General features: G+C 41.5%; 6 protein-coding genes across 13 annotated transcripts; 1 reads left to right on the top strand and 5 right to left on the bottom strand.

Annotated features, from left to right (window-relative positions):
* Nucleotides 1–286: 286 nt before the first annotated feature.
* On the bottom strand, nucleotides 287–5,783 carry LOC148814141 (uroplakin-3b-like). Its single transcript, XM_088906958.1, has 6 exons — nucleotides 5,562–5,783; nucleotides 4,409–4,567; nucleotides 3,642–3,873; nucleotides 3,078–3,160; nucleotides 2,466–2,595; nucleotides 287–1,577 (listed from the first exon to the last, which is right to left on the bottom strand). The coding sequence occupies exons 1-6, from the start codon at nucleotides 5,626–5,628 to the stop codon at nucleotides 1,430–1,432; spliced, it is 819 nt and encodes a 272-aa protein (XP_088763084.1). The 5' UTR covers nucleotides 5,629–5,783; the 3' UTR covers nucleotides 287–1,429.
* Nucleotides 5,784–9,919: 4,136 nt separating this feature from the next.
* On the bottom strand, nucleotides 9,920–32,471 carry dtx2 (deltex E3 ubiquitin ligase 2). 4 transcript variants are annotated; one of them, XM_088907063.1, is made up of 10 exons: nucleotides 32,354–32,471; nucleotides 31,431–31,896; nucleotides 27,899–28,472; nucleotides 24,198–24,259; nucleotides 18,782–18,919; nucleotides 15,470–15,537; nucleotides 13,314–13,472; nucleotides 12,665–12,826; nucleotides 12,025–12,114; nucleotides 9,920–11,117 (listed from the first exon to the last, which is right to left on the bottom strand). In XM_088907063.1, the coding sequence occupies exons 2-10, from the start codon at nucleotides 31,711–31,713 to the stop codon at nucleotides 10,890–10,892; spliced, it is 1,764 nt and encodes a 587-aa protein (XP_088763189.1). In that variant the 5' UTR covers nucleotides 31,714–31,896; nucleotides 32,354–32,471; the 3' UTR covers nucleotides 9,920–10,889. The 4 variants fall into 4 exon arrangements, with proteins under 4 accessions (XP_088763189.1, XP_088763190.1, XP_088763194.1 ...); XM_088907064.1 differs by lacking the exon at nucleotides 32,354–32,471 and having other exon boundaries at nucleotides 24,198–24,256; nucleotides 31,431–31,855; XM_088907068.1 differs by lacking the exons at nucleotides 18,782–18,919; nucleotides 32,354–32,471 and having other exon boundaries at nucleotides 24,198–24,256; nucleotides 31,431–31,855.
* Nucleotides 32,472–35,526: 3,055 nt separating this feature from the next.
* On the bottom strand, nucleotides 35,527–47,662 carry LOC148814139 (general transcription factor II-I-like). 3 transcript variants are annotated; one of them, XM_088907145.1, is made up of 14 exons: nucleotides 47,360–47,662; nucleotides 45,957–46,063; nucleotides 45,336–45,474; nucleotides 44,243–44,365; nucleotides 43,331–43,514; nucleotides 43,219–43,247; nucleotides 42,604–42,661; nucleotides 41,863–41,906; nucleotides 41,267–41,341; nucleotides 41,047–41,109; nucleotides 40,276–40,905; nucleotides 39,193–39,423; nucleotides 38,555–38,673; nucleotides 35,527–37,556 (listed from the first exon to the last, which is right to left on the bottom strand). In XM_088907145.1, exons 2-14 carry the CDS (start codon nucleotides 46,056–46,058, stop codon nucleotides 37,527–37,529), a joined length of 1,827 nt encoding a protein of 608 aa, XP_088763271.1. In that variant the 5' UTR covers nucleotides 46,059–46,063; nucleotides 47,360–47,662; the 3' UTR covers nucleotides 35,527–37,526. The 3 variants fall into 3 exon arrangements, with proteins under 3 accessions (XP_088763271.1, XP_088763272.1, XP_088763273.1); XM_088907146.1 differs by lacking the exon at nucleotides 35,527–37,556 and having other exon boundaries at nucleotides 38,458–38,673; nucleotides 39,228–39,423; XM_088907147.1 differs by lacking the exons at nucleotides 35,527–37,556; nucleotides 38,555–38,673; nucleotides 39,193–39,423 and adding an exon at nucleotides 39,986–40,040.
* A 1,543-nt stretch (nucleotides 47,663–49,205) lies between these two features.
* gtf2ird1 (GTF2I repeat domain containing 1) lies at nucleotides 49,206–78,590 on the bottom strand. 3 transcript variants are annotated; one of them, XM_088907240.1, is made up of 28 exons: nucleotides 78,368–78,590; nucleotides 69,719–69,847; nucleotides 68,487–68,628; nucleotides 68,102–68,278; nucleotides 66,490–66,673; nucleotides 64,717–65,015; nucleotides 64,531–64,626; nucleotides 63,872–63,955; nucleotides 63,104–63,287; nucleotides 62,334–62,359; nucleotides 61,300–61,423; nucleotides 60,847–60,890; nucleotides 60,495–60,575; nucleotides 60,165–60,251; nucleotides 56,974–57,027; nucleotides 56,673–56,738; nucleotides 55,695–55,878; nucleotides 55,454–55,515; nucleotides 55,293–55,364; nucleotides 55,106–55,189; nucleotides 54,500–54,683; nucleotides 54,359–54,387; nucleotides 53,687–53,734; nucleotides 53,442–53,519; nucleotides 52,559–52,751; nucleotides 51,850–51,887; nucleotides 51,480–51,592; nucleotides 49,206–50,542 (listed from the first exon to the last, which is right to left on the bottom strand). In XM_088907240.1, exons 2-28 carry the CDS (start codon nucleotides 69,839–69,841, stop codon nucleotides 50,474–50,476), a joined length of 2,925 nt encoding a protein of 974 aa, XP_088763366.1. In that variant the 5' UTR covers nucleotides 69,842–69,847; nucleotides 78,368–78,590; the 3' UTR covers nucleotides 49,206–50,473. The 3 variants fall into 3 exon arrangements, with proteins under 3 accessions (XP_088763366.1, XP_088763367.1, XP_088763368.1); XM_088907241.1 differs by lacking the exon at nucleotides 78,368–78,590 and adding an exon at nucleotides 78,157–78,174; XM_088907242.1 differs by lacking the exon at nucleotides 78,368–78,590 and adding an exon at nucleotides 70,288–70,319.
* Nucleotides 78,591–81,734: 3,144 nt separating this feature from the next.
* clip2 (CAP-GLY domain containing linker protein 2) lies at nucleotides 81,735–113,783 on the bottom strand. The gene is made up of 16 exons (XM_088906904.1): nucleotides 113,182–113,783; nucleotides 109,646–109,862; nucleotides 105,388–105,926; nucleotides 96,271–96,395; nucleotides 95,373–95,586; nucleotides 94,536–94,733; nucleotides 93,718–93,821; nucleotides 92,855–92,915; nucleotides 88,995–89,942; nucleotides 88,609–88,666; nucleotides 87,675–87,758; nucleotides 87,095–87,251; nucleotides 85,731–85,890; nucleotides 85,185–85,373; nucleotides 84,850–84,912; nucleotides 81,735–84,120 (listed from the first exon to the last, which is right to left on the bottom strand). The coding sequence occupies exons 2-16, from the start codon at nucleotides 109,758–109,760 to the stop codon at nucleotides 84,109–84,111; spliced, it is 3,027 nt and encodes a 1,008-aa protein (XP_088763030.1). The 5' UTR covers nucleotides 109,761–109,862; nucleotides 113,182–113,783; the 3' UTR covers nucleotides 81,735–84,108.
* Nucleotides 113,784–120,570: 6,787 nt separating this feature from the next.
* LOC148814136 (zinc finger and BTB domain-containing protein 6-like) lies at nucleotides 120,571–121,758 on the top strand. The gene has a single exon (XM_088907178.1). The coding sequence runs from the start codon at nucleotides 120,571–120,573 to the stop codon at nucleotides 121,756–121,758; it is 1,188 nt and encodes a 395-aa protein (XP_088763304.1).
* The last annotated feature ends 138 nt before the right edge of the window (nucleotides 121,759–121,896 follow it).

The following is a 121,896-nucleotide window of genomic DNA, read 5'->3' as shown; positions in this document are numbered from 1 at the left end:
CGGTAAGGGCAAATGCAAGCCTGAACTCATCCCACAAGGACAGAGCTTTTTCATGAGGAATAATTTCAGGAGGCCCAGAAAAAATCCCTTTCTTTTTTAAATGGGTTTATAAGAATTTTGCCCATCAGTGTCTGTTAAACATTCAGTCTCAGTTGTCTTTAAATGATGCTTTAATGCCATCTCTTGGTAATAAGTTATAGACTGTATATGTCTAGGATATTTATGCAGGAACAACGAACAACTGTGGCTGTTTAAACAACATGAATATTACATACGTACACACACATTTCATACAAAGGTTTTTTTTATTACATTATAATAAACTTGTTACTGCCATTGCTTGAAACAATATCAGTAAATAAACATCCTGGTATTCTGTAATGGCACAGTGAGCAGTGGTGTCATTTCACAGCTACAGGTTTCTGGGTGTGTAGTGTGTGCGTGTCCACCTTGTGTTTGCTTGGGGTTTACCTGGCCAGCCTGATTCCTCTCGCTATCCACACATATGCTGTCTAGGTGAACTGGTGTCTCTGGATTGTCTCCTATATGCATGTGTGAGACCTGCGTGTGGAACCCCTGTGGTCCCACCTTGCACCCTGTTCAGGTTCTGACTCACTGTGATCCTCTAGAACAGGGGGTCCCAGTTTTACTCCTGGGGACCCCAGAATCTGTTGGGTTTAGTTCCTTGTTGGCTTGACTGGAACAAAATCCAATCAGTGAGGGGTCCCTCGAGCCAGAGCTGGGACATCCTGCTGGAGGATAAAGCAGTTATGGGAAAGGATGGAGGTGAATTCTGCACGACAAAGTGGAGAATTCTCAATGCAGGAGAAACACTGCTTCTGTGCTACTGTGTATCATGATTTCATCATGACAAATCCACTTAGATGTGTACACGTTCCCCACCACCTCTGTTTATATCTCTGGTTGTCTATGAAAATAAAAACAAAAAACAGAAAATACAAAGAATTTTATAATAAATATTCTGCCACAAAGAATGAAATGAGTATGACTTTTGAAATGCTTACTATAAACATACACTACATGCTGAGAAAAGATCTCACAACCCACAAGAGTGAAAGAGATAAGAGAATAAGAATCATGATACAAATATTGATCAATTTATGGGGCAATATTAAGGTTCCAGTTATAAATCACAACAGTTTGCTAGGGGTTTCCTCTGCTTTGTGCAGCACAAACCTATTTCCTCCTCTTAGCTTTCAGCTGCCCAGTTTCGACGGGTTTTGATGTGCATTTTGAGTCCTCAGATTTTGTTAGGAGCAAAAAAAAATGAAGGAAAAAAATCACACCTCAAGCGAGTAGCGAACTGCATGTGGCTGCTTAATGCCACGCTCTCTCCAGTGCTGAGCGGCAGCTTGGAAGAAGGGAGGGACATGGGGGCAGCTGGACTAGGCTGAAGGACTTGAGGGGCTCAAGTACGAGTGGTCACAGTGTGAGCCACTCCCGGACTGTGGACAGCCTCTGCGTTTCTCACGTTATGGGTGCTGTACTTCTTAACGCGAACGGAGCCCAGAGCAGGTGGCATCGTCACATCCTGCTTCACTTTTTGGAAGCCAGTACTGCAAAACAACAGAGCGTTGGAAGGAGATTAACAAAGTATCAGACCTAGACTGAAGAATTCAATAAATCAATAATACTAGACAGAGGAAGGATAAAGAATCCAAAGCTGGCATTTATAAATTAAAGTTATATGTCTCTTTTCAACCTTTTGACTTCTTGAAGAGCTAAGGCACACCCCCTGCTCTATATACAGTACTATAGAGTACTCTTTATACTGAGTGACTGGGTCTGGGGACTCCTGTGTGAGAGGAAAACCGTGCCAAGAGCAAAAACATAATAACAATGATTGTGATGATTATTATTGTTATAATTATTATTATTATTCGTTCTGAGTGATGATGATCATCATCATTCCTTACACTTATATAGCACTGCTCTGGACAATCCACTCAAAGGGCTTTACAGGTAATGGGGACTCCCTCCCCTCCACCACCAGTGTGCAGCCCCACCTGGATGATGCGACAGCAGTCATAGTACGCCAGTACTCTCCCCACACACCCACTCTCAGTGGGGAGGAGAACAGAGTGATGAAGTCAGTTCAGAGATGGGGATTATTAGGTAAAGGCCAATTGGAAATTTGGCCAAGACACCAGGGTTCACCCCTACTCTTGTAGAGAAACAATTTTTAACAACCTCAGACATTTAGTTTTACATCACATCCGAAGGACGGTGCCTTTTTACAGCATAGTGTCCCCGTCACACAGACCGTGGGGTGAGCGCCCCCTACTGGCCCCACTAACTCCTCTTCCAGCAGCAGCCTTAGCTTTCCCAGGAGGTCTCCCATCCAGGTACCGGCCAGGCTCACTGCTGAGCTTCAGCAGGCTGCCAGTTGTGAATTGCAGGTTGATATAGCTGCTGTCCGATCTTAACCTTACTGGATATCTTACCATCTCAGGACAAAGGCCGTGAGCAGAAAGAGCAGCAGGATGGCAAGCAGAGAGGACAGGATGGACGTCACCACGATCATTCCTCCCGATCGCTTTCCGATCCACTCGTCAATACCAGCAGAGTCGCTCACTGAGAAGAGACACATGAAGCCCAGTAGAACATCAAACCCAAGCATGACTTTGTGCTAAAGGGTTTGCCAATGACTTGCATGTGTTTATTATGTGAAAGAAGCAGCCATATTTTCATAAAGTTTCAGATTAAGAAGAAATGCAAATAAACATATGCTATTCTTAAATTACTCACACCCTTTTCAAGCACATCATACATTGTATCATGCCGTTATTTTTGTACTCCTCACCATATGGAATGTCTATTTTCTATTTTATTATGCATTTTTTAGATTTTTTATGTGTCAATCTTGTATCTTGTTAGTTGTGTGTTGCCCAGGGGCACATGTACATGAGCTTTTTAGCAAAGTTTGGTGAGCTATCCCTGCTACCGACAATAAACTAAAAGAAATAAACTAAATCAGACTGTAAAGAGCAGGGAGCATTCACACAAACCTAAATGTGGATCATGGGTGACATAACCCTACATGGACTGATACTTACACGCTATCAGAGAGATGGGACTGGACCACTGTGACTCAGATACCACCTGTTTTGAACCAGGATCCAGGAGAACATACTTTGCTCTGAAACAAAAAGGAGAAACAGCACCTTTCACCTCATTAAATAATGAAGAACATTAGGATACTTCAGGGAACATTTTCATTATCCTATATTAGTGTTATACCAAGGAGCTGAGGTCCACCAGCTTTGAAATATTAAGTCTGAATAACTAGCTAAACATAATTTATCATTTCTAACTGATTTGTGTATCTCATTTAAAAAAAATAGAAGGCTTGGATTTCCTTTAAAAAGTATAGGCCTTTGCTTATGATGTTAAACTTTTGGGTAAGGAGGGGAGGAGGCTGGAACAAGCAAATAGACAGGGTTCTCCGATTGTAATTATATGGTTGAGCCCTCACATGCACACAGTGGCAGAATATTTGCAATTGAATGAAGCAGAAGGTATTACCTTTTACCTTTTATCTTAATTTGTGCTTTATAACCTCAGGATGACCATTTTTAAGAGATACGTCACAGCAGACGAAAGTGGCCTTGTCTCGTTACCTGACAGTGGAGCCAGCAGGCAAGATCCCATTGCAGTTGCTGGTGGAGCACAAGCCCTCATCCCCAACTCTAAAAAACCTGAAACCTGTGGACTCAGCACAGGGAAACGTATTCTGAACACCCATCTTGGTCAAGAAGTAATTAGGTGAGGAGTTATTTCTGAAGGCATCTGGATAGGGGGAGCTCATCAAGACACTGGGGTTTCCTTTAATGGCTTCAAATTTTGACACTCCTGTATTTGAGAAACAAGTATCTAACGTCATTTTACTGCCCACGACCCCAGTGGAACAACCATTATACTGGACTTGATCACTAACACTGTAAAAGAAGAAACCTGAACCACATGTTTACATGATCTTTTGCTTCTGTGGGGAGATTTTAAAAATGTAATCCACAGAATGTTGCTCATTTATTTCCTTTTTCATAGACCACAAATAATCAGTCGCAAACATTTACTTGTTTTATAAACCCGGCAAATTATACTGTAAGTTACTGGGTCACCCAGACTAGTTCCTGCTGTGCAGAGTCTGAAGAGAACTGCAGCCCCATTGCCACCTTCCCAGACAACTCCTTTTCCCTGAATTCTGCACTAACAGTAACTGTCCTCATATCATGAATGGCTCAGGCTCATTGCAGATATGACCATACATGCAGTATTTCACCAAAGACACTGGACCAGCAGTGACTGGTCAACTAAGGATGCTAAGCCAGTAGCATTTCTATGTCATACAAACAAGAAAAGAAATCTCAGACTGGCTTTTACTCACCATCACCTCTAGCAATGACCAGCCAGATTTCACAGTTATCTGGAGTACAGGGGAGGCCACTGAGGTTGTTGAAGAAACACAGAGGCTGTTGCAGCGTGAGGGTTGTGCTGGTGACTCTGCCCAGCAGATTGTGGGGAGTGACTTCTGGGGCATACGGGACTGAGAGCAAGAGAGAAGTCAGCTTTAGGAATATGTTCTGTACTTTAGATTGGCTAATTCACCTCCTGCTTCTTGTTTATCGTGCCATTCCAGAGAGACACCAAACCAGTTACAGGAGGGGAGAAAGGAAATGAGGTAAGGTCTTCTCTGATTGCTATCAAATAGAAATTTATTAGCCTCTGAACAATGCATACATTAGCTGGAAAACTTAGATAAATGATATGTAAAATTAAGAACTTTAAACACAGCAATAAACTGTCCAACACAGAAAATGGAAAAATGGATGGTGCCCCTTATGTGTGACCTTTCATTTTCTCTTTGTAACATTGAATATACAATGCATCTACAGTAAGACAACCATAAGTACAGAAAAAGCAAGTCTGACGCAGAATTTCAATGTTGGGATAAATGAATACAGGCGGTGGACTGTCTACTGTATTTACAAAACGTAGGTTTACGGCGCTTCCTCGTGAGTTTGTCACGTTAAACCAGTTATAAAAATCTAATATGTCAAATCTTATGTCAACTTCCCCCTAGATTCTTTCAGGTTTAACTTTTTCTCTGGCGGTTCTGACTTAATCGTCATAACGAGAAAGCATGATTGCACAAACAGATGCCCAGTGCATTTTCTGCTAAAATAGCGACATACTACTGAAAGAGTTAAAATCCCTCATATGAGAATGCCAATTTCTACTGTTTGTACCTACCCCTTCGGCGACCATTGCAAATGTTATTTCGAATGCATTTAGCTAACGGTGCATAAAATATATTGTTAAATTGAGCACCATAAGAGGAAAGTCCTTTACCAGATACGCACCCATTACCTTCGGCTTTTAAGTTAAATTAGCGCCATTCAGTACAGTATAAATTAATTTTCACTGACGCCACTTGCGTTAACATTTTTAGTTTTCCTGTAGGAAAACAGAAAACTAAGTGAAAATAACAGCATAAACTAAACCTTAAACTGATATTAATTTTAAAGTGCCAACCTTACCTGTACTTAGACCTTTTGCCACTCTAAACCAGACGGACATAAAGGTGACCACAAGGACAGAGCTCATGGCTTCGATAGCTGCAGACTGGATAGACAATAAGTCAATTTGATTAATTGTTGTTAATCCGGTAGATTAGTCCGAGAGCGTGCAAATAGGAGCGGTTGAAAAGACAGGGAGGGGTGTCGCTCATTCGCGATGTGGTGGATGTTTTAGCTGAGGCGTCGAACCCGAAGGCGGGACAGCAAACCTCACAGAACAGGTTCTTCTTGGAAAAGTTGTGATACGTGTTTGAATTTTTCAAGTCACATAATTTGAGTGTTAACCTCTTTAAATGCAAGAAAATTCATCTAAGGAGGCTTGTACCTGAAATTTGTTAGGAAGCTTTTGGAAAATCGCCCTTTTCAAGTTAGCAATACATTCCAGTTCTTTTTAAAACCCAATACGAAACTAATATTTAATTATAATATTTAAATTATTTAATATTTACGCATTCACATTTGTAGTGTATTTTTTTCTAGAGAAACCTAGTATTTCTAGAACAGCAGTACTTGAAGATATTTGCTTAGCCTTGCCACAAAGATCGAGTAATACTATGTATATATACACATGATATATACATATTTGAGATTTTTAGCCAGTATCCCTTTACTTTTGATACATTCACTTTCATATTTACACATTAGATAAAATCATTTTAGCGTTCTTTAGATGTTATGACTCACAACCCATTTAAAAAGTTCGATATTTTCACAATATTACTCGAAGAACAATGAAATAAAAACAACACTCATCATCCATTGCTGTTAGTATGGTTAGTACATCTAAAAAGACCCCATCCAGGTGAGATTGAAGAAGCTGCAGAAGTTTACTGATGATGTAAAAAAGCACTTTAATACTTTAAGCAATCAAGCTAAATACCTGCTCATTCCTAATGCTTTTATTTCACTGCCTTAACCCTCCATTCTTCTAAACCCAAATCTCCAGTTCTACAGGTGTCCTTTAGCATTGGAGACAGATTTTGTGGTCCAGATAAGTAAATGTTTTAGGCAAAAAACACAGAAATCATCACCCGCACTAATATAATGAAACCGTGATCTTCTGCACATAAAACTGTATGGGGAGGACTTCCTTATCTTGTCTGCATCCTGCGGTCTGTGAAACAAACATGGTTAAAAACACTTGCAGTCTTAGAAATCATGCCCCGCATGAAAAAAATAAAATAAAAAAGATCTAGGTTACTACTTCTCCTTTACCTGTCCCACTCTGAATAAAACCTGACTGCAAAACAACTGAAACAATGAGCTGAAGCTCTTTCCAGGACGTGACTCACTCCATGTTTGGGTTATACACTTAATCTCCTTGCTGAAACTGAGCAGAGCCATTCAGCGTCAGCCAAGGTATGGAGTGGTATTCAGGTCTATCATTGTTCCCAACACCACGAGTGCCGTCCATAACTGGGTATGTCAGCGAGGAATCAGCTGAGAAGTGCTGTGTTACTGGGTGCCATGGAATTGAAGCACTACTGTAACTTCTTTCTTTTGCACATTTTTTTCTATTAATTTTAAGGTACCACCCATTTGTACGTCAGTTAAGGACATGTGCTCTGTTATCGATGTCCATTGTACAGTCACAGCCCACTTCAGAAAAAAAAACAACTTGTCAATAATTTGTCAATAAATTGTATTTCCAGCTCAAAAAGGCAGATCCAGTGTGAATGCTTTCGCTTTCAGGGTCAAGTGGGAATTTTCATCACTTGATTTGGAGATTGTGAGGCTGCAGTGTTCTGTTGAGTGTTAGGAATCTGTTTTTTTTTTGCCTTTCACACTTTACAAAGAGTCTGAAGGGTGTTATCTGTGTTAGAATATCAACACAGTTCTAGGTTCTTCACATTATATGGCTGTACAAAAATTAAAAGCAAATTCCTAAAAAAGCTTGGGAAAATCAGAGATCAGAAACCTGAATCTTGGCCACAATTATCCAACTAGACAGCATCTGGAAAAACAGGTACAGTGTTCATTTGATCACAACTGGAACATTCACTAAAAGGTGGGGCTCTTGCACAAACAGGCAAACCTTATCGTACCTGGTGGCATAGATCTTCAACCAGAGGCGTGTAACCACAAGCATGGAGCTCAGGGGAAGAACAATCTAAACACGCAGACAAAGGGTATAAACAGACACCACACACAAAAGACATAAATGCCCTTTACTTTGCTCTTGTAATGGTCATCCTGGCAACCTGATGCAGGACATGCACTCAGATCTACCAGGCAGGCTTTTCACCCTATTGTAGAGGTTTTTGACGGCACAAAGAGACAAGTCATACTTAGTACTAGAAACACTTTACTGCGAGAATTGAACTAGCTACAATATGTTAATGCTTCTACTGCAGACAGTAATGAGATATTGTATTTGGAACCAATCTCAAGGTAGTAAGAGAAGGCGCTATAAGATTTTGAGATGGTTCCTGGAGATCAACAAGCCTCAACATGAAGCTTTCAGTGTGATTCTCTTGCCTGATTTTGTGCAGTTCAACATTGAACAAGGCTCCTTGTCTATTTGTAAAGCATGACAAGGGCTCTGCAGTTTATTCAGCCCTCAGAGGCCGTTTCAGAGACAATTTGTCTGTGTTGAGTAGATGGAGTGCTAGCTAGAGCAGAAGCAACAGATTATATTTCTTTTTGTGCAAAGCCGGTCAGCTCAAGCATTGCACAGGACAAGTAAGAAATCACTCTCCTTGATCTTGTCTCAGTATTTGTTTGCTCACAGTATTGCAATGGGGTTTGTGGAAAGCTCAGATCTGAAGTTCACAGTTTCAACATGTTTGGTCTGTGGATAGCTGACTTAAAGGGCAGTAAGCCCCCAACAATGTAGACTTGTGTTCAAAGCCTTTTAGTATTTTACTTCCACCTGTATGGCTCTCTTTTTTTTCAGCCTTATTGGAAAATCCACTTGTTTGACCTTATTTAACATGCATATCACTGAATGACAAGAGTTAAAATTGGTAATGACTTAAAAGGCTGCTAACCATGAGAAAACATGAAATTACGATCCATTATGCTCCATAATTTAATTACCCATATGATTAGTTCAGCATTTATTGTTTCTGCTCTGAATTTCACGCATAGGATCCTTTCCAGGGTTAATTAACATTCAAGATTAATGTTTGACTATGTTCTTCACACTGACAGGCAGATGACTAATGTGAGCAAGTGCCTCAGTGTAGTCTGATGATAGGGTTCCACCTAGAGGACACCGGGAATTCTGCAACACCACTTCAAGTGAATATTGAAATTGAAAAGTGTGTGCGATTAACGGAAATTGACACTGTCAGCTGGTAAAAGATGAAAACAATGCTGCCATACGTGTACCAAGCTTAGTGCCACACTTATCTGGGTACAGTAAGGCCAGTTAGATCATGTAGGATTCAAATCCATGCTGATCACTGAAACATAACAACGTTGGTTACAGTTCCCTTTCTAGAAGATGATCTTTTGGAGAAAAAATGTCCCCCAGGCTCTGGGGCAAGCAATTCACATTTACACCTGAGCCTTTTTTCCGTTATGTCTTATCGGTAAAGTCTGCACTGATATCTGGAAGTCCTTCAGCTACAGGTGAGAAGCAGTCCTTTTTCACCCACAAGCTGAAGAATGGACTCTTTGGAATGATGATGAACTCTCTATGACTCGTTGGTTGTGGCCATCTTCCGGTGTTGAGGCAAAACAGTGATGTAACTGATGCAGAACCATGCTTGCACCAAGCTCCCCTTGGCTAAACAACTTGTGAAAAAAGAAGTAGTAGAAATGAGTGCAGCTGGGCACACATCCCCCTGCTGCAATCTTCCAAATTGTCTTGTTTATTGTCAGATGTTAAAGATGCATTTTGCTCATATTCTCTTATATATGAAGAGACAGGTTTACATTGTCTTGGATTCAGATGCACAGTAATTTAAGACTCCTAAAATAAAGCCGGCCAACCATGCAAGAAATGCTGTCCAGTAGTTGATCACATCAGCAGTAGAACTCCAAACCCACACCAAATCCCCCAACACCATGGCTCAGAAGAGTAGAGAGCTTACTTATTTTTTCCAATGATGCCAGGGAAGGGGTTATCAAGATGAGTGGTCATTTACTGCCTTTTTCATGACTCTCGCGCTTACTGATCAACTGAAGTCAACTCTGACTTTGACATTCAGCACTAGGTCTGTTCATTCCAGTTTTACAATCATGGTACAAGGAGAAAAATGAAATTGGCACCACCAAGTAAAATCTCATTAACTCCACACAAGTCACTACCAGAGACCTACAGACTTGACTTATGGTGCCCAACTACAAACACAAGCAACAGTGGAGATCCATTTTATATTCTTTTCATCTTTATTATCTTATATTCCAAAAAAGCTTTTTCATTATACATCATCTTCTGCAGTAGTTCACAACATTTATGTATCTGTACCTCTATGTGTCTGTGACTATTCAACACCCTGTCTGAATTCAGTGTATTGGCACTTGTTTTGTATATATCTATCAGTAGTGACTGACAATTCACCAATCCACATCCAAAATCAGTGCTCCACTCTGCCAATCACTTATACAAATTGTCTACTTTACAAGGTAATACAGAATGCACTGCCGCTGGGATTAATTCGCTCAGTTGGGTTTGCAGCACAAACAAGACTGAACAAGGGAAAAGGCAAAGCATTTCTAAGAGCCAGAGCAAACTGAATCAGCCCAAGACACAGCAGCTGAAGACAAAGTGCTCTTTGACTGAGAGAACTATGAACCTCTGAGCAATAGAGGAAAAGACCCTAGTCAAGCCCAACTTTCTGTGAAGCAGCATCTCAAGTGACAGAAACATTCTGAGGATAGCATAAAAAGCCCCCTTTTCTCTAATGAAAATAAAATAGTTTTAGGAGTCCGGGGGGGAAAAATTTGGTTAAAATGCATAGGTAGGAGGAGAGCCATTCTAGAAGTTCAACACGTGACAGCTGTATAAAAACATGGAACACACACTATAATGTACATATCTATAAAACCTAATAACATTGTAAGGCAACCCATATATGCATTTATATTTTACCTACTGAAGATAGGTGTTCCACGAACATTTTTACATTTATTAGTTGAACAGTTGTGAACAACAGGTTTCATCAGTAATCTAAACTTCTTTCTCACTGGCTCATTTCTTAAAGAAAGTCCTGATTTGGAGACAAAAGACATGGTTGCAAATAGCAGGACAGGTCAGCAGTGGCGGTATTCCCTGTCCATGCGTGTCCTTTCCTATCAGTTCACAGCCATCAACCCCATGACCTCTGTCCGCCCAGTGGATCATGGTTGCTTCAGACAGGCCTCGGTGACGCCCTGGGCTGCCAGCTCAGCCAGGACATTGTCCAGGTAGTTGGGGTCAGGGTAGCCATGGCCCGAAACATTGGACATCATCTCCGTCTTGTGGTGGATCTCGTTCCACACTACAGTGTCCGGCTCCCCAGTGGTGTTGGAGGTGCCCACTGTGAAAATGAGCCGACGAGTCCATGCCACTTTCAGCAGCTCCAGGACCTGTGGGCACAGAGGAGCTTTACAGAGGGGGGCCGTCTCCCCTGCTGCCAGCTGGGGGTATGGAGAGACAATGGCTGTGATGCCAACAGAGAAACAGCAACGACAAGCCTAGAGAAAAGCTGGAGTCAGTGATGGACTCCGACTATCCTTAACGGGAATCAGAATTGGTTAAAAGCCAAGGACAGAAAATTATAGCAGCTCCTGCAAATCTCTTCAGATTAATTGAGGAGCAAATCAGTTGCTTGATATACTGGTGTCAAATGGAAGCCTGGATTTCTTAAAGAAAAAAGAAAGAGACCAGGACAAAGTTGAAGAATGCAATTTAGATCTGAAAAGGATTCCACATTACAATATAATCCCAGAAGGCGGAAACAGCAGGAAGAAAAACTGCATGTTTGGGTGAGTCACAGCTGGGGTGATGAGCTCTTACACAGGAAGAAGAGCAGGGATAAGAACAATGCTGAGCTGGGTGATTTCACACTCTACACTGAAGAAAGGCTGTGAACTTTCACAGCAATTAGCACCTCTGGTATGAAACGGGGAAAAAAAGGTGGCAATCATGGGATCCAGTTCATCACACAAAACCCATGCATGCAGAGTTTTGATTTGTTGGTACATACTGTACGAAAGGGAGTAAGTTTGGAATAATCTAATTTCAGAACTTTCCTGCCTATAAATTAAGTCTTTTGTGGCTCCTAATTTAAAAATATGACATTAAAAACTTTGTTCCAACAGCGGGCTTGATAAGGCACTTAGTGCCTTGAGTAGCGAAGAAAATTTGCCTGAAGTTTAGATACAGTCCAAACTCGTGATCAATGACCTTTTTTAATTTTGCATGCCCTCCTGACACAGCTGTTCCAATGATCTGAAGAGAGGCGACTGGACGGGCAGACCCCCGAGACCTCACCTTTCTGCCCTTGTCACTGTCGGGGAGGAAGCACAGGCGAGGAAACCCTCTGCAGGAGTACGGCTTGCCTGGGTTGGGGTGCTCTGGCCCCTAGAGTGGAGAAGTGGAAGGACAATCCTTTAAACAAACAGTGACAAAGGAATAGCCTGCACAGCGAGGGAATAAAAGAGTCACTCGGGAGCTGGACAGCTCCACCTGGAGTGCAGGTGAGTCATGCAGCTCAGCGGTCCACACTGAATTCCTTACCAATGGGGCACCCCTAAGGTGCATCAGCCCTGCCAAGACATACAAGAGCTGCCTGGGAGATTCCTGGTTAACTCTGACCTGTCTGTGGAGTGCTACCCTATCAATAGCTGTGTTAATCCTACCACTGAAAGACCAGCTCTGCTATGTCATTTCTCATCTCTGATTCATTCCATATTTATAATGAAACCTTGAAATAATTACTGCACCCCAGTAGCAAATACCGCCAGTGTTGCTTAGAAGTGCTTCCAATGAAGTTTTTTCCTTAAGTTTAAGATCAGGAGGGTTTTATTTTAAAGTCTATGCTTACTCACATTAAAAAGAAAAGCAACTTTACTTTACATACTATACATGCAAGATATATTTCCACCTGGCTCTCCAGAACCGCCCTGCTTACCTGTATTCCTGGTGGGATGTTGTAGATGATCTGTATGGTACCACAATCAGGGTGGCCTGGGAGCGATTGGGGGATCCGGTAGATTTCCATCTTGCCCTTTGGTTGCGTCCCTGTCTTCTCTCCATAGATTGTCTTGCATGATGGGCACTGCAGGCTGCCATCCTGATGCCCATTGACAAAATATCACAAAATTAATCCAGCTTCTTTGTCTCCAAAAGCCAGTAATGAAGCAAAAAGATCTCCAGTACAATTCCATTAAAGTTCAATGCATTATCTTTTTTATATTTAGTTCCCAATTACTGATCAAGGCCAAAGACAGCAAAGGTATATTAATGCACCCACTTACTAAGGTTTAGTATTAGATCACTGCTTCAACAATACCCGGGTTAGAAAGGGTTAAAAGAGCAGTACACTATATTAATCACAATTCACACACTATTTCCTCATTATCTCAGCTTCAAGTATACCAAGCTATTTAGCTATTTCTGGCAAAAAACAGCTTAAAAAAATTCTCATGGGGACATTACCAAACAGACTGGACCACAGCTGGAAACGAAATGCATCAAACGGAGAAGCGGGCAGCAAACTTTGACCAAACTGTCCGATCGGAGGCATATTCATATTTAACAGCAGCATTTCAGTAGCGCACCTTGGTTCCAGTGTTATACATAGCAAGCATGCAGAGCAGGTGCAGGAAGTGCCCACACTTGGTGAACTTGCCCACGGCGCCGGGTGACACCGATGGGCTCTCCGACACCCCGTCGTAGCCCGAAGCACAGCTCAGCCGCTCCATACAGATGAGACAGTCCTGAAACCGAGAAGGGACGGGCTTGAGAAACCCCAGAGGAAAGGGCTGGAGAACAAGGAAGTGGTGTGCAGAAAGACTGGTCCCACGGCACAGTGCTGTGACAGCTGTTCCGCCAGTGCGATGGCCACCAACTCCCAACAGAGATTGTACTGCATGAAATACCTGCTTTAAAAACAACCTGCTTAATAAACTGCAACCAATGTACACAGCCTGCTTATTAGATCATTAAAAGAATAACAAACGAATATTAAAGGCAGGTACATGAAGAAAAATGTGCCAAGAAAAGCATCATAAAATGTCCTTTAAGTGTCCTCTTTCATATGAGTTTTCACATTCATGACACCTACAGTATTAACAGTAGATTTTCATGATTCCCTGTTTTAGAAACCCTCATAAAGCCTTTACACCTTTTCACAGACATACTTAAAAGCAGTTTCTTTGGGTTTTTTAAGCAACTTTAAAAGTGATTATCTCACAAAGCATGTACAAAAGCATCCCAACCTCTACCTTTCCAACTACAGGCTGGTTATAAAGTCTTGTGCTCAACATTGACACTGAACTCTAACCATCCACCCAAGTCAGTAAGTTCACAGGCTACACAGATGGACACACAAGCAGGTAAACAATAGTAGGTGAAAAAGGCCACTATGAGAAATTCTTCTTGGAGGGGACTATGAGACTTTGAGAAGGCCATGTGGGTGAACCCAATCAACAGAGCTTTACCAGTATTGAACCAAGAAAAACTAAGCTCAACCAGAACATTTCCACCTATTTTTGTAAAAAAAAACCTACCCACTACAATAAGGCAAACCAACTCGGGTTGCTATGAGTACAAATGCCAAAAAGCCTAGTTTGGCAAGGACACAAAAAAGTATCACTACAGATACAGTCAACAGTATGTGTGATGAGCAAGAGGAAATGCAGACTGAGCGTAATGCTCTGCTGAGGACAACTCTTCACTGCTTGCATAGGAAATATGGGGTCACAATCTCCGAAGTCAGTGATGGCCCAGGCCTAAGGTGAAGGCCACAGAAAACACCTCCTTCTCTATAACTGAACCAGATGGTGTATCGTCACTGAGAGACTGGACAGACAGCTGATATGGAGTGCGAGACTGCTGTGTCTTCACACATATGCTCCTATTTTAGGTGGAAAACTTAAAAAGACTTGAGACTCTGTAGCGTGCATGGGGAGGGGGGGGGGGGAGGATAAGGTGCTCCCAAAATAGGAGCTTTACAGACAAATGTTCTATTTTTACAGCAGCTGAGATTTATGGAAATTAATCTGTCTCACAGCAAATTTAAAGTGGAATCAGTAATGCACAAAAACTACCAAGCTACACTGGAGGCTAAGATGCTACAATCACTTAGATTAGAGTATGACAAGAATGCCAGCTTCAGACGTGGTGAGGGTTTGAGCCTAAGATTTACATACAGGGCCTTGGAAAAGTATTCAGATTTACACTGTGTGGCCATAATACTTTGAAGAAGTTAAGTTTTACTTTTTTATACACACTCCACACATTCAAATTAAAATACAAAAACATTCAATACATAATTATGATTGAAAAATGTTAAAGGCATGATAGCATAAGTACTCAAATTAAATTCTGGCCCACAAAAGTAACTTAATGAGCCACACAAACAGCTGTCTAGTCTCCCTATGCAATAACAGTGGTTTTCATGATTTCCTGTTTTAAACTTACTAACAGACCAAGGAACCTGACAAAGACTTAACCATGACGACAATTACGTTTTCGAAGCAAGTCAGGTATAAAATCATTGAAAAACAAAGATCGGGAGAAGGATACAAGAAATATTGAAATTTCCGAATATCCCTGAGAGCACAGTCTACAGTCATCCCTCCAAAACAAATAAAATTACAAAATGACGCACTTTTTTAAACTGAACAAGAAGGCTCTGAATAACTTTGCTGTGCTGGATATGGCTAAGCTTTTTTTAGCTGTAAATGTCAAATTATACCCTCTGCAATCTCACCTCTTCTGGGGGCACATCAACTTTCTCCATATATTTCTGGATGACATCCTCTGGTTTCTGCTCCGGAGCTGTGAAAAGACCGCATAAAACTTGAATATAATTTAAACACGTCCGATGGCTGAAAGGATCTAACAACTTTGCTTGTATAGGCAAATTTGGTGTTTGGTAATTAACTGGCATCCCTTGGGGTTCTGTTTTGTACACTGTTGGCCTGGAAGGGCTCCTAAACTGACAATTTGAAAGATTTGTGTCACACCATGCCACCCCATCATTTCTTTTTAACCTTGAGAAAAATGAATGTACAAATAGCTAGGCAGTAAATATTTTATGAAAATGCACAACAATCACAGTTCAGCCTACACCAACTGAAATAACAAAAAGAGATCTGCATGCAAACTCACAGGCAGTTTAATAAAACTGCATAAAATAAAATCCATACTTTATATCTGCATTTTATAATAAATGCATGCCTACAGTGAAATAAATAAATAAATGGAGTTTGTTTTTTTAATAGTAATAGCAAAAAACGGAGTAGCAGGGAAGATGCTCAACAATTTAAAATAAACTCGCCAATGTCAGCTTTCTTGTTTGATATACGTTGCTTAATGCCTGAAATAGGTGACATGACTTACTTTAGGGCAGCAAAAGACATTGACACACAGGGCAGGAGGAAGAGTAACGAAGTATAATTAAAACTTCAGCATTATTTAAAAAATAAATCATTCTTTAGAGACAGCTGTTAAGCAGTCTGTTTTCCATTAACGAGAGTAAAACAAGGTCATTTGCAGCACAGGGAACTTCTCTAAATTGTTTCCACATCTTATTTTGTGTTACTTCTGCTTATTCTAGCAACACCTGCACTACAATTGTTTACTGTGGAATATCATAGTAAAGCACAATTAAGTGTAATCAAGCACAGTACAATTAAGACAAAAGCACAGCAAGGCAAAGAGATAAATAAAGCATCCAAACAGTGAGGAACCAGGGCAAAGTGTTGTAAATTCACAGTAACCAACATGATTAGACTGAAAAACCCAATGAGATATCACTGTGGTACATTAGCAGTGAGTAAGCTTCTAAAAAGGATTATCAAAAAAGAGTGAACTAAATACTAGTGGTGGGAGTAAGCTGTTTCTTACTATAGCTGTCCTGTTTCTACCTATTCATCAAAAACAACATGCCACGTTACAAAAGAGAAGCCATATACAACTGATAACATCCAATCATAGTCAAGATGCATTTAGAGAAGGGTAGGACCATCACAAAATGACCCACATATAATAATTCTGCTACACACTGAAGCTAGCCTTTAACCAAAATCTTCCTTACTCCCCTTGTCACTCTCCATCGGAGTGTACAAATATTCCATACCTTCAGAAAGAAACCATGAAATAATCCATGACAAATTAAAACAATTGGCACTATGTCTCTTAAATTTCATGGATATTTTCTAAGTACCGAATAAACTTGACATAACATTATCTTGTGCTTTTAATGGCCAATTATTCAAATGCTTATTGCTAAATGACTGTATGTAAAGATTTTAAAACATTCTCATGTAAGGGTTTGCAAACTGCTTAAATCCTCTTAACAGGTGCTCCATAAAAGGAAATCCCCTTTAAGAAAAGGATGTAAAATCAGAGAGAATATACTAGACAAGTAGAAACTTATTTCTAACTAAACGTAGCTCATGCAATCTACAGAGGTTCTAATATACACTTGAATACCTAGTATACATACATGGTGAAACCACCATATATTTGAAAAATTAAAAGCAGAGTTAGAATAACTGGTACAGCGAGACAGAACCAGGAAAAGTAGGATAATAAAGGAAAAAAACTTGGCCGCAGTTAACCTGTATTGCATGAACATGCTGCAACTAACATAAGTAGGCAGCTAAATAAAAGCAAAGGTCAAAAGTTTTGTACAGGGGCATGCAACACAAGATTGCTCTTACATTAAGAGAAGGTAAAAAAACTGGGTAGACATCAGACAAGGGCAACACTGGATATTCCCAGGACTGGGTTATTGTCTTCTGCATTTGGAGGGGGAAACTGTGCTGTCTGCGAGATACCCTAGCGAACAAGGAAGCTAGCAATTAAAAAAAGCAGGATGAGGTACTGTAGGTGAATCTTGATGATTTTTCAGAAGCTACAGTTACTATCAGCATTTCTTCTAAAGTGAATTGTGTGTCATGTATCATTTAAACACACCTGAATATAGTGATGCAAAAACAATAGATGTTGCCAAATAAGGTTAGGCAGATGTTGTTTTTAAAACATTAAAAAACAAAAATTTACTAAGAGACTGAAAAATGGTGGAGAAAATGGCGATCCTCAATCGTTCATACTTGAATAATGGTGTAGGATTTGGTCAAATTTGCCCTTTTTGCATACTGTAATTTGCAAAGCATTTTATCACAGTGAACAAAGAAGAAATGTAGGATAAGTACAGATCATGGCTAATATATTTTGTTCAAGTTCAACTTCAAGACACTTTGGCTCATTCATAAAATAGCTGACACCATCTCAAATTGGGTTACTTCCAACATCCAAAACATACCAGTTACCTTTGTTTAAAACTTATTAATATTTCAGAACTAGATGCCAAAGGTAGAAAGCTCAAAATAAAAACTTTGCATCTCTGTCTTTCTCAGTGTCAAACCACTGTAGGAGATGGGAGGCAATATATTTGTTACCAAAAACTAAATTTAATAAAACTTATCCCTGATGAGCATAAGATGTTTCATATTCAAAATTCAGGACTGGTGGGAATAAATTATGGGCGTTCAGTGTGAAGACTTTGGGATTAGACAATACCCTAAGGTACAGTGGCAGTGAGAAGTGCAGACTCTGAAGTATCTTTTGCACCCTGGTTTATTAATACTGCAGAGCTGGAAATTAGCAATAATAAACTATATTTTTTTATATAGAGCCATTCCAAACCCAAGGACACTGTACACAATGGTAAAAAATCCAATAAAAAAAACAAAACTAAAACAAGAAAACACAAGACAAACTGTAAGACAACCAAACATTTTAAGTCTACATTTAAAAATAGTTAAAGAGTCTGCCTCTCACAGAGTCGCAAGATGGGCATTCCATAAAACTGCAGCAGAATCAGAAAAGGCACCAACACTCTGACATTCGGCTCTAGGAGCAATAAGCAAAGGAGCAGCCTCAACAGACCAGGGCCTACAGGAAGGAGCTACGGCTGCGCTGGAGTGATCGTGTGCTAGTGCCCGAGGTCCTACAGCAGGAGAGCGACAGAAAGCAGAGAGGGCTGGACCGGAGCGCAGAGTGGAGTAGCTACCTGTCTTGGGCTGACTGTTTGCCTTCCTAAAGGCGCTGTGAGATTTGCTGGCCTTGCCAGAGGAGGGGTGCTGGGGTGGTGGTGCGCTCGTGAGGCGAACACGGAGTCCAGCTGCCGACATCAAAATGGACGCCATGCCTGGAGCGGGCAGTGCCGGGGGAGCCATGCAGGATGAGAGGTGGAATGGAGAGGAAGGGAAGAGGAAAAACAAATGAATAAAACGGGATGTGTTACAACTGAGCAGGGGGGTGTTGGGGGGGTGAGGTGAATCTCATCCCTGTTGCAGTATATTAGATACTCTTTTTCCCTGCATGTCTAGGATGTCTTGGCTATACAACCTGTGAAGCTTAGAAGTAACAGACTGGGAGACTGGGAGTGCTTCACCACTCACTGGCCTCACTTGGATCTTTCAAATCTTTAGCACACGTGTACATAGATCATTCATGGACCAAACATTCCTGGAAAATTACTAGGAATAACGAGCGGGTTAGAAATTTAGAAGGGCCAATTATTTGTCATACACACACTGAATTTGGAACAGCATATTTTGTGTTTTTCAGTTCTCAGTTCAGACAGCGCATGGGGAGAAACAGGAAGTGTAGGCAGAGTCCTGCCCACTTTGGACCCATTCATCTGTAACACAAAGGCAACACAACCCTTTACTGAGGGAGGAGTGTCCCGCACTGACAGCACCAAGTGCTTGTAAGCACCTGGGAAGCCACAGGGGTCAGCCAGTTGAGAGCCCCAGTTGACTGATTCTACCTCACCTTCGGAGGAGCTAAAACAGTTCTGCACTGCTGCTTGATTAACCCCAGTCACCATTTTATCAATTCTCACATCAGTGAAGAATGGAAACTACTGTTATAACTTTATTAGGACTCAGAAAAAAATGAAAAACAAACATCCTGGGGCAGAAAACTGGATCCAATAGCCTTCTCTCTCCTGTAAACTTTCTTCATGTTAAAATGTGATTATGAAGCAACTACGTCTGTTAATAGATTTGCAGGGCCACAATAGACAGACTACACTTGATGCAGCTATAGTTAAACATGAAATGTATGATACAGGAGCTCCCTTTACAAGCTAAAGTATTTAGAATATTTCTCACTAAAAAACAAAGTCTTCATGTGGTAAGACCATCTTATTAAGAGTCACTGTGATTTACAGCTACAATGATTGCCTGAGAAATACAGAACAGTGTAATGACTGTACAGGCACAAATATGATCTCCCTTTTCCCACCCTGTGGTTCAACTCCCAGACACACACTCATTACACGTGCAACAAAATGCTTCCAAAGGTTGTGAACAACTTTGAAACCGTGAGAAGAGTAAATGAAAACAAACCCCAAGAAATCCCCCTCAGGTGCCTCAAACATGCATGTACAATCTTTCAGGAGTTACAAAGACTAAGCATACAGCATTTTATACATAGAAGAAGGCATAACAAGGGACCTTGGCCAAGGTATTAAGTTGTGCAAAATAAGAACAGATGAGTGAGATGCTAATGCAAGGGCATTTACAATCCTTACCTTCCTTCGTACTAATGTGTATATGATCTGCTCTGTGTTATCTATTCTCACAGTTGTCCAAAGCATAAGCTATTCCTAAAAGACGGTCATCATAAAATTCACTTGTACAAATTCAAAACACTTTTGTTGATACAGCAAACAACCTGATGACTGATTTTTGCAATCGCACTCCTGACATCTCGGGAAACAAGAGGACATCACATCTTTTGCTTGCTAAATTCATTTGGAGCACCAATTAGCTGGCTTTCAGCCCATTTAATGTTTAATTTTAACAAGATTCTCCCAGCAATTCCTGTGCTAGAAGGCAGGTACTAATGTATCATTGTTAAACAAATACACTCCACCTATCTCACTACCACACCTCTGCTCAAAATAAACCAAGTCCAAACGTTTCTTTCCAGTTTGCTTAGCTTTACCAGAGGTACATTGTAAAAAAGGCTACAAAAATAATCCGATGAAAGAGAAGAAAATATAGACAACAGGATGTGAAATAATAGATCAAGATACGTGACAGACTCATCAAATTGGTCAAACGCCCAACTACAGAGTATCAAACTGGAATCTGACCGTCAGCCTGTTCCTTCCTTCCTGTCCTCAGTTATCTGCCGAAAGCACCAGAAAGCTTAAACAACTTTTCACCCTACACCCCCAGAGACCCTGGAAACAAAAGAGCTCACGTCTCATCAAGCTATCTGCCAAGACTGAGCTACTATAAAGACAAGGGCTGTTGACTGATACTGGCCACTCCATACTGCTGGAAAAGTAAAGAAACTCTCTAATACTATATACATTGCATATGCTGATTACTAAGTTACAACGTAATTCACAATAAAATTAAACATTCTAGTGTTACTTAAGATGACAGACAGTTAAGAGGTTTATAGAAATAAATCTGCAAGCAAGGAAACATGGAATTTGCGATCCCAAAGACTCAACATTTATAGCCTATTAAAAAAAACTGCACACACTCTCCACTATGCCTCTGTCTGACTTATTACAACGGCGTAATTACTAATTTCGAATTTAAACACCAGTTTAAGGCCAACAAAATGCGACATCACAGCAAGGTAAATAATGGTTTAAACAACTATTCAACTAAAAATAGAAATGAAAAATCAGATAAACACGAATGCCATTTGGGGCTCCATGATTTTTATACCACCTCACCAAAGTAGCTGCTGTAAAGTCCTCAATAGAATGGCTTCCTTGGAAATCTCTGAAGCTTTTATTGTAACTCCTAACCTTTATTCTCCGGAAAAGTAGAGATATGAGCTACTTTTAGAAATGCAGGAAATGCCCCTCAGGAAATTGCTATTACAACTTAATAACTCAAGTAATCCTGAGTTTGGTCAAATGGTTAAAAATATTACTTGAATGCTTTAATGAAAAAACACCTTATCTAATTATAACTCATTGTATACTCAGTCACTACAGTCAGAATAAATCAGTCACTACAGAGGCATACAGTCTTTTGATAAGATACATTTGTGTTAAAAATAAATTGCTTTTCACCTCTTTTCTCCTCATTTTGTCTTATACCAAAACATTATTTTCAGAAAGGTGTTAACAGATTAAATCAGAAAATGTGCTAATTTAATGTTAAAGCTATATTAACACATGCTATTGTAACAGCTCATGACTACAGGACTCTGATAAGAAACTAAAGTTTCCTTAAAGTTCCACTCTTACTGTAGAAATTACTCAAGAAAAATATTTGTCTGAAGACATTCCAAGTTTCTCCTAGTATGTTCTCCACGATCCTTAATATCTCTAAAACCAAAACCATTACACAACAGAAAAACAGACTTTTGAGTCCTCTATTTCTAAAGCACTGTCTTGACAAAAAAAAGCGAGTCCATTTAAAGGAGAACCTCTGTGTTCTGCATCTTATGCTCGAATAAATTTAAAATCTCATAAACAGGCCTTTAACCGAACTGCAAAGTCATACTCTTATTCAGATCCGATTAAAATGAAATATGTACTTGAAATCGGCAACTATGCAGGGATGTTATGAAAAACACTTCGACAACTTCCTACTAAGGTCTTTACACTTCTTTATACGATTTAATATTCTTTGTAAGAAAATTCAATTGGAAAAGGATAGAGAAGAAAGGCAGATCATAGAGAGAATCCAGAATCTCAGTGGAATCAACAAAGCACATGGTTCTGGGTCCACAGACACTGGCGATCTCTGGGGGAGGTCAGAACTGTGACAAAGCAGGACTTCAGCATTTATCTTCAGTTACAGTACCTTCCTGTTACTGCATTCACAGATGGTGTTCTAAGCTTACATTACAGTGCAATACATATAGATAGTGGGGAAAAAAACTGGAAATACCTGGATAAATGAGTCGCCCAGTATATGGAAGCAATGGCTTCCACACACCTGTGGAGTATACGATAATTAAGCAGACATCCCAACATGCTTCAGGTTGCATATAAAAATGCTAGACAGGCCTTGCTCCCCATTTTGTTATTTACAGGCTAGGATGAACAGACTTTAGTGAAATAGGGGAGATTGGTGAAGAGCATGTGGTTGAAATTTCAGTGATCATGACTGCTCCACCTGCTGAAGTTTCACCACCACCGGTGACTAAAGTGATGTCAGCATGGAACTCGGAGGGAAAGACATCATTCACAAATAACATTTGGCAGAAGCGCACAATGCACAGATATCACATTGATGGCACAGGACGACTGCAGGTCAATTAACTGCTAATTTTAAACTGAGGCAGCCAGCGTCATTAAAAAGGACAGCAAAAAACTTCACAGAGCAGGACATTATAGTTGGATTGCAGTGCCCATCATACTTGGAAAAGCATGTTTGTGAGTCCAGTGGTGGAATGGACTAAGGCAACGGACTACTGAGCAGTGGAGAAATACGATAAGGGCAGGAATCATCCCTCCCCATGTTGTCCACAAACAGATGAGTGCATGTGTTTCCAACTGTGAAGGGCTCTGGTGGTTCTCTAATGCTGGTGGGTGCACTCATTCTCTCTTAAGATAAGATCGATATTAATAGCTATGTCATGTTACTAAGCGATAAAAGTGAGCTACTGAATGACAATGTCCCCGTCCATAAAGCACAAGTGGTCACCCAATGGCTTAAGGAGTGTGATTTGTCTTTTCAGTCACCATGTCTAAAAACAACCTGAGCATTTCTGGGATATTGTGGAACAACACCTGAGACAGGGCTTTCCACCACCTTCAACCTTCAGCCTGCCATGAGATGACTGATTTTTTTCATGGAAAAATGGAGCTGCATCCCCCCCTACAAAGTGCCAGATGCTTGCAGGCTGTGGTACTGCAGTGCACACACGCTGGAATGACCCAACGCACTATTAAGCATGGCATTTTCTTTTTTATTCACTACATGCAAGCTGTAACAACGTTTTATTTGTCAATTTTTCTGGTAAAGGCCATCTTGGGAGGATGGCAAAGTTGGAAGAGAAAACAAATTTCTTCAGAAACTTGCAACTAGACAGAAGAAAATGTAGCAGGAACAAGTGTGAGACAGACAGTCCTAAAGAAATAGGTGGGCCAAATGCTTATTGACAGCTTTGCTGAGAGAATGAAGTGCAAAACCAGACGGTTTCCTCCAGGTTCAGACAGACTTGCACTGAAATTGTTTTTCACCAATGCTGCAATAGCATGCTTTGCTGTGTATTCGTGCATATCAATTTTGATATGTTTCTCCATCACATACTTAGCCGAGGACATATCTGCCCTTGCCAAAATGACTACTATATGGCACACTCTGCAGAACAACCCACTGTGACTGGGCATCAAGACCATCGCAGACGTTATTGCTGTTATTGGAAGCGTGAATGATTCGACTTGGTCCTAATCCGCTTTGTGATTCCTAGAATGGAAGTGATGAATTTACCTGCCAAGGCTGAGTTGATGCCACTGGGTCCATTCAGCTGCACGGGAACAGAAGGAATACTGCTGAAAAACAAGGGCTCTTTTAGAAAAACAAAAGTGTAAGGGAGAAGAGGTCTCCCTTTTGTTAAAGCAAGGAAGAGGCCATTTTGTGATATAGCAATGCAACACTTGATATTAGAAGAATACCGATCAGATTAGACTAGGCTGGATACAGTAAAGCACAAAAGAATTTTGTGATCACGGCTTCAGCATGATATATGATAGAGACCACATGATCTTAGAACTGGACTATGCAATGCACAATTCACTTCATTACGGACTTAGCTATCTGTAAGGTAATCAAGAAGAAGAGGCACTTTGGGGCATAATAATCATTTTCTTAATAGCTTATAGCACACAAACATTTCACTTTTTTGGCAGTTAGCCAGAATATTAAGCTTGTGTTGAGGCTGGTCATTTCAGCATGCTTACTGACTCAAAACAAGTGCCAACTGCAAGTGGTCAAATGAAGTGTCCCGCTTAATTTTCAAGAAGGCCATAAACAAGCATAAACAAAAAGTATAAGCAAACAATCAGGTTGAAATAAATGAAGAGAATAAAGAGAAAGGATTAAAGTATTCTTGTTTCTCACCAATGGGGCTTAACATTTTATGTGGTTGCTGCACTAACAAAAGAGGTTTCTTTACAGTTTTGATATAGTGGCACTCTGAACAGAGGTAGATAAAGAAAGCTGTGGCCAATCAAGACAGTACTCCTGCAGAGTGAACTGGCGCAAACACAGAGATTTTCATGTGGCTTTCAGCCCACTCTTCTGATTTCAGGTAAACAAAAGCGAAATTGTACTACAGGTGATATTGCCATTGACGAGCTCAAAATCAAAATAAAGCGTCATCAGCACAACATATTCTTCAAGCATGGGGAAACACACAAAACTGCCGTGCTTAGCACTGCAGGAGACTGTGAGCAATGCCAGCCTGAGCTTGAGAAATAACGACAAGGATGCATTTATAACTAAAAAAAATCTTCACTGTGATTTACGTCACTTTGCTTTTTGTTTCAATCTGAACAATAGAAATAGGATGAGTTTCTTAGTAAGCCGTAGATTAGTCACCTTTATTTTTATCATCAGTACGTAGGCTACTATGTTTTTTTGAATAAATATTTAATCACTTTGAAATTAAGATCTATTTTAGATTGAACTGTACAATATTTTACAGGTTTCTGCATAGCATATCATTAACACCCTTGGGAAAAACAGACTTTTTTCCCCTACTCATGCCTTTTGTGTACACCTGTGTCAGGTCTTGGGAATCTGGGAAAGGGACTCCCGGATTAATATTGGCCACAGGGATCCGAGCTGTCAACCCTGCTCTCTGCTGGACCAACTGCTGACTGATTTGTTGCCCTGTAGGCCAGCCTAAAATGGGCTGTTCCTGGTTCAGAGTTCAGTATAAACAGAAAAGAGAACAATGGGACCCTAAATCACCCCTTCCTCTTCCACTTGAAACAATGGCGCGGTCCTTGTTTGTCTCAGTCCTCCTCATTTCCTGGAATTATCAGCCAGCAGTGGCAGCAAGGAGACAAGGTTAGAGAGCTGCACTCAAGGACTGTACTGCAGATTACACCACTGCGCCACAGACACAACAGTCAGGAAAAACTTCCATTGTTTTACAGGGAATCAAGTCTTGCTTCTACTTGTAATCGAAAAAAGCTTTGAAACTGTCCCCATTACTCTCATTGAGCTTTAAATCACCATTGAAAGCACCTTATATTCCAAGCAATATGGTTTCTCTCCCACTGTCAATATTGGAATGTGCATATCTTTGTATTTGCTCACACGAAAAAAAAATACTTTCTTCCCCCACAGCATGAACAAATGGTTTACTGATTTTCATTCTGTCCCATGATAGGGGTTTTTCTGTGACTATCTTTTGGGGAAATTGTTTGGAAAACTTCTGCACACTTCAGCCTGAAGGCATTGGTGCTGCCAGCTTCAGACAACCCACACAAATAACGTGTAACAGAACTGTTGCAAGAACACAAAAAGCAGGGAATCCTGGATTTGCATTATTAAAAGTTTTTTAATTTTACCTCAATATGGACACTACAAATCTGGGACTTTCCGTTTTTTCCACCCTAAAACAAAACCTTGATGCAGGGAGATTTGTATGCAGGCCCTGCAAGGTCAAATGGTGATGTAACTAGTGTTTTTAAATTTTCCTTTTATTCATTACTGTGAAAAATCACATTGTACTATACTATTCTTATCAAGGTAAAATTTAAGGTTCTGCATATCTGGACATGATTAACAAATACATAGGTCACATTGTGAAATGTGAGAAACCTTTCTGCATGGGGTATCAGCGTAACCGAGCTATACAGATATGAGTCACGTACGTATCGTTAAACTCAGTATTAAACTTGCCAGTGTAATGTTTATGGTTTGCTTTACAATTTGTGACAAATGGACACCAATCACTTAAGAGATAAACAAGGATTGCCTTTGGAACCCTTCAGCATTTAGTTATAAATTAGACATTTATTCCAAAAGAACATGAGATTAAAGTGCAGGAATACACATAGTTTTCAGGCTGAACACTTCCAGTAACACTACAAACAACCTGTTGAAAAGAAGCTAGTGTAGCTTGTCTCTCAAATATCTGATGTCCGAAACTAAAGGTACTAAGCAGCTCAAACAGGATATTCGGCTGTGCGTGCACAGTGTGCCGTCTCTCAAAAGAACAGGAAACGCGTGGGCATGCAGTGGTCAGTTAGAGCACGCTGCTTGACAGATGACAGATCGCGATGGCCTAGATACACTGCAAGATAAAAGATGAACTCTTTTTGAGATGCAGATAATGCAAACAATTGGGACAATACATTTGTATTCCAATTCTGATGTATATGTAGGACTTCTTATGAATGATGAAGAAACTGTCCAAATGAGATACTGGTCCAATAGCCATTTTAAAAAATTATACTTAAAATAATCAAATAAAGCTTTGAAACGTTTCCACATCTATGTCTAGTTACAATGAGAAAGCATAAGTTTTTTTACAAAATGGACATTGACAGCTTTTTTGTCTTTGTAAAGCTCTCCCTGGTGATACCCTGCTCTTCTCCTCCTTATCATATGGTCTTATGATGCTTAGGTTTATTTCAATTTGAACAACTAAGTACAGACTTTGTGACTGAAAGACACTTGCACCTGGTGTAAAATGCACACTTTTTAAAATATTTTAGAAAGGCCAAATGCTTTTTAACATTTGGCTCTCTGGTGTGGTAGTGATTCTGAAAGAACGAGGCGTGTGGCCATGCTCCTACTATATACCAACCTACAGAACCATTTGTCATTTGACACATCACAAGCTCCACAATACCTGATAGGGGAGGTAGTGCAGCTTCTCTCGCAGATGTCAGTGCAAACCTGCAAGCATCTAACCTGCTGCTAGCTAGAACCAAGCTCTACTCAATGAATACCAGCTCACCAAAACTATTGGCTTGGCGAGTCCTGAACCCAGCTGCTAAGCAGACAGACCCATGCTCAGTCTAGCGAGGTCTGGATCATAGAGTACTGGGATGAGATCCAAGTCAGCAACTTTAGTGACTGACCCACTAGGGAACCCCTACAGAGCTTTTCTTTTGATGTTCATATGATACAGCAGTTGCGCTAGCAGAGAAAACAGAAAGCGGGATGCTTACCTTAAGCCATTGGAGACGTTGGGCTGATAGGCTCTTGCAGGTTGGCCTCCAGGGGGCACTGGGTGCCAGGGGCCACCCCAGGACATATTACCCACTGAGAGGGGCCGCTTGGGGTAGGGGGAATAGGCAGGGGTGGGGCTGGCAGCCGGAGCCCTGCCATAGACCTGCAGACTGGGTTTGCTGCTCTGAGCTGCGGAGAAGGAGTGGCGCGTGCGGCTGGGCATCGGGCCAGTGCCGCTGTTAGCCATGCACTGGAGGCAGGAGCAGGCCGGGCCCGAGTGAATAACAGAGCCCACGGCTGGGTAGGGTGCGGAGGTTTTCCTGCGGATCTGGCGCCTGAAGCCGGTGGTCTTGTTGACCTGCACGAGTGCTGCAAGGTTTACTATGTAGCTGTAGCCCTGCTGGCCCAGGTCCGCGGAGGGCTGTCGGGCCTGGTAACTCTGCTCCAGCAGGATGGTCGTTTGCATCTCGTAGGGGGTCCAGCCGCCCTCATCATTAGCCCACTCCCAGGTCACCCCACTCCCTAGAGCTCCACAATGGGGGAACAGGCTCCTCCGCACTGACCGCATCTTCCCTGGGACAGAGAACAGAAAAGATCCTTAAGGCTAACTAGACCTTTTGGAAATATTCCCCAACTGAAAGCACAAAGAGCAATACTGGCACTAAAGAGGAGCATACCAAGCCTGAAAAAAAACACCTTTTATTAGTTGTTGAATCTCTGGCCTTGTCCCCATGCCATTCCTAGCACTGAAGAGCAGTACACCTTTCGAGGGCACAAATCAGCAACAGCAAACCTGAATTATGAGCTAACAGACATCTTCTGACAAAGTCCTCTCAATGCACACCTTTGTAATCTTTCTTCTTCATTCAGAAATAGTGGCATATATTGCCCAAGACGTTTTACTTTACTCAAAACAGGGACAGAGTAGCACGTTATGCTCGTGATCATTGCCCGTTAACACCAGGGGTCCTGGGCTCAAACCCAATAATGAACACCCTTCTGAAGGTTATATTGTTCACATTGGCTGGGCACCAAGATTCCCACTCATTTTCCAGAGGAATCCAGGTGCCCCATGACGACAGCTGAACTCCCCAGCTGTACCATCTCTGCCCGCTACGCCCTGCATGCAGGGTGCGAGACAGTCATTCACCCTTCAGTTAAGTGGACAGCCCTTATTAATTCTTTAGTGTGCATCTATAAGGCCATCACAAACTTTATTTTCATTGATTTGTTATTATTAAATGATCTGCTAATAAATGCGAGCATGGCAATGTGGTCAGCAGTGCTGCCTCACAGTTTAGGGGCCCATGGGCTCAATTCTGGACCTGGGGTACTATCTGCATGGAGTTTGTATGTTCTGCCTGCGTTTGTGTGGGTTTCCTCCCACAGTCCAAAGACATACAGGTAGGTTAACTGGCTTCTGGGGAAACTGGCCTGGTGTGAATGTGTGTGTGTTACGGTGGACTGGCATCTCGTCCAGGATGTATCCTGTCTTGTGCCCCTTGTTTGCCAGGTTAGGCTCTGCTACACCCCTAGACGCCGTATTGGATAAGGCAAAAGAAAAACAAGTGGATGGATATTAAATGTTTAACAATCTAATGATAATTTAAAAAATGAAGTATGTACAGTTTGTTTGTTTTTCTTTCCTCATATTAATGATTTCAAATTTCAGGAACAAGAAACCAACCAAAAAATGACCTTTCAAAAGATGATAAAAATGCTTTTTTCTGTTTTTGAAGACATTTTCACTTTTTAGGCATACCAGAAGATATAAATGCTATATCTAAAAGGCTTAGGGAACTTATCTGTTGTGTCACATTAAGACCCATGCAATTATCTGCTCTGAGCACTCTCACTATTGTGCATCACCTATCAGTCCCAGTCTTCCACCCACACAATCTTTGAAACTCCCATTAACTAATCAGAGGTCAACTGCCTCACAAATTTCTGTTTCTACTCAGAAAGAGCCACATGGTCAGATCAAGCAGGACTGACCATTGGTATGAGCTGATGGCCTTTTTGGACAAGTGCTGTGTTTAATAGGACTAAAACAGGCCACAACACTGATCCTCTGCAATCATGGCACTGATCAGAAAATCAAAGGACACTGGTTGTAATCCTGTTTCAACCTAGGGAAGGCAGAAATTACCAAGACCAATGCTGCAGCAAAAAGTAAACTTGATGGGATAAATGCTGGGGTCAGAGGGAGTTTTCCTGGGCTGCAAAATCTACACTTCCATCAATACGAGCTGCCTGTGCTTTCAGAATCGGCTCTTTCTAGTGTGCGAAAGGCTGCTGATCCCCACCAATAGACTGTTTTGGGCTTCCTGCTATGTTCAGATGCTGAAGTTAATGTAGTTTGGATTTCCTGCGGTTTTTCTGTAGCTTCCCGTCTGCACCAAGCAGGTGGCAGCAAGCACCCTGCTCCAAGCCACTCGTGTGCCAGTAACAAGCCCTCAGAACAAAGACGCACTCCAGTGCTGCACACTGCCTCTTCGCCAGCTCACGCAGGGCTCTTTGTTTCAGCTCCTCTGTGCAGTTAGTGCAGTTTCCATCATACCTCCACCCATTCAGTGGTGAACTAAACATTCTGGGACTTTTTTTTCTTTTGCTAAGGAATCTTAACTAATTAACACATTTGCTTACATACTTCCTTTGTTGTCCCAGATAGGAAATTTGCTCTGGGGGTAGGTAGAAGACATAATATAACAACACACAATACACTTAATGCAACATGAAAGCATTAACAAGAAACATACATGCACAAGATGAGAACAAGTCGGCACCTTAAGCAATCTTCGCCATTTAGAAAAACAAAGAAATTGGGCCATCAGATTTGGACACCATAGTAACTGATCTGTTTGAACAGCTGGGGTTCCTCCAGTGATGTGTATGAAATCTGCACTCTTGAGCTCTTCCCCAGTGATGAGACTGCAGTCTGGTAATCTCTTGCCATCCTGAAAGTTACTGATGCATTTACCCTGTCACAGGAATCTCAGCTGAAGTAGTTTTTATAGCTGAGAAATATGACTGGTTTATTATTTTTTTAATTTTCATACATCTTTCAGCTTGCAGTTGGCTCTTTGATCGGCAAAAGTTAAAACTGACAAACAACACTCAGTAGGCCTATATTGTTTAGGCTGCCGAAATAACTGCACTATTTTCTCAACTGAACTGAAAATTTAGTAAAGGATCCTGCTTCCTTGAATACACTGACGGTGCTGTACCTAAAGACGTGCACCATTGCTGATGAAGTGCTAGATTTGTAAGATTAAACACTGGAAATGAAAAAAAAAAACACTGAACGTCTACAGAGCTAAAAGACATTGACAGTCATTACGTTACTGACGATTACTCTGTGAGGTTGAGAAGAAAAAGGACGGGGAATCCCAGGAGACTCAGTCAATTCCAGATTACACGAACAAGTGACAAGAGAAAGGTTAGACACATTCCGGCGCAACCTAGAGGCGCAGGGGCAGCCAACGCTTCTAAATGAAGAACCACAGCCGCAGCAAGACGAAGTCCACTTACCCGTGTCTTGGCGAAACTGTTTCAGACTGGGGATGTCGATGATGTAGGGCGCCAGGGCAGGGTCAGCCTGTCCCAGGGAGATGCTGGTGTTCGCCGCCCCCCCGCCCCGCTGGGTCAGGAGGCACCGCTCGATGTAGCCGCTCACTTGGCCACTGTACGGCCGCCAGTAGCCCAGGTCGTCCGCCCACTCCCAGACAGCCACCGTCGGCTGCAACTGCGCCGCAGAGCCCCGGTCGGCTGGGGGTCCCGACCCGCTACCACCCGGAGCGGAAGCCGCCGCCATCTCCACCCGAGCCGGGCTGCGGTACAGACGGCAACTTCTCCCCCTCGGCCGTGCAAGACTCGCTGAGCTGGACTACGCGCTACAATCATGAAACAGGAGTCGCAGATCACCGAGACCAGACCCAACTTGCGACACCGTCAACGCGTCCGAAACTGCTCATCCTTCGTGTAGCTCACTGGCGAACTAAAAAAAACAACCGCACAGCCTGGTTAAACGTTTAGGATAAAACGTCATTTAGAATTGTTGACCGGGTTAAACGTGTATTGCCCTTTCAGTCGAATGCATGCGATAAAATAGCCAGTGTGCCATTCACGACACCTCTGTACTGTTCCTCAAGCGAACTGAACCGAAACTCAATTTAAATGTACAGGGCAAGTTACCCTACACGTCCTGAACACGGCTGTCATCACTCGAGTGAATCAAACACGCCACAGGCGGAAATAAAATAGAAAGTATTACAGCACTTACAGCACGTATGCCTAGATTTAAACTTGCTACAACAATTTAAACACCCAATACCCAACTTCAATGCTATCCATTCTGAGCTCCTGTCTCTGTAGCGCTGTAGCTATGTAAACAATTTACACAGGCAGTCTCATAGGAAGTCTCCCCCTTAACTAAAAAAACAACACAAACATACCATTAATAAAACGAAACGCGAAACTACCGCTTCCAACGCCAGGCTGATTTCAAGGAATAAACACACGCCTGCTTCGTTTTGCGAGCTCTTCCGACAGCTGTACTAAACTCGTTTCTTGTTTTCTCACGGATCTCATATCGGAAACACCCGTCCGCGCTGCAGACAGAGGTTTCTGGGAACTGTAGTCGTTTTCGGCAACGGCTCAGGAAAAGTACGTCACTACTGTGTTACCCTAGGACAGCGGTATGAGGAATCACGATAAATCAGGCTCCGGTGTTTCCAATGATAAATTACATATCTTTATTTGCTCTAGTTGTTTCAGAAACTTTTTGTCTTTTCTTGTCCCCACTATGAGGGGCATTAACATCTGCTACCAAAGGAAAAATAGTGTTAGAATAAGAGTTTTCATTTAATCAAGTGTGTTTCGTAACATCATGAAAATATAACGACTTTACAATATAACGAGACAAAATTACAGCTACAGAGACAAGTGTACACTAATTAACATATAAATTAATTCGTGTAGATTAAACAGAACAACATGCAAATTAAACAGAATTGAAAGCTAGTGCATAAAAATGAGTTTTAAGGCAGGATTTAAAAGTACTGACTTTTAAGTGTTCAGTGTGTCTGGGTTTCTGGCGCAGATAAAATGACACCTGTGAATAAGGCTCCGTTCAAGCAAGCGTCAGTCCCAGACATGGGCTTGCTCTGTCCACGTCTGTCTGCAGTACCTGAACTGTTTCCCTGCCCTGGATGGACAATCGATTAGCACTCACTGTGCAAGCCACACTCTCTCCACTTCATTTGCTTCCACAGGTTGCAACACAATTCTGTGAACCCACACGTATCAGATACAGGGCTAAGGTAAGGAATATACTGTAACTGCACAGTAATTCCCACATTTCAGTGTGTCTTCACAATCCCTCTTTCTGAAAGGCTTATTCTAGGCATATCTATATCTATATATGGAAAACCTGGTCAAACACATTCTTACATGGATGGTCTAACCTATTCCTGCAGATTCCTGCTTTAGAGATTTCAGGTCATATGTTGCATTTTCTAAATCTAGCAGACAGTACAAATAACTAAACCCTATTGCATTGGGAATCTCAGGACACATGCATGGCTGCTCTCCAAGGAGTATTGCATAAAGGACAAAATGTTCATGCAAAAATCAGGAAAAGCACGCACTGAGGTGTACAGGAAATAAAACACTGGGATGGGAACTTGAAAGGTATGAAAATGCAGGAATAATGCCTGCTGGGAAAAGTGAGCAATGGCACAAAGGTTAGTGGGATATCTTGTTAGCTCTGAAAACAGAAGATAAACTGATTTTAATCTACAATTGTACAATTCTCGATGGTATAGACTATCAACCCAAATGACTACTTCAGTTATATTAGTAACTAGAAAATCTCACACTTTTGTTACATTAGCTTGAGAAATTGGCGTGTCTGTCTCTGAGCGATCCACAGATTTTGAACAGGAAAAAAAGGAAAAACATGAAATGTGGGAGAATGCATAAATTATTCATGTGTATGGCAGACAGTGATATTAAAATCAAGGACTTTTAACTAGGTAGTAAAAATAGTTTCTTTACCTGTATTAGTGCTTTATTTGTATTTACAGCCTCCAGTCTCAGCTATGAAAGAAGTTTTTTACATAAAGACTGATGTAGCTGAGCTTTTAATGTTGAATTAAATTCCTTACACCTCAGGGTGTTTTTCATCTGACATTTGACTGAAAACCCTAGGGATGCTCTGACATGGGTTGTATCTACTGTACATATGGCAACTGCGCTGTGATACAGCACTACAATTCCCTGTGGTTTGCTTGCTTATATCACCTGATGCAGTTTCAAGTCTGCCCTGCTGTATTAGTATTTCATGTGCTCTGTGGGGTTCTGCTGCTGTTTCTCCTGAGGTGAAGAAGATATTTAACTGTGAAATTGCAAAAAGGGTTTGGGAGTATGGTTTAATGTGTAATCGATGGACTGCAGAGCACTCAACAAAACAATGTAATTTTCCTGGCTGCGATGGAAACAATTAATTAGCTACATTTCTATTATAAGACCACCGTAAGAGAAAGAAAGTACTCGTGGTTATTAATAACAGGCTATGGGAATGGGCCAAAGGAGAAAAATCAAAAACATCACTTTTGCGGTGATTCAGACTGGGTCACTAGGGACTCATTTGTCTGTAAACAGCATCTGGAATGAAATCCCCAAGTTCTGCATCTCTCCTCTTAAAGCTCTCCTTAACAAATTTCAAGCGCAACAGATTGTTGACTTGCTCTCTTAGCCTTTGACAGCCTCTCACTCTCTCTGTCTGGAAGACGGTAATCCACAGCATATTATAGAATTCAAGCTGTAATCATTTTGCAGATACTGTAAATAAGATCTAGTCCTCAAATCTTTGCCAGTTCAGTCAAGCATGGCTTGGTTAATATTTAGAAGTTGAATTTTTAAACTAAGTGGAGTTTGCATGTTCTCCCTGTGATCAAGTGGATTTTCTCAGAATCCCCCCTTCAAAATAAGAAATAAACATCTGACTTACTAAAACTGTACTCTTTCACTTTCTTTTTGTGGGGGGAGGGGCTCCTGTGTTCACAGGGAATCTTTTTTTTCTGGCAGGAATAGTCTGCTTCTTTAAACAAAGGAAAAGTTGGACGCGTTACAGGCATTACTTTAAATATGCGATATATTGTTCTGTTAATAAAAGAAGAAAACAGATCTTGGCGATATGACAAAGTAAACTTTCAAGTTTATTGGCTAACACCCATCGAAATAAAATCACCAAGACCTCATAAATGTCTGTTGGATTGAACATTTTGCTAATTATCTACACTACACTACAATCATACATTTTATGCTGGGAATCTTCAATGGTGTAGCCATTTATAGATACACCTCAAGCAGTGCTGAGCTCATTGTGATTTCATCTAAGAAATCCCAAAAATCATCTCAAGAATATGTCTAGTCTACAGATTTGCTTTCTCACCACAAGCTGAATTCATGGAAGAAAATATTCTGAAGTTCTCAAATGGCAGATCAGGTATTACAAATGAAATGAAATGTAACTCCATGCACACTAGTTCCAGTCAAGAGTGGACACAACAGACAGCCAAACTCCAGATAGTGAATCTCCAAAGGAAAAAATCCAACACTTGCATAGAAAATGTAATTGTATTTATTAAATATACTATATGTTATACAGAAAATGGGAATGCTTTACAAATTCAGACATCTTTATACATTTTTGTTTATAGCAGCATCGTAAAAATACATAAGCCACTTACAGAAAGGACAAGTAGGACAAATGTACAAAGAAAACACCACTGCCTAGAACTTTATTTAGCTTTAGCTGATAAATGCTAAGACTATGGGCTACTACTTGAAAACTAGATACATACCAGTACAGCAGCATCTACAGTACTACATTAACTGTAAACCGGGCAACAACAGATTTGATAGGCTGCCATTAACAGAAGTAACAAGAGACAGAATTACACCATGCAGGTCTTATTGACATTAACATATACAGGACAAAGGCTGTCTCAAGGAAGTATTGCAGAAATGTGTTACCTCACTCTTCAGGAGGAAATATTACACAGCATGCCAGGAGAAAGTAGCAGGGGAAACAAGTTATTCAGTATATATATTTAAAAAAAATGCAGAACAATTATTTCTATCATAGACTCAGACAAACAGGAATCATCGATTGCATCTTAACGTCTTGGCTCGCGAGAACAATTACTGTGCCCACATGGGAAAAACGAGGAAGTGCAGACAGGTTCCTCTGACACACCCCCCCACTGAGCCATTCCTCTTCTGACACACTGCAAGCCTCACATCACCAGCTGAAGGGTGAAGGGGTGGCGTGGCCCTTGCTGACTGAGCTGCACCCAGGGGGACTGTTTGGCCAGGGAAAGAAGAGCCACGCCTGTCAAATCCTTGACCACTCTCTAGTGTGATCTCATCTCAGCAAATATGAAAAAATACATTCACATTAACCAACACAACTCAAAACGCCTCTGAGTGAAGCTTTAACCAAGATGTAAAAAACAGGCTAAATGATGAAATTTCAGACTTGTTGTATCTCAAAGTCGTAGTACTAAACTCTGAGGAATGAAACGGGGACTTACTGTAGATTTGCAAAATAAAAACCAAGACAGCAGAGAAAGCGGGCACACTGATCCTCCTGACTTTGTATTCTGCTGCAACACTTTAAGTCTCATTTTCCGAAAGAGGATGGAACAGTTTACAGGTGCAAATTCAGCAAAAAGATATCAGGTATATAAAAACACTAATTTGAAAAACGTTTAAAACAATATTTTGGAAAACAGAAACTCATCTTAGTGCCGGATTGTTAAGCTTTGGAAGCTGTCCTGGTACATGCTAAGATAAACACAAACGTTTGTCAATTTACAGTACTTTGCGCGTCTTTCAATACTGTGCAGACAGACAGACAGACAGACAGACAGACAGACAGACAGACAGACAGACAGACAGACAGACAGACAGACAGACAGACAGACAGACAGACAGACAGACAGACAGACAGACAGACAGACAGACAGACAGACAGACAGACATGTACATCTTTAAAGAGCCAGTGAACTGTCAGGTCAGCTCATCATACTGTATGTGAATGTGCAAAAGCACAAAGAAAGCACAAGGAAGGCACCTCTGCCTGCCCACACAAAGGTTGGGGTCATCAAGGCACAAGGAGGCTAAACCAGCCACAGAGGATCTCCCTCCTGTGTCACGAGAGTTTAAAGGTAACTGCAGTCTACAGACCTCCGATAGCCTTGAAGGAGATGGGTTAGCACTGCACACTACAGCACACTCCTACTTTGATATTACAGCATTTAATTATTTTAATAGAGGGATTGAGAGATCGGGCTCTCTTTGTGTCATCACTCCTTTCCAAATACACAGTCATTTCATGGGGGAGTAGCTTCTTTGTCACAATAAAACAAAAGCAAAGACATTCGGCAACTGTACAATTCATGGGCTTGTGAGAGTGGCTGTACTGGAGCTTGAAAGTACGTCACTGCAAGGCAAATAAACAGGCAGCTGCCTGGAGCCTAACCCTGTGGAAAAAGGTGACAGGGCTGTTTCGCTGGCACAGAACACATTATAGAAAAGAGGTGGTCTCTTTTTCCGTTTTTACTGGTTCTTGGATTTTAGTGAAGTTGCCTGTGTGGGAAAAAAATATGTTATTTAGTAAAACGCAAAATGCATTAAAATTATTTTAAAGAAACTGGAAATCCTAAATGTTTGTTTTCAGTTGCATTAACTATTAAAAAAGACAGACCAGGATGGCTTGTAGGGAAATGGTCTTCATGACATGAGAATTGTTTAAAACATTTTTTTAATAATTTTAGAAGACTCTTACTTAATGCTTTTACAGTGCCCAATCACAATCAAACTGCTGGGAGGAGAGTCTAGCAGGATAGGCCTGAGATTGCCTTATCACCCTGAGTGCTGCCAGGGTAGAGATGGAATTAGCTGGCCAGGGGTCTCTTTGCATTCCAGCAAACAGCAACTCTTGTGCCTTGCCAGAAACCTGCTGGCGTGAAGTGATGTCAGCGAGAGACGCTCTGCTCCTCCAGTTGGAGCTAACTCACCTGTGAGGCACTGTGGAGCTAGCACCATGTCAAATGCCAATGAAATGCTGTGTAGGAGGGCATATCATCAACACTGACAAAGTCAACACAGTGAACTTTTTCAGAATGAACAAACACAAACCAGAGGGCACATGTTGAGACAACATGGAAGTTAATTTAAAATAGAGAACAGGAGGCCCCTATTTACCCAAAGGGAATGTGGACATAAGAAGTAGTATACCCAGAAATGTTGTGGATGCTGATTATCTGGTTTCTTTCATTAAACAGCTGGAGGAGATCCTTGGATAATTTAACTAGTAACCACTAAACGGATGAGATGGGCCGAAAGCCTTACAATACAGAGGAGGGTATTCTTATGCCCTTATAAATTGCATCTGTAAAGCTGAGCCATTTACAACTGATGATTACAAACTGTGTTTGTATAAAAAACACAAAAATATGCTTTCATTTATAATTTTCCTTATATTCTCTTGCTCTGAAGATTCAGCTTACTCTTAGCTATCTAGAGGTTTATACCTTAGATGCAGTGGTTCAGGACAATGTACAGTAACTGAATCCTTGCTATACCTTCGTGGTATGCATCTGCAGTAGGCCCTGCAGCAACATGATAGGGGTCATTCTAATGCTGTGGTTGGAGTAGATGGCAGAGAGTTGAGCCTCCTTAGACAGCCTGGGCATCATGCTGCCTGCAAACACACACAGCGAGACTTCAGACAAGAACTTCCCAGGATACTTTAGATGTACTCATTTCATAGTAACTTACACACAGGCAGTCTACAACCAAGAACAGTCAAGATACAGTATACATGCCAAATCTAACTGGCAAACAGACTTATCAGATTCATATTTCCCCTTTCAAAACCTTTTTGTCACCATCACCATCTCAACTGCTCTACCAATAGATGCCTGCGGTTTTGTCATTGGTCTATAATAACTATCCATATCTGTCACATGCTGCAGTTCAGTTGTTTAAGGTACAAGAACAGACTACACCTAGGCTGGCCTCTGCATTGCACAAAATTTAAATCACAGAGTAATATGTATTGATGTAGAAGAAAAATAATCCAGACATTTCCACAGATTTTCAGTTAGATTTGGGACCAACAGGAGGAAAATCACTAAGACATCCCAACAGTCCCAGTTCCTTAGAGGAATAGGATACTGGGATATAGAGATATAGGACAGCAAATCGGTCATGAGCCCACCTAGCACATTGACCCCGACGGGTTTGGTGTTGTACCAGATGTCAGTGGAGGGGTGCAGGATGGGGTGCTGGAACAAGGCATTGCTGAAGGGGTTGAGTTTGGACAGATAGAGCTGGAAGGCGGCCACGGGACAGCGGGGGTCTCCTGGCAGGGCATACATCCGCACTTTGGGACAGTTCTGTTGCTCCAAGTCACCTCGCTCGTCCTTCACGGCATAGACAAACTCTCTCCCTGCACAAACACACACACCGGGGCTGAGTCAACACAGTATTACAGGACTGGTTTGTGATGAACAGCTATGAAACTCTCAAGAGATGTCTTTTAAAGCTCTCCCTGGTCCCATTAGGTCTTTTGGGTTTTGTGCCATCTGGGGTTTCACTTCCATGAAAATTTAATCTTCTTGGTTTGGCTCATGTAGTATCTTCGCTAGGGGGTTCAAATCAAGTTCTAATTAACAAAACATCAAGGTGCACAGTAACCTTTTGAAAATTTGGTGGTGTGACTATGCCCGTGTTAGATCAAGGCTGGGGCGCAGTGACAGTGCTGGAGAAAGGCTGCTAGGGTTGTGGCCGCCCGTACACCACACCTACGTTGACAATAGAATCAGCACTTACATTTCACCCAGCCCCTTTTCTCAATCATGGCCCACATTTTAAAGAACAGCCTTTCTGAAAAAGCTGCCTTCCTAGTGCTGGAAATGAACATGATCACCGAATAAAGACTTTTATAGTCATCAACGGCTTCACTCACACAGTCATGTTGGAAGGTTCTGCTGTCATTATCATACTGCTTCATTTTAATTCAGGGTCCTTCTTGAGAGCAAGTTGAAATATACTGAAGGTAGGTAGCTGCATCGGTAAAGGAATAAGTTAAAGTTTGTTCCATACTGAAAAGAAAAACGCAAACGTTTTTGCTGTGAAGCATTCTTCAGGTGTGCGTCACAGAAGGCTCCACAGCCGAAACGTTGCATTTCTTTTCTTCTCTTTTCAGCATCGCATTGAAATATATTTGACAGAACCGGACTATCTTTTCTCTTCAACTCAATCAGTGCCGGGCTGGTGAAATGGGGGAGGAGGGACGTACCGTACTCATCAATCCCGAAGCCGAAAGACTCTCTGGTGAACTCTCGCTGCGTGTACCGTCCTCCGCCGCCGTGGCGACCGAAGAAGAACATGATGTCGAACCAGACCTTGTTGAGGAGGGTCTGAGGAGTGGTGAGCCTCAGCACGCTGCTCTGGTACAGCTTGACCAGGTCCTCCACAGCCATGGGGGCGGTGTGCTTGGTGGAGGCCTTGCCCTCGATCTTCAGGGTGCGGCACACCTCGCGGTACGTCCTGTTGGACGCGGGGAACTCGGAGTCGCACAGGATGTTGATGTCCCGCCGCAGAGGGGGGCCCCGCAGGTAGCGGTTGATGCTCTTGCGAATGGCGTTGAGAGAGTTCTTGGTGTACTTGTCCTTCTTGCTGGTCTTGGCGTTGATGTAGAACTCCCTCAGGACCTCGTCGAGCTCCAGGGCCGACATGCTGTCGATGGTGGAAGCCGGGCGCCTGAAATGGCTTTGGTACCACTTACGAAGAACAGTCATGCCCCACTTGGTGCTGCACTGGGTGTTTTTGCTGTTGAAGTGCTGGGGGCTGCCAGACAGCTGAAAGTCCGACTGCTGTTGATCACCCAGGGCGAAACAGCAGGTCTTCGACCAGCAGTCAGCTGAGGCTGTGGAAACAAAATAGTTTCCAGATACACCCAGACACCCAGCAGGACTCCAGGCTGAGACGCCAGAGAGTGTCGAGTCAGCTGACCCAACCTGGTGGCATCGCATTTCAGATGGGCTGCAACCATCATTTGTAGCCTTACCCTCAATTGTCACCTCTACCTCAGGGTCCTCACTTGTTTCAGAGCTGGCTTGCAAGGCTGAGTCTGGGAAACAAGAGAGAGAACTACTTTTTTACTTGTCTTCTTCACCCACTGCAGCACCAAACAACACATGAAACTGCAGCGGAAGCTGTTATGGGAAGATTAAAGTGAATTCAATCCCCAAAACAAAATAAAGTCAAAGAAAGGGATCAGTGCTAACCTGTTAGGGGGGAATTATTATAACCAGTGTCTTCTAGTTCTTCCTTTACTGTTACTGTTGTCATCTCCAGATACTCTAAAGGAACAAATACAGACATAAGTCATGGTCTTCATCACTACAGCTGGCACAAGCAGAGGCATCAGTGATCGATAGATGCCATCCCATCCCATGAAATTAAAAAAAACAATATATTCCCCTATATATCCATCCATTTCCTAACTGCTTCTTCCAATCCAGGGTTATGGGGGATGCCAGAGCCATTCCCAGCCAATAAAGAGCACAAGGCAGGATACACCCTATGGACGCCAGTCTATGACGGGGCACGCGGACACAAACACAAAATGCGCAAAATGTAGTATACAAACTGCAAACGTACTTCTTCACATATTAGCAGCATGTTTTTAGTAAAGTTCTATATTTGATATAAAGAGTACATCTAATATACTGTAATAATATACTGCAAGCCCTCGATGACTAGTTATAGAATTTAGGTTTTTTAAGACATAGTATATGCACTGTAGGACATTTAGGTCAATAATTACAGAAGAGTAGCCTTCCAAACAATACAGTATTAACCTATAAAGCCCCGTACATACCATGTTCCTCAGCCAGTTCTGCCTTCACTGGCACAGGTATACAGCTGCAAGGGAACAAGGTGCAACTGTTACACTTCTGTTTTTCTCAAGAAGATACATCAAGAGATTCTACATAATCCCTCATTGCTCATAAACAACATTCTCACCATCTGCTAAGCAATTCACTGAGCTGAACAGAAGGTAGGCTTTTTAAAAGAGCAAATACCACTGTCAACCTAATCCAAATGAAATATGTGACATTCAGACATTTCTTTCATTAAGCATGTTTTCAGAATTTCTGTCCAAAACAGCAAAAGTCCCTCAGTTGTATATTCCATAATGGTTAATTCCACAAGGAGCATTCAAGCAAGTCTGTAGTCTCTTCAGTTGACTTGATTTCACTTTTTTTATTCATTTCAAAAAGGGCACTTTGAGACCAGAGATAGTGCGGGTGCTGTAGTTAAGGCAAGGAAACCTATAATTATACCTTCTATTCCCAAAGTTTTGCATATTGAAAGGTGCCTGTATTTACACACAGTATCATATTTTTTGTAATTTGTAATAAATGTTTGGTTTTACATATTACACATTTATCAATCCATTAAACAGCCTAAAAGCACAATCAAACTGATAACCTTTTTTTGGGTAGGATGTGGGACCTCTGAAAGGTTAAGAATCTTTGCCATAGAATATGAAACAAACTCGGCACTACACATCCAAACAACAAAGACAACTTTCTAGATCACATGGAACACTAAGTACCTGTCATATACTCTCCTTTCAAAATCCCTGGTGGTGTTGGTGTGCTCTCCTGTAATAACTGAAATACACATTAAGATTTCAGATTTCGATAAAATAGTTTTCAAAACACAAATATCTGAAATTCCCCTTTAAAGTCTGCAAGTTACATTTTCCCTTTTTCTTCAAGCAGTATACCAATCTGCTTAATGACCCATATTGCTCTAAGAACAGACTGTTACAAATATGTTCTGAATATTTACTTTCTAAACACTGCATCTCATAGTTCAGATTTTAACCACTGAAACTGCAGGACTTTGCATTTTAGTCTCTACAGAACGAACCAAGCCTTTGACACAGGATTTCTAACAACTGTTCTGTCTGTGTTAGACTGTTGAAGTTCTATTATTTTCTTGTCCACAGTGACCAGCTTGTGTTGTGTACCAGAGTGCTGTACTAAAAATCTTTGCTTAGTATCTTATAATGAAAATCTGTTTTACATTTTTCTAACCATTTTATGAACTACTATATAGGTTGTACAATTTAACAAAATGGAATCTTTACCTTCTTTATTTTAAGTTAGTTACATCAGTAAAGCTAAGTTAAAGCTCCAAAATTATATTTAATAAAATACCTTACCTTTTGCCTCCTTTTGTTCCAGAAATGCCCTGAAACGACACAAAGATGTTATCCATACGTTGACCCTAACTTAAGAAAGAAACAGACAAAATACAAGAGAGAGAAGAATCACCTTTTTACAGTAAAGGCTATGTGAGACTGTCCCTCCAGGATTTGTTTCAGTGTTAAAGTGTCATAGCTTGCAGGCTCTTTAAAGCAGACTCCCTCTGGAAGACCCTTCACCACCACTGCTGAGGGGTCACTCTGTATCTTGTCGAATGGCACAGGGACAAGACTGGGCTTACCCAAAGCCCTTCCTAAAAAGCAAAGGACATCCTTACCATGAGAGCAAACTGATAACACACCTACCTAGCCATTTACATTGATATCCTCTCACTTGATGGCCGAATTCTTAGGAATTTCCAAACAATCAGTCTCTCAGCAGCAGAGAATCTGATGTGGCTTGAAGACTATGAGATGAGCCTCTGTTATCTTATATGGTAATGTATCCTAGATTTCAGACCTACTGAAAGTTGCAGGTGCATGCAGTTCAATCCCACATGCCACTACCCTCATCACAATTCGTAACTTAAGGCTAAAGATAAGTCGTTTTTGCTGTTCACAAAGGTCTAATACATTACGTGGTGTGAATGCCTAATACTTTAAGCAAAGTGTGTATTTATTGGAGTGTTAGCATAGGCAGAGCTTAAAAGTGATTTATTTTTACTTTTTCATATTAATCCAGGGTTCACTAATAGATGCACAGAGTGTCTTATAATGTAACCCTAATTGTAATGTAAAACATAATTTGCTGGCTCAGTTTATTCTTAATACCCGTCTTATATTAACTTAAAATATTTAACATCCATCCATTTTCTAACCACTGTATCCAATACAGGGTTACAGGCGGCAGTAACAAGCACTAGGCAGGATATACCTTGCATGGGACATCATTCCATCGCATTGATTTATTCTAAAATAAAATAGCTAGGAGAGTCTTTGTGCAATGCTATTAGGACTTCAAAACAACAGCTTCAGCTATTACCGTAACAAATACAGAAAAGCTCCTCCACTGCTTTCCTCAGAGTCTCTTTGTCTGAAACCTCTTCATGTTCATAACTGTAAGAATTGAGCTTCTGTTCTCTCCCTTTCTTCTCTTCAGATTCACCTGAGCGTCACAATAAAGAAGTAAGTTATTCCACGCATGTACAGTGCATGTCCTGCTAAAGCTACCGTATCTTTCAGCTACTGACATGTCTGAACACAGAATGAGTAAATCAGGTTCAGGTTTATTTCCTGAAAAGCATCCGTCAGCTCTTAAGGGGTTTAATAACAACATTCTTGTTTCCTTTTGTACAAATGAATTAAAGGAAGACAACATTTTTTTTTGTAATTCTTGGTAAATGGCTGTTGTACAGTATCACAATAACCTCCAAATAATTTATGAAGCCATAACAAATTATATTTCCTCTCTAGCTGGTAGACATGCTAAAACTCCCATATACTGTCCCTCACAAGGAAACGACAACTGCACATCAGGGTTGGGGGTCAATTGGGTTTTTGAGTTGAATGCAAACTGGAACCGGATTTCAAATTGAAAAACAAAACTCCCAGAGTACAGAATTAGACTGGGAATGAATTGAAGTAGAACTTAAACCTGTCTGTGTGTGTCCTGCGATCGCCACACCCCCCACCTGCTGGGATAGGCCCCGGCTCCCCCACGACCCTGTACTGGATCAAGAGGCTAGAAAACTGATGGGTGAGTGAAATGCTTGAGCATTTCATTAAAAGAGCAGGATTTTTAAACAACAAATGTCTGGGGCGATGTTTCGGAAACAGACTTTGAAAACAAAATGACATCACTAGCAGTACTGCTTGTAGTGTAAGATGAAATAAATGAATCACTAATGTTTCCCAGATGAGGGGAATTTAATTAAATTTAATTTTCTTTCATTGCAATTCAAATTTCAATTCAAAAACTGAATTGGTATTTATCAGCAGTTCCCAATTCAATTCAGAACTGACCCCAACCCTGCTGTGGACATTGCAGGTAACACATTTAACACAACAAATTGCTTCACATCAAAATCCGCATGTGTACTGAGCTTTTTAGCCCTGCAAGCTTCACGCTGACTTACAGTATGTGACAAAACCTCTCTGAAAGTCGGGCCTGGTGTTGGTGTAGGCCCTGCCCCGCTCGGATCCAACCACAAACACCTCCTGGTTGTACACTGCAATGCAGGCCACTTCAGCTCGCGACTTTGCAAGCTCTTTGCACTGAAAAGGCAGCAAGCACAGGTCGCTCGTCAGCACCTCTTACCCTGGAAGCTCCCAGCTCCATGCTACCCCCTTATCTTAACACAGCTGCAACCCGAAGCACAGCACAGTACCTTACTGTGTTCCTGAGATTCTCAGGGAGAGATTCAGAAACCGAAACCTACCATCTTCACCCAACAGGGCATTAACAAGGAGCACCTACTGTAATCCTGCTCCTTTTCAAGGTCTCTTTAAAGTGACGACAGCACCTGCCCAGCTGGTAGAGGTCTAGTTAAGCCCGCAGGCAGTGGGTTCAGCCTGTTAAGAGCCAAGTTGGAATAAAACTTCACAGACACTCCGAGACCAGGACTGGAAACCACTGCCTAAAACTCTCTCACCATATTAACTACTCAGAACCACACTCTCCATGCATTTAAATGCACAGTTTTTACTGGTATTTAACCCTTGTGTTGTGTGCGGTCTGTCCAAGTGGAACTAGTTACCATAGAATCCAGTGCTGACATGAGCAGAGTCACTACGATGCGCTTGTCAGAGGGATGCTCCTCTGTGCATTGTGCGCTGGTAGACACTGTGATCTGTGCCATGGTTCCTGACAGGAAAGAAGAAAAGAGGGAAGGATAATGGATGTGAAAAACGTGTGAGATTCAGAAATACGGGATGTGGGACTTTACTGGACTTAAAGAAATGTCCTACAGTGACAAGCTAAAAGAATGTAATCTTTTTGGTCTTGACCAGAGAAGACTATGAGTGGAAAGGATTCAGGTTTTCTAAAGACAGTAACAAAATAAAACCCAACAGCTGCCGAACTGCCTTGCCTGAAGATTTTCATACGAGATCATGAGCTGCTATTTCTTTATTCGTTCAAATTCATCCTTGAATATCGAATATCAAAGCAACAGCTCTCCGTCAGTACCACTGCAGTCTTATCAACTGCAATTTTTAAGTAGTCCCATCTGGAGAGTTGTGAAAGTGTTAAGTGTGACTGTGAATGCTGTTTTAGAACAGCTCAGCAGCAATACCTACAATTCTGTGCACCGTGGACGGCCTGATTCTAAAACACAGCTACATAAAGTTACAGTGTGTTTTTCTGTGTAGCTTCGCTGTTTTCAGTTTTTCCCAATCATTCCCATAATTCCGCGGTGCTGCAAGGTTGCGCCTCCTGGACTGTGCGCAGAAGATGGGAACATGTCTCACCTCTGCAACGGTCAGTCTGGGCAGACTGGGCAAAGGAGGCTTTCCTGCAGCCAGAGTGCCAGAAAACCGAATTCCCGTACACACCTAAAGTCCAGATGCTACATATTCTCTGTCTGGCGAGCTCAAAGCATACGCCACGTGAATCATGAACTGTATTCAAGCGGTTAACTTATCGCTTAGAGGCGTACATCCCGGCTGATTCAAGCTGCTGTTTTGACCCGAGCATTGACGATAGTGATTGTTTTTTTTAAGCATCTCCGCAGTATTTTACCTAATGTTTTATTGTTGTAAAAATCCACGTTTCACATTAAATCAAATTCGAAAAGGGGAAGGCGGAGGGCCAAAACATACACCGGCTTCAGTACACAGCTCAGAACGCATCAGAGACTGCGGTCGTCTCTTCATACTATCATCGTTATATGAATAAGCGAACTGGTCAGGTCGTAATCCGCAAGTCATGTGTGCGAGTTACGCACACAGGGTGAACCCACTCCTAGCAGGATGCGAATCTCTGTGACCCACGTTAGTACTGTCATGCATTTTTGCTAATAGTACATAAGGATGTTCGTGATGTGCTTTCAGACGTTCGTGATGTGAGTGCATAAAAAGATGCAAGCACAAAAACACTTATGCAAATTTTTGTTGAACGCATTTAGCGTTTTTTTTGCAAATGCACGGTTGTTTTACTTACTCTTTTTTTCGGCGAGTTCTGCGAAGACCGTTGCGTCAGCTCACTCAGCTTAACCCAGTGCTAAGGTATTATGAACAGGCAGCAAGCATTTAGATCGCTTAAAAAACAAATATCCATTCAGTAGTAGACACTCACTGACGTCACCTCCACTTATAACTCGGCGACATTGACAAACACCGCCTTATCAGATGGCCGTTTGGAATTGTATTAGTCTGCTACTTTATTATTTTCCTTCACTTTCACCACCGCCTCTTCAGCGAGACCGACACCAAAATCGCTCCTCCAGCTCCCCCAACCGGAAGCAGGTCCGCATTGCACTCTAGGAGTTGTAGTTTCTACTTCTCAGCAAGGACACCAAGGAAATCTGTGATCGGCGTTGTAGACCCCTAGGTCTCAAAACAGTGTCACAAAGTTGCGTTCACTTCGCCGTAGATTAAGGTGTAAGGAGAGGAGATGTCTCTAATGAATGGAAGCAAGAAGCACTGTATCAGGAAAATCCAGAGATTCAGATTCAACTCTTACCTTACTGATCACCATCAGTTTGAGGAATTTAGTTCTGAAGTTGGGTTTGTGAAGTCTGGTGTTCCTCAGGACTCCCTACCATTCAGCCTTTACACATTTCCACTTGGCCAGTTATTGCCATTTCTATGCTGATGATACAAGTCTACATCCATACTAAACCTGACACTGAAGTGGCTACCTCTGTTCTCTCTAATTGCATCTCTGATGTTAGAACATCAGAATCTGGGTGATTCAAAATTTCCTTCATTCAAACTGTGACAAGACTGAAGTCATGCTACTCAATACCCCCCATTAATGCATGTCTGTAAAGCCAGTGCAGTTACCCTAAAGTGGATGACACTACTTGAATTTCCTTCTAAATTGAAGAATCTGGGGGCAGTATTTGATTCAGGCTTGATGTGCAATCCAAAGGTGCAAAATATTGTAAAAACATCATTCCATCTCAGAAATTTGGCCAGACTACATTCTATGTCCTCTCTGAATGTAGCAGAAAAGAGTTAACACTAATTAATTCTTTATATTTTTCCTAAGTAGCTGGGTCACAAATATACTGTAGCATACCATACTGTGACCGCTGTTACTTAATAATTCTCTCACCTTTGTTTGCCTTAACCCTGAATGTTTGAAAACACTACATCAGTGCAGGCATTTCCTTAAGTAGGTGTTCTGAAAAAAAAACGGTGAAAGAAAGCACTTGTTAACCATGTTAGCAGTTGTTGACTGCTGACAGCCCCGATCATTTTTTTCCCCAATCTATGTGAGGAAAATTAAAATCTCCTATGATGACCGCTTCCATCTTTACACATCTCCAGAGTTCATTAAAGAAGACAGATTTACTGGTCTATAGCATGTTTTGATTTTTCCCATCTATGTTCTAGATTGGTCTCCACTCCGTGTGCATCGTGCTCATACTTACAGATTCTCTTTGGAATTTCTCCTCTTCCATTCTCTGAATTTCTCTGTAGATCCTTGCTCCCAGTCTGTCAATTTCATCCAGATGTCATTTCCAAAGTGCACCTCTAAAACAGGGTGATTTATAAATATATCCACAGTGTATCCCTTCAAGACCTACATTTCAACACCGCACTGACGGTGGTTTGTCGGCATGTCTGTTCATTCCCTGCATTCATAAGTACTAGAATGGCATAACAATAATAAAATAGTTTAAACCTGGTAATGCATTTATCAACAAGTCAACTTCTTACACCTCAGTGCAACTCCATTTCTTTCCCCAGTTAATTCTGGTGTTAAATATTTCCGAGAATGCATGTTGGACCCACATCCATTATTATCCACAAAATAACTTAACCACAGTGTAAGAAAATAAAAATGCAAGGCAACACATTTTATTTCAAAGGCCTAAATGGCATTAAGTACAGCATAGAAATCCCCCAGCTTGTGTCCTGAAAAGACAGTTGTTACAGGATAGCATATACCATTTACCTTCTTTTCTTTTACATGAATTACATTCATTACAGCTTATATTTGTTGCATTTTTGTAACCCATTTCTTAAGAGACAATTGACTAGCGGAACAGTAAAAAGTAAATCTTGGCTTCCTGTGGATGGAATTCCATTAATTTAGCCAGCAGTTTGGCCACTTTGGCACAGGTCTCCATGCAGATCCTATGTCTGATTACTGAGTTTCTCACAAAGAATTCCCCTCCAGTGTATGACAGTCCCCCCTGGAATAACAAATACGATCAGCTTGTCTTCACTTGTGCTGTTCAGAATGAGCATTTACTATATTCACATTTGTCAAGCAATTTCTAGTGAAAGTACTACAGCTTATATCATGTTCTCAGAGCCTATTGAAGAGGTGAAAACAAAAACTTAAAAACACACATTCACCATAAAGCATTTCATGCCAATACTAAAAGTCACGGTACTTGAAAACATTAAAAGGATATCCTCTTAAAGTTTCTCCCCAAACAATGATGGTTTAAGATTATCGCTAACTCCTCCGTGAAGACTTTTGTCATGTGAGAAAATGTATTAAGATAAATAGAAGATTCTTGTTTTAAATAGGCCACTACAGGACTCTTGTATTAGAAAATATCCATTTCTGTTTTTGCAGTTGTGTTTAGAGATGGCAAGAGGGACTATTAAAGTGGTCATTCATGAAGAATGAATGTTCTACGCACAGACCAGCACATAAAAAGTATGTGGAACTAAGCTTGAGCTAAAAGCATCATGTTTCCTGCTCTTCTGGCATTAAGGTGCTTTTTTCAGTTCCATGAATTGCAGATAAAACCATTAGTGAACTAAAAGTGAATAAAACCAACTGTAAAAAGGCATTTTCTTTAAGAGACAGGAGTCCCCCAGCTTGTGTAGTAATGAGATTTTCTTGTAGGAACTTCCAGTGATCATAGTTAGCCAGGGTGGAAGAAGTGTTTCTTTTTCTGTTACGCTCAACCATCTAAAATGCATCAAAAGTAAATCTCCAAATCCATTCCTTCCATTCGGCTGAGGCAGCAACTGCACTCTTGAGAAATGGGCAACGATGATGTTGAGTTCATAAATGTTGTTTGCTATGCAAACCCTTCCCTGTCACTTGTCCTTTCTATTACAGTGGAATTTGTGGGCCACGCTGCTAGTATTTGACTTGTCCAGGAACCTGCATGTTTACCCCACTGTAATCCACCATGTACATGGGCCACTGCTGTTGAAAGAAGAGCACAAAAACCAAACAACGATTATTTTTCTTTAAATGCTTTTCTCTAAAATACTTGGTTGAATTCCCAAATCCAAATAGATCCGTTTGAATTTTGAAACTTGTTCTCTTATTTTGGTCTCTTGTTCATAGTTTATCTTAAATTGTAACAGTAAGCCAGATGTTTACCCAGATCCAAAGAATCATTTCCATTCTGACCTACTCTGGACAATGAAGATTTGTTACTTTAAAAGACTTGCTATGCCACTGTACTGTAACTTTGCCCAACGCATTTGCACTCAAATTTATGTCTAATTTATTTATGTGGTAGATCTAGACAATTGGTTCCCAACTCTGGTCCGGTCTCTGAATACTTAATCACAGCCTAACTGATTTCATTTTCTATTTGGGGCATATTAAAAAGCTTTCAGCTCTTTATACATTGAATGAGCTCAGTAACTGGTATCAATAATGTAGCAGAACTGCCTTCACCCATCTAACCAGAGCAAAGAGAAGGGAAGAAAAAAGCTGGTTGTGGTAATGTCTGATACACTGTAACTCTCACTTGTGTCTCCTGAATTGATCACCAATTTATAACAGTGAAGGCGAGTCTGCAGTACAGAAACTGTATAGTTGAAGTCAAGCATTTCTAAAACCCAGGTGCCATACAGTCTTAAACAAAAAAACAGATGAGTTAAGGCCATTATCTAGCACTTGTGATTCAGGATTCAGTTGTAAAGAAAACCAGCAGACACCTGTCCAGCTGATTTAGGGCTAGGAACCAGCACACTAGACCATTAACACCTTTTGCTCAAGTAACAAAATGATGAAAAAACCCAAGTCATAAACAATATTAATTTAGCAAGAATCATGAGATATTAAAAAAAAGAGAACAAACTACAGCAAGCCACTCTCTCATAATCCCATTATCCCCAGTGCCACTCACCATCACAGGAATCTGATTGGATGTTACTCCTGACTCCACCCCTGAAGAGGTGGAGACACTGCTGGTGTCAGGAAGTCGTTTGCGCTTGCGGCGATGAGCAGAGCCTTCTTTCCCTATAAAAAAAAGGAAAGATGAATTTGGTCATTCAATGCAACACTACTGTCTTGTTTCAAAACATTGACAGGAAATTGAGGGCATGCTGGGAAACCAAAACAGCAGTATAGTAATAATAATTGTTTATTTACTCTTTTGATATCAGCATTCCATAAACTAGGAAGCTGTCCTGTTCTGATAATAGCTTATCTCAAAAGATTCAATCAGTATAGATCCCTGGTAGATCGCTTTGGAAAGCTCCAGTAAAATCTCTTACCTGTATTGCAGGCTTGGGTGCAAATTTCTGCAAAAGGCCTGTTTGAAAAACAGACAAAAACGACATGAAGAAATAAAATTTGTGATGACAAAATACAAAACAACTGTATAGTGATAGTAATTATCTTAATAACTGGTATTGCAAGTTGGCTAATCTATTTCACAACACATAGGTTCAATCACTAGTATTTTTTCAGTTATGCAATAACCCGACTTTTTCTTCCACAGAACATAATTTATTAATGAAGACAGAAGTAAGACCAGTGTGGTTTGGACATGTGGGAAGGAGAGATGAAAACCGTGTGGGACAGAAGTTGCAGGAAGTGAGCAGGGGTGGGACAAATCCGAGAGGAAGGCAACAGAAGAGGTGGTGTGATACATTAAGCAGACGAATGGCACAGGACAAACAAGTGACCAGACCCATGAACGCTGACAAAACCCTGTGACAAAAAAGAGTGCACAAGATACATTTTAGCTAAAACAGATATTACCATACATATGATATGTAATTTGTTGTTAAACCTTTCAACTACCTGAAAAGTAAGAAAACATTCAGTGAATGGGTGGTTTAATTTTTTTTGCAAAGATTCTGGCTTCAGAATCAAAGTCTGTTTGAGCTGGCTGTGCTACTGTAGGTTTCAAATTGATCAGACGGCCCCCTGTACAGGACACGCTAACGTCCACTGCTGCCTCCCTGCCTCTCCACTCACTGAAGCTGGCTCTTGATGTTGATGGTGATCTGTTCCCGAGCCTGGAGGATCTTCTCCAGGCGTGCAATGTCGTAGGTGTTGGGGTTTCGAAATGGGATGTCGTCTGGCAGCCCAGACACTTCCACAGAGTCCGGACTGCCCCGGATTAGCTTGTAGGGCACCAGAACAGAGCGGTCCAAACCAAGAGCCTCCCCTGGACATAAACAGAGTCAAAGAGAGAGAAAGAGGAGGGCCCCGTTATTCTGAATTATACCCAAGATAAACTATATTTGATAGATAAACTATATAAAAAAAATATTATCTTGTTTATGCAAATATGTTCTTAATAAAATTAAAATGTGGATTTTGGACAGCGATTATAATTTTCTGTGATTGTTTTGATCAGTTGTAACTGACAGTGATATACACAAGTGACTTTGCTGCACAAGAACTAGATCACTTCATTAGTGAGAGAGCTAACTGGGTAATGTGATGAAGTGATGTAACCTAGTGAATGTCAATCCTGGAATAACACAGAAAGTAACTAATATGCCCTATTCATAAACAGATCACCAAAATCCCATAAGAAGGCAACATGCAAAGCATGTTGTATTGCTTCCAAACAGTGGTCACAGGAACTATTACCCTAATTATAATGCTGTGGATTTGTGTCGGTTTCTTTTGATAGTATCATTGGAAACCATTCTTTTCTAGTGTTGACAAAAGTGGTGCACTTACAAAAAACTGTAAGTGAAGCCTCAAAGATCCAAAGGCAAAACATTGTAAATGATAGTTTAAGGGTTGCATGACAGCGATTGCACACTCTCCAACCCAAGTTCAGGGATTCTGAACTCTCCTGCGATACCACACAGCCAATGAAGAACGAAAGGAAAGCAGAACTGACCATATTTCTTGTTGAACAGCTCTTTCACCTGCTCCCGGAGAATCACCTTCTCCCCCATGCGGTTTACCTCTTCATCGTCTGTTGTGGATAAATAGGAAAGATCATGTATAAAAGACACAAGAAAAAAAGGCAAACACAATCCAAGAGAAAAACGGATCTTATGGCAGGCTAAAATAAAGAGACAGGCACGTGGCAAGACATACTGGCTATACTGTAGGTTCTCCCTGACAGTCCCGAGAACTCACCACTTATCGAGACATAGGCTTTCTTCAGCAAGGTGATCCTCCTAGGAGCTGCAAGGAGAGGAGGGGTTCATTCCATGGGCGTCCATGGTAGAGCGTCTTGACATTATAACATTGTATACCAGCACAAAAGAAAGAATGGTTTTCTGTGTGGGTGTACAATGTAGAGAATAACAAAATGTCTTTTACTCATTCCAGTGCCATTGAGGCTATCCTCTTAAGCCCAGTAATACAGTGCTGGTACAGGTGGACATAACCTTGTAGAATATGGGCATGCAAGGCAAAATACTAATACTAATAATAATAATCATCATCATATAGGTGGGGCATATACACAAAGCTATATTTAAGAAATTATCTGAATACAAGAGAAATTCACATTAGATAATCAGGAAAATTCAGAATACCACCTTTCTACATTATAAAAAGTGTATTCACTACCGTTACATTTGAAAATGCTTGTGACGCAGAAAAGATTTGCAAATCATGTTAAGTCTATGTGAAACCTATTACATCCTTAGCAAGTCAGTGTAATCCAACACTGCTGCAAACGTTTCTGTAGTTAATGAACAGTCCCTTCTAGTTTCTTTCTGACTTTTTTTTTCATTCATTATTAACCATGAATTATATCAAATACAGCCTCACACTGATGCAATCCTGACACGGGTCTCTCACCTGGTTTAGGAATAAGCCCTTGGAAAGGCCTGTGAAGAAGATAAGATGAGTTACAGGAGCAGTTTATGTCATTTGTAGCAAAACTGATGACAACACATACAACCAGTGAAGGAAAAACCACAGTGCCCCCACCCCCACTACCTGGTGATAGTGAAGCGGATATTATGTGCGACTGCCAGGATCCGCTCCAGGTTCTGGGATCCGAAGGTGCACGGTTTCCGGAAGGGAATGCCGGGAGGCAGCCCCTCGATAATGACAGAGCCTGGGTTGCTCTTGATCCTCTTGTAGGGCACCTGGACCGGGTACTTAATGCCAAGGGCCTCACCTGAGCAACACAGACATATGGTCCACTGGGGTGGTTTGAACAACAGAATAAACTAAATGGAAGCAACAGCAGGGAAAGCGATCAGCTTTACAGCATCGCTGCGTGCAGTGTTAGGCTGCGGACACATGGAAACAGTAATGCTTTAAAGAATGATTCCCTCTGCAAAGGCTGAATGTGTCCTGTTTTTCCGTTGCCTGTGCAGTCAATGGGAAAAATAGTGTCTAGGAAAAGCTCTCAGGCCTATAGATTTATGGAAGAATTTCCTCAGAAGCGCAAAATTGGACTGGAGATAAAGTCCATGTCATGTTGTATAATTTGGTCATTAGTTGTGAAAATTCATCGTGCATTAAAGAACACCATATCCCCTCAACACGTCACCATGGCGAGCTGGTCACAACTGTTTTATCTGTCTATAAACTCACCATATTTCCTGTTGAACAAGTCCTGAACTTGTTCTCTCAGTGTGTTGGCCAGGTCAATTCTAGAAAGTTTGGCTTCTAAACTGTCTGCAAGATAAAGACATGAAAGACACTTTCTTTTTATAAAAAAAAGACATCCAGTTGTATTCTAGCCTTTTTTTTTTTGCTAAGTTTGTTTTGTTCATCTTACCTGAGTACCCAGGTCTCTTCGCTGGAGTGCCTGGGTCCCCCACCGCTACATCTTTGCAATCCAGTTCAGCTCCTGCGGAAACAAGAGCTCAGCAGGTCACGAAAGAGACTGTGCCACTTGATAACAAGAGTGTCCTGCAGAATCAGAGCAGGGACTCTCACCTGGGGTGTTGGCTGGGTGGGGAGAGGGCTCCGGTTTCAGGGCCTCAGTTAGCAGCTCAGGTCTGGAAAACAGTGTGGTTATATCTTTGGGCAGAACAGAAACAGACTATACCAATGGCCATTTCATAACCTCTTCCATGAAGCTTGTAATGAGGGCGACTCTTTGGTTGTACGACATAGGATCTTTAATTTAACCTGATGACAAGGGAAAAGAGACAGAGGCTCTCCTGACCCGGCTCACCTTTTGATCACGAAGCCGATGTTACTGCTGACTGCCAGGATCTTGCGCAGTTTGGCGGCACCAAAGCAGTTGGGGCGGCGGAAGGACATGCCCTCGGGGAGCCCAGTTACATACAGATCTTCAGGGTACATCTGGAACTTGGAGTAGGGCACACGGGTGGGCTGAGAGAGGCCAAGGGCTTCACCTGTCATGGAGCACGAACAGAAGCCAGGAGTCGTCTTCTGTGCTCACCAGAGCTGACTGAATGTATTGTTAGGTTTAATGAATAATGATCCATTAAGAAAGGTGAAGCCTGTGTCAGACACAGTGACTCAGCAAAGCCAGAGCTTCTCCTGGTTTCTGCAGAGATAAATGGACTAGAGAGCACGTGACTCATCCCATGGATGGGACACCGGTACATGACAGGGATCACCCCCAGCAACGCTGTTCCCCATTTATGTGGCTTTAATGAAAACTCATTTCGTCACGCCACTGACTTCTTTCCGTATTGTGACCCTGAAGCATGTCAGCTGACTGAGAAATAAGCATGATGCCCTGAGGCTCTTTGGCTTGACAGGGTAGAGTATACTGGCGCCTGGTCACTAGGTAATGCCTAAGCTCACTCACCCCAAGAAACTTTGGTGGCATGGGACCAGCTGTCTTTTGCCCTCTGACAGCTCCCAATCACTGCAGTGTCTGTAGGAAGGACTCGAACCCACAACCTGTGCTCACTAACTAACAATGTGCCCACGAACCCATTAACAATTAGTTGGTGCCCTTCAAGAAGCTCAGCTTGCAGGCTGACAGGTGGATATAGTTTCCAAGAGAAGGCTTTTTGCAGATGAGCCACTAGGTGCTACGTGATTAAAAAAAAAGTTTCAAGAATTCAATTCAGAAGCATAAGAGAATATGACAATACATCTGCCTTGGATTATTGTACTGGGCCACCTCATCCTAGAGAGAAAACCTTTGGCACTGAGGCTTTATTGCATAACTCACCATACTTCGCATTGAAAAGGCTTTCCACTTGCTTCCGCAGCCTGAGGATCATTTCTCCGAGATCCTCTGAAACATCGAGGAGAAGAGGTTGGATGATGATGCACACAGTGACAAGAACCTCAAGGAGCAATTGCTTGGTAACCTCAGAGACGGACTCCATATTTTAACTATTTGGGAACAATCAGACGCTAAACAAAAGTTTCTTCAGCACAGTAACAACTGAGGAACTCAGATTTCGGAAAAGATGGCGAGTTCTTCTTACTTTAGCGTCTCATTATTATGGCATCTTATGGTTTCTTACCTTTAACAGTCCTTCTTGCCGCCGTGGGTCTGGGCTCCTGCGCAATTGACTCAACTGGAATTGAGGAGGAGGCAGGTTGGAAGCAGACAGGAGTGTGTCAGGGATCAGTCTGGCTTTAAACAGGTGCCACTTGATTATAAAGCCTGTTGCTCTGGTTAATTTAACCCTGGTTAAATTGAATGTTTCAGTGAATCTCTAAGTGAAAAGAAGTTGACACAATCTCTGCATCTTTCCGAAAATTCAAATGCATAATTAGTATTTATTTGCAATTTTGTAGATATTCAAATAATAAAACAGTGAATACGGCACATGTAAATGTTTGAACACCCCAACAGTCAGTACTTAGTAACCTCCTTTTGTCAGAAATCACAGCTTCCAAACATTCCCTGCAGCCAGCTAAGAGAGTCATCCCATACTTGGTTTTGGAATTTCCTCCCCACTCTTACTTGCAGAGCTCTTCTGGTTCAGAGATATTATTAGGTCTTCTTGCATGCACTGTATGTCTGAGATCTCCCCACAAATTTCCATTAATATTCAAGTCTGGGGCCTGTGAAAGTCATTCCAAAACCCGCAATATTTTATTCCTGTAAGTACTTCATGGTTGATTTTGAGGTACTTGTCAATTTAAGACACATAGCAGATTGTTGTCTTGCTGTAATATCAAACCCATGTTCAAGTTTAGCTTCTAGGATTTATTGATTTATTGTTGAATCCATTCCTTCTTCCACACCAATATTTCCTGTTTCACTGGCTGCCAAACAGCACCAAAGCATAATAGATCCAACCTCATTTACTAATTTTTATCCAAATGTATCTTTTGTGATTGTGACCAAAAAATTCAATTTTCATTTAATCAATACATAGACATAAAAAATCCCAACACTGGTGTTTTTAGACGGTGTCTAAATTTAGACATTTAGACATTGACCTTTGTGTTGAGATCATAGAAAAGGTTTCTTTCTGACAACTCTCCCATGCAGATCATTTTTGTGTAAGCAACTCTGTACTGTGGACCTATGGACAACTACCCCAGTGTCAACTGTCAACTTCTCTGCAGGTCCTTTGCAGTGATCTGTGGATTCTGCTTTGCAATGTGACCAGTTTCAAAGCAGTTTTATTGTAAAATTTCCTGCGTCTTCCAGATCTTGCCTTGACTTCAACAATTTCCTTTCTTAATGATGATTAACTTCCATTTCTTAATGATGTTTCTGACAGCTGAAATTGCAAGCAGGGAAGTATTTCGAGACAATTTTATAGCCTTCTTCTGCTTTGTAAGAAAGAATTATCCTCCGACAGATTCTTAGGGGAGCACATGGTTGCTGAAAGTAGGCAGAACAACAATCACAGCCTAAGAAGTTAAACCCTGGAACTGTCGTCACCTGACTTAATTTAAGGTCTTGCAAGTCAATTAGAAAAATTTGAAAAAACAAATTAAATAATAGCGGATCGACTGGAAGGGTGCCCACACTTTTGCATGTCACATTCACTTTTTTAATTTTAGCAAATAAATACTAATTTGGCATTATACAGTAACTTGCAGAAACATGTTGGGATTAACTTTGTCCCACGAAGAGGTTGTGTCGGCTTCTTTTCACTTAGAGGTTCACTAAAATATACATTTTAACCAGGGGTGTCTAAACTTTTGCAAATAAGTGTATATCTCTGCCACTACTACAGTTGGAATGTAAAGATGCAGTGCTTCATACATCGTCAAAGTTGCTGTTGAAACATTCTAGTTTAAAAAATATATAAATCACTGATAGGAAGCATAATCATCTTATACACTGATGACATATTCCAAACAATCAGAATGGAGGTATTGATGGGAAAACCATTATAAATCATGCATTTACATCATTTAAACTTATCCTATCTGTGTGGTACAGGGCTATCGTATCTGTCAGCCAGATTTCACCAATATTACAACGGATCCTACAGGATATAAAAAATACCAGTTCTAAAAATACTGGAAAAAAAATAGTTGGCCATTTTATTAAAACATGATTTATAATGTTAATATGAACACTTAATAACATCTGTAATTACATTGGAGTGCCAGATTTCAGTTTCTGATGGGCTTGTCTATTCTCATCAGTCGATAATGTCTATTTTACCCACTTCCATTCTCATTCCCAAACCTGTCTGTGTTTCTTGACATTCATGTTGCTAAGAGCACTTCGAATTACAAAGAGAACCACTTTACTGTACAACATATGTTTGTCAGAAAATTAAACTGGTAAACACACTGGTAAATGTCATAACTAACAAGAAAACCTCCCTCCCCACCCCTGAGTTAAAGTTATTCTGTTGGAAACAGGCTGTTTCAAGTGTTCTTATTAACTATGATTTTGTGGAACCAGGATGAAAAACATTTTTGGAGCAAGGATTTAAGGGCTGTGGGTAGGTCTGTCTAACTAGTAGTCTGGGTTTGGGGTATTCTAAGGGTATCTAGACCAAATGTTGTATGTATGAACAATTCACCAGGGTGACAGAGGAACAGAGACTCCTGAATGGTATTCAGTTCAGGAGCTGGGCTACAAATTGGCCATTTCCCTATGGAAATAAGCTACATACTGGTACAGTCAAACCTGCCACAGAGACCCAAGCACATGGATAAGTCTTTATGTCATAGAGGATAATCCAGAACTTTGACAGAAGTCTACTGAAATACAGGTTTTATCTGTCAGATAGTAATGTCCATTTGAAATAATTGCACAATTATTAAAGGCAATCAGGATGATGATATAACCTGTCTTCTGGTCAATATGCCCCCTCTATCTGTGTCCTAAGATGAAAGTCTGGTTAGGCATAACAATGACTGAAAGATAGGTGCATAATTCTGTTTCAATGTGGGACATCAGTTTTCAGTCGGCATTATGTGGTCTAAACAGAGGCCTGTTTTAAATCAGATGAGTTCTTTTTTGACTGGTTTTCATTTTGACAGGGCAAGGTAAAACAGAGTTCTGAGTTACTGTTGTGCCCAGGCTTGACTGTAAGGTAGAAAACTGGTACTGAAGTGCAGGGACTGGGCAGCAAAATGGGTACAGGAGTGTATAGTAAAGGGCTGGTGGGGAAGAGTCTGTGAAAATTGTTCATACATCTACCTCCCTAAAAGTAGGAGAGTGATTGCAGGTTGGCCCCAGTCGGTTCTGTGTCCTGCCGTGGCGCTGAGGTGACAAGTCAGAGGTTACCTGCGGGGGAGTCTGAGAGGTGGGGGCTCTCACTGGCCGCAGAGTCGGCCGCAGGCTCGCTCAGCTCCTCCGGAACGACACTGACATCTGGAGGAGGAGATGTCTTTATGAACAAACCGTATACGGTAAACACGGGCCTTCTCTTCACAAGAACTCAGAAATAAAAAAAAATCTCAGATTGCATCTCCTAACCTTCTGCAGCACCTTAATGAGGATTTCGAAATTTGCTCATAGAGCCAAAAGTGGCATGAGAGGCATCCTTCAGGCTCAAGCTCCTCCATTTGTCACAGATTAGTAAGTAATTGCATAGGCTATGCCTTCCTGTCTTACCTGGCACTGTCACTTGAATGATTTCTCCATCTGGTGGCTCAGTTTTAATCTTTTTAATAGGGGAACAATCTCCTGATGGCCCTTAAAAAATGAAACAAAACACACTCAGCACTTCGGGTAGGTTATATTACAAGACTTTCCAGTAGACTATAGCAAAGTGCATATAAGCCACACCTCACGATAAAGGGAAGAGCAGGTTAAGAATTGCAGAAAGATGAGTGCTTCAATTGCAGTTGCATGATTATGATTAGGACTGTGTGTTCCTGGTCCATATTTCCAAAAAGCAGAACAGACAGCTTCAGAAAATCATTCTGCAAGGTTTCCTATTCCATTCTTAGTGTTTGGTACAAACCTGCCTCACCATCTCCTACAGGGCTCACACATGAACTAGTGGATCTGAAAAGAATAAGAGAAATATTACATGCAGCATGGCAATTTCAGTTTCAATAGGTTTGTTCATAAAAATTCTTTCCAAAGGGAAAGAAGGTTAATAAACCACCCTCAAAAAAGGCCAACATGTTCATTTTTTTGTTAGTTTCTTCCAAAATGTGGAAGTGATACAATGTTCCCAATATACAAAATTAGCCCATTCCCAAGCAGGACTTGAAAAGAAAAAATCTGATGCTAAGGTTCTCTACAATACATAATTGCACAAAGACATAAAATTCACTGGCATCTTCTCCAATGTCTCTCCTAAACTGGCAGCTGGCATTATCATTTAAAAGAAGATGCACACAGTTATACAATCAAAGAGGCTTCACACATCTCTGCGCTCAGCCAGGTTTGAAAAGAGCCTAAAACCCACCTGCTACTGTGCGAGTTGCTCATCACCTCGAAAGCTGGTAACATCCTGGGGGTCTCTGGATAGCTGTCTTCAGATGGAGACCCTGAGTCCTGTTTCCCCTCATCTTTGAATGCCTTTCCCCCAGCTGCAGAAACAGAATGATGCAGGGAGACAGGCCAACTAGAATTTGGGACGAGGAATTGTGAAAGCATTCCCTTTAGATTTGGACACAGTGTTCAGGATGGAAATTGATCGCAACTATGGAAGAACTGCTTTTATTTTAAAAAGCTGATTTACTGCACTCCTGGTCCCCTTGTAAAACATTGGCAATGATGCAATGATACAAACCAGGGTGATCCAACTCCAGTTGTGGAGTTCCAGTGTGTCTGCAGATTTTCATTCCAACCCAGGCCTGCATGACCTAATTCAGTTTGCTATTGTTTAATTAAACCAATTAACAAATCCCCGCTCTTCAGGTGTAGCTGCTTTAAAAAAAGACCTAGAGAACCTTCATATTGCACAGGATTTCTAGGACCAGAGCTGGACCAACCGGACGTAGACTCATTCTTGTCCTGTACATCTCAGTCCTGATAGAGTTAGCAGTGATCACTTAGGCACATGTGTGATTCCATGTTTGGGGACCAGCTATAATGATCATCACTATGATTATAATAACGTTTTATTTAGCAGCATAAAACGCAAGTGTGGGGGCAACACACTGTTGGTGGTGGAGGGGATCCCCATTACCTGTATTGCGCTTTGAGTGGAGTGTCCAGAAAAGCGCTATATAAGAATAAGGATTATTTTTTATTATACAATTCAGGGCACAGACCCTGATTTTTTGCAGGATTGGCAACACATGACAGATGTGTTGATACAGAAAATGTATCAGATTCAGTGCTGATGGTGAGAGTCTAATGAAAGAACTGACAGTATCACCTTCAATGACTACAGATTTAGCAGACAGAATGGAAAGGTAATTAGAAGAACTGCACCGACTTCAAATATAGCATCATTTAAAAATGAATTAAAAAATAATAATTAAAAATAATTACCTGTAAAAATCCTTTCATCAAACATTCTGGAAGATAAAGGGAAGCAATTACTTCAGGTTGAGTACACAATTGCAGGCAGTATTATCAATAATTAGCAAAGCAATTATTCATCTCTCTGAAAAGACACAATCTCAGCCCACTCTGCAGCTGAGATAATCAAGCAACAGGCTAAACCAAAGCAGGATCCGAGCCTGATAAAGAGCTTGATTGACACAGGATTCTTCTATCAGAATTAGCCAGCTGTGTCAACACAGAGGGGAGCTTCAACAGATACCTACTATAATGTCTTTAAAAGAAGCTTTCTTAAAAGTATTTGAGCGTTTAACCTGCATTCTCATTCTGTTCACAGCACAGTATAAAACAAGACCATTTTTCTTGCCTAAGTTAATTTTATCTGCATACTACAAAATATTTCAAATGAAAATATAATTGGGAGAAGATCACTATTTATAGGGACAAAAGGGTATTTGTGCTCAAGATATGTACAGTACAATAAATAGCTATGGAAACTATAATATTTCTTTGCCTTTTCCAGGACCGTACACAACACTGTACAGCATCTGTATTGTGCACCAGTCACTCAGGAGATTGAAAGGAATCATCTCTTGCACATGGATGTTCAGTGGTTTCTATCCAGTGTAATGTTATATTCCATGCTTTAAAAAGGCTCCCATAGGTACTCCTGCGCCTGGTTTATCCGTGCTAATAGGAGTCATCTCCTAAGTGCAGAGCCTAAGGCAAAACTGTCACTCCTTGGGGGGCCTGATTACCGTTTCACCACAAAGCGCACACTGTGCCTCTCCTCCAAAATGCGCTTAAGTTTGGGGACCCCGTATGTGCAGGGCCGCTTGAAGGGGATCTTGTCGGGGATGCCAATGATCTCCACTGCCTCCGGGTCACATGCTATCTTCCGGTACGGCACAGGAACCATGTGGTCCAAGCCAAGCGCCTCTGCTGCAGTAGGTCAGGAAAGGGTTGACAATAAGAAAGACCGATTTGTTAGAAACCTCCAGCCTGGGCTTTGCAGACAGGCTTAGTAAAACCAACACCCGATGTTGGCAAGCTGCTATATGAGAGACAGTTTTCTACACAACACCGCCATGCTTTGTTCTCCTAAACTAGCCCTGGATGTCCTCAAACAAAATGAAAATGGACAGCAACAGCCACAATGTGCTACAAAAAAAAACCAAACTTCAAATAGACAGGAAATTGAGAAGTAATTCTAAAAAAATTAAATGCATAAAAAGAAATGAACAAGACACCACATAGCTGCGCTAAATTCATATATTTTGGTTCATTTACAAATAGTTTGGAATTTGCAGCTGCACTATTAATCAAATCTTCCAGTCCTTCGGAAAGCTTTGAAACTGGTCCTGTTAGCCGTTTAATGTAAATATGAATTGTTTTTACTGGCAGTGTAAGTTATAGCATGACACAATACACCTCAGTCCTTTCCTACCATAGTGGTGGTTTTCCATCACTGGAACAGTGTGGCAGTCAGCTGAAAGGTGCTATTGCCTTACACCACGATCTCTTACCGTAACGGCTGTTAAACAGGATCTGGACACACTCCCGCAGTGTGTTAATGTCTTCCGTTTCACGAATGAACGTGTCCCATTTGTCTGTAGAAGTAAAATGGTAAAAAAAACTCGTATAGAACAAGACTGATTTTGACAGCTGTTGCCCACAGTGATCGCTTTTAGACTCTGTGCTGGTTTTCCACAGCCATTTTAATTCAATGAACTGCTCAAACTCTTAAGATCAGGATTCCAAGATCGCAAAGGACAAATCAGGGAGTGATTTGTTTTCTTCTGCCACTAGTCTCTTCAATTAAGAGTTTTTTCTTTGTTATATTTTTAACTATTTCACACAAATTCAAAACGTATAAAACAGCACGTCTCTGAAGGCACTTGGCTTGACAGTATATAGAACACAGACAGAAAGAAAAATGTTTTTTCTGTGGTACAGACTATAAAATTGTCTAAGAAATTTGATTTATTTGCAGTGATAAAGCGAATTAACAATGGTTGGAATAAATAAACACAACCCGAAGAAGGCTCCACAGTCGAACTGTTGTGTTTTCTTTCTTCTCTTTTCAGCATGGAGTAAACCTCATAAATAAACACAAGACTAACAGGACTCACAAGAGTCTCTCAGTGGCTCCCTTTACTCTAAAATGCACTGGTCCCTTACCCACCTGATTTCTCATGCACAATGGAGAACAACAAGCGCTTGGAAATGTGCACATTCTGAGAACTCTGTCCCATCTCTGCCGGCCCCCCTAATCGCTCGCCTGTTGGAGAGGGGAATACCAGACATTGATATCATGCCTTGACATTGTTTTCATTCCTCCTCGGGTCGGTCGTTGGGAATTCGCACTGACCGTTGTCGGCGCAGTCCTTCGCCGGAGCCGTCTTCTCCCCCTGCGACGCCCAGCCGCTTTGGTGGTCACTGTTCTGGATGGCGCTGAGGAGCGAGCTGGGTGCAAGGTCAGGCTTCCCCTCCGGATGGGCCTGCATGGGCATGGGGATGCCATACAGGAAGGTGGAGAGCATGGCGCTGCCAGCCACTGCCTCCTGGTTGGCAGCTTTAACAGTGGAGTGGCTGGCAAGGCTCTTGGAACCAGAGTTGTGGTTGAGCTCAGGGCAGGACTTGGCATCCCAGGAAGCCTCTTCAATGGGCCTTTGAATATAAAATAGACGTCATGTAAACACTTCCAACACTGTCATGCTCTGATCGGAGATGCAGTCTGGCAGTTTCACAAAGTCTAAATTTAAATAAATTAAATCAATTTAAGTCTTGATTTTGTGAATAAAAGTTTGTGAACCCCTTAGCACTGGTCCGAATTATACTCAGATTGTATATACCTGAACCAGAATTTAATCAGATCATCATGGAAGACTTCATAAAAGATGATAAGCTGATTCAGAAAAATATGTAAACCCTCAGATTCAGTAACTGATGACACCTCCTTGGGCAGCAGTGACTTCATTTAGATGTTTCCTGTAACTGTTTATCAGCCTCTCACATTAGTTGATTGTACCTTATAAAAATGTTTTAAGTGGGTGACATTTGAGGGTTTCCTTGTAAGAACAGCTATCTTCAGGTCCTGTCTTCACTTTTCAATGGAGTTTAGGTCTAGACTTTGACTTGGCAAACTGCAAACGTGAAATTTCCTCTTCAGCCATTATTCTGTTGATCTGCTGGTATGTTGCTGCGTGTCCCAGCTCTGCTAATGAAAGGATGGACTGCCATTCTCCAGAATTTGCTGCTGCCACACCAAATACTTGGTTTATTAAACGATGGCAAACCATGCAGATGCTGAGGCAGCAAAGCAGGCCCATACCATGGTGCCGATACGTGATGGTCAAGGTGAGATTCTTCTGTTGGAGTGTTTGGTTTTCATCACTCAAGCGTTTTTCTTGTGGAAACGCAGTACAGCTTTTGATGCGTCTGTCCAGAGATCTTCCAGTAGCCTAGGAAGTAAGAAGGCTTCTTTGGAGAACTTGAAATGACCGGACAACTTCTTAGATTGCTGGAAATCCTCTCATCAAAACCATTCTTTGGGGGCACCATGGGCGTATCATGGTGGGTATTCAATATTTTCTGTCTGACAAAGAAAGATGAAGCCCTGGTTGTTTAGAAATGATTTTGTAACCTTCTCCAATGTGTGGCCATCAACTACTCCTTTTTCTGAAATCTGATATTTCAGCTTTGGAATATTCTGAATTCTCTTCTGTTTGTGCAATTACATGTTCCCATTAACATCTTATGTGAAACCAAATGCATAAAGTTTCTGACGGGGCTACCCAAACTCCTAGAAGTAACTAGAAGTTCACTTATTATTCATATGATATATACTGATTATTAATTATGTATTTTTTGTACTTCATGCACCAGAGTCTCAAAAACATTAAATGGACAACCTAAAACCTTTTGGTTATTTAAGAAAAGACTGGTTTAGAGTAACCAAGGGTATCACGATAAGACATAATTATATAGGGGGTTCACAAACTTTGGCACTGTAAATGTCTTACTCCGTTGTTGCCGTGATGTGCTGCCACAACACAGTTCTCAAAGTCAACAGCTGGTCATCATGACCACCACAGCACACAGCAGTTTTCCAAGTTGTTTTCCAGTGATACAGTCGACGCACCTCTTAACCGTGAAGCGAATGCGGTTGCTCTGCTCCAGGATCTTCATTAAGGTCTTGGTGTCATAGTCAGCTGGCTTTCTCAGGGAGACCCCATCAGGCAGACCATGGACAGTCACAGAGCTGGGGTCCTTCAGAATCCACTCATAAGGCACAGGTATTATACTGTTCTTCCCCATAGCCTCACCTGTAGAATGACACAAAAAAATTGAATTGAATTAACGGAGGGAAGATTTATATCACTCTGTTATTTGTGCCCCACCCTTTTGCATTCCACCAAGAAAAAGGCCTAAGAAAATGACCAAGCATGCACCTTGAAAGAAAATCACACAAGCAGTACCTAATTCTCTGGGGTGTAGGAGGAAATCTTGCAAAAGAAGCGTTAGATGAGAATCTCAACTCTCCTTAAAGGGGAGCCATTCAATTTCTCAGACCGCTTAATAAGTCTTGGTAACAAAATAAATTAATTGACGTTACAGAAATAAATGACAAATTGCGATTTAAGCACAAAATTGTGAACGTGAAAGTACTGTAAGTCGCCATGCTGTCGCAAACTTGCATTTGAATTCCCTTGAATTATGACATAAAGCGGCCCTTCCTGCTCACTAGTCACTGCAATGACTAATGTAATGTACGTGCAAATTACAGGTTGTGCAGGAGACATTTCATTTTGCAGCGATTTGCAAAGAGAGTTAAAATAGCATTGCAGTTCAATTTTAATAAATCATTATATAACATCAAATAACAAATTCATATAACTGAAAATGCAGCTCTATAAAGACATATGTTCAGCCCACCAAAGCTCTCCTTCACTTCGGAAACAGAAGTGATTCCAATCGATCCTTGAAGGAAGCCAAAAAGTGGAATTAATATCATAAGCCCATTAATGAAGGATTATGTGCTGAAGCTTTGTCAGTTTTCTTATATGTATTTTTCTTTTCTAAATACTCAGGCTATCTGCCTAACTGCTGTGGTGCTGTTTTGAGGTTTTCTTACAACTACTTGCAACCCCCTGATTCTAGATTTGACCAGTTTCTCATCATTTTGTCTCAGATTTCATGCATCCAATGATCGTCACAATTACTGCAACTTAAGTGGAATTTCCTTGAGCAATCTTCCTTTGAGTACTGCTGTGATATTGGGATTTTGTGACCTACGAGATATATCCAGATCAGTTATGGATGCCATTTTCTGCCAACCTCGCCAAGCTGATTCTCAGCGCCACATCCCGCTGTGGTGCTGACTTTAAAAATGTATGCTTCACTCCATGTCTGGAACACATTTTGCTTCCCCCAATACCCCTGCATCACCGAGACACAGTTCCTCAGTCTACAATCACTGTTAACAGTTTACAGACCCCCGAAGGATAATGATGCTTTTTAAAGTTTGCAGATTTACTATATGTATTACTATATTTACTATATGTAGCTCATATGCAGAAAATGTTAGAAGTGATTTTTGCTGGAATAGTTACATTGAATGGCAAATTTAAGCACAATGAAAATGAATCGCTTAGAAGCACAGACTGTTGAGAACAAACAAGAGAAAGAACACTAGAAAGACAAGTGATATGTGCTACTTCACAATCTGAGGAATGACACGTGAGTGCCCTTACTGTAAAGGACACTGAAAACTTCCTCCACCATCTTTCTAAGAACGAAGATGTTCGACTGGGACTCCACAGGTGCCCTCTGTACGCCTTGCCCGCTCTCCTTGCTCAGCTTGGTTGGTTCAGTGTCCTGGGGTTTGGCAGCAGCATTCACAGTGGGTAAGGCTGTTAGGCAGGGCACTCCTGAAAGGAACCATTTAGAAACAGTTTCCATTTGCATAGCTGTGTTAACCACACCTCAACATCCCAGAGCCATTCATATCTTTGGACTCAAGTCAACTGATGCTGGCAGTAATGCGTTCATATACATTACACATTGTATAACTCTGGAGGTCAAAATGATAGGGACACATGCAATCGATGCAAGAACCTGAAAATCCTTGTAACTTACTGCAAAACCTGTGGAAGTCAGTCTGGATTTCCTTCCTGGAGTTGAGGAACAGCCTGCCTTTCTCAGTACCTACAGCGATTATGCTCTCTTCATGAACCGTGACACAAGCCACTTCTGCATTCAGCTTGGAAAGAGCAGTACACTGAAAGACAGGTCCACAGCTGGTCAGAAGCCCCATTCATAGGTACAGAAGAACAACTTCTTGCACTTGTATGTAAGCAGGAACACAAAATACTTCCTACCAAAACCCTAGCTTGTTTAGGACCAAGGGTTGCGGCAGAAAACAGACTTAACCAAGATAAAAGAAGAAGCGTTTAGAACACAGAACTTGAACTCTTGTTCTTCTTGTGAACTCTTGTTTTTCAATTTATACCCATCCTGTCTGGACGTGGTTCCAAGCAATGACTCCTGTACTGTGGAGGAAGAATGAGGATGGGCAGACGTGCTCCTCAGTCTACCATTGAGTCATTGAACTTTTCACAAGCTGCAAGCTCCACAGTGCCTGACAGGCGAGTCACTGACATCACTGCATGTCTACAGGCCCCAAGGAAGTTGCAGAACACACTGTTGGCAGGTATGACAAAGACAACCATGCATCTAATATCACCTCTATTCTTGACAACACCTGCCAACTTAGGAATCCTGGTGAGCTAGTGAGTCAATGACGTGACCCTTGCTCAAACTCATGATAGGTAGGTAAGTAAGGTCCCCCTTTCAGGCCATAAAGGCCCATGGGGGAATGGGGGGCAAGGGCCATCATTTTTCTCAACCATCTGACACTGGATGTGTAGGTGATGTGGCCAGCATCACACTCCGGCCGGCCTATTGCCCCCAGAAGGATTAACCCCCGGTACTCATTTGGAAAGCAGGCTGAGTGGACCTGGGAGCCATCTGGAAGGAATTGGAGCAAGCTACATTACTTGCACCTACCTGGGATTGAACCCAGGACCTTCCAGTCAGGAGCTAGATGTCCTTGCTGTCTGAGCTACCACGGCTTCGAAACTCATGATGCCTGGGTCAAAGAGCTCAACTGGTCTTCAGAGGGAACGGTCTTTAATTTAGCCTCGACAGCTGGATCATCACCATTGCTCTTGTAAAAAGTGTCACAGGATCTTTGGCAATCATAACTTGGCTCATATTTCATTTTTAAACCATAAAGGAACATTCTTTTGCTTAAATGATTTCCATGCATCAGCCATGTTTTTGAGCAGGGTTTGGAAGGCCAAACTTACCACAGAATCTAATGCAGACACTAAGCTTGTAAGGATCTCCTGCTTTGTGGAGACGCAGGGAATCCGCAGCTCGGCGCGGGAACCACTTCGAGATGGGTCACACGATTTTCGGACCTGCGCCATTCCTTTCTGAGGGAGGACACAGGAACAATTACTGATTCAGACCAGTGGCAGCGACATATCATACCGTTTCTGTTCAGTAAAAAAGTGTGACAATTTTAATGAGTCTCTAGACTTAAAGCTAGACAGAACCAAAACTGACCACACCTAGAGCGGTGGATTAATGCTTCAAGGGTGAAAAGAATATTCCTTGAAAATTACAGCTATTCTTCTAAATCTCACCATTACTGAAAAAAAATGATTAATAAAATGATGGTCTGCTTAAAAAGATGTACTAATTATATACGGCAGAATTCTGCATTTTGGAAATTTGCTCCAAAATACAGGCAATAAAAACAGGCTAAGCACAATTGAATTGTGACGGTAGCCAGCAAAATTATTCCTGCACAACAGCTACAGCTTTCAGACATCTGCATCAAACAAATAGTGCGGAAGGCCAATATACTCACTGACTGCCATCGCCACCCCTTGCACAGTGAATCTGGCCTCCTTCCATCTCAGCATCGATTGAGAATTAGTGTTAGACTACCCGGATTCAAATGTTATGGCTTTTACCTGCCAGCAATGCTTTTGCAAATCCATATTTCAATCTGGGACAATAAAAGGAAACCATGAAAATGTATTCACTCCCTTTAAGATTTTCTGAATTTTTGCAAATGTTTGCCACTGAATGTTATCAGAGATTCGCATGTGTCCCAGTGATATGTATAAAGGGTGTCTGAGTGAAACTAATAACGCCAAAGTTTGTCACTTGTTGCAATTACAGTGTTTCATAAATCAAGTCATCTAACCTGTCACTGTGTGAAAAAGTGATTAGACCTTATGACAATACCATGTCTCTAGCTATAAAAAGAGGAACAACGAGCTAGTGTGACACTTGAAGGTATCCACGATCCTTGCAATTCTGTCAGTTGTGTGAGTAGAGAAAAGGTAGGAACCAAGCTATACTTTTCCAAGCCCTGATGCACACCCAGGTGAAACACAAACGAAAGCCATTATATGCAGTCTCATTCTAAACAGACAGGACCATCTCAGGGTACAGTCAGGTAACCTTCACAGATGAAAGAAGGACAATTCCTTACTTAAAAGTCATGTAATACAAGAAGAAATTCAGAAAGTTGCATGAATCATGGGTGCCTTCATTGAGACTGATTCAATTTTTAAATATTCATGCAAGTTAATCTAGCTAAACACGTTGAAGCTCAAAAAGGAAAGAAGCCCTCAGGAACATGTCAAAAGGGAGACTAGAGAGGTATCTTTAAAAAGTTTTTTTAAAAAACTCCCAAACTCAAAGAATATCCAAAGAGTTGTAGAGGTTTGAAAAATAGCTCATCTTGATGTGAAAACAGACTGAGCAGACCAGGAAAGATCAATACAAAACATGAAAAACCAAATATGCAAGAAGTACCTAAGTAGCCTTAAGCTCTCTTATGCTCCAAAATGATATAAGGAAGAAAATCAATAACAAGAAATTGCATCTGGTACAAATGATGTTTTTAAGATGAAAATAAGTCAACCAGCTATTCATTTTCCAAAAAAGGGTTAATATGTTTTACAGTACTGGGGATTAAGAAGCTTTAAAAGCAGCCCTAAAACCTTCCATGCAATATGCTAATCCAGAAATCCATTACACGCATGTGAAAGTAGCTAATTACGATAAGCTTTTGTCAGCCAATTAAGGTTTTCCTGGATTATTTAAAAAAAAACCCTCATCGTTAATTTGCTCTCAAAAAGCAACACGAGAAACATCCGAGCGAAGCGTCTCTGTGCCACCAGCAATCTCAAACAAGGGAACGAGTACAAAAAGCGTCTGAGTCTTTCTTTCCCCTTTCTTAGTCTGAAGCCTGATGGTGCCTGTGCTGTTGGCGAGGGGGTGCAGAAAAGGCAAAAGAAGAAAAGCATTTTCATTGGCTTTATCTCCTCTCTCAGCATGATCAGGATGAGAAGATAATAAATAACAAAATCTGGGGGAAAAAAATGAATAAGAAAGGGTGAAAAAAATCGCAATCCTAATTCCTGGCCCCTTGCGTTCTCATGGCAACCACAATCTGTCTCCTTGGAAACTAATCTCGAGGCATTTGAACAATGCAGCTCCGGCCTTTAATCTCTCCAGACACTAGAAGCCATTATCCCAGCCTCTGGGCAGCCCAAACCACAGACTCCACACTAAGGAACAGGAGTGGCCCCAGCTGCATGCTGACTGTCTCTGTCTGTATTTGTGTTTGTTCTAGCAAGCAGCACTTATAACCACGTCCTCCTTAAAAGCAAAGCACTGAATGACAGATGTATGTAACCTCTTTAGACAGGCTCTTGCAGAGGGACTGAGGAACAAACAATTCTGTTCCAGAAATTCATGGCAGCTACTAAAATATATCTTCAAATGTCATTAACATATTTACTGACATGTTAAGTCTTGAACTGATTGCAACGACGTTTCATTATATTTGTAATAGAATGCTTTGCTGGCACCTTTTTAACCTGTTTCAGTTCAAAATGTAATTTAAAAGTGTATTACCGTGTTGATCACATGTAATTAGAAGAGATTTTTTGGACTGTGTTTAAACTAAAGATCCATTCATCCACCCATTTTCTAACTGTTTCCACCACTTCAAGGTCGCGGGGGAGCCGGAGTCTATCCCAGGAAGCAACGGGTGCAAGGCAGGGTACACCCTGGACAGGACACACACACACACACACACACACACACTATACCTAGTGCCAGTTTTCCCAGAAGTCAATTAACCTACCAGTATGACGTTGGACTGTACTGAGGAAACCAGAGCACCTGGAGGAAACTCCCGCGAACACGGGGAGATCATACAAACTTCACACTGATAGCGCCCCAGATTCAGAATTGAACCCAGGGCACCAGTGTTGCGAAGCAGCTATGAGACCCACCATGCAACTAACTAAACCAAAGTTATGGGTCACCAATACTTTTGTTCCACAGAATCAATTAGTTTCACAAGTGTAAAGGGTATTTTGGAACTGATTATCTACCAGCAATCAGAAATGACTAGACCAGTCACTGCGACATATTCTCATGTTCTTAGGTAAGGCACAACACTGGAAGGTACCCATCAGATGATCCTTGCGATTCTGTCAGTTGTGTGAGTGGAGAAAAGATAGGAACCAAGCTATACTTTTCCAAGCCCTGATGCACACCAAGGTGACGATGGCTACACATATGAACGGAGCTGTGTGCGTACAGTGTTATACAGTTTTGTGGCTAATACAGTAGTGTCACGTGCATTTCTGGTGCATGTAACCCTGTTGCATTCAAAGTGATACATTTTAAACCTCCTTGCTGTGTTGAGAGTTTGCCCTTGGTAGTAAATGGCAACGAGAGTTTAACCTTCTAGTGTGGATCACTAATGGAATTAAGGAACAGCTGCAGCAGTGGCATATAAGCACACAGGCTGCACACCTCTAACCAGTGAGACCAGTGAGACCATTCTTCATCCAGCAAGCAGCTGGGATTAAAAAAGGTCATGTATGAGTGTAGTGTGCAGTAGGTGCTCCAGTCAGCTGTGCTTACATTCTAACTGCTGTAAGCTGAACATGATCTTATTAGTCAAAGCTTGGGATCTACTCAGCCAATCTGTGTGCTTTTAGAGAGGCCAACACTCAAGGATCACACAACATACAGCATATATCCTGTGATTGGCTTTCCCCCTTACAAATCATTTTATATTGCAAAATCCAGAAATGTCCTAACTATGATGGCTATGATGGGATAACTGTTACAGGGATTGCAGTTAAGTGATATTCTCATAGAAACTGCTACAAAAAGCCTTGTAACTCATTTTAATTTTCCTCTTGTTTCAGATCTGACTTGTTGCGTACCTCCTTCTTATATTTATTTAGCCCTATTCCCATTTATTATTTCTACTGAAACTGTTTGAAATTACAACTTAATTTACAAAACAGAGAGTTATCTTCGAAGTCCAAATGTCCACCCAAGTCCAGTACTGACGTGGACTAAAGGTTCTTCTCTATGTAGTATAGTTTATGGCAACATAGCTTAAGGCTGCATAAACAGGGAATCATGGGCAGGGAACGAGAGTCATTCACAAGAATGAATCTTTGCAGAGAGCAGATCAGGGACGTAATAGAATTACTACCAGACATTGAAAATTTAGGTAATACATTTTTTTTAAAAAGGCATTGGATGTTTTAGTTACACAGTGCACATTAATGTTTAACCTACTCAACATCTCCTCTAAAAGTTACTTATCAGCATTAAGGGTCATTTGCTAAAGGTTTGGATTTTTTAACCTTTGAAATCCGTGGGCTTGAAGATGGCACAGCCACATTACAATCCCCAAAACACTTACTGAACCAAAACAAGTGATCGCTTCAGTGAGTTTCATCTTCTGTGAGACTTCTCATTGAGAGTCAGACTGAAAAGAGCGTCATTAAAGCAGTTCATAGGAATTTAAAATTCAGGAGGATTCGTGGAGTTACTGAAGGTTAAGTACAATCTGTGTAGAACTGTTTCTCCAACAGAGGCATCGACACATAATTTAAAGCTGAGATCAATCTCATTTCAGAGAAGTGTAAGAAATGTGCTGGGCACACAAAACAGGGCTAGTTCTGAGCTCAGTTTGCAACTAAAACACTGCTAAATAATCCATACTTCTATACTCAGCATAGACTCCCAAAGTCTTTTAAAAATATGCAGGTAACAGCTGTTAATACTAGAATACAGCCCTCTCTAGGACCAGTGCAAGACTTTTCCCATCTGGTTTGTTTGCAACTACATTTCTGCTATGGGTTGGGTTAGGTTCTGTGTATTAAAATGCATGTAAATTATAGCCTTAAAAATGTGCTGCAAGTATAATTATTCATAGAGACAAGCAGAGGTGAATTTCACACTAAAAAAATCATGAGGCAGAAAAATAAAATGTTCTGTCTGTAAAGCCTTCTTCAGCGGTGTAGAAAAGCAGCTCACCTAATGAGCTCTCCTAAGCTGAAATGCAGCTTTTTTCTTGTCTTTTAACTTTTCGGCATGGAATGAACCTCTTGCTTATTCCACTTCAGCTTGCACACTGACTCAACTCCACACTCCAGCAAATATTCCTATTCACACAGAGGACATCGGATACTCTAGCATCTGTGCACAATTTTAGATCTTTTGAGTAAATACAGTATATTATGTAATTTATGGTAACATTCAACCAAATGCGATTCATAGGGAATGATCACATTTCTGATGACATTCAAAGCTGGTGTGGCACTACTGCACATTCCTGAGAAAGTCTGCAATCTGTTCATTACTCACTGAGCAATGTCCCATATGGTGTGCAGAGATATCACTGTGGTCTCAAAGAGGGTATCATGGATTTCTGAGAGGTTTTTCACTAAGCAGCTTGCAGTGCTCATTGCTGTTAATATACAATAGTTTTCTAATACCCTCAACAAGAGATTCTGGGTATGAGACTTTTTTAATAACACTTAATACCTAAAGTATTTAACCTTGTGCTAATCATTGACTGTTAATTACACTTAAGGATATCAAAGTGCTTTACAAAATGTCCTAATTCAGAGAGAAAAATAAAAAAGCCCCCACAACAGACTTGCCTATGAAAAGATACAGAGGTTATACTTCTCTACATGCCAGTTAAAAGTGCAAAACCAGATAAGCAAAATGATCAGAAACAGCATTCGTTATTGTGAGAGCTGTACTGACTCATGACAAAAAGTCTTACATTTTTGCAAACTCATCTTGCATGAAACTACAGGCAGTGCACAAAAAAAGGAAGCACCAATGTCAAGTGATTTAGTAGGGTGTTGGGCCGCTGTGTGCATCCAGCATGGCCTGTATGTGCTGTAGCATAGAGTCTCCCAGCACCTGGAATTCTGCAGGAAGGACGCGGCACTGTTCTTCAATGAGAAAGTCTCAGGCCTCATGCCAGAATATCCTAAACATGCTCAACTCGTAGCAGAACTGGTGACTGTGCTATGCTCATCAACCCATTGGGAGACTACTCATGCTCTTTGAATGGGGGCATTGTCATTCTGGAAGTTTCTCCTCCTGCCACAGGGAGTAAAGATGATCACTCAGTACTATTACTGAATGATTAACATCTTCTAAGGGAAAGAGCATCCAAACTACCCCAACACAATGTGCACCACAAAATGATGGAACCACCAGCATCCTTGACTGTTAGGATCAAGCAATCAGAACTGGAGAGTTCTTCAGACTGGTGCCACATGTGCACTCATCTGTTTGTCAACAACCTGGTGAAGGATAATTCATCTGACCAGATCACTGCTCAATAGTCTATTTCCTGTGCTTTATGCACCACTGGATTTGCTAATGTGCATCGCCAGCTCTGATGAGCAGTTTTTTGTGCATTGCAACCTGACTATGGCATTCTGCTCTGTGGACCTCTTGGTGGACCAATCTTTATTGGAACTGGCCCATCTTAAAATTTGCCATCAACTGATCTACAGTTGCTCACCTGTTTTGCTTTGCACTTTTACATTATGCAATTTTGGAGACCACACTGCTGTCCACTTCATTTTCCCCCTATGTTGCTGGTGTCTTCCTTTTGAGTTGCATGTTGACGTCACCTCATGAATCATCAGCAAGCTGATCTGTCTCGTTCCCTGAAGCTCCAACCAAACGCCCCAGCAATCACAACTCTTTCAAAGTCACAGAGTTCTCCTCTTCCAGTCATGATAGCCATAATTATAGGCCACCAGGCTTGTACAGCATTTTTTACACTTCACCCTAAGCATGCTAGAATGTTATTTAACGAAGGAGCCACACCTGGGTGTAAGCTCTTGCTTTAAAAAAATCTCTTATTTACTGCACAACCCTGTAATTCCACACTACATTAAAAATAATTCTAAATTCAAAACAGGTGTGAATAGAGTTATTGTCTCCTTGGAATAGTAAATCATCCAATATGTATCTTGCCAACTGGAATATTATACGGTACCAGTCAACTAGCTGGCTGGTCAATGACTGTGACTCCTTGATGATGCTGTTCATGCTGAGTCTTTCGCAGACGGTCCCTCTAATTTAGTGGAGCCCCTCTTGAAACTTTGGTGAACTCTGTGTCTTGTGGTATTACACCAGAATTTCTCTCTCTTGCAGAAAATCCATATAGAACCTACATCTTGAACATGCTAAACAAGTATTTGTTGACAAATATAGTACCTATTTTTAACAAACAGCATTTCCCCAGCGATATTTCCACAGACTGCTCTTCACTGACCCTAAGACACATCTTAAAAGTGGAAACAGTCATGATGAACACATAGTATTCATCCCAGTAGTAATTATTCTGGAGAATCCATGAATTTATACCCCAACCACCCACAAGATAGCAACTATCTGAACTGAACCTGAAACAAAGTTACATTTTGACCAGTTCCTTGTTGATTTAACAAGGAACATTCACATGCAATGAATCCACACACAAGTGCACAGTTCTTTCACAACTTCCAGCGGATACGGACTTTACTCAGCCAGAAATCAGTAGTTTTTTTTAACGCCATGCCTTTTAATTTGCACACAAATGTACACCGCTAAGAAACAAAGACAGATCTCAAAGCAGATTCAAGAGACTTTAAGAATATAAAGAAAATACTGAAATAGAGTATTATAATTATTTGACAGCTCCGTGCAATGTATTTGTTAGGCAAAACAACTGCAGTTTCCTCATGCACTGCTTACTAAAACCTTCCTTGGTTTGCTGGGATTTAATTAAATCCTTCTCTAAATGTATTTAGATGTACAGTAGTTCATAACGTCTTTTCATTCAAAATCTGCTATCTTAAAATATTTTCAGCACTATTTGAATTCAGTGTATATTCCAGGTTTTTAATTTCTAGAGTGTAAACATACCCATCTAGCAGTAGTGCAAGATCATAATGGAAGCAATACTATTACCAATGAAGTAATTTATTACTAAACGACGAGCAGAGCAATAGTTAAAACAAACAAATTTACAGCGACAATCATGGCACAACCAAGAGAAATCTTAATTCTGAGCTCCTCATCCGTAACAATACCCAGAAACGCTGTCGGAGATGTTATTTCATTCAGCACAGGACAAGTCGTGCAGGTTTCGCACGCGAAATGGAAAAGTGCAGGTTTAATCTGGACCGCCGCGAATGTCACTTTCTTACAAAACAATGACCAGAAGTAGCCAGCCCACCACCACCACCACCTCCTCCCTTCCCTTAACTGAAATAGCGCTGTCATCGCGGTCAAGATAAGAAATGTGAATCTCGCACATTAGTTTACGGACACAGCGGCAAATGACAAACATTACTGTCAAAAATACTCAAGGAAAATGAACCTGGACTCGCAATCTGTCGTTGCTTTCGCCGAAGACGACCTCCCTGTAAGAAACAATTCTACATAATCGACCCCGCACCTCCCCCTCACCCAGAATTATAATCTGTAATTTCACAATTTGTATACCCTTCAGAAAAGTCACGTGCTCGCACGATTTATTTTTTTATGCTTCTTTCATTCATTAAAAGGCGAGAGATGCGTCCGGCGCTTACCGAAAAGACCGTTTTAATTTCCCTGGGCTGTCAATCCCGAAACACACAGCCGTCTTCTCCGTTTTAATCCAATTGAAACAGATAGATTTTCCCCCTCTTCTATATACCAGCGATGTGTTCCCGAAACGCGATAATCCGAAGCATTCTTGGTTTTCGGCAATCTGATAAATCCCGATTGGTGGATTATTATTCTGATGCCCCTTTTCTTTCTCTTTTCTTAAACGGAGGAGCGTGTCCCCTTTCCCCTCTTTGTTCTGTAATCCAGTAAAATTGAAACTCATTCGCCTCTGCTAATCCCAACCCAACTCAACAACAGCATCTATTGGCTGTAATTTACATATAGGATTAAGGAACCCCTGCGAAAACCGTGGGGGAAACAAACTGGACGTGAAGTGGGAATTTTTGCCATAGGAACAAAAACAAATCTCCCTATTTAGAAAACCAGTTCCACCTAAAATTATTAATTGCAAGAGGCGAGTGCTGAGCGCAAAAACCCAACACAGCTCAGTTTGTGGTCTGTTTTCATTTTGATATGAGGGGGGGGTTTTGACTGCATTTTTGCGAGCTAGATTTCTATGCCCAGATTACAGATTATCACTTTAAGAGCGTGTGTGTGCAGTTAATATTAACATACAATTTTATTATTGGAGGTCATACAATTGTACAACGGTGACAGACTGCGTGACCTGAAGGCATGTGTTTCAATCCCGTTTGAATTGTTTTCCCACGGTGATTTTAAAAATAAACTTTAGTGGAAGAAAAAAGTGAAAGCGAAACTTTACTTGTTTAATTGTGCCAGTATATAATTCGTAGAACATTAGTGAAATATCGATACATTGATTAACTCGAGGGGTTCCGTATGTGCTTAAGTAACTGAATTAAATTATTCTGTATTTAACAAAAAATGTGTATTTGCTAGGATTGACACGCTCCAGTTACAACATGTGATCTTCGCTTTGGCTCTGGCCTCTTTATCTCTTTGGAGTCTGAGCTATAATCTGCGGCCAACTGGAATTTTGCCCCGAGTTCCACTGAGCCATGCCCTGGGTACACTGTTTAAACTTGCCCAAAATCAGGTTCCAAATATTTCCACATGGTATTATAGAAAATGAATTATCTGGCTTTTCAATTACGCTACAGCCGTGGATAAAGTTATCCCAATTATGCGTGCAATCAGATTTCAAACTGCATTCCTTGTGCTGTTTGTAGCTGTTTATCTTAGGTAACAACATGCCAGAAGCAACCGATAAATAATTTGTATGACGGCAAGAGTTTTATCTGAAGCATTAGATTTGTAGTAACTCTAAGGCGTAGGAAGAGCTGTGCCTTTTAACGATCCCAAATGAATATGTAAACTGCATTAAAAGCAACAAAGACGGAACTTGGGTTTGAATATTTTTTCGCTAACGCGTATAAAAACGAAACATATATTATCGATATAGACGATTATCATCCATCAGTTGCCAATTTAAATTTTGCAACATGCATGTTCAAATATAGACAAATAGAGCGATTTACAGTTAAATGGTTGCAACCATGGTCTCTTCATGTGGTTGTATGGAACGAGCAAGGAAGGAAATTTGCATATCTTGAAGTTCCGTGAATCTGAGTCTTGGGCAATCCAAATTTTATGAACTGAGGGTATGTTACAGAAAGTGCACTGTAACAACCGCACAGCACCCCTAGAACCTCTGCTTCTACAATATGACTAAACTGGCTAGTTTCTGAATAAAGCTTTAGATTATAAACACTTTGAGGTTTTTGCAAAGCACTTAATATAAATTCTATTCTTTTTATTGTATATCTTTGAATTGTGAGTGCAGTGCAGCTGTTAATGCATATTATACAAACTGAACAATAATTCACATGGATCTCACTGGTGTAGTCTTTATCTTTGATTCCATCCTGATTTGGTTTAAGTGATCAAATGATCAATGGCGTTTTTACAAAAACATTTCAGTTTTTTACAAAAACATTGGAGCTAGAGGGCATGTATCTAAAAATGTGTCCTCCTCAGCTGTTAATAATAATCTCTAGCGATCAGTTCAGGTGGAGAAATAAGAACTTGCTTCAGCTGGTTGACATACTGTAAGGCCATTTTGTAGAAGCCCTTAACATTGACCCAGGACAGAGGTGTTAAAACCCCTACTCTTTTGAAAAATGCCACGAACAACCAGTCAGGACCTCATTTAACATCTTATTCTAAGAAGGACGGCCTCTACAGCACAGTGTCCCTGGACACCACATAGGGACATAATTTGGAAATTGTGGTCCAGTAGAAAGACAGCACCTCCTGCTGGTCCCCCAACAAGACCTGGAGCAGCAGTCTGGGTTTCACTGAAGGACTACCATCCCAAGCACGTATGTGGTAGCCAACTCACAAATTCACCTTTGTTTACTAATTTACCTTTGTGTATAGTATAGATTCTAATTAAATTTGATATTTTAAAAAAAATTACAGAAAAGCAGCACTATAAACAAGCAACAAGAAATTTTTTGTCTGTAACATTTGTGATATAAAAAGCTGGATATGTAAGTTTTTTATTGCCCAGAAAATTAGGTAAAACATTAAGGTGTAATTCATTGCACCTGTGTATACAATATGACAAATAAACTGAGGTGAAATACTAAAGGCTCTAAGATCCGTACATTATTCCAGTTAACTGGAGACCCCTCATCTCTTATCCCACTTATAAAACAGAATGTTTTATTCCTACCCCTCACCATAGATAAAATAATATTTTTTCAATTGGAAGTGCACAAAAACATTATTGATCTGTGGCTCAGTTTAAACAGGTTGCTTCCCTTGGAAAAATGTTTGCCTAAGAAACAGAGCTGATTATTTCCAGCATGAAGGAAACTATTTTTTACTCACCTTCACTTAGAGGGTGTGGATCCTTTCCATCCTACATTCTAAATATGCCATTGATGTTACAGGTAGTGGTTTAGGATTTTTACTTATTCACTTTTTTTTTGAAAACATATATACACTTTCCTCTTTAAGAAATTATAAGTATACCACTTTTATGTTATCTCTTTTATGCATATACAAAAACAAATCTTAATCATGGATATCCAATATACTGTAGATTTTACATTTTTCACACTTACCTTTTCCCTCAAACTATAGCTACATTACAAATAATAAGCTTATAACAGGATCCTTATTTCTAAGAATAAAGGTTACTGGATCAGTATTTTTGACTGTACATATTGTTTGCTTTAGTAAAGCCTTTGAGATATAGAGCCTACAAACAGCAAGTGACAATCAGGAATCATGGGAATGAAGTTAACTAAGAGGTGCAAAACATTGCCTCACTCATTCACACATAAATCATACTGAAACAAAAAACAATAACCTTGCACATAAAACACAGCAGCTTTTTTATTGTCCATTATTTTTAACATTTAATAGCTGAGGAGTCTTAGGATTTGTGGAGATACAGTACCATAGGAAATGACAGGATTTACATCTGCGATCTCGAACTGGTTGACTTCAGAGTTACAGATACGTTAAATTCAACCCATTCCAGACTAGGGATACCCCTGCTCTCTGACTGTTGTCATTTTGCCTGGTTTTTAGGTTTTCCCTGTTAGTTTCAAGTTCAAGACATCTTTTCCCTTTCCTTCACAGATTCATCAAGGTGTAACATATTTGATTGTTATCAAACCAATGACAGATGAATTTCTGGCATCTTGGTTCTGTAGAATTTAATTCAACACTTCTGGAGCTCATTAGCCCATAATGAATTCTGGAAGGTACTAGAAGCTGTAAGAACATGTCATCACAGGACCTCATGGGAGAATAGTGTTGCTATGTGGAAGACAGAATGAGAGCTGTACAAAATGTTAATGGTTATCATTCATAACACAAGATTCCAATTATCATAAAAAGATGATAAACCAAAGTCTTTTAAGCTCGTTGTCTTCTGCATCCAGCTGCTAGTAACTTTTCCTGGTTTTCTTTCAATTGTGAGGTGCATTTAAAACTGAGAACAGGAGGCACTTCTTTACCCAACAGGTTGTGGGAGTGTGGAACAAGCTACCCAGCCATGTGGTGCAAGCTGACACCTTGGCTTCTTTCACGAAATTGCTGGACAAGATCCCTGGATCGGTTAGCTACTAACTACCAAACAGGCTCGTTAGGCAGAATGGCCTGCTGTTGTTTGGAACTGTTCTTATGTTTTTGCAGCCTTCGTATGCTCTGGAGCAAAGAAAAATTAAGCGAGTTGCATCTTTCGGGTTTTTGTTTGGACTGGTATCATTTCACCAAATAGTTGGGTGAGGGGTACACATAGGACCCCCTTCTGTTCCTGTTGAATGGGGGAGGAGGTGGGCATCAGAATTTGGGTTCCTCCTGGCACTTCTGTTCCCATGTTTCATTTATACCCCACCTGACCAAATGGCAATCCTGGCCCACAATAAGCCCACTGGACTGTTATGTTACAAGAGTTTTACCTGCCATTCAGGAGGTAATCCTATTCCCTCACAACATGTTTATGGCAGCCTGCCTCCTGAAAGGAATGGTGCTCACTTGTACTGTATGTACTGTAACGCCCACTTTTGTGTATAACATCCCCGAATGTAGAAAGACAGACATATAAGCATAGACTCTGTTGAAATTCTGGTGCCATACTAGTAGATGAGATTATGACTTGGCTACCTGGTTACCCTTCACATTAAGACATTTACCCATTAATTAAGGTTCAGAACTAAAGGATTTTCAATTAATACTGACGTTTTAAATTAAAAGGCATCCTTCCTATGACAGTTTCTAAGATTACAAAATACTATTTGCAGTGGTTTGCCAGTGTCAAGTCGAGCACAGAGCTTTGCAGAGTTCAGTGGAGTTCAGTTGAGAATGGTTAGTTATTAGAATAAACTGTTCATCTCCACTGCTGAATTCAGTTCAGGCTGGATAAAGCATTATGCACAGGTCCATAACAGTAACATTTCAACTCTTATAAAACAGAGTCTCAGACAAATCTAGTACCTCAAAAATAATTCACATGTAGATACAGAACCAACTGGAAAAGATGTTAGGCCTCATAGCTCCTGTAGACAAAGTAAAGGTTTGCAGGTTGTTCCAAATCTGCATGTGTCAATATCATGCCCATGTAGATTAGATTAAGAAGAGTACACTTGAAAAGTGCTTCACTATTGCAAGAAATAAATAAAATACAAGTGTGAGTTAAAATCTTGATTAAACTGATTCCATCCCGATGATGAGGTTGCCCCAGTGATTGGTGTTACACATCACACCTGTAGGTATCAATTTACACCTCTTGGAGAGAAATTAAGGGATAGCTCTTCCAGTCGTTGATGTCAATTGTGAGAGAAACAAGGATCCAGCTTTCTGACTCAGTACTAATGCCATTAGAGCTCATCTGAATTTCCAGGCTTCTCAGTCGGAAGTCTGAAAACTATGGTGGGGGAGAACCGTACCCCGAAAAAGTCTGATCCATCACAGTTTTCAGGAATATCAGGGTGGATGTGAGATTCCAAGCTATTTAGTTTGGTCTGTGGAATCAAAAAGATGACCACTTATTTCTTAATACTAAACCACAGACCCAGGATTTTGGTAAAACTGGAAATAGAAAATGCCTTAAAGCAACTTCAGGAGGCCAGTGAGTCAGAAGAGCAATTCTCCACTGTCCCATTGTGAGACTAGTCTCTCTGAAGATGCCTTTGGAGACTCGAGTTTGAAGACATTTCTCTTCCTGTCACCTTCTCTTCCTTTATCAGTGCTTTTCCTGGAAATCAAACATATTGAATGGTTTATAGATAATTCAGTCAAATGAATTCAGAAAGATACCACATACAGTAGGTTAGTTGTTAGCTATTTCCCCAGAAGCCAATTAACCTATTCGTTTGTCTTTGAAATGTGGAAGGAAACCAGAGAACCCAGAGGAAACACACCAAAATGGGGAGAACATACAAACCCCAGGCAGAAAGTGCAGAACTGGACCCGGTGCCCCAGTGCTATGAGGCAGCAATGTTAACCACTGCATCACTGTGCCACCTCTGATGATATTAAGTCCCCAGACAGTAGGTACCACCCCTCAGGAGGAGCTGGACACTGTTGCTGGGGAAAGGGCAGTCTGCTCTGCTCTGCTCAGCCTGTTACCACCGTGACCCTCATCAGCAGTGAGCAGTTGCTAAATAGTAATACAGTACATCTACATAAAATAGCCATAGATTAAATCAGCATAAATTAAAATAATAATAAAAACACAGTACAATATATCTTGTATTCAAAAAACAGAAAATGCTGACCACAAGTTGGATAGCCTTCCATGTGACTTTTCTCTGACTAGTGGCAAGTATTCCACTCTTATTTTGATAATATGAACACTCACATGCTCAACAGCATGTAACACTGCATGTAGTGAACATTTTCCAAGCTGAATCCTTTTAAGAGAGAGCCCCTGTGGAAGAGGACTGGAGTGTTCCCCTCCACACCCTGGTAATGCCTTACTCACCTCCTGTATAAAGGGCTTGTCCTGTTGGTGAATCCCATTGGCAGAATTTGAGCTGCCCAAAGCCTGGAAGACATGCACAACTTTAGGCATGAGGGAGGAATCAGTCCCCAGCCCAGGAGTTCTGGCTACTGACACTGGCATCTCCTGTATCCCCAGAATATGAAACCCCTAGGGTTGTGAGAATATACCAGTCATGGCTATATATATATTATAGACATGATAGATTAGATCCCTGGGTCAATAACTATTCTCTCCCACAGAGGCTAGATGGGCTGAATGGCCTCCTCTCATTTCTAGCCTACCTAGAAACAAGACGAGTAGCCTTCCCAGGTTACCTGGGTCTTGTCCGGACGAGTCCGCATGGCCTCCACCAGCTTGTCCACCTGCTGGTTGTGCTCCAGCGCATTTCGCAGAGCGTCCTCTGTGCTGAGCAGCCTCTGCTGCAGACGGCTCAGCTCCGTGTCCGTGGCCGAGGGGTCAATCATGGAGTACCGGCGGTGGTCGGGAGAAGACTTCTCCCGATCCTGAGCAAGGTTTTAAATACGCACTGTAAATGTCTCCAGACATCTATTGACAAATTCGTAAAACAGCCAATAAAAAAGAACGAGCAATCTTCCACATTTCTGATCACTCAAGCGTTCAGGTTGAGCACAATCTTAAAGCACAATAAGGCACATCAAAGCAGCTTGTATGGTGGGTAATTACTTCCTTTCCAGTGTTCCCCGTAAAGACACTGCCATTGGCTACTGACAGTTATCATTCGCAACATGTCAGTCAACAGTGAAGACCTGTGTTCTGCGTAAGGAACAGGGATAATGAACATCCTAGTGCTCCACCACTAAATTTTTTGTGATCCCAACTTTGCAGCCCCCCAGCCTCACCAACAGCAGTAGTTTCTCTCTCAGGCCCTTGATGTCTTCTTGCAGCTTCTGCTCCTTCAGTCTCCACTCCGCCTTGTGCACTTCACGGCTCAGGTCCCTGTCCAGGCCAGGGGAGTGCCGCGGAGACTCCAGGAGCAGCACCCTCAGCTCGTTCAGGCTTCTGGGAATGAGACACAGGCAGACGGATCATCCCTGTGAGTATAAGAATGGTTACTGACTCATACAGTCGCTCTCAAAGATGCTGGCTGCATTTGATCCTGGGACCACATTCAGCTGGCTCGTCAACTGCTAGATGTTACGACGGTCTTGATCATCGATGGAAATAAACTTATAAGTTTTATATTCAGCAAAGCTGGAAAATGAATCCATCAGGTCCTGTTACTGAAAGCCTCACTGATAAAAGAGACTTGGTACAACATTCCTACACCTGTCTGAGAGAGATGTGTGGGTGTTCTGCTGATGACTTCCTTTCACAATGTAGATTATGGAACACAAGGGACTACGCATCTCTTAATAAATGCATTATTGCTAAAAGGAATTCAGTCTTTTCCTTGATTACCTTTAATGCAACCTAGCTTGATCACTGCTCAGATAATTTTGGGTGACCAAAGAGTGACCTCCCGACCAACATAAGCGACTGACACAGCCTAGTTCTACAACATGGTCTTCAGGCTGTAGAACGCTTCCCACAATCCAAATGGAAGCTTTTAAGATATGTGCCTATAATTCATTATATTTAGTTTAAATTGCTTTGCAATCAGCAACCTAGAATTGTCCTTTCCTTCTCCAAAATGAAAACATGCTGAACCAAGCGAGTATCGATTAAGACGAAGATTGACATTTTAGTCTAAGCTTTAATCAGACTAAGTGTCCTAATTACCTTAACTGCTTTTAAACAAAGTGGAGGGAATCTGGCAGGCAGGACGTTCAATAATGCCTGAAAGTTACAATGCAAAGAGGTGATTCAAGGTTGCTGGAATGAACGTGGCACAGCTTGCTAAACAACCAAGATGAATTCTGCAGACACAGCCTAATCTGTCACAGAATGATCCAGGTTTAAACGTCTCCTCAGATACAAAGTCTGCAAGGGAACGTGGGAAAACAAAGAAGAATACATCTCAGCCAAGGAAAATAAGAATGAAAGGCAAGCGATATGTGGGATTTAATAGATTTACTCAGTTAAAAAAAAACTGACATGGCAGGTGATATTTTTCAATTACTTTCCTTTATTTCAAGTAGGGTTCCAATAACCAGGTGAGGGTTTTGGACCTCAACGCAATAGTTTCACAGAAATCACACCCCAGAAGCACAGAAAAGGTTGAAACCTCAGGAAGGAAAACAAAACTGAGAAAGAAAAAACTCACCTTTCCTTCCTCAACAACTCCTGGCTAATGAGGACCAGTTGTCCAGAGGCATCATGGGATTTCCTAGTAATAGCCTCCAGGTCTTTTTCTATACGCTGTTTGTCCCGGAGAAGGTTGTCCACCTTCTTTTCCCCAGATCGACACTTGCTCTCCAGGCCTGTGGGAGAACAACAGAGCTTGATTTAGAACAGAGTTTTATAAAGTTGGCCATTTTCTAGAACACACATATGGGGCAAAGAATGGCTCTGTTTATTAAATCATAAACTATACATTTCCTGCCTAATTCCTGAATTGCAAACTTAAATCATCAAAGGACCAGCGTGTGTGCCCTACGATATAGAGCACTCACTTCACAGTCACTAATACTGTGGAATGCACTGGCCTCAATACATTCTGTATTTATCTTCCTGATCTACTTTTGAGTTGGTTACCATTTAAAAACTGTGTTCCATATTGCTGCTGTACATCCTATCGTGTTGTGTGTGGTGTGTGGTCAGTTTTTTAGTTTTGTCTCTGCTGAGATTGGAATCAGATGGAATAGCAGAATACAAGGTACTGCAGGACAGACAGAAGAAATTACCAGCTACTTGGGATTTGAGAGCATCAACCTGGGATGTGAGAGAGGACACTTCCTTTTCCCTTTTTGTGAGCTTCTCCAGGGCTTCTGTGGGAAGAAGACAAACATGATAGAGCTTCATTTTTAGTGTACATAGTGCTCTGTCCAGACTGCATTATGCTACGTTATTTAAATTGGTGCCACAGGAAGTTTAACTGTGGCAAAGCAAAACAAGACTTTAGTTTTAAAATAACTGATCCTTAGAGATTACAGGGCCTAGGATAGATTAAAACTAATACATCACTGGGGCCTGAAGGTATTTTCCGAGTTGTCATTAAGGAAATGAGGGATGTTATTCATAAACCTTTAAGTGGGATATTTCTGCTATGACTAAGGAAATGATTCAATCACAGACAAGAGGATTCCAGATATAAGACCAATTCATAAAATAATGCACACTACAAGATCAGGAAACTAACATGCAATCAATTTTACTTCTGTCGCTGGTAAAGCTAAATTAGAAAAATATTAATCAAATGATGGCATTTTAAGGGACAGCCAACATGGTTTTAGAAAAGGAATTTCTTGTTTACCTTTTTGAATTTTTCGAACAAACAATAAAGAGCTTCTAATATGATATATTTAGAGTCCTAGAAAGATTTTGATGAGATATCTCATAAAAGGTTCAAGCGCAAATTAAAGGTAATTTGGTCTAAGTATATACAATCCTAAGGTATAGATAAGGCTAAGAGTCCTGAGAGATATTTCTTCTGGTTTTCGTTCCACTTGAGCTCCTGATTACATTATTTAACCAATTATTAATTTCATCCTGAAGAACGCTGACTGAAGATAAAACCCACAGGCTGTTCAGGTCTGCTGCTGGCCTAGCTCCTCGATTTGCTGGCAAACCACGGCCTTTTGGCGATTCTCATAAATTCAGTAGACTTGTTTACTTTACCTTCCAAGTTCTGTTTCAATTTAATCTTCTCTTCTGAGATGTCATTGTTTTCTATCATCTAAAAGGAAACAGTAGCTTTGTTGAGAAGCTTTTCATTGCTGGTGTCCCCTTAAACATTAGACACCCCTTCTCTGTCCTTAAGTTTAACTGTCATTTGTCCTTTTTAAATTACAGATCCCCCTCATCCCCCCCACATCTCTCATGCAAGCCAGATATCCAAAGCTATTCACCCCTCCTATTCAAAAATGAATTTAACTCTCATAAAGCACATTTCTACATCATTTGGAAATAACTGAATATAACACAAATTGTCAATTTTATGTAAAGTCCTCCTTTTGGTCAGACTTATAGACAGATACTTGCAGGTTTGGTCAATTCTGGCTTACATTGGCATCCTGAGGTGTGTGGTCTGCCTCCATGGCTTGTAGCTGGTTTTCAGCCACCCTCAGCTTCTCCTGTAATGTCCTCATGTCCTTCCTGCTCTGTACCTCTGCCTTCTGCAGGGCCTCATAGTCCACCATCTTCTTCTCGGCCAGTGAGACCTGCTCCTTGAGGAACTCTATGGCCTGGGCCTGCTCCTTGTACTCACTGTGGAGTTTCTCCAGGTCACAGAGCCGGAGCTCAGCTTTCTTCAGCTTGTCGGTGGCCTCCTTCATCTCCAGTGCATGCTGCCCAGCCTTGGCCTCTGTCTGCCTCTTCCAGTTTTCGTTGCCTTCCTCCATCTCATCCCGCACTTCCTGCAGTCTGGCCCGGAATTCTTCCTTCTCCTTGACCAGCACAGCCATCTCAATCTCATGTTTGGCCTTGAGGTTTTCCAGCTCCAGCTGATGTTCCATCTTCAGGCTTTCTAGGGCAGCCTTGAGCTCCACCATCTCCGTGTGCTGGCCACCTGTGCCGTCTGCAGTCAGGGAGACCTTCAGATCTTCAAGTGAACGCTGGTGGTCCAACACCAGGCTGTCCAGCTTGGACTTCCAGCTGTCCATCATCTCCATGTTTTCTCGGGTGGCCTGCTGAAGCTTCTGTTTCAGATCGCTGATCTCGTGGACCTGCTTCTCTGAGGCTGTCCTCAGACGCTCTGCCTCCTTCTGGCTGGCGCTCAGGGCCGTCTCATATCTCTCCCGCAGCTGACTGCTCTCTCTGTGGTGCTCGCGGTCTGCCGCCAGGAGCTGCTCCCGCAGGAGGAAGGCCTCGGTGTTGACCCCCGGCCCCGGGTCTCCCGAATCAGCCAGGCCGGGGGTCCTCAGCCTCTGCTGGAGCTCCTCAACCTCCGCTTTTCGCAGAACCAACTCCTCCTCCAGCTGGAGGACCCGGCTCTTCTCCTCCACGGTGGTTTGCTGGGAATAAAGAAAACACGCATTACACGTGGGAAGGGGTTTAACATCAGAAAATAGTGTCAAATCAAATTTGTGTTTCCAAACAATTGAGGAGTAGCAAAACTGCAAAACAAATCAGGTGTATGCTCAGGTGCTTCATTTTAAATCAAAACATAACAAACACAATTTTGAACTCTAAATACAAATTAATTTCATGCTATGAGTTACAACAACCAAGACTGCCTATTGTTTTGTGCCAGAATAACTTCTAGGTTTTTGCAATATACTGAAAAATAAAGTATTTTTCCCCACCAGGTTCTAACTTAACTCAAGATGATCTCCTGTTAAAAGGTTAGAGTAGAGTCTATTTCAAATATTAAAATACTGAAAAAAGACCCCCAAAAGTAAACTAGACAAAAACAGATACAATCATTCATTCATTTATGAATAGTTTCCCTGTTCGAAGGATGTTCCTGTTTTTATGTTTTTAAAAAATGAATCCTTTAGACTGTGTTTGAAACCCTTAATGGATTTTGAGCAGATCTGACTTTTGACCAGCAAGAACAGCATAGGAAAAAGCAAGTCACAAAGAAATAAGCGTTCTAGAAGCCAAGCAAGCCAGTCATGTTAACATAGCTCTTTCCAAGCAGGCAGTCAACACAGAGTGAAATACTGGATCTTCTTCCACAAAGCCAGTGCAGAAGCATTTGAAACAAACCAAATGGTTGCTAAAAGAAAACCCATTCAGCATGAAGCCGGCTTGTACTACATGTGAGGGTAGGAAAGGTCTGTGGCAGAAGACGTGCAGTTGGAAATGGTAACAGAACAGATTTAAGACCTGACTTATCCTTCTGATATTTAGCATCCCTTTGAACCAGACATGACAATTAGCTTTGTGACGTAACATGTCAGCATGTTGACATGGCGTAACGTGGTTTAAGCAAGCGATGTCAGAATTGGAGAAAAGACAGGAGAAGGGGGGGACAGCAGATTTACCTTATTCTTTTGTCCCGAACCTTGGATGGCTAATGAACAGCTCAGGTTCGTTAGCAAACGGAAGCAGTACTGCAGTTCCCAGCAATGCAGACAATTCTGCAGGCTTCCTGTCCATAACACACTCCTCCCTTGTAATAAAGCTTTGTGATACTTGGTCAGATAACTTCTCTGTACAGCCATTACAGCAAGGATTCAGCCCAGCAAAGTTATGATTCTAGGAATCTAGGGGAGTTTTAATTGGAAGAACTACTTGGAAGTAGTTATCTGCTAGGTTCTCTGTGGTCCTGGAATGTAAAAGGCACTGTCAAAAAGGCTGTTATTGAACTGTTTGTCTGCATTGTATTGCATGTGTTTTCTCCAAGGGTATGATGGACTCAATCTGGAGCTACGATATGAAGGCCTGTGATGAATATGCCCATGAAACATTTTGTCTGGTCCATTACAATGCTAACATCTTTGTAATTCATAACTTGCAAACAGGCAGAAAAACTAGCACTCAAGACAAAGGCTTCCCAAAAAATGTTCTGTTAAGATTAGCTTGGCAATCACTTAGCTCATTGTCAATGAAGTCAGTGATTAATGTAGGAAAATCAGAGGCAATCAATAAAGAAATAATTTGTGAATTGCCTTTTTAAAGACTGAACAGTTTCAGCCTTTGTTGAGATGTACAAACAGGTTGGTGTGGTTTTCACCTGATTAAGTGAGAGCCTTCTCTCGGCACAAATGGTAAATACTCCTGTACCCTCGCTAATTAAGAGGAAAAATAGAAAAAAGGAAACCCAAAAATTGCTCAAACCTCCTTTTAGATGGACATGATCCACGAGGAGTCCAACGTACTCTATAGGAGATATTTAGCATTGCAATGTGACTCCCTGTTATCAATATTCCAAACAGCTGCAAACAGAAGTGAGGTGCAGGCTGAAGGTTGGAGATCAGGTTTTTGGAACAAGCCAGCAGCAAGCATGTGCAGTGGGCATGGAAGGCAAAATCCCCAGTAAACAAAGCAAAACGGAAAGCAATCGAGCCAGCCCGTTTCTCAGCCAGGGCAATGGGACTGCTTTGAGTTACCCTCTTCTCCTCTAATTCTTTCTGCAGTTTCTCGGCTTTTGACTTTTCGAGCTGCAGACTCTGCTCGAGCTGCCGTATGCGGGCATGCTCCAACTTCGTCTGAGTCTGGGGAGAGAGAGAGTGGGAGAGGCAGAGGAAGCAGAAAGAGGCGGACAGACAGGAAAGAGAGTCAGGCAAGAGAAGGAGGGGAACGCTGAAATCTGGAAGCCCTTTCATTAGAACTGATGACATCCACAGAAAGAAACAGAATCCTTTGGATGCAATCTGGTTAGCATAGGCTAGACGAGGAACAATATGTTCTACAAGAAGAAAGTCGTGACACACTGCTTACACTCAGCAGATTAATGTTTCGACAATGTATTACCAAGCAGAAATGTTAGTAGTAGATAACAGCTGATCTTTGACCTTCTGCTACAGTAAAAGATATTGCATGCGCATGGCTTGGCAGCAAAATGAAGCTCAATTACCACTATGATGATATGGAGACCTGTGGAGTTATCTGTTTAAATTGTGCATACATCGTGTAAGTAATAAATTATCGCGAAAGGAAAGGAAAGAATATTAAAGTTAGCTGTTAAAGGGAAACACTGACCATAAAGTTCTCATCATACTGTGTGACGAAATGCTCTATTCACTACTTATATCTTGTGTGAACTGTAAATATTTGCCTTTTCATTTTAGGAAAGATCATTTCCATTAAAGAGAAGATATATACTAAAGGCAGATTACTGCTTGGTTTTAAAACAAGTACTTGCAAATAGCAGGATATAATATAATCTTCTGTCTGTCCAGCACGGGGGAAAGATCAGGTGAGGTTTGCAGATGCTGATGCTGAATCAGCCACACTGAATGGAAATGGTTTCAAATACCTCTAGATCTCCCTTGGTGATGGACTCCTCTTCCACCCTGAACTGAAGATCCTCCACTTTCCTGCAATAACACAAGATCACCACCGGTTGTCAACAAAGAGCAGAGTACAGCTGCAGAGTTTGAAATCTAGGGCTGGCATTAAGTATAACCAGTCTGGCTCTTGCAAAACGCCTCTCAGCTTGTCTTGCAAAGCATAGTCAACCTGATCTCCATTTCCCCAGCCTGCATGTCTGGAAGGCATTCAAAAGCTGAGCTTCGGAGTTTACTTTCAAAGAAGTAAACTACACAAATCACAATTATGAATAAACACAGATGTAAGTAAAAATATTTACATTTGGGGGGAACAAAGTCATCCATCCATTTTCTACCTGCTTTTTCCAATTCAGGGTTGCAGGATAGATGGAGCCTCTCAGCAAGCAATGCGTGCAAGGCAGGGCACACCCTGAACAGGGCACCAGTCCATCACAGGGCAGACAGATACACACGGACACACATACTCACACCAGGGGCAAATTCCCCAGAAGCCAATTAACCCCCAAGAATGTCTTTGGACTGTGGGAGGAAACCTGAGCACCTGCAGGAAACCCAAACGAACTCCAAGAGAACATACAAACTCCAAGCAGACTGCACCCCAGGAATTGAACCCGGGGCCAGGCACTGTGAAACAGCAATGCTATCCACAGTGCCACCCAGTATCCCATCGCAAGGACGTGAAATCGATGAATCACCATCAAAGTGTTTCTGCCATTGAGAAATGCAGCAATTTAACAACAAATACCTTTGCATTCTCCTCAGCCTCTGTGGAAGTCCCCCAAGGTCCGAGTGAAGGTGTGTAAAAAAGGTTCTGTCTTTCCATTCTTACCTTTTCTCCTCTTCAAGCTGGTTGGCGAGCTCCACCTTGTCCTTCTGTGCACTGGCCAGTAGGGTGCGCACTTGTTGCAGGTTGGCTTCCGTCTCTGTGGCATACTGGGAGGGAAAGAGGAGAGATTTCATTTTGAGTAAAATGTTACTGTCAACAAATCTCAGTAAACCCATGATTGTACACTGTTTTATTTCATAAACAATATCAAACGCAGAACGATTTTTATTGCAATCAGCGCCTATGCTGTTACATGTACTCTAGAAGTGTCTGTTATAGGTGTGGTTTCGGACATAGCTGGTGCGACTTCTCCAGCTCAATGTTGCTCAATGTTACTGGCCTTTCTAACAGTATCCAAATATTCTATTCTGAGGGGGTGGGTGGAGATGGAGATGCCCTTAAATTATATTTTGTTTCACTACAGAAAGTACAGATAAACCACGTTGCTGTAGGGCAAAAACTGTCAGCTTAAAGAGGGACATTTTTTATTTGCAACGTCTATTTAAATAGCTTGTTTCCTCTTGTTTCTGTTTTCCCTTCTTTGCTTTTCTTTCTGTGGGATGTATTCCTTTTTATATTTTTGCATTGTTATGATTTCTGTTATTTTTTTATGTTCTGAAATAATTGTTATAAAAAACAGCACCAATTTAATTGCTGATGCTTTAATTTTTCTTTCAGCACTATGCAACATCCTGTATGCACAGATTGTGGTATTTTTTTATTCCGTGTTTCTTAAGGGTGAGACATGAAGCTCTGTCTTAAGCAAGTGCAAAGTCCTGAACCAAGAAGCTCCTTTGCAAAGCGTTCTGTTGTAGTTTTACCTGCTCATGCTGAGCTTTAAGCACGCTCAGTTCCTTCTCCACTTCACAGATGTGGCTGGTTGCCTTGGCGACTTCAGCCCTCTCCAGATCCCTCTCAGCCAGAAGCTGCTCGATGTGCTGCTGTTTCTCCTTCAGTGCCTCCTGCAGGGCTGTGGTGCCTGAAATCTTGCGTGCGTAGCGGGAAGAGGTCTCCGTCAGCTGCAAACACGTGGACAGGAATTGGTATAACCCCCCAAAAAACCTGAATCAGTGCAATTTCAGCAACATGTTAACCTGCCCGTGTTTGTCTAAAGATATTAATTACAGAAGAAAATACCAGTTACCAGCATTGCATGGGTCTTTCTTTTTGCCATTAACATTGGTTCTTAGTCACAGTGACGTGGTTTATTGTGAAAGAACCATAGAAGAGTGACAGAGAAATGACATGCAAGTTATCAGTAATTTAGATGTATTTCAATATGAAAACGATGAAAAATTATATTGAAGATCAATTTAAAAAAAACAATATCTTCCACATGAACACATTTAAGAGGCATGTAGTATTAACTCAGATACAGCCAAGTGTCTTTAGTCCAAATGATTGTGCAGTAAGACTGGTGTTTGTGTAACAATATAAAAATGTAACCAGAGGCAGCCAGCGATGTTCCCTATTCATTCTCCTCAGAAATCTTAGTGGTGTTCCTGATTATTATTATTATGGATGTGACTGGCCTCCATGACCACTGCGATCACACCATTTTCCCTGAGGCCTACAAGCTGGCTCTCCCAGCTGTGACAGACACAACCTCTGTCCCCCCTGCTTAGTTAAAGACTGGAAGACCCCCCCCCGTCCCTCACCAGGCCACTGCGGCTGGGCCTGCCGCCCACCGAGGAGGCCACAGAGCTGACGGAGCTGATGGAGGAGCTGCTGGGGCTGTGGGCCAGCGAGGACACCCCCATCGCCATGCGCTTGCTCTTCTTGGCCTTGGCCGGGCTGGTGGAGGGGAAGCCGATGCGGATCACCTTGTGGATGGGGGCGAAGAGGCCGAACTTGGGGGGGCACTGGAAGTACCTAGATAGACAGCACACACAATCATGGGGAAACGGTGGGTGGGGTTTCAGCCCCGATGAAAGTAGGCAGGACACAAAAATCACAGAACAGACACAAGAATGAGTCTCCAGTTCTTGTCTGAGGACTTTCTTTTTCAAAGATAGCTGCATATGCAAAACTGTGCAACTAAAGACCTATCCTAGATTTAAGCCTGGGAGCTCTCCAAGAGGCAGCACTGCAGGGGCAGGGTGGGGAATGGGTAGCCAGGGCTGTCTTGGCTTTTCAGCAATGCCTGTGACCGTCCGGGTGGCTGGAGGCCTGTTAGAGATCTGCAGCTGTTCCAACCAGCTCAAATTCTCCCACCACTCACTGAGGAGCTTGCACTGCACTAAGCAAAGCTGGTTCTGCAGGCGGGCGTGTTGGAGGAGCAGGTCTGTGGGTCTCATTCTCTCCCACACAGGTGCGGAAGCTGTTGCCAGAGAGCTGAATGTTAAAACAAGGGATGCTCGCAAAAATTGGGTGGGTACTGTGTATGATTACAACAAATCCATCCATCCATTTTCTAACCACTTCATCCAATTCAGGGTTGCGGGGGAGCCAGAGCCTAACCTGGCAAGCAACAGGCGCAAGGCGGGGTACACCCTGGACAGGACATCAGTCCGTCGCAGATTCAAAACTAATAATTACAGAAAGAAAACACTGCACCTGGTTCCTGCCACTGCGCCGTCGTTCTTTCCCAAAGGCTCATCCAGCTCGACTCCACACCATTCCCCCTTGGCAAAGTCAGTCTCTCCCACATATCGCACCACACCTGTCTTCGTCCCTCCCACCTGCAGGGAACATGCAGAGGGCCGTGAGAGCACCAGGAAAGAATACAATCAGTCTCAGCATTTTTGTGTAGTGGCTCCCCTCATTCTGGCCCCAGGACCATGCTGTTTCATGAAATTCACATTAAATCCACATCTAGAAAACAATCAATTGCATTCAATTTCGTAGTTCAAAAGACACGTATACAACCTTAGGCATAAAAGAGAATATGAACTCCTGTGTTAATTCTATTACATGTTCACCAGTAAATATCCAGTGAATTATCATCTCTTGATTTGTAATCCTATGGCCATCATCTTTAGGAAACAACAGTGAAACTAAATATAAGAATCTAAAGACCTCCCTGAAAGTTTAAAAGAAATATAATAGAGCAGATTTTAATCTGAAAACATAAAAGCCCACATTTTATTTGCACATTGCAGTATCTAGTTACACTAGTCATACCAGTGTTGAAAAACACACACCACCCAACACTACTTTGGTGTCAGACGAGCTCAGATTATTCAGCATCAAGTTATTCAGAGTTTTTGGTCACATGAGAGATGTCTTTTCTTTCCCATTTGTGACTTCATCATCCATTCATGCATACAATGCAGACAAATGTGAAACAGCCTCACATATGCGCTTGTCCAATTCCGGGCACAGGAATTAAGATATTCCTTGAACAATCACACATGAGATTTGAATATGTTTTCAAGAACTAAGATGATGATCTAGATTCTAGAACTTTACTTTACTACTTTGTGGAAGTCCCAGCTGTCACCTATGTGTTAAAAAGCACAGACCTTAAAAGCTTTCACAGGTAAGCTAGCAAAATTTGAAGACTGCCTTTAAAAAAATCACTTTCAGTTCAGACACCTCATTAATGTGGGTTTACAAGGCATGTGTAGATTCTAAGGCATGACATACAGTTGACAGAAATTCACACTTCACCATGTGAACAAGATTTTTGTCTGTGTTTAATATCAAAGCAGGTAGCTTGTTCCAGCAGGAAGTCACCTGGGACAGGGGGGTGGGATAGGAAAGCAGTAACCAATCGGTAGGAAAAGAACCTTCCACATGCCTCCTGTTCATGGGAAGGTTGTTGCAGAGCTGTGATTTAGACAATATCTCCAAGCTGATAAAAAAGCAGTAAAAACAGTGACTGAACGACAAGATGCTTCCATGACCTTACCATGATTCAAAAAGGGCACAACACTAAAAGCCATTATTGTTTTTTTCTTCCTTCGCACTCTAGAAATTACAGAAGCACATCGCTGCCATAAAAGACAAAATATTGCATGTACTGTATTATCTCATAATTGCAAGAGTTCATTATCTCATACTTTCTGTGATAACCACACAATAGCACAATTGTCAAACAATACCTACATTATCATTAAAAGACCTTCAGTCTTAAGCAGTTAAAAGGATATGTGTGAGAGTCCTCACGGCTTTAATGATTATGTTCTCATTAGGTACAAACTGTAACATTTCAGTATGAATAAACCCCAGTTGAAGGCACGTCCATTCCAATTCTGCAGTGCTGGACATTGTTACAAACACTAAACACTGAGCTGAGCTCTCAGTACATTCCAGGTGTTGTCATTGTGCAATGCAATAGGTTGTTCATATGCTCAATTGATCATTGGTATCTCATAATTACGAGATAATGTATTATCTAATATTTCCGTGATCATTTTGTAGTAATTGCATAATATCACATGAAATATTTTTGTTCCCTGATGGCAGGCATCTGCTTCCAGATGCTAAGGAACTACCAATAATGCAAGCTGGCATTTGCCGCAATTGATGAGCAATCTCCAGGAACTGGGAGGACCAGCGAATGACACATTACAAGTGATGACATCGTCATCCTGGGAGGCTTATAGCACCGCGGCTAACTCTTCCATAGTGCTGTTGTGGTTATGTCATCTGGCACTGGACATACAGTAGTTTCCAGATGGCGAGCCGTTACAGGAAGGGAAAGTGAAGGGCAGGGGTAAGCTGTTCATAAGAGCCCAGTGGTAAAAATAGCCTGCAGATCACCCTGATGTCACTGAGAGTCTGTCTCCAGCTGTGCCTCTCAGGCAAGTGTGGATTTCATAGGATCCCTTTTGTTAGCAGTCAGACATACTTAGGAAGCTCTGAAGATAAATTTCAAATATATCCAATCACTTTCAAACCTCAATTTTCAGTTTTCAATTCAGGGTCACAGGGGAAGCTGGAGCCTACAGGCACAAGGAAGGATACAGCCTGGATGGAAGGCAGTTCATCAGAGAGCTCACACAGACACAGACATTCACACTCACACCTGGGCAATTTTCCCTGAACACAATTAACCAATTAACTGACTAATAAACCAGTGTGTTTTTGTGTGAGAAAACCAGGATGAAACTCACATGAACATGTGGAGAATGTACAGTACAAACTCCACGAAGACAGCAGATCCAGAATTTAACCCAGGGCCCCAGAATTGCAATGCTGACAATACCGCCTCCCACTTTTAGTTCATTTAAACAAAAACAAAAAGACTTTGGGAAGGGCTCTAACTTGATGTGGACACTGGCCAAGAAAACAAGGCTGAACCTTCCCTGAGCTACATTAATGTCAAGGTGACACAGAGAGTACTGCAAAATAATTGACAACGTTCTGGAAGGAAATCCTGAATTCAAAAAATAAAAGAATTCCTTTTATCAAAGTCGATGACAACTCTACTGATACAGTCTGATGCAGCAATGTGAGTTATTTGAGACTATGGAAATAAGCTTGCATGGTAGCAAAGCTGATGTTAAGACTTAAAAGGCCATTTTATGTTGCATAAGACTTAAGCGGTTTAATATCAGGTTGTGAGCTCTGTGCATGGAGCTCAGATCTCTGTATTTCAGGCCTTTTATTTATAAACATGACATTAGAGAAATAAAACTTAATAGATAACAGGTCATGAATAATTTCATAGAAAGTGATCACAACATATAGCATCTTTTCTGATAACATCCCCACTGTTTTTTTAAATTTATGACTGTTGCTTTACTATTGCTGTCACCTTCTCCCTTTCCTCAATAAAACTCAAGACAAAGCCTCCATTGTCTGCACATTACACATGACATACAATACTTTTCATCAGATCACGTTTGTGCTATTGCTAGGTCTCTCCCAGCAGATTGTAGCTTGTGCTGATATTTTTATTAATATATCCTGACCCACAAATCACCAGTTAACTGGAGATGAACGTTTCCCCTAAGGGTCTGAAAGTATTTCCTTCTCCTGCTGCAAATAAGCTTAATACAAAATCCTTGACACTACTAAAAATACTGAAAAGTAAGCAAAACACAAAACATTCAGCAATGTAGAAAGGGTTTAAAAGGCTTGTTGGAGCAGACACTTGCCATTAGCTTCTGAACCACTGCTGAGCAGACATACCAAAAACACTTCAGATGAGAGGTGATTCTAAGTTGCACTGGATTAGATATGATGGCTGCTGACAAAGTGCATGCCCCGAGAGTGGTTTTTCTTCACTTCTCAAATGATAAAAATTAAATGAGCTGATTAAAACCAAACTGAAGAAGCAATCAGGCTTGTGGAAGTAACCAGTTTAGCTTCCTTGCTGGAGGTGACCTTAGTTCTCTCAGCTAGAGCTTGAATCCAGTGAGAAGGACTATATTGTAAAAATAACAATACAAGTATTATAAACTGTCACTGAAATCCCAATGCCTACAATATCTTTGGATATTAGTTGTAACTCTATACACTGGCATGACACATGGAAAATACTGTCAACCAGGTTATATTATTTGTAATCGCATATTGCAAATAATATGTCTAGAGTAGTGCCAGCATTCTGGGTTACCCAGTGCCTTTCCCTCCAGTTTTCTATGGTTTACAGCTATGCCAGTAACTGGTGTGATTGTGTGATAACTTGGGTCTTTCCTGTCTCAGAATATTTAAGTCTCTTGTCAGGCTTTGGTGAATCAGCTTCAATCAGTGAGTTCCACATGCTCACAACCTGGTTCAAAAAGAGTCACCTATTCTAATAGTTCAGGTGGGGAGCTGCGTCAGCTGCGTCAGCATGCAAAGGGTGCAAAGGACAAAGTAATAGGTTTATTGCATGCTGAAAAGAGAAGAAAGAAAACACAACTTTTCAGCTGTGGAGCCTTCTTCACCCGATTCTAATGCCTGAAATGTAATTTCCTCCTGTTTCTCCATGATCATAGCTTTCTATGTACAATAGAAGGACAATTGTATACGAGAATGAATAAAATGCTCTCATAGGAATATCTCTGTGGATTCTACTTAGACAACTAGCAAAATCTTAAAAACCAATGGGTGACTTGGAATAAACATTACAGTCCTTCTTACCCACATCCACCTTAGATCAACAGATCTGACACTGTTCAGTGATTTGCGGTCAGGGAGCTCTGCGTACTGTAAGTCTTAGCTTCATCCTGTTTACTGTCTGTCAGTGTGATTGAGGAGAACTGGGCAAAGGGACACTCAGCAGAATCCCCTACAAATTACACAAATGCACTTCAGTGGAAGTTGTTTTTTTTTTGCTGTATCTCAGAGTTTGTTGCAGAGAAAAAACAAAGCAGAGCTTACATTTCCTCTGCCAGAATATGCCACAACTGCACAGAAATGATTCTCATAAAGATATAACATGCTTCTCATAAATATATTAGTGCTGTACTAAGATCTTCATGCTGTACGTTATCTCACAGTAAACCTCTCTGACCTGGGAGAAAGCTCTGTTGAAAAAAAAACTCTGATTGAACTGATTGAAGACAAGTATTTAAACCCTAAAGCATTTTAAATGCAGCAAAGATGTCTAAAAGTTCTAAATTTATGATATGGGTTGCTGGTAATGCTCCAACTGGCAGACAGAAGATTAGACCAGATGATCAAGTAAAATGACTTATGGGGTTAACTTACTGTACACTTCCTGTACACATACTGTACACTTACAGTAAACAAAGACTTCACCACATAAGGTAAAGTGTTACTTTCAGTGCATAATCTGAAATTTTTATTATTATCTATCCATATATTTAATTCATGACAGGGTTGTGGGGGGAGCTGGAGCCTATTCTGACAGTCCAGAAGCAAATAAACCTGTCGGGATGTCTTTGGATTGCAGGATGAAACACCAGGAGGAAACCCACATGAACACAGGGAGAGTATACAAACTCCAAGCAGATAAAGGAAATACACCCAGCGTCCCAGTGCTGGGAGGCACCACTGCTAAACACTGCGCCACCATGCCACCCAATTATTATTATTATTTAAAAAATCTTCAGCTAAAGATACACTTTGAGGAAAGTTAATGCAGCAGCAAGCTTTTCATTTTCACAGAAACAATGCCTTGGAAACAGGAAACATCAACCACTTTCTTGTATCCTCAGCCAACGTCCGTAATTTTAAATAATACTGTGGCCACCTCACTTCTTTGGCACATCCTTAATGCTCCATCCCAAAACAAAACATTCCAATAACTACAGTAAAACAGGGCAAAGAGCAGGGCTTGTAAAAGGATTCTGCACTACAGTCTTCAGTAAAATTAGTAAATATCAATTTGGCAGTGTACTGCTTGCAGTTTTGTTTAATTAGTGGGTAAAAGATGGAATGCATTCATTGTAACTAGTCAGATGTGTAGTAAATGCAGAAAAATGCCTGTCTTTGTGTGCTGTGTGTATAATTTTTGCATTGTGATTCCTCCTTAATATCCTAAAAGAGAAAATGTAATTGCTGGGCTTATTTTAGAACACAAAAGCAATACTTGAGGTTCTATTGCAGTCATTTAATTGACATTGGATTGTCCTTAAGAGGGTAGGATACAGTCAGGGAAATAAGATAGGTCTGTGTGAAACACCAGAGAATAGTTTGCAGGCAGAATCTTTTTATTTTTTCTTTGGTTTGACAAGATCTTCTAGTCCAGACCTGACTGATTTCCTATAGTAAAAACATTTCATTGGCTTGTTAGAATAAGATTTTTTACATTAGCAATAAACCTACTGTATACAGTATGTACTGTATATGTTTTTGCAAACACACAAAATGCTTTTAAATGCTTTATAAACAGGCATGCTGACTTTAAAATATAACATGCCTTGGCCTATTTAACAAATGTTTGAAAAATACAAAATGCAGGATGAAAAATGAAGAAGATTAAAAACTCCCGTCTTTAAGACACAGAACACTGTGGAGTTCATTTTGCTGCAGAGAGAGCTAGATGAGTAAGATTAATGATATTGTAAACAGAGTGGTTCAATCAGCTCTACTGGACTGATGTAACAATCAATAACCTGATCAGAATGCTCTCAGTAAATAGTCTGATGGGATTGTACAGGAGCAATTGCATACCGTATATGCCCATTATTTGTTAGAAGATACTACAGAATCTGATGTGATCTACTGACCACATCACCTCCACCTCCAGTGTTGGATGGTTGAGAAAAATGGTGGCCCTTGTCCCCCCATTCCCCCATGGGCCTTTATGGTCTGAAAAGAGACCTACCTACCATTCAAATGAGGTAAAATTTATCTACTATAGAGACTTGGTGAGGACTAGATGAAGGTCAGATCTGTCTTAACATGAAAAGCCATAGAATTGTAAGGAAGTGTACAGTACTTTCACTGTCACATCACTGTACATCCTGTTCAAATTGTACTCCAAATTCCTTGCAAAGGGTGGAGTATTTTGTTGCAGGTGAAAGTGCTTGAAAACTGTTCTAAAAACTTCAAGGTGAACTTTGAAACAGCATTAATTTCTGGTGCTGTCTGCACCAGATATACAAGAGATTTTGAACGCATTAAAGATAACATTTGACCCCCACATAAGTAGGCTGATCCCTTCAGGTCTCAGCAGTTTGACTACAGTAAGCCAGGCCAGTGCCTAAACAGACACCTTCTAAAGCTTCAGGGCGTCGGGGTGCTGGGTCTGTGGATGTTGCTCATGCATCTAAGGGTGCACAAAATCATACCGCTTCATTCTAACAAGCGGGTTGATGTGTCTATTAAAACCACTTGCTGTAATTCAATGAGCAGACATCAGGGTGGTTTTGACATTAATCCAGCTGGACAGGTCCTATTGATCAGACACTAGTAAGGCTTTTAGGGAAGAGGGGGAGGGATGGGATAAAAATCCAAAGGCAGTGTGGTGAGGATAGCTAATGCATCAGCTCTCGGGAATCTTGGAGTCGGACAGGGGATTGCAAGTGGGACAAGGATCCTCTTGAGCACCTGATCCATGGGTGGTAAGTGGATTCCTCGCTCTTTCCCAGTGTACTAGCTTGGCAGAGAGTGTGCTGCTGGAATCAGTATACCATGCCCTGCTTCATACTCCTGCTGTACATGCAGCTATCCTGTAGCTATTAGTCTGACTATATAAAGGGCATTTTTATCAAATTGTCTTGTGACTGGGTCATGTAGAAAGTAATGTATTTTATCACATGTATATGCCAGTAGGCTACAATGTATGGAAAACCTAATGGGTAATTGCATGTTTTAATAAATTGAATGTACTGTGTATCAGTGGGTAGCATGGTGATGTGACAGACATTAATGTCTCCCCAGTCTTGGAGTCTGGAACTGATTCCAGTCTGTCGTATAAACCCTGTGAAGTTTGCATGTTCCTCATATATATGTACACATTTTTGCCAGCTACTGCTGTTTCATCTCACTCTTCAAAAGCATACATTCCAGGTTCATCTGTATCTCATCGTTTCCCCCCTGTATACCCGTGTAAGTGAATTCATGTTATTTCTGCCCTGCGATGGAATGATATCCTGTCCAAGAGTGTGCCTGTCCGTTTACACTCCAGCTCACCAAGAACAACCCCTAAGGATTAAGTAGAAAATAGAAGACAGCTGTAGGAAACCAAAATTGTCCTATGTAAGGTAAGGTAAGTCTTATAAACATCTTCTGACACCTGTATTTATGTTTGGATGCTAGACTACTACACATCATAGTGTTACATAGTGTAAATATGTTCTCTAATATTATAATATTATGACAGAATATTACTTATTTTATCATACACTATTTAATCATCCATTGACTGAAAGTTGTGTATTCCTAGTACAGATTATACTGTAGCAGACCAGAGCCTGTCTCAGAAGCACAGAGAACAAGACTGGACTATGTTGCATCGAACATTTTAAAGGAAAAATTTAGAAATCATACTGAGAGAAAGTCTTGGTCATTATGAGAAAATGTTGAGTAAACTACACTTTGAGCCCTGTTAAAGAATGTAAATGAAAGACTTTGGCTGATTTTATTTTTAATCAGTAGTAGTACTATATAAAGCACAGGATCACTAGGGTTGCAAAGAAGGAAGTATCCTTGTTGTTTACAACTCTGCACAAGTGCTCTCACCTCTTTGTGTCCTGGAATAATAAATATTCCATATTCCCATGTTCTCTTCAAATATACACTCTTGAAAAGCAGTTTTCTGAAATTTAGACAGGACTTTGAGTCACAGGTATGAGCATGCTGCACCACCTTAAATCTCAGCTAAAAATGGGGAGGAGGCAGGGGTGTGAAAATAATTCTGACCTACTATAAATCTGAGACAACCGGGCGTCTAAATAACTAGACACTGAAGTGCACAGCACCAAAAAAACTCATCTAACAAAACTTCATAAACTGCTGAAGATGAAAGGAATGACCAATGGCCCTGCAAAGTGACCCTTGAATTACACCAGGCTGCTAGAGACACAATTCTTAATTCTTCTATTTTCTTTCTATTTTCATTTTCCTGTTTCCTGTAGTGTAATGAAGCCACACTTGGAAAATGGTTTCACAATGACACGGTGGGAACCGTCACGTCATTAAAAAATATTCTATCGGATGTGAATTATTCCAATTATTAACTCCAGACAAGCCAAGCATGCAGAAATACACTCATTGACACGCAGTAATGTAGGAAGGAGACTAAGGGTGATCAGCAGAGATTCCAAGAGGCCTGGAAATCCGGCCGGACTGAGCGTCCCTCAGGACCGGCGGCTTCGAGGCACTCACCAGGACTCGGTCCCCCACGCGCAGGTCCTTGTCTCCCCCTTTCTTGACGGAGCCGCTGTCGGACATGTTGGAGCCCGACTCGTTGCCGGTCTTCACCGAGCTGTTGAGCACGCTCTCCCGCAGGGGCATCACCACGCGCTGGGCGGCGGGAGCGGCCCCGGGGGCGCCGGGACCCGGCAGGCTCTGGGCCGCCACCGCGTCGGCCGACGGGCCCTCGCCCCCCTCGCCCGCGAGCTGCCGGGTGAGCTTGGAGGGCCGCGTGAAGATGCCCTGCAGGGGCTGGCACTCAAAGTAGCGGACGCCGCCCACCGAGCCGTCGTTCTTGCCCACCGGCTCGTTCAGCACCACGCCTGCCCACTGGCCCGGGGCGAACTGGGTCTCCCCCAGATAGTGGATGACGCCCGGCTTCACTCCGTTCACCCACACCCGCTCGCCAACCACGAAGTCGCCCAGCACGTCATCGCCAACCTCTGGCACCTTGGAGCCTGGTTTCTCAGCTGCACTGCCTGACGTCACCGTCGCCTGTTTGTGAGGGGGGCCTAGGGAAAAAACAGACAGGGAGCATTAAGATACAAGATCTCATAATGAACATGGGTCTTCTGTGTAATCCCACTCCAGCAAGTGCTAGATTTCCAAGCATCACTGTTATTCCGAACACGAAATATTTTTGTTTCCCTTATTAAAATACTATTTGTGACCTTGAAGCTAAACTCACATGGAGCACATGGCAGAATACAGAGTGCCAAAATGTCATTTTTCTGTTCCCTGTAGTATAATGAATTCACACATGAAAACATATTTCAACCTCTTCATCTGCAGTATCTCAGAATCTGACCCAGATAGACTCATCTGCTGGTTTAAAGCTGCCACATCTAGCAAAACCAAATCAACACATTTCAAGCACCCCATACTAAAGGAAGAGCAAGGAACTGTACGACAGATCTCTTTGAATTTTTAATATACAGAAAGAGCATTCTCCAGGTGTGAGGTCTGAGAAGAAAGAGCTTTACATAAACTGAGAGTATAACAAATACAGGGCCTCTGGCCTCTGATGCTGCAGACATTTCTCCTCCTCAAACTACTGGACATTGTGATCGCTGAAGGTTAGTGTTCAAACTGTTGCTACTGTTGTTGCCAGAATATTATCCTTCCCAACCTCACATAATATCCGTGAAGGAAGACAATTATAACTTGAAACTTGAAAGAATTTATATGTAATTTATACAAAAGAATCTCTAATCTGACAAACATCTGAAGAAGGATTAACAGCTGAAATGTTGTTTCTCCATTCTATTATTCACGGTGGACTAAACCTTTACCTACTCCTTTGCGGGAAAAGAATGCTGACACAGGCCCCCACTTAAACATTCCTAATTTAAGTTGACTTTTATGGCCCAGACACCAGGTCATAAGGTCAAGCCTAGGTACTGTCACTAGGCAGCTGTGACTGGGATTGCCCAAGCTATAGCACAGGAGGAGTGCTGGGATTGACCAGACAGAGCTCTCCTGGCTAAACAGCTGACCAGGGCCTGCAGCAATGCCACTAACTGTCCTGTATGGCACCACGACAAGAGTTGTGTGGTTATTGATACTGTAGGGAGGCAGGTCAGAGACATACAGTAAAAAACAATTGACCACTAGAAATTAAGTGGCTGTAATGAAAAATAGAAAATGTTTTTCTGAAAAAAATGATGATTGGTCAAAAAACACATTTTTTTAGTCAACGATGGACAAAGTACTTCACTGTAGCAAAGATTACAATAAGAAATAAACCTTTTGTGTGTATGGTATCTGAATGTCTAAGACTCCCCGCCAGTTCACACACGGCACGCGTGGTCACCTATTGTACATTAGTGGTGTGAATTCGGAGCACTTTAAAAATAATGATAAAATGTCGTGAATGGAAAAGGGGAAGACGGTTCACAACAAGAGAGACAGTGCCCAAATTCAGACGCTGGTATGTTTCAAAAAGGTAACATTTTTATGAAGACATCCACGCACGAACTGGAGGAAGAGGTCGTTCCAGAGCCATGCGGCGAAAGCTCAGCCTATCTGAGATCCAGCACTGCGGCCTTGGCCTCGCGCCATGGCGACTAGGCTGCTCGCCGCAGTACAGTGGGGCCCTCTGGAAGCCCCGGCCGAGCCTGAACGAGCTGAATGCTGGCGCGGCGCTCGCGCCTGGGCGGGGTTGCCATGGCGACAGGAGGAGCAGGAAAAGGAGCCGCGCGAGAAGGAGAACACAGGCCCCATTTTCTAATTGTGCCTGGCCGCCTCCCACCAGCGCCGTGCCGACTGAATTCCACCATTCAACAGCACACAACAATTTCCCCCAGCTCCTCGAGCAGCCCTGTGTGGAGAAACTGGCCGGGCCGACTTCCTTGAAGAAGAGCGCACTGGCTATCCGCTGGGAACAAGGCTCAAAGACTCCACCTCCTCTCTCGCTGCAGAAGTTTGCGTGTCTCAACTGTACGGCAACTAATCACTGGCAGATCTAATAGTATTCATTATAAAGGTCCAAAATCAATCGACCCAGATTAAGTGACTGTTTGACATGACTGGATTTGATTCGCTATTTAAAAGAAACTGTTAAAGGAGCTAGTTCTTCTGTAATAGAAGGCCACAATTATGTAATATGTGCTTCATATCAGAGGGAAAACAAAGGCACTGGCTTCCTCCAGCGATGTAGTTTCTTACACCGTATAAGACATAGAAGAACCTATTAACAGTTCCTGCACTGGGAGACTCTGGATTCACTCTCCTGGCTTCCCAGAAGCCTGGCCTGTATTTCTATGGAACTCCCAGCTGGTGGGACAGCGGAGGCAGGGAGGGCTGCTGCTGCTCATGCAGTCAAAGCCTTGCTGCAGGGAGAGGGGTCATTACAGCTGTTTTGAGGAACCTTATGTAGAAACCTGGGGTAGAGTAACACTGAAGGGCACGGATGAGGGAGTTTGTGTGTTCATGTGAGCTGGGGAATGGCTGTTTTTATATGAAATAATGTGGCAAATTTAAGAGTTGATAACATTTAAGAAAACGAAAATGTGTTTACCTGAAAGAAAACCATCTTTTTGATAACATTTTTATGATACTATAAATCCTTTTATAATAATTTTAGCAATCCTATCTGTGATCACTCAGATGCCGGAGAATGACAAAATTCATTTAGAAAATGCTTAAGGCATGGTCTAATAACCACTCCAATAGTCGAAACATGGAGGCGAAAGATCACAACATGTTGATTTCACCAGGAGGACCAAACAGGTCACGTTTTGTGGATTTGTAAGCCAGATAGATCATTCAGAACAAACAGGGTTTAAAAATAACTCACCCCACATGCAAGAGCACAACATGTAGTTTTAGACTTGATACAGTAGTATATAATCACTGAGGAACAACATCTAACAGGGTGATATTAAAAAGTCTAATGGTTTAATAAGAACTCTTTATTTATTCCCTGAAAATATTTCTCTGGGAAATGGAGAGTCTGGAACATACTATAGCCTACAGTTAGCACAATGACAGCAAAGACTAAAAGATTTAGATTTGAGGAGCTAACTTCTAATGACGACTTACAGTAATGAACTCTCATTATCTCAGTCCCACTAGATTTCAGATGCTTTGGGAACAGTTTCTGACCTACAAATGTTCTTCTGCCCATAAAGGAAGATACAACTATGAGATGGAGAAGAGGTATCATTCGTGTGATGGGAGAACAGGTCTGCTGCATAAAGAAAATGTAAGAATAGTCAGAAGAATATTACAAGGTGGGAAAGGCAATCAATATCACCACACAATATGCATCTGAGTTTCTGTCTGAAGCTGCTGGGGAAACTGCTTCAGTATACTTACAGCACATCCCGGGTGTTATTTCTTCCTAGTGAATCGGTGTTAAGGTTTTAACGTTGTGGACGTTGTTTTTTCATATTCAGTTAAACATTGAGTGACACCACATGTAAATGCTTCCAAAAAACTGTCAAAGTTTTTTTCTGTGTCCTGGTAGCAAATCCAAATTTTCCTCTACTGTGTAATGGAAGGAAAATGTGGGTGAGAATGAGCATTTTCCCAGTCCGACATCATCTAAAATTCAGCACTAAAAGAGATTTTGTGGTAAACCCAGGGACAAATAACTGTGGACGTTGTTTTCCAATGAACTGGCTGACCCTTTTAGTCTTTTACATTGAAACTGACACAAAATGCCCCTTCCAGGCAACACAATGGGGCCTCCTCAGCTGCCGGAGGGCCCAGATGAAACAAGACTTACTCTCTTTCTGTGTTGCTGTGCCTGAAGATGATCCAGCTGACGACCGTCCGACCGGGCTGGAGTGCTTCGGACCCCGGCCGGGGATCTTCAGCCCGCTGGGCTTCAGCATGCTCATCGCTTGTCTCTGGATACGGGTGCTCAAGAAAATTCCCTACTTCTGGAGGCTTCGGTCAACATGTCAGGCCTCACGGTGTTGGCCACCCCCTCTCATTTTCACCTGTGGAAACAAGACAACTTACTCAGGTCTGTCAGTCTCTCCTGGGCTATTTCTTTGAGCCTCATCCACACTAAAACTATACAGCTGTATGGGTTATGTCTCACCATGAATGTCCTCCAGTAAACTTGCTTACACTTACATCGGGCTTTTCTGGACACTCCACTGAAAGGGCTTTACAGGTAATGGGGACTGTCTCGTTTAGCTGTGGCTATCAGTCAAATCTATGTTTTATTCTATATGCACTTATAACAACTAATAACAGAGTACTTTCTCATTTTAAATGACCTTGAAATGAATGCTTTTTCCAGACTTGATTTCCTCCACTGACAAAGTAACCTCCAGTTACAAGTGATAGCATTGGCACTGTAGTTTCATTATCTCTCTGAAGCAGGGCACTGACTGCAATGCCTGCTCTTCAATTAGACAACTAGCAATTTTAGTGCTTCTTGTTGATGTCAAAGTACAATATACACAGTATCATTTCTATAAGAGGTCAAGAGTCAACTATCACCCTGTTACCAGATACAGTACTGTATAACAACATAAAGAGAAAAGGAGAAAAAAACATAAAAAAGAAAAACCTTTTGTTCTAAAAACATATTATCTGTTACATATTATATAGCAAACATATTAAAGTTTTACTTTGTGGTCTGCATCTCCAATAAAGTAGATTTTGTGGATCATGTGTAGATTAATTCTGACACATACTGTACAAATATGAAATGTATTTAAAAATACAAATATCTCCTGTGTTTTCTGCTTCCAAACATATTTCCTGGCTATTCTGATTTTATGATGATCCAATACGACTGATCAAACATTCACAGACAAACCATGATTCAATGATACTCCATCCCTAGAGACACCAAAATCTCTATGCTACTTCTACAACTTTCCTTTAATCTATCACGCAGTACTGATTCTATTACTAATTCAGCTGGGTAACCCTGCTGAGTGACATCATCATCATTTATGCTTTCAGCTCTCAGAGATCAGAGAGGGAAAGTCTCTTCTAGTGCATTGTTGTCAATGGGCAAAACTCAAAAAGTAAAGCACAACTCTTACTAGAAAATGGTTAGTTCTCCAGAAGCATTGCTATCCTTGCAGACAAGTATTCTCTGGTGAAGAGTAGCAGTCTGTATCTGGAGTAATTAATCTGCTTAAGTAGGTTCCAAACACGAAAGGGCAATATTAAAACACTCAGCAATAGAACTTACTGTGTTTACCCAATCTTTTCTGCACGGCCACATTAAACCTGACATACTGTATGAATAACATTCAAATGAGCTTGGAAATCATGTTTTAAACTCACTGTCTTGCTAGATTCTGCTTGAACTGACTGTTCCAAAAAATAAGGAGAAAGCGAAAGGAGTTTTTAAGATCAACGTGTTTCATTCTTATGGCTGGGAAGCAATTGAGAAGTGCCTGCAGTTTTGTTTGGTAGGACACATTGCATTTAGAGATTCAGACATTATCTGTGTTGGTTTGTTTTGCATTGGCCTGTTATTCAAGTTAACATAACTCAAAAAAAGAGAGAAATGGATTAAAAAGAGAGTCAAAGCCCACCCCTTTTAGAACGTCCCAGATAGGGCACTTTGATTATTGAAATGCAGGACTGAATTCTGAACTCATTGTAAATTCACATCCACACCACAAAAAAACAAAACAAAAACTCGGTACAAAAGACAATGATGGTATAATGTTGGCTTCAAGTCAGATACCCTACTGTCTCATGTAATAATTAGTTCTCAGTTAGTTTTAGTCATTCTTATCACCTCAGTGTTACAGTACATACTAACACAATTGTTTCTAATTGCAATAGCCTTTTAATGTTAGTAAAATAAACATCATTGATTAAAATAGCCTTAAAAAGATACAACTTTGATAATATACTGTACATTGATACTAAAACAAGCAACAACATGTACTGATATGTTGAATGCCATATGCTGTATTACAAAAGAAACATGTTATTGTTTGTTACTTTAACACAATCATTGCAATTGTATGGGCTTCAGGACTTGTTTGGCTTCCTTTTCTAAAGGAAGAATAATGGTCTAGAGACGCTGAAAGAACTATTCTGAAAACAATCCCTTGTCAGGAAAATGTTTGTTATAAAGAGCAATCCATAACATTTGTGTTTTTGACAATGTATTCCTTAAACACCAGTTTGCGCCACAATAACCGAGTGATTTGTTTATTTTAACATAATTGGAGTTTGATAACATACTGCATCTATTTCCTTGTTTAGATCAACGATATTTATCGTTTCAATAATATGATGGACTATGGGCCAGCAGTCCTGTTCAAGTCAAAGAAAACAGGAACCGATGACTAAATATTGTGACAGTTTGTGTTCTATCAACCTTGTGGTAAGTCTTTGCTAGAAGACAAATCATACCTTTATCAGATTTTCTAGCGAAACGGCACGTTATCGGCCTTTATCAATTTCGGAACATTAGACACGCAGTTTCTTCATTATTTACTGTATGACACGGGTTCTAACGTATTTTACTCGGCAATACACTGGAAAACTGTGATTCTTACTCCTTAAAATTATATTCACGCTAGGGGATGGGCTACGTAGATGGCATAAACTAAAATCTACTGTCACTTTACTGTAACTGCATGAAGGATGACCTGACATCTTTGCGCTCTCTCCGCTTAATTTGGCACATGGCTCTGTTACAGACATCCAAACAACAAACCAACCTTTCACTAAGAGCCAAGCATTTTAGAGGTTCTCAGTAGCGCTTCCTGTTCATATTCCCTACAGCAATACATTTTAATGAAATATACAGGTCGATCTATTTATATTAAAAGTCATCGCCTACAGTAGATCCAAAAAAGGGCGTCTTAATGACCAGGTTTTCCTTAGATCCGGAAGATAGCTGCTTGCAGTTTTTGGGAGCGATTCATTTGTTGCGTAAAAAGCACAACTGCCTAATTTCTGTCTGCGGAAACAAAAAGGGCAAACACCATACCTTGCAGTAATAGAAAAGCTAAGCCTCAGCACTGTGACAACCATTCAATTTCAGGACTTCTATCCAAAACGCCATGCGATGCAAATTTGCGGTTTACTGCGATGGTTAAATGTCATAGGTTTAAACATGCGTTTTACGCGAAAAGCGAGCACAAGAGGCTACAGAAACGAACAGTATCTACAGTATGCCTTTTTCTCCGTTCCCCCTCATTCAAGCTTGTCCATTGTTTCTCTTATTACAGCCTGGTTGCGTATCCCGTTTCACTTCACAGTACATCTCATCGCATGGAAGCTTTGGGGGTACCGCGAAAGGATAAAAAAACAAATAACAATTACCTCCAAACATCCAAGGTGCGGCAGCAACCCGTCCGAAAGCCAGCAGCCCCTACTCTGCTCCTGCGGAAAGGGAGCGAGTGTTGACCGAGAGCCGGCGGTTCGCGCTGATCAACAGCAGCCCTGCCACTCCCTATAGCTACAGAGATGCGAAAAATATGGATGCTGAGCAGACGCTGAAAGAAAGCGTGTGGCAAGATGCGAACCGCAGTACCGTGTCCAAACAACTGAACTACCGAGTCATCTCACTGAACAAGAATTATTCCCAAGATCAGACCTCTTCGGCGCTCCCTATTAATGGCGATAACCTCCACGTCGCCGGCGCTTTTGTCCGGGCGACACGAACAAGATTTTGAGAATAACGCAGCATCAGCAGCGCCCTTAGTAACCGAGCCGCCTCGGTTTTGTGGAGGCGACGGGAGCCTGAATTGTGGCGCTCCTGTGCTGTTTCGCAAAAGGAGGGGGCGGGGGGGCTTCTGTATTTTTGCCCCTTTCGGCGAAACCCTCCCAGTTAGTTCAGTCACCCGGAGTCGTTTCACGTTTTTTTTAATTCAGTTGACTGTGTCCCTACGGCACTGGTGGAGCCAGACAAAAGAGAAAACAAAGTAGAAGGAAGACAAGCGAGGAGGGAGGAAGCGAGGGCTGCGGACGGTGAACTCCGCCAGCTGCTGCAATTCAAAGCGCACACTGCACAATGTGCTCATTTTCTCGCACCCAGAACTCGTACATAGAAAGGATGGAGATGAGGCGAAAAGAGTACAGCTTAACACAGCTCGTTTGATAACGGCGTGCTGTAGTTCAGAAGCGCATTCAGTGTAAGGGTTGAAATGCCAAAAAAACTCCGGGCCTCTAACTGTTAACTTCATTGAGTTTTAAATACGCAGAGGGCTTTTGGAATTCCAGCCTGAACGCCGGTGAATGAATACATTTCTATCGCGCTTAGGGTAGTGTAATGAAACCTGTATCAGTTTTGATCAGTGACCTACAATACATCGTGTTAGTGCCACTTTTGGGCATTTTTTTTCAAATGATCACCAATCATATGCCCAGGCAAATGTTGGCATAGACAGAGGTCACCTCAAGAAGGGTGCAAAGTACGCAGTACACAGGTGACAGAAGAAATAAAAGATTAATACACGCATCGGGTCCCGCTCTTGAATTTTAGGATTCAGACTACACCCAAGCACTGTAATAACGGCTTCCACATTTTAATTGGGTATACACTGATTTGACAAATTGTTTTCGTTTTCCGACACTGAAATTAGCCTACAGTAAGAACGACGACACAAGCATACATCGCTTCTCCGTTTCATTGTCAAAACCGAATACAATGTATTTGCCCCTCGGAGTCTCGCCAGTTTTAAGTATTCTTTATATTGTTAAACTGCAGCATGACGCTGACGTGCTAGTGCATGATGGCAAAGTCTCTGCCTCTATCCAAAATGGGTCTCTGGATTTCTAAGTGCTCCCAATATCAATTTCCGTGTGCACTTGCCTCACTTATACAGTATAATCAAAGCAGACAGGAAGCACTAGTATCTGTGGCTAGCTCTGATTTAGAGTCACCCTGAAATAACGGAATTATTATTATTATTTTATTATTATCAACATCACTGTTAAAATTATGCACGAAAAATAAGACCTTGAAACTTGCAGCAATGGGATTTTCCTACATAATTCAGTGTATTCGGACGGTTCCTCAGATCCCAGTGCAGCGCATCATGGGAGCGTACAAACGCGATTGGTTTAATGAGGGCGGCCGGTCAGTCTTAGGCGAGGAGAGCGGGATTTATTTTATTCATGGAAAAGTGCGGATGGGGGTGGGGTGAGAAGAGTGAGGGTTCTCAGGGGGTGAATCAGGCAGAAACAGGAAGTGATCTTTTTTCCCTGGGCTGTGAGCGCACAGCCTGGAGTGCGCTAGATGCCATGATCTGACTTAAGAAACAGATGTTCGCTTTCTGAGGGGAAGCGATTTCCGGTGATGTTAGGTTTGCAGCTCAGAAATAAACCATTTGTAGGTTGAAGCTTCCTTAACTTCCCAACAATGCAGAACGAGTTTAATTTTTATCCGTTTCTGGCTATGTTGTATTTACCCTGAATAGCAGGGCTCCCCAAAACAACACAGAACCGCAGGCAGAGTTTTATCCAAGTGTCTCCTTTATAAAAGTCTCCTTTAGTTCTGCTTGCATGAAATGAAGGAAATTGGTGGGAGGGAAATAAAAACAAAAACGATGAGCCACACATTCTTTAGAAATGACATGCCAGCTGTCACACAAATCTCACAAGTAAATAACTATATTAATGAGAATTTTTTTTTCAGTCATATGGACACTTTCTGAGCCCTTAAGGTTCAGAAATGGGAAGCTGACAACATGCCAGATAAGAGTAAATAAATTAGACTTTGACTCTTTGACCATTCCAACAGTAAAGGCAGTACTGTATGTTATACCAGATGGCTAGAAGCATTCTCATAAATTGGAGGTTAACAATCCCTTAACAGAGCATTCTTCTTAAAAACAAACAAACACACAAACAAACAAACATATTAAAGGCCCTTTTCATAATACAGTTTTAAGAGTTCTGAAGAATATGTTATGCAACTCAACCAGGAGATAAAAACAAGTTTCCAAACAGTATTGTTACCATGAGAGAAAAATACAAGTTACTGTATTTGCATTTAATTCCACTTATATTATACCTTGGTTAAAGCAAACACAATCAGAGAATTGAACAAGCCCAATCAGTGCAAAACACCCCAGTGCAAACAAAATAAAAAAGTAAAAAAACAACAACAACATTTTTAAACTTTAGCTGATCTTTCTCTAAAGATTCAGAAATAACATTTCTTCAACTAACTCTGTTAGAACTTCTGACATTGAACTACAGTAGGATGACATTATAGCCAGGATGCAGAAGGAAACGTCTGTGATTCTCCTCCTCCTCTCAGTCCACAAATGTAACAATTAAGGAATGCTTTAAAATCAACTGCACATTCCTTCTCGCTGTAAGCACACGTTTCAAAATCATCGTAGACTGTTGTGTCTGTATCGTTCGTTGTAATAGGCACGTATGTGGCAGCAAAACCCAAAGTCATTCTGTGTGAAAGGGATGACTAATTCTGCAGTCTCAATAAAGCTATTTTTCCTGTTTGTACTGGGCGTCACTCCCACTCATGGCCTCAGTGGCAACTTACAGATCTCAAGGGAAGCAAAAAATTTATGTCACTTGTCAAAGAAATGTAAAAAAATGGATCATCTTAAACTTGGGTGTACTCTGTACAAAGATTGTTTCTCCAGAACTGCTATTATTATGTGGTAGATCTTTAGTCAGGAGTCTTCAGCCCTGACCCTGGAGTCGCAGTCCAATTAGATTGATGGATTACCTGTTTCTAAAAATTGAGAACACCTGTGAATTACTGGAATTACAGATGATTTAAGCAAAAGTCATGTATTCTTTAGGAGAATTCTGTTTATTCCTAGTCCTGTTTGTCTGCAGGCTTTCATTCCAAATCATATCTTAATGATCTGAATGAGCCAGAGCCTATCCCAGCAAGCAGTGGACCCAGGGTGGGATAAACCATGGATGATACGCCACTCCATCGCAGGAAAATCATGCAAACACAAACATGCACACACTCACACCAGGACCAATCTTCCCAGAAGCAAATTAACCTACCAGTATGTCTTTGGACTGTGGGAGGAAACCAGAGCTCCTGGAGGAAACCCACACAAACAGAGGGAGATCATAGAAACTCCACACAGACAACAGATAGCACCCTAGGGCTAAGAATTGAACCCAGGGCCCTCTTAATGATCTAAATTAGCTCATGATTGTCTTAAATGGACCAATTCAACTGCTTCTTCCAGCGTTTTAGGCATTAGTTCTTCAAAGAGACAATTCAGTTCTGCAAACATACCAGCCCTCTGGGACTGGGATTGGGTGCCTTTAACATCAATGTAAACATGACTATTGTGGCCAGTAACCCAGCAACTTCAAGTGAGTAGTATTCATCTTTTCAGTCTTTCTTGCTTAAGAGAAGTAGGGAATTCAAAATGGAAGTTTTGAAAGGGGTTAAAAACACAAGGAGGCAGAACTAAAATTAGGACAGAACAATGATAAGGGAACACAAATTAAAAGTCAAAACAACAAAGTGCACAATCTGACCAGTCTGTTTCGAGTAATGTTTGATCCAGGATACAGCCCACTTCTACACGGCTTTCATCGATCCATTTTCTAACTGCTTCTTCCAGGTCGAGGTCACTGGGGAGCAGGCACAAGGCAGGGTACGACCTGGATGGGACACCAGTCCATCACGGGGCACACACAGACACAACCACACTCTCACCAGGGCCAATCTCCCCAAATCCATGACTAGCAACGTATTTCAAATTCAATGGTATTGGATGATTTTATGGTACAGCTATTTCTGTAGCTGATGGCTACTTTACTATATCATTGAAATCCATAGTGATGTAGTTCCAGTCATAAACTAAAGAAGCAGCCAAAAAATAAATGACTCTTTTTTTAACTCTTTCAATGCACTTCTACAAGTGGCATGCGCCTCTTCTCGCTCAAATGTGGTGATAGAGCCCCATCTAATGGTGATAGTATGGAACTGCATGAATCCGTGTGGCTTTCAAAAGCAGATTGGATAATACAAGGTATGACCTTTAGGTATCAAAACGACGGCCATCCTGTCTGCATTGCAGAAAATGTCATTAAAAAGTTTGTAACTTAGAGTTTTTCACTGCTGATGATAGTGGACAATATATGTATTGTAAACAAAAATATGCTGGGAAATCAGCGCAACTAATTGAAGCAAGGATGACAGTTGGCAATTGTATTTAGGATGGAAATTAAGCAGTGCTTTTTAAGACCATCAGGGCTTTCAGGCTTTAGGCTATTAGCGATATCCAATCTCATCAGTCAAGTATGCAATCAATCATTGAATAAACAGAAAATAGGCATTTTCTGTAACCCGATGTGTCCTATTTGGGCTTTGCAATTAGTTAGGCAGCACTGTACGCCATGAAAAACACCCGAGTTTGTATACCCGATTTTCATTACAACCCATAATAACTGATATTTGTTTAAATATGGAGTTACATTAATAGAAAACTGCAACCCAGACAAACAACAATCACAGTTTAATCAACAGGGGATCGTGCAAACCACAAAATCACAACAAGGCATCGTGAGTTTAGGAAAAGCCTGTAAACCATTAGCTGGTCCCAGTACACGTTCTGGAATTAGGGACCATACAGAATGAAACCCTTTTTAAAGCACAAGGATTACAGGTTTTAAAAAATTATCCATTTAAGTATTTAAATCCTAAAAGAAGTAGAGCTACTATTTATATTTAATTGCATGGGCATTATGCCTTAGAATTCCAATACAACATAACAATCAAAAGAGACTTTTTTGATTAAATTGTTGGATATCCTCGACAGAACATAGTGTCTTGGGCAGAAAAAGACAGAAGGTACAGTATTTAAGCGTTTAAGACATTCGCATGATAGTTTTCTTAAAGCAAATGCCCAGCCTATTGGCACATCATGAATAAAAGGCATAGAGGGGCTTCTTCAAGACACAAAACGCACTTTTTAAACACCGCTTCTTAAATGCCTAAAAACACTTCCGCTCTGCAATCCCGGCATGCATTATGCTAAATATAGAGAAAAAAAGGGACCTAAGCTTTCGTCATTGTGTGCGGTTTAACCAGATTGCAACCAATTAAGTCCAATTTCAAAAAGTGTAATTAACACCTGAATTGAAGACGTCAAGGTAAAATTAAAAAAAAAACAAGACAAGAATGGACGCCGAGAGTTTAACTTAAATGCGACGTTTTAAGCACAGGGATGAAAAATGCTTAAATCTAACAGCGCCGCTGCCATTTCAGTGCTAGAATCGGCTAGAAGCTTCTAGCAGAGAAACGCCTCTCATTACCGCGGTACGCTTGTTTATAAAATCTACAATTCTTTTGGAAATACATGAATCTCTTATATTGCTTTTAGTACCACAGTCAGTTTAATGACGGAATTAGCAAAGGATCTGTTTTCTTAACGGGGTCGTTTTGAGTCTGTGCCACCGCCAACTGCGCGCTACAACCTCATCAGACTGTTTCTCGATTCAGCGCCGATTTGCAGGACTGATCTGGAGTAACTGCGGGTAGACGTACTGTACACCACATGTAATTACAAATGCATGGGATTTGTCAATAAATAAGATAAAATCTTGATGACACATTATAAACAAATGGCGCTGAATTTAGTCAATTGACTTTAAAAAAAATGCGCATCTTTTTTGTTGGATAGTGCAGGTACAATAGAAAACTAAAAGAAATCTATAGAAACTATATTCCACCTGTGGTCCCGAGTGCAACCATACTAATTGGATACAATGCGCAATCTAATAATTTGTAACATTCACATAAAACTGATAAAATGGGAAGTCAGACAAACGCATGCAGTGACCAGCAAAATTCTGTTTCCTCCCCCAGTCTTTTTCTTAACACCGAGTTGATCTCATTTGGATTTTACCTGCATGTTATTTGGGATTTCTACAGGTAAAACCTTCAGAACTTGTTTAGTTTAAACAGGTTTCTTCAGTTTCATTCGCTTTGTCACACCATAAGATTAGGCTGGAGTGCTACTCAGCTGGCGCAGTGGTCAGCATTGCTGCCTTGTGGCGCTGGGGTAATGGGTTCACTTCCTGGGGTGCTGTCGGTGTGGAGTTTGTTTGTTGTTTACGTGGTTTTCCTCTGGGTGCTCCGGTTTTCTCCCCTCAGTGCAAAGACATACTGGTAGGCTGATTGGCTTATGGGAAAGTTGGTCCTGGTGTGGGTGTGTGCGTGTCTGTGTTTGTGTGTTTGTGCCCTGTGACACAGGCTGTATCCTAACTTGTGCTCATTGCTTGCTAGGATAGGCTCCGGCTTCCCTGTTACCTTGAATTGGATGAAGCCATTAGGAGATGGATGGATGCTACTCAGCTCTTATTTATTCAAACAGTGTAATATTTCTATGTACTGAATGTTTGAACATACCCTTGGAAAAGGTCACAATTTGGTGATCCCGAGATTCAGGGATTGAAGGGGAATCTGGGGCTCATTGAGTCACACTTGGACTATAGGAATCTAAGTTACTGAAGTTAGTTTGAATCATATACTGTAATAGACATGGGTGTGGGTGACAAGGTTTGACATTTTGGATTGGTACTCGCTAACTGTGAATGGGTGTGCAAAAATTTAATTTTTAAGAAAGATCCATGAAAATCCAAAATCCATAAAAAACGTCTGGAATATTTCTTATCGAGCCTATTTATTTCAGTGTCTCCGTCTTCCTCGTTTTCAGCACAGCCCGTCTCTAGGTCATCTGTTTAGCAGCTCTGACCACTATGGCCCAAGAGGGGCCCAACATCCACTTCCGTTTCATGAATTACGGCAACTGGATGCTGCAGAAGATGAATGTGCTGCGGGAACACGGACATTTCTGTGATGTAACGGTCCACGTCAACAAGACTGCCTTCCAGGGCCACAAGGTGGTTTTGGCAGCCTCTTCCTCTTTCTTGAGGGACCAGTTCCTGCTGAAGGACTCCAAGGAGGCCTCTGTGTCTCTGGGCCAGAGGCCAGAAGTAGCTTTGGATCTCCTGCAGTCTTGCTATACTGGAGTTCTGGAGTTCCCTCTGAAAGACCTCATCAGCTACCTCATGGCGGCCAGTTACCTGCAGATGGGGCATGTAGTGGAGAAGTGCCAACAGGCAGCAAGCCAGTACCTGGAGCCCAACTTCTCTGTAAGTGGCATCAGCCTTGCCCAGGAAAAACTTCCCTTCTGTGATCCGGAGCCACACTCCCCAAGAGAGGGTGCCAGTCGGGAAGTGGAAGAATCCAGTGCCAGGAAGGACACAGGAAGCAAAGCTAATCAAGTTCCACACATTTCTCTGGCACCGTCTAAGTTGGACTTAAAGGCTGAATCCTCTGAGGGTCAGGATGATGAGTGTGCAGTGGTTTCCCAGGAACCTCCCCAGGTCTACAGCCAGGTGGATTCCGGACACTGCTTGGCCGAGTGGGTCAATGCAGAAGACCTGGTCATACTGAATAGTGAGCTGGAGTTTCAGGGCTTGCAGCCTCCCTCTGCCTTTTCTGCCCAGGATGGGAGCTCTTCCAGGGCTGAGGAGTCCAGGGCAGCTCCCCAGGAAGAGCTGTTTAAAGGGCCCTACCAGTGTCGAGTCTGCTCTCGTGTCTTCCGCTTGCTGGAGAAATATGTAGTCCACATGAGGGGGCACAAAGTGTGTCTGTGCCTGCGTTGTGGGAAAACCTTCTCCCAGAAAGTGAACCTGAAGCGTCATGTGCGCAGCCACATGGGCTTCAAGCCCTATCGATGCCACCTGTGCCAGAAGGTCTTTTCCCAGAAGGTCTCCCTCCAGGACCACATGAATCTGCACAGTGGTGCCCGGCCGCATCACTGCGGCTACTGCAAGATGCAGTTCACCCATAAGCCAGCTCTGCGACGCCACCTGCGGGAATTCCATGGGAAGACCGGCTTGGACACCTTCAACGATGAGATTGAAGAGATTGTGCTTTGATTAGACTGGAACTCAGTGGAGGTGCCACATGCTCCCTTAACATTCGTGCTGAACTGTTTGACCAGAGAAATCTGTGGTAATAAGACACTAAAAGAACAACTTTAAAGTAACAAACATTTAGTACAAACATGTATAGCT

This window comes from Atractosteus spatula, chromosome 27, assembly GCF_055471065.1.
Source record: "Atractosteus spatula isolate fAtrSpa1 chromosome 27, fAtrSpa1.hap1, whole genome shotgun sequence".
Taxonomy (NCBI): Eukaryota; Metazoa; Chordata; class Actinopteri; order Semionotiformes; family Lepisosteidae; genus Atractosteus; species Atractosteus spatula.
The sequence above is the reverse complement of the archived record's forward strand: the minus strand, read 5'-3'. Positions and strand labels throughout refer to the sequence as shown.

Excerpts from the sequence above, each read along its gene's own strand:
- gtf2ird1 (XM_088907240.1), bottom strand. The coding sequence starts at position 69,841 with ATGGCGCAGGTCCGAAAATCGTGTGACCCATCTCGAAGTGGTTCCCGC. Across the intron at positions 66,674-68,101 it reads AGTTTTCAGTGTCCTTTACA|GTGAGGCTATGGGGAAGAAC; the intron begins GTAAGGGCACTC and ends GTCATTCTACAG. Across the intron at positions 55,516-55,694 it reads ATCGGCTTCGTGATCAAAAG|ACCTGAGCTGCTAACTGAGG; the intron begins GTGAGCCGGGTC and ends ACTGTTTTCCAG.
- LOC148814139 (XM_088907145.1), bottom strand. The coding sequence starts at position 46,058 with ATGGCACAGATCACAGTGTCTACCAGCGCACAATGCACAGAGGAGCAT. Across the intron at positions 43,248-43,330 it reads ATAGCCTTTACTGTAAAAAG|GGCATTTCTGGAACAAAAGG; the intron begins GTGATTCTTCTC and ends GTGTCGTTTCAG. Across the intron at positions 41,907-42,603 it reads GAAAGGAGAGTATATGACAG|CTGTATACCTGTGCCAGTGA; the intron begins GTACTTAGTGTT and ends GTTCCCTTGCAG.
- LOC148814141 (XM_088906958.1), bottom strand. The coding sequence starts at position 5,628 with ATGAGCTCTGTCCTTGTGGTCACCTTTATGTCCGTCTGGTTTAGAGTG. Across the intron at positions 3,874-4,408 it reads GGTCATTGCTAGAGGTGATG|GAGTGTCAAAATTTGAAGCC; the intron begins GTGAGTAAAAGC and ends TCTCAAATACAG. Across the intron at positions 1,578-2,465 it reads ACGGCCTTTGTCCTGAGATG|TACTGGCTTCCAAAAAGTGA; the intron begins GTAAGATATCCA and ends GTTGTTTTGCAG.
- LOC148814136 (XM_088907178.1), top strand. The coding sequence starts at position 120,571 with ATGGCCCAAGAGGGGCCCAACATCCACTTCCGTTTCATGAATTACGGC.
- dtx2 (XM_088907063.1), bottom strand. The coding sequence starts at position 31,713 with ATGGCGGCGGCTTCCGCTCCGGGTGGTAGCGGGTCGGGACCCCCAGCC. Across the intron at positions 28,473-31,430 it reads ACAGTTTCGCCAAGACACGG|GGAAGATGCGGTCAGTGCGG; the intron begins GTAAGTGGACTT and ends TCTCTGTCCCAG. Across the intron at positions 11,118-12,024 it reads ACAGTGACAAGGGCAGAAAG|GTCCTGGAGCTGCTGAAAGT; the intron begins GTGAGGTCTCGG and ends CTGTGCCCACAG.
- clip2 (XM_088906904.1), bottom strand. The coding sequence starts at position 109,760 with ATGAGCATGCTGAAGCCCAGCGGGCTGAAGATCCCCGGCCGGGGTCCG. Across the intron at positions 92,916-93,717 it reads CAGCTTGAAGAGGAGAAAAG|GAAAGTGGAGGATCTTCAGT; the intron begins GTAAGAATGGAA and ends GTGTTATTGCAG. Across the intron at positions 87,759-88,608 it reads ATTGAAACAGAACTTGGAAG|AAGCCCTGGAGAAGCTCACA; the intron begins GTAAAGTAAACA and ends TTCTTCCCACAG.